The following is a 144,179-nucleotide window of genomic DNA, read 5'->3' on the forward strand; positions in this document are numbered from 1 at the left end:
GAAGCAGTTCAGAATGATGCCAGCTTTGAGCTCCTGCACCATTGTAATATGCTGCCACGATTTAGTTGCTACCTCTATGACTAATCGTGGAAGTTGTATTTCCACCAATGAATTTCTACACAATTAATAACTGTTTTGACCAGTGCGTTGCTACACCCCTGCAACATGCTACCAGCACTGCATTTCAATACCACTGCAATAAGTTGCATATCTAGATCTGCTACAGAGTACACAATGTGGGCACTATTGAGTCGTTACAGCAATACAAAAATATTACCACCTCTGACTTGCTATTACAATGGACACTGCCGCCAAAATTAAAAAGCTACAACAACGCGTAACCATTGCTACACCACTGCAGCATTTTCCACAGCTGACTTGTAACACCAGCGAAATCTCTTTCCACCCTTGAGCTGCTATACAAGTGCAAATTTTATCACCATTGATTTGCTAAACCAGTGCTATAAATCAGCATCATTGAGTGTCTACATCACTGCAAAATATTGTCACCACTGACTTGTAACAACATCGCAAATTGTTGCCACCATTGATATCCAAGATGACACTGAAGTGTGGCAAACATTGGTTTGCCACTGCCATGGTTAACACATGAGCCGCTTCTTCAATGTAAATAATTCCATCATGAATCTGCTACGCTTCTACAAAACTATACCGCTACTGAACCTCAATATTATTTGAGACTATTGACACAATTGGGATACTGCACTATTGAAATATGTTGCCAGCAGGGGTTGCTGTGTAGCTATTAAACTGTCTATTTTATTTTGTTGCTAGACTACTGGAACATTTTGGCAATGATGAGTTTGTATTTGACACGAAGATGTTGCCACCACTCAGTTACAACACAAATACGAAATATTGGCACATTGAGTTGCTACACTGCGTGAGATAGTGAATAGTTTCGTAACTGCAAAATGTGTGTCACCACTCAGTTCCAGCTTAAGAGATAATTATTGCCGCCTCTGTGCTGCTGTACAAATGAATATCAAGCCACACCAGAAACTCTACACTTCCGCATAATTTGTCCGCCGCTAACATGCTACATGGTTGTAATATGACACCCATTAAGCTGGTACACTACCCGAAAAATGTTGCCACACCACTACACAATATACGGCTATCGAGTTACTAAGCTACCGAAAAATGATGTCATTCTAGAACTGCTACACCACTTTACAATACTGCGACCACTGAGCAGGTACAGAAAAGAAAATTGTCAGTATTGAGTTGCAAGTATAGCAAGACCTCTTTCATGTGTAATATAATCGAGTAAATTCGAATAGTATGCATGTATGTGAAACACCAGTCTACTCCCCTTGAGTCTTTCTTTTTGCTTTTTATCAGTGTTCTGACTAGTTTGATGTGGCCAAAGACCACTACCTCTCATCTCAGAGCAGCAATTGCGACCTACGTCCTACTCTTTGCTGGAGGTATTCCAGCCTATGTCTTTACAGCTCTCTCTAGTACCATTAATGTTATTCCGTAATGTCTTAAGAGATATGCTACTATCCTGCCCCTTCTCCTTGCCAGTGTTTTCCACGTATTCATTTCCTCTCCGATTCTGCGCAGAACCTTCTCCTTCCTTACCGTAACAGCCCAACTAATTTTCAACATTCATCTGTAGCAGCACATCACAAATGCTTCGATTCTCTTCTGTTTCGGTATGCCCACAGGCCATGTTTCACTACCATTGAATGCTGTGCTCTAAAAATACACTCTCAGATATTTCTTCCTCATATTAAGTCCACTGTTTGATACAAGGAGATTTATCTTGAGCAGGAATGACCTTTTTTGCCAGTCCTAGTCTGTTTCTGATGTCTTCTTTGCTCCGTTCGTCACTGGCTATTTTGTCGCCTAGGTAGTAGAATTCCATAACTTCATCTTCTTAGTGACCCTCAGACCTGATATTAAGTTTGTCACTGTTCTTATTTCTACTATTTCTTATTACTTTCGTCTTTTTTCGATTTATTCTCAAACTATATCTATATTCATTAGACTGTTCATTCCATTCAGCAGATCTAGTAATTCTTGTTGACTTTCACTCAGGATAGCAAAGCCATCAGCGAATCGTATAATTGATATCCTACTACCTTGAATTATAATTCCACTCCTTTAAGTTTGTTATATTTCCGTCATTCCTTCTTCGATGTACAGACTGAACTGTAGACTACGTCTCTGTCTTACACCCGTCTCCCAGTGTAGCCTATACCTATTCTTCTCAGCATTTCGAACATCATTCACCATTTGACACTGTCGAACGCTTTTTCCAGTTCGACAAATCCCATGAACGTGTCTTAACTTGTTTTTAGTCTTTCTTCAATTATCAACTTCAACGTCATAATCGTCTCTCTTGTGCCTTTACATTTCCTAAAATCAAACTGATCGTCATCTAACACATCTTCTGTTTCCTTTTGCATTCTTCTGTATGTTGTTCTTGTCAGCAACAGGGATGAATTAGCTATTAAGCTGTTTGTGCGTTTATTCTCCCTCTTGTCAGCTCTTACAATCTTCGGAATTATTTGGATGATATTTTTCCGAAAGTCAGATGGCATTCCGCCAGACTAAAACACTCTACACACCAAGGCGAATAGTCTTTTTTTGCCATTTCACTCACTGATTTTAGAAATTCTGATGGAAAGTTACCTATCGCTTCTGTCTTATATGATCTTAAGTAGCCCAAAGCACTCTTCTGATTCTAATACTGGATCCCCTATCTCTTCCAGATCAACTCAAGTTTCCTCTTCTATTACATCAGACAAATCTGTGTTATAGAGGCTCTATCCTTTGCATTTATTAGTAGAAATAATGTTACAAGCCTTGCTTTTAATTTCAACGAAGGTTGTTTCGACTTTCCTACATGCTGAGTCAGTCATTGCTTTTTCGATTTCCTAACATTTTTCATTCAACCATTTCGTCTTAGCTTCCCTGCAATTACTATTTATTTCATTCCTCAGCGACCTGTATTCCTTTATTCCTGAATTCCCCTTAACATTTATGTACTTCCTTCTTTCATCGATCAAGTGAAGTATTTCTTCTGTTACCCATATTTCCTTCGCAGTTACCTTCTCTTTTCTGTCCAACTTCTGTGATATCCCTTTTCAGATATGTCCATTCCTCATAAACAGCACTGCCTATTGAGCTACTCATGATTTCTGCATCTATAGCCTTAGCGAATTTCAAACGTATCTCATCGCTCCTTAGTACCTCCGTATGCAACTTCTTTGCGTATTGTGTTTTCTTGACTAATGTGTTAAATTTCAGCCTACTTTTCGTCACGACTACGTTGTGATCTGACCCCTTAAGTTAACTGCCTCAATTACGTAATGGATGTTGGATAAAGTGAGAAAGAAATTGGCTCTGTGCCATTCAACCCCTGGGTGGGAATCTTGACATATGAATAAACCCTATCAACAAATATTTAAAAAATGCACATCCAACCAAAATAACTGTACTAACTTCTGTCAGAGGATATCTCATCCTTACGAATGAAACACAGATAGAAATGACCATTGTTACTTACAACTATAAAGAAAGGTATTATGTTTTAAGAATTTCATTTATTTGAGCAACCGACAAAAGGCACATTGAATACTTTTCAGCGTCCCTGCTATTAATGTGGTGAATATCAACAAGAGTTATTCAACAAAATAAAGTGACATCAATTAATTCGATGACGAATGTCTTTTAAAGCAAAGAAAATGGTCTGGGGAGGAATGGTAGTTTTCCCTTTTTTCATTCTTGTAAGAATAAGCCCTCCATAATAAACAATGAATGTGCATTACAGTGTCAGAATTGACGTGAAAGCCTAAAGATCTACTGAATCACGACCAGATATGAGGAAGAAGTCGGGATCAAGAGCCTGTATACCACAGGAGCTGAGCTATATTTTATTGAGTTGAACATTTGTGCTGCGTCGTTGTGCCTGTACCTACTGGTGTGAAGACGCAGCTCATGCACTGCATGACGGCTCTGTTTGTAAAGACAGGGTCTTTTAGTTGATGGTGAAACTATGAGTAATCCTGCCCTTTCTGAAATAAGTGGTGGCAGATACCTGTTCAAATTTACGTTAATGAGGACGACAGTATGCGTCCTTTCCAATGCCCATCTATCTTTAAATATCCAAAAACCAAATTATTAGTTAATAAATATTCTAACTATATGAATAATGTCAGATGAACTAAATTCATTGCAGTATGTGATCCTGAGTGATGCTCATATCGAGCCCGCACTTAGAATGAAGCTTTCCTACTTGGATCGAAAAATGCAGAGTACTCTCCACAGTCAGAAAACTGAACCAGACATTCGTCAACTCTCACATCTAAGGACAAAATATAATCTGACAAAGTAGGAGGTTAAACAAAAATCTGTGTTCTTGGATGAATACATGGGCAGGTCATTCAGCAATTGCAAAGAACCAAGCAGACGTTGTCCATGACCACACACCAATGTTAGAAGTTTTCCTGCAGTCGGAGTCAATTAGACGACTGTTGATCTGGTGAGTCTGAAAACAGCCCGGTCTGACACGTCTTGTGGCAAAGTATCAACAGTGACGTGAGTAGAATCCAAAGTGTGGTGTATGTCACCCGGTGGGAATTACGGAACTTTGTACCCCACACTAATTTTATGTATTTTTCACAGGTCCTTTTCAATCAATCATAGGCCTTAGCGCCGCAAGAGTCTCTTTGTTACCAAAAGAAAAAAAAGTGTCCGCTCAATGAATGCTTGGTTTCATAGATCTAGCACGGGTGGGGGTCACGACAGCCGTCCCTCTGATGTCAGAATGTCTTCGCCGTAGGACTTAAGCTCTCAGAATGCTGCACGATTCCCACGCTATGGCTTAGAGCCAAAAAGGAAATCATTTTTCAAGCGGGTGGCGGATGGTATTTCTTTTGCATCCCGTGTCAAATACTGTAAGATACCCTTCTACCGATAGAGCTCTTTTCCCTGCCAGGAGAAGAAGGAGGCCAAAATCTAATACAGTGGGGGCAGTAGAGCGACCCAGTCTCACTCTGTCGAATGCGTAGCTCATCTTTTTCTGCTCAGCTCTGACAAGCGCCTACTACGCTTGTAAGCTACTCCAAGATCACTGTTGTTGCGCGCTACAATAGTAATAAGATTTACAAAGGAAGTTACTGACCTATAACAGAAGGTTTATATGTACACTCATTGTTTGGTTATTGTCGATGCGTAGCAGATTTGCCTATCTCCTCTCTTTCGTAATAGGGTAATAGGATATGAAAAAGTAATCAAAAACGCATTAAACATGAGATCCGTCTCAGTGAAAGCGTGACGTTATCATTATAATGCAAAGTGTTGCTACAACTGAACTGTTACACAATTGCAAAATATTGCCGCTACGGAACTAGTACACCACTACATTACGTTACGATAATGATTTTCTACCCGACTGCAAAATGGTTGAACTGTTGAATTTCTATGCGAGTGCACAATTTTGTCAGCATTGAGCTGCCGCACCACTGAAATATGTGACCAGAAATGAGTTGCTATACAGTAGCAAAAATTTTCCTGTCAGCAATTTTTAGGCATAGAAATCTAAACAATATTCGCTTAAAAGTCATCACAAATTCAATATTCCACACCTGGGCCATCAAGTACTTCATAAGGTAACGTAATATATCTTGGTATCTACCTAAAGTACAAGTCTGAAAAAGTTAAACAAGCCGAATGGAGATTCTGCGTAGTGCAACTAATGAAAAGCAGAGCATATGAATCTGATTAATCGGTGGCTCCTCTGACCTGTAATATATTTGTCTGCACCGTATTCGAGCATGGATCTCAAGAGCAGATCATGTCGATAAGCCAAGGAAAAAGATTTCTATTTGTTGACCGAACGATGCTGTGTATTTCTGGAAATCTACGTCACGACTTATCTACAGATTCTGCACACAAAACACTCAGCACCAAAATCATATTGGAAAAATCAAATAACATTGGGCCAGACTCTGATTTAGTAGGGTACTTCACGACCGAATCACAAAATCTCTTCTACAACATGATCCTACAACGTTCAGTTTTCAAGAATACAGGTAGCCCCTCCCTTCCTACATCTTTCTAGAAGAGATGTGCTACACTTCTCCAGATGCCGCTAGATAATGAAGAAGTGAACGAGATTGTCCATGGACCAAAGCTGCCCACATGGACTTGTGATGATTTAGCAATATGATACAGTAAAAGATAAGTGAATTGTATTTTTGGCATTGCCTAAAGAATGGGACAAAATTTTATAGTGACTAAATTTCAGATATCACAATGATAGCAAGAAGAAAGAAAAGCCAGATATCCATGTCTGTCCGACACGATATTTTAACTACGTGACTCGCAGTGTTCATGTGCTGCCTGATACTGACTCCGATGTGGAACGTTGCGTGTTAGGCCGCTCCCACTGCGGCCCGCGCAATGTCAGGATCTCTGTCTATGGTTTGCGCCGGCTAATAGCAACGACTGTAGCGTTTTTTTCTAGCAGTGGCTGTTCCGCACGCTGCTATTGGCCGGCGCACACCGCGGATAGAGCAGCTGGCGCGGCGCGGCGCGGACCGCAGAGGGAGCAGCCTATCTTAGCACAGGCATGAACACCGGAGTCGTTCCTAGTGTCAGTTTTGATACGACCACTCGATATGTATCGACCATCATACGACCATCATCATCAGCGCCTAATTTAGTTGTGTTACCTATTGCTTGCCACCTTGTACTTCCACCGTCGGAGGGTGGTATGGGGCTTCAAGAATCACAGCCACACCTTCAACGTGGACTCCAATGATGTCCTTGGAATGACATCATTGTACGACAGAAAAATTTTACCGTTACACACAAACGGTAATACCGAGATCCAACGGTGACGCAGTACCTCAACATAACCCTCCTCTCCCCTAAATGAAGAAAAAGAAAAGAAAAAACGGAAAGTAGTGGAATCACAGTCTCGCGCTGGCCGCTGTAGCGCTCACTTCGCTCACCTTATTGCCGACTCTTGAGGGGTGTCTCTTACGAAACAAAGTTGGAATGTTGGGGCGGGGCGAGCTCCATGTAGCTTTCGCCATAGCCGCTGTCACTGCCGCCGCCATCGCCACGCTGAGCTGCTTGCGCCAGAGCCGTCGGAAACAAAGCGAACCAGCCACTAGGTTATGTTCCGAAGTATAGAGCAGAGTTTAGAAATTCCGGACTTAAAGATGTTTAGAGTTAGGGCACGCTGTAGGGTCAGGGCCCCAGCTACAGCGGGACAAATTGGGAAATTTTTGGTAAGGTCTTACGGGACCTGAGATCATCAGTGCCTATGCTTACGCACTACTTAATCTAATTTACACTAATTTACGCTAAGGACAACACACACACACCCGTGCCAGAGGGAGGACTCGAACCTCCAACGGGGTGGGGGGGGGGGGGGGAGGGGGAGCCGCCTGGAAAGCGACAAGACGCCTGAGACCGCGTGGCAACCCCGCGCGGCGCGAAGGGACAAGCACGCCTTCCGCCAGGCCAGGTCAATATATAGAATTAGGCACGCGACCGCGAAAAGAAGTACACCTCCATGCCCGCCCAAACAAATGCCGGTGACAAAATTCGGACTAAAATTACAATCACCAGACACTCCTGAAATGGAGAAAAAGCAAGGCAAACCCGCCAGCAATCCCTAACCCACACCAAGACAAGGAATGAACCAGTCCGACATCGACACACCAGGTCGCAGCCGTGGAAATTATTTCCGACACGGTAAGACCACTGATGCTAGGCAAAATAAAAAAGAGGCCAAATATCCCCAAAAGAACTGCTACAGCTCACCTAAGACAACTTCTCATTTGAGAGCGAAAATTTCTACAACATCCCGGACGTGATAGAACAACATTTGGCAGCCAAACATGAACCGAGAGAGACAGATATCGACCCACGTGCCGACTCTCGACCATCAAGAAACCAAACAACAAAAGACGCCGAAATCAGAATATCACCTATAGTCGTCTACCAGCACTGCGATTTTATAAAACTCAACAAAATGCAAAAACAAAAATTGAAAGGTCCCCTCAAAGACATCTTCTGAGGAGACAATACAAAGTATCATTTCGATACAACTGGCGACTACCGGGCAGCCGAGGCATTCCCCTGCGAAGAAAAAAAACTGTTTCGGCTGTATTTACGACCAATAGCTGATTAATTCGAACATTAGTGATCGGGTATAAAACAGAAAGGAAAGGCAATATAATAGCGGGACAAATTTACAAGTGACGACAAAGAGTCGACCGAGTAAAATTCTGAGGTTCGGATATACACCAGAAATAAGGAAGGCAGGTAGACAAAGAAACGAATTACCACGAGGATTACACAATGTCACTCCCCTTTATCAGCAGGTAGTTCCATGGATCCACGGTGCTTCGCAGCGGTTATTGAGTGGTGGTGATGAAAGCAGACACGAATGTTGGCAACCGACCGACGGAATGTCTGCCTGCTGCTCGTAGTCGACGCTGGCTCGATGAGGTACTCCGGTATCTTCGCTCTGCAGGGGCGCTCCCTGCGCAGCTCGTGACCACCTCTTGACGCGAAACTACCGCCAATCCCCAAACTTCGTGCCTCCCCAGGGCAGCGAACCCCGTATATATATTAAAGAACTTCTAATGACAGAACCCTTAAATACCATCTCTTCCTCATAGATACTGGAAATGGGGCAGCAAGAGGGATAGTCGATGCTCGACCAAAGCCAGCGGCGCCAGAAAGATCTACTAACTCAATGGCGCCAGGGCTCACATGGTCCCTGCTCTACCCACGTACTCACTGCCGCTCCCCTCTAAATTCTCAACCACACATGACCAGAATTGTCGATGCTCTACAAGACTGTGCCAAGGTGGCTTCGTGGCCAACACTTCAGCCTAGGGAGCAGGAGCCTTAGATTACTGGACTTGACATCTATTTGCACTCTCCACTTCAGGCTACACACATAAAACCATACTTGGAATAAGAACAGTGAAGTGTCAGAAAATGTGTCATTTTATTTGTGTAAGTACCTGTACCTGGGTTTCAGTCTGAATCCCCCATATACATCTACATCTACGTCTACGTGAGGACACTGCTGGCAGAGGGTTCAATGAACCACCTTCAAGCTGTCTCTCTCCCGTTCCACTCTCCAACGGCACGTGGTAAAAATGAGAACTTAAATTTTTCTGTACGAGTCCTGATTTCTCTTATTTTATCGTGATGATCATTTCTTCCTATTTAGGTGGGTGCCAACAGAATGTTTTCGCAATCGGAGGAGAAAACTGAAATTTCCTGAGAAGATCCCGTCGCAACGAAAAACGCCTTTGTTTTAATGATGCCACTTCAATTCACGTATCATGTCTGTGACACTATCTCGCGATAATACAAAACGAGCTTCCCTTCTTTGTATTTTTTCGATGTCATCCGTCAGTCCCACATGATGCGGATCCAGCACAGCACTGCAATACTCCAGAATAGGGCGAACAAGCGTGGTGTAAGCAGTCTGTTTAGTACACCTGTTGCACCTTCCAAGTGTTCTGCCAATGAATCGCAGTCTTTGGTTTGCTCTACCCACAATATTATCTATGTGATCGTTCCGGTTTAAGTTACTTGTAATTGTAATCCCTAAGTAGTTGAATTTAGTTGAATTTACAGCCTTCAGATTTGTGTGGCTTAGGTCGTAATCGAAATTTAGCTGATTTCTTTTAGTACTCATGTGAATAACCGCACACTTTTCCTTATTCAGGGTCAAATGCCACTTTTCGCACCACACAGATATCTTATCTAAATCATTTTGCAAGTCGTTTTGATCATCTGATTACTTTAAAAGATGGTAAATGACAGCATCATCTGCAAACAATCTAAGAAAGCTACTCAGATTGTCTCCTACGTCGTTAATATAGATCAGGAAAAATAGACGACCTATAACACGTCCTTGGGGAACGCCGGATATTATTTCTGTTTTACTTGATGACTTTCTGTCTGTTACTACGAACTGTGACATTTTTGACAGGAAATCAAGAATCCACTCGCACAACTGAGGCGACATGCCGTAGGCAGGCATTTTGGTTAGAAGACGCTTGTGAGGAACGGTGTCGAAAGCCTACTGGAAATCTAAAAATATGGAATCAATTTCACATCCCCTGTCGATACCACTTATTGCTTCATGAGTATAAAGAGCTACTTGTGTCTCAGAAGAACGATATTTTCTGAAACCGTGCTGACTGTGTGTCAATAAATCGTTTTCTTCGAGGTACTTCATAACGTTCGAATACATTATGTGTTCCAAAACCCTACTGTAAATAGGCGTTGGTGATATGGGCCTGTAATTCAGCGGATTACTCCTACTTCCGTTTTTGGGTATTGGTGTGACTTGAGCAATTTTCCAGTCTTTAGGTACGGATCTTTCTGTGAGCGCGTGGTTGTATACAATTGCTAAATATGGAGCTATTTTACCAGCATACTCTTAGAGGAAGCTGACTGGTATACAATATGGACCGGAGATCTTGCGTTTATTAAGTGATTCTGAGATGCAATTCCAGAACGTACAGAGCTTCAGCATTTCTGCTCACGTCTAAGGAGGAATTTGCAGTAGACTGTAGTGGAAGGGTGAACTTGGATCGAGAAGATAAGCGTGCTAGGATAATGTTTGCAGTTCAGTGAACCGCAGTGCCAAGGTGGCTTAGTTCATTATGCATCTGCCGTGGGTTCGATTGCGAGGCTTGGTACAAATTTTCAATTACCGCTTCTGTCGATATTCATAAAGTCGTATCAGTACGAGACGAGTAAAATCTTTGAAACTGTGTTATTTCATTTGAACAATGGTTGTTTTTGAGAGCCGGCCGTGGTGGCCGAGCGGTTCTAGGCGCTACAGTCTGGAACCGTGCGACCGCCACGGTCGCAGGTTCAAATTCTTCCTCGGGTATGGATGTGTGTGATGTCCTTAGGTTAGTTAGGTTTAAGTAGTTCTAAGTTCTAGGGGACTGATGACCTCAGAAGGTCAGAGCCATTTGAAACATTTGTTTTTGAGAAACGACTATCAGCACTTGTCGGGATTCGACAGGATCGTGCGCTTTGGAGGCAGTGGTCATACTGCTGCTCGCATTGGCTGGGATTCCAAAATTGGATGGCGAACACAGCTATCTCCTTCTACGATGTAATAGTCGTGTCGCCCAACAAATAAGGGTCCTATTTATTCCGCGTATGACGTAGTTCGTTGACATCGGGGTGTCGAGCCCTGGAATCAAAGAGTGTGAGGCCATATCTCGTCCAGACGGGAAAGGCACCACTCCTGTGACTGGGATGCCTTCCCCGTCGTAGAGCGCCACACGGCACCCTGTATGAACGCCGGCTGAGGAAAAACTCTCGAATGGTAGCGAGCTACACTTCTTGTAGAAAGGAGATAACTTCTGAAGCCGCTAGTATGTCACGCAAGAGTTGAAACTTCCCACTGTTGCTGACCATATTGGTTTTGAGCCTTGCGACCTCGTATGTGTAGTTAGGTGGTGCTGTCACCGTATCTGTCGTCGTTAGAAGAGGTGGAAGACGGTGTCGAGCGACATCATGACTGCTTGTTCCACAGTGTGAATGGAAGCTCTGTAGGGTACCAACAGAGGACGGCGGCGGCAACTCTGGGTGAGGTCCGGTTCGTCCTCAGTGTCGTCGCCCAATGCACTCATGTGCGAGGAACTGTGCTGTATCAAATACATGATCTTCTCTGAAGGGGATCGTGTGAGGACTGTAGGGAGACTGTAGTCTCAATCCACTTGTTAGACGTAGAAACATCCTTAGTAGTTAATGGTGCCAAGGCAACTGTCGCTCAACGCCGTTCGTCGGTGTCACTGTAGGGTGTCATTTTGCTGGACAGGATCAGCGTCGTCGTGAGAGGTAGGTCGCCGGGAACTGTGAGTGGTCTAAGTCAACGTTTGCATCAGTGTAATGATCGTTGTTTGCGAATGCGTTTCTCCGTGTCAGGCGACGACAACGAGGTACGACGTTCCTGCTAGGAGACCACCGACAGCAGAATGAATGGGCCGAGTGGCCATGCGTGCAATGACTCCATCCATCGTGACCACAATGACGTCTGAGTGAGGGCAGGGAGACGCATGGTGCTCCTCAAGGCGGTCAAGCGATAGACTGGGATTGTCGACGTCGCGGTGAGCGCTGCCGCGTATGTCACCAGCAGGACGTATTCGATGACCGTGCCGTAGGGAAGGAGAGCCTGTATTACAGCGTCCAGACAGAGTTCGATCACAGGTCGAAGACTCTGATGGTTCCGTCACCGAGACTGGCATGGTCAACGACGATGGTCAGAGTGACAGAAGCACGGGTCTCTCGTATTAATTTGTCACATGCCGCGTAGTTGCTTCCCGTCCTTGGATTGCTACCAAAATTAACGGACATAGAATCACTTTTTGAAAATAACGTAATGTAACAACTATTATAACAATTACAAGCTAACCATTTTCATATAGATAGTACTACTGACTACGGGAAGATGCATCCTTGTGATGACGGTCGGCGATATTTCGGTTCGCCATGCGGGAATCCTTCGACATCGAGCGCCTTGGGACAGGTGAAATGGGGCTAACTGCTGTGTCGCTTTGTGGCAGTTACACTCCATGATGTGTCGATAGGAACGACGGCACGTGGTTACGGCCGCCGTAAACACATACACCGGCTAGATACACCTCGCTGCAGTCACATTTCTGCACCATAGCGCTACCTAAGACTGGATATGTTGTCCTAAACCATGGATATATGTGTGCGAAATTTATCACACAGTACTACCAACTCTGACAGCACCCATCGTTCTACCTCATCTTGGCATTAGATGATAGATACGGGTACGTCGTTCCAAGCTGCTTCAGATCTAGGCCAGAGTTGTATTGGCTGCCGATTTGTGAGCTTCAGTCTTTCAGCAAACCACGACTAGTAGAGAGATTTGGAAAGCGTGCGGCCAGGCCAACATTCATACATTATTTGTATTGAGGAAGTTCAGAACAGCAAGAGCAACATGTGGTCTTCCATTAACCTGTTCAAAACTAACATCACAGGGACCTCGATAGGGCTTTACCATCGGCTTTAATAAGTTAGAAACGGAACGTCCGCTGTCCAAATGAATGCTTACGTGAAGCAAAGGAGATATGTTCTGGGCTCAGTGGCACAACATACCTCCAAATCAGATGTTGGGGCGATAAGACGACTAGAAATGCAGTCTGGTAATATCTGTTCCCCTCGCAGTCTCCACACACCGTTAAGTCCACCGTGATGCTATACCCTGAACCGAGCCTGAATGGGCGACGCGATGACATTCTAGTATGCTTTGTTGCTGCGCTCACTCTCTCTGCTGCAGCGTCTCTAGATTGAGTTTTCTAAATTCCCCCATAGCAGACAAAACGTGACACCATTTCTGCATTTCCCCCAGATGTCTTAAACCTGTTCCTCTATCCTATTATTTGTCATCAGTGTAGACAGCTCGAAGAGTGCGAGTATGTATTCATAGGCGTAAAATAATCGTACATACTAAAAGTTTTACTGCATTAACCAAATTTTTTACTTTGTAAATAAAAACAGTGCCAAGGACTGAGGAGAAACATATAAAGTAAAGCTGCTCCAGGGGCTTCACATTTGCTTTCATTACGTTATTTTCATTGTTCTGTTGATTTACCACCAAAACACCAGCTGTATCTCACTTCGTTGTTCGACATCTTTGCTCACCACGTCACTGTGAACACGAAAATTCTGTGCCTCTGTTTCTTCCTTACACTTCCTGAAGGCTATTAACCTCCGATACGTCGTTACCTTACATTAAATCATGACAAATCACACCAATTCCGAAGAGTTCTGGACAGATTTCATTTATTCATTGGACGTACTTTATAATATAAAACCTGTCAAATACAAGTTTCAACTAATGCAACGAAAACTAGTATGGTGTCTACAAGGAGTTGGATACACATTCAAAACCGTCGAAACTGACATAGTGGCGTCACGCAGCGCTACCACTTGGGTGATTCTTAAGTCACCCTAAAAACGAAAGATGTATCGAGAAGTGACGTCTAGTGAATATCTAGAAAACTAAGCACGTGTCGTTTGAACTAAATTTCACAGATGGTGTTAATAGTAAGACTAAGCAGGTAAAATACTTCCAAAATTTGACGATATCGAAATTTTTTCCCCCAGAAGCTACCCTAAGGTTGAAGTCAAAAGTTCCTCCAAAAAAACATTTATCGCCAAAACGGTGAAAAAAGTCCCTAATCTGGAGTCGCTGCTCGGATGTCACGTAAGTTAGAGCTGTAACAATGGTCGCATTGCTGACAATCCGCGGAAATCCAGACACCAAGTTGTCCATGTGGATACTTGTCTAGCTGTAAAGAAGGCTATTTTCTCGATCATGGAATCTGGTATTTCTTTAACATTCCCCACGGGTCTATGTTTTGCGCTGCTAATCGCCTAGGCCTTTGACATTCTGCATGGCGTTCGAGTAAAAATTCCCATGAGCGTTTTGGAATTCCAGCTAATGCGACCAACAGTATCACGATAAACCACTGTATCTACAAGCTACGAACCTGTCGAGTTCTGACAAAGGCTGGTACTTGTTTCTCACAAACAACCAAGGTTCAAACGTGATATCTGAATAGTAAATCTGCAAGTCTTTTCTTTTTTCCTTTTTTTGTTTTACTTAGAGGCTAAAGATAGTGTTATCCCCATCTATTTAACTTGGTTCCGCTGAAATAGTAACCGTATCTATACCCAAGTATGCTCACCTCATTTTACTTTCATGTTTGTTGCAGCGCGCCTTCATGGTGTCACAGCTATTAGCTATAAAAAAATGGTTCAAATGGCTCTGAGCACTATGGGACTTAACATCTGTGGTCATCAGTCCCCTAGAACTAAGAACTATTTAAACCTAACTATCCTAAGGACATCACACACATCCATGCCCGAGGCAGGATTCGAACCTGCGACCGTAGCGGTCACGCGGTTCCAGACTGAAGCGCCTAGAACCGCACGGCCACACCGGCCGGCTCTATCAGCTATAATTGCTCTGAGAGGGGATAAGTGTCTTGTGGTCCTCTGCCTCGTAAAAACCTTTTTATTTGGCGGCCAGTATGTCAAACGAAAAAAGAAGTAAGAAAACCACAAGTATACCATACAATAATTATTAGCAATAAATGTGTTCAAATGAATATTGAACGATGTATTCGTGCTCTCATTACTTTTCGTTTGACAGACATTTTAACGATGAGCTACGCCTGAAACGCATCAAATATAATTTTTTTTCAAGAAGAAGTGATCGGTTTATTTCAGTTGACCCTTTCGGCACTAATACAAGTAGTACTGCTGATTTACAATATCATCGTAGGCCCCATACGCGACTTAGTGTCGCAACATCTGTTGGCTTGACAGTTACATGGGTTACGTACTTAATGATTTTGTTACCATTTGGTGTCACGATTCTACGTTTCTTGCACCCCAAACATTCCTAACCCACGGCTATCGTAAGTGAGCAGTGGTTACAGAACCTGGCATAACGCTTCTGGCTACTATTAAATTAGCAATACACCTCTAAAGTTACTCCTGTGACAGGTGTGATCGAACGTAATGGAAAGGTATGGGAGTACTTTTGTTTCACTAAAGCTTTGTAATGAAAACAGTCAGTAGGGGAAGAAGCGGAAATCGAACCGAAGTTCTATTAGTAATTAAGTACACTGTAATTACGTTTAAGAAAACAGTGGTCAGCGTAAACAGGCAGAATTTTACCAAGTACTAGCCCTGTTCACAAAGAAAGATAAGTATTGGGATGGACTTGAGACTAAAATTATGTTTCGGAAATAAGATACCAAGCAGCAGTGCAATTTATCAATTAATGTACCATTAGGTTTGACGTGAACTACATAGGAGGAGTATATGTACTTTTACGCAACAACTGGCTCTCAGTATCACTTACTAGCTGCACAATTTGGTAGGAAGCTAATGATTATTATAGGTAAATAATTACTTATGGTGGAGCAATATCAACTTGGAAAAGAGGTTAACAATTTAATTATGGGAAACTACTACGATGGAAATAGTTTTCAGGTAATTGTTTCGTTTGTACTGATTATTATTTTCATTTTAAGGCGCATTCACTTCCTTTACTATTTAGTTCAGACAGAACGCCGTGCGGAGTAGCCGCGAGGCCTAGGGCGACTTACCACGGTTCCCGCGCCTCCTTCCGCCGAAGGTTCGAGTAATCCCACGAGCATGCGTGTGTGTGTTGTCCTTAGCGGAAGTTAAAGTTTGATTAAACAGTGTGTAAGCTTATTGACCGACGAGCTTAGCAGTTTGGTCCCAAAAGACCTTACCACAAATTTCCGTTTTTTTTCAGATAGAACACTTTATACCTGAATATAGTGTAGCTGTTTGCTTAGTGTAGTAAACACAAGATATAAGAATGGAAGTCGCACTGCTTGAGTACTGTTTTTGTAACATGAAATTTAAATCTGGCTCAACTATTAGCATGGGGACCCAGAGACTAGTCTTTTAGTAGACTCGGATCAAGGCTGATCATTTTAGCCACACGGCAATATTAGAAAAATTGGTAACTATGTAACATGTGAAATTACAAACACTTCATTTAGTAATAATTTATCTTTATGCCGGCTTTCAGTTGTACTAGCTAGTAACTATCATGAATCTATAACTGTAATAATGTACTGAGTTTTCAATAAGCAGAATCTCTACACTGAATACTCTAAATCTTTTCTTAGTGACTGTACTTTGACGAAACTCTTAACTATCCTTTTATCAAAATTACGTGAAGTACTTAGGCCCATTGAATATTGATGAAATTAACTGTAGTGAACGTTTATTGAAATGACTTATCAGCTCAATATAACAGGATGATCGGAAATACCACTTGGGACAGGACCGTGTCTAGGTAAACGCCTAAGCATAAAACACGAAGGGTCAGCAAAAAGTTTACAGAATACAAAATTACTACTGAAAACGGAACCACGTACCTGGTCTGTCTCCTGTGCTATTGCCGGCCGCGGTGGTCTAGCGGTTCTAGGCGCTCAGTTCGGAATTGCGCGACTGCTACGGTCGCAGGTTCGAGTCCTGCCTCGGGCATGGATGTGTGTGATGTCCTTAGGGTAGTTAGGTTTAAGTAGTTCTAAGTTCTACGGGACTGATGACTTCAGATGTTCCAAGTCCCATAGTGCTCAGAGCCATTTGAACCATTTGAACCTGTGCTATTAAGAAAATAAGGCTGTGAAAGGATCCATGGTTCTCGCTGTATAACAGCCTCTGACAATTCTCTTCTTAGAGTCGGATTTTCATAGCACAGAGCTAACCCAAGTGTGCCATGAATAATAAGCCAAATTACGTTCACATATGAGGCTATATTATATGTCATTCTTGCCTCGTTCAGTACACAAGATGCTAATATTATGCTTGGAAGCCACCGGATAGCTCATGCAACAAAGCTTTGAAGTTAAACCAGCGGATCCACCTCTCGTATTACCGCCAAGCAAGTTTCATTGTAGTGTGGCTTCCCTTCATGTTTTATAGGATTGCAAACCTACACGACTTACGCAAGAACTAGTATTACGAGTAAAAGGTAAACACAGCATTTCTTTCACAGTATATTATTTTTGAAATAACTTCCATAGATTAATTACAGTGACATCAACTGTCATAAATAATGAATAAAACATTTACGTAGAAGGTACATCAAAGAGAATGGTTATTCAAAAGCTATATTAAGAAAACCAAAGAGTTAGGTAAGACAAACATAGGTATTATCGGTAATATAGTATGTCGGCAGTTACTTCTATAAAATACTCGTATGTAGGAGTACGCGCAATGAACAATATGAGGAGGAACGACCAGATAAAAGTAATCGCAGAAAACGCAGATACCAACCGAGATTCACTGAAGGAATCCTAAGGAACTGCAGTTCACCAAGAAAGGAGGTGTCTTGCAAAATGCTCGTTCAACCCAAACTTGAATAATCCGAAGAGCATAGCATTTCGTTACAGGTTCATTTAGGATACTCGAAAGCGTCATAGAGAGGATCAACGAAATCTAGCGCAGACGCTGTAAGAGAGGAGTTCTGTAACACGTTGTAGTTTGCTGTTAAAGTTCCGAGGGCGTACATTCCTAAAAGAATCAACAGATACATTGCTTCCTCCTAAGTATACCTCGCGAAAAGACGAAGATGAAAAAATGAGAGAGATTCGAGTCCCCACAAAGGCTTACGAGCAGCCGTTCTTCCCGCTAATCGGAACGGGAAAAACGGGAAGTGATAGTGGTACACGAAGTACCCTCCACTATATACTGCAAGGAAGGTTGCAGAGTAAAGATGTAGACATAGATACCTCTTGCAAGAGCGCCACTAATAATTCCTATGGGTTGAATGGACTACAAATTCGTTATGTAAAGCATCCGTGTCCACAAGCGAATTACTGTGTCTGTAAAGACAGGCACGAACGAAATGGGAGTGGTTGTTGTTCCAAGGACGACGTGTTGCCAATGAAGGCACGCGCGGAGCCGCTAGACGCCAGTCAGGCGGTGCAGCGGTCACTGGCGCCAGCGCTCATCCTGCTGCAGTCATGAAGGTGAGGAACTGGCGCGTCACTTCCACTACCAGCTTGCTCCTGCAGCGTTACGTAACGCTCCTTTGTATTCGCGGTCCATTTCCTTTTTACAGCCCAGGTGCAGTAGTGCATAGAACTCTATTTTACTTTTGTTGTTAAGCGATGAATGAATAACACAGGGCTTTGCAAAAGTGTTTCAGAAGTTTGTATCTTGTAATTGTAGATACGTGGGAAACAGTTGACCTTGTGCATCGAAATTAAAAGTTGACCTTCAAGCCAGCTATGAAGTATTTGTCCTTGCAGGGGTCGCCTCGGTACATTTAGCCCCTGAAGCTCTCTACAGGAACAGTTCTAACTTTTCTTATTCTATCGTCCTCAGTTGCGAGCAACATTATGTTGATGTTGATACTAATTTGGATCCGTCTAAATACAATGTTTTGCTCCGTAAGCTTTACGCCCGGATTATTTACAAGGTATCTTCTGCGACCTGGAATCCGTATATACTGGGTGGCTGTAACTAAACTGTTTACCAGATGGGTATCCAGAGTTATGGGAATTTGTTACGACTACGTTAGTTCCCGTCGATAGTAGTGTCGTGACTGGCCGCCACTTGGAGACAGTCAATATGGAACTGCACTAAATTTTCTCGAATCTTTTGTCAAAACGACAATAATAGGGCTCCAGCTCTTCGCAAGTATCGACGAATTAAAGGAATACGGAGACGTCCTCTTTCGGTATCGCGGTTAAAGAACATGACTGGGAAGTTAGAATTAAATAACGATTTCCGAATTACTTCTTAGAGAGGGCAACTGCTCCACAATCAGCTGAAGTAGTAACTGTTGGCATGGCTGAGACTGCTGGGCGCAGCGTGTGATCTTCAAACAGTGCAATACATGTGCCATAACAGCTGAACATTCGAAGGCCCACCCTAGTTTCGGGCACTATTAGAGCCAATTCCAATGCAGTTCGAGGTTGTCGTGGCTGGAGATGGTCATCACGTTGAACAACGTTTGCAACCTGTACGCATTTAATAAGCGTTACCTTCTCATGTGGAAATTAAAACGTGTTTCTTTCAATGGTTATTCGTTATATCTCTTCCGCTTGTCCATACAAATGTTCCCAAGAAAAATCATTGTCCTACGATCTCTTGTTGTAGATGGAGGTGCTCTCAAGCAGCGAAACTTGGAACCAAGCTGTAAATTTGTATAGTATTTTCTTTTACGTTATGGACATTTTACATTGAGATTATAAACACTTCTAGCACTTCTTCCTCTTCTGTCACGTAACAACATAATTATAAATTTAATAGATGCTGCTCTGAGTGTGTTGTTTCTCACGTTTATAGTTGTTCTTCCTTTGCCTCCTACGGATGAAATCTCGTTTGCACAGCAGTAGCAAATCAACATTCTCATTTACTTGAGGTTATGTGTCCAGTATTTTTGCTGAAAAACTTGCGACGAATTAAAAAAAATGCAAGATCAAAATAAACAACTTCTATATTCGAACGAATCCTAAATCATTACTTTTGAGAGAAATAAGATTCTTGTATTTGACTTGCAATATTTCGGATATGCGATGTATATTGGAGCCACTAAAGTACCTAGAAAGTACAAAAGGCTCACTTATTTAGTAAAGACAGAGAGCAGCAGAGTTCCTGAATTAGGAATTGTCAGTGTGGTTGACGTGAGAAAAGTATCACCTGCAAAATGAAAGTGCGTGGCTGTTGCATACTTAAAGTTTCAAGGTCGTCATCGGCAGTGCTAGAGAATCCGTTGCAGATTTCCAGGCATGGTCCAGGCAAACACCAATCGGTCGCCAATGAGAGTGATGAATAGGTGTTATCCATGAAACGTAGTGAAAACCGAACGTGCGTCCACTCCCCCATCCCTATATATAATGTAAATTTAAAGTTGACAAACGACAATAATTCATAAAATAAGCTACGCACGAAAAAGTGTGTACAGTCCAAAGCCGACTTTTTTCGAGGAGGACATGTGCTGGTGCTAAAATTAGACCGCCAACCCAGCCCCTTGGGGGTAGAGCGAGAGGCAACTTTAAAATTTCAAATGGGAACCCTCCATTTTTTTACTGCAGAATCAGGTTCTACAAAAAAAAAACTACGTACATTTTGTCTTGAACATTTGTTTTGATTCTTGGTAGTTGACACTGTAATTCAAGAAAATCCATGTCCTCATTTTTGTGTGGAAAATGTTTACGGACAGATAAAATATACTTACTTACTTCGTAATTTTCAATTCACTAAAACTAAAATTCTCCCTCTCTCCCCATAGGGTGGTGTTTGAGAGAGAGGAATTAGAATTTTACAAATGTTGATCCAAATAATAATTTTTTCCGCAGATTCGGATTAGTATTGTTTGTTTCGTGGTCATGAAGTCACACAACATTCAATTATCAAACAAATCATCTGATTAGCTAACTAGGGTAATCAAACATCCTACTTACTAACGAGTAAACTCATTTTTTATTTATCCGTAACCATTTTCCACACAAAAATTAAGACATGGTTTCTTTAAATTACAGCGCCAACTTCCAAGAAGCAAAACAAATGTTTAAGACAAAATGCACGTAGTTCTTATGTAGAATCGGATTCTGCAATAAAAAATGGGGATTCCCCTTTAAAATTTTAAAGTTGCCTCCCGTCCCACCCCCACGGGGCTGTAGTGGCGGGCTAGTTTTAGCACCAGCGGATGTCCCCCTCGAAAATAATCAACTCCGGATTCTATAACTTTTATGTTGTTGTTGTGGTCTTCAGTCCAGAGACTGGTTTGATGCAGCTCTCCATGCTACTCTGTCCTGTGCATGCTTCTCCACCTCCCAGTACCTACTGCAACCTACATCCTTCTGAATCTGTTTAGTGTATTCATCTCTTGGTCTCCCGCTACGATTTTTACCCTCTGCGATGATTACTCTCCACGCTGCCCTCCAATACTAAATTAGTGATCCCCTGATGCCTCTGAATATGTCCTACCAACTGTTCCCTTCTTCTAGCCAAGTTGTGCCACAAATTTCTCTTCTCTCCAATTCTATTCAGTACCTCCTCATTAGTTATGTGACCTATCTATTTAATCTTCAACATTCTTCTGTGGCACCACATTTCGAAAGCTTCTATTCACTTCTTGTATAAACTATTTACCGTCCATGTTTCACTTCCATACATGGCTACACGCCATACAAATACTTTCAGAAAAGTACTCGATGTTAACAAATTGCTCTTCTTCAGAAACGATTCCCTTGCCATTGACAGTCAACATTTTATATCCTCTCTACATCGACCTTCATCAGTTATTTCGCTTCCTAAATAGAAAAATTAATTTACTACTTTAAGCGTTTTACTTCCTAATCTAATTACGTCAGCAACACCCTATTTAATTTGACTACATTTCATTATCCTCGTTTTACTTTTGTTGATGTTCATCTTATATCCCCCTTTGAGGACACTGTCCATTCCGTTCAGCTGCTCTTCCAGATCCTTTTTGCTCTCTCTGACAGAATTACAATGTCATCGGCGAAGCTCAAAGTTTTTATTTCTTCTCCATAGATTTAAATTCCTACTCCGAATTTTTCTTTTGCTTCCTTTACTGCTTGCTCAATATACAGACTGAATAACGTCGGGGATGGGCTACAGCCCTGTCTCACTCCCTTCCAAACCACTGCTTCCCTTTCAACCCTCGACTTTTATACCCGCCATCTGGTTTCTGTACAAATTGTAAATAGCAATTCGCTCTCAGTATTTCACCCCTGCCACCTTCAGAATTTGAAAGGGAGCATTCCTGTCAACATTTTCAAAAGCTTTCTCTAAGTCAACAAATGCTAGAAACGTCTGTTTGCCTTTCCTTAATGTAAGATAAGTCGTAGGGCCAGTATTGCCTCACGTTTTCCAACATTTCTGTGGAATCCAAACTGATCTTCCCCGAGATCGGCTTCTACCAGTTTTTCCATTCATCTGTGAGGAATTCGCAATAGTATTTTGCAACTATGACTTATTAAACTGATGGTTCGGCAGTTTTCACATCTGTCAACACCTGCTTGCTTTGGGACTGGAATTATTATATTCTTCTTGAAGTCTCAGGGTATTTCTCCTGTCTCATACATCTTGCTCACCAGATGGTAGAGTTTTGTCAGGGATGGCTCTCCCAAGACAATAAGTTGTTATAATGGAATGTTGATTACTCCTGGGGCCTATTTCGATTAAGGTCTTTCAGCGCTCCGTCCAACTCTTCACGCAGTATCATATCTCCTGTTTCATCTTCATCTACATCTTCTTCCATTTCTATGATATTGTCCTCAAGAACATCGCCCTTGTGTAGACCCTCTATATATTTCTTCTTGCCCCATTTCATCTTCATCTACATCCTCTTCCATTTCCATAATATTGTCCTCAAGAACATCGCCCCTGTATGGACCCTGTATATACTCCTTCCACCTTTCTGCTCTCCCTTCTTTGCTTAGAAGTGGTATTCCACCTGAGCTCTTGATATTCACGCAAGTGGTTCTCTTCTCTCCAAAGGTCTCTTTAATTTTTCTGTAGGCAGTATCTATCATACCCCTAGTGAGATAAGCTTCTACATCCTTACATTTGTCCACTAGCCATCCCTGCTTAGCCATTTTGCACTCCCTGTCGATCTCATTTTTCAGACGTTTGTATTCCTTTTTGTGTGCTTCATTTACTGCATTTTTGTATTTTCTCCTGTCATCAATTTAATTCACTATCTCTTCTGTTACCCATGGATTTCTATTAGCCCTTGTCTTTTTACCTTTTTGATGCTCCTATGCCTTCACTATTTCATCCCTCAAAGCTACCCATTCTTCTTTTACTGTGTTATTTTCCCCAATTCTTGTCAGTTGTTCCCTAATGCTCTCCCTGAAACTCTCTACAACCTCTGGTTCTTTCAGTTTATCCAGGTCCCATCTCCTTAAATTCCCATCTTTTACAGTTTCTTCAGTTTTAATCTATAACCAAAAGAGTGTAGTCAGAGTCACCTGGAAATCTTTAACAATTTAAAACCTGGTTCCTAAATTTCTGTCTTACCATTATATAATCTATCTGAAATCTTCCAGTATCTTCAGGCTTCTTCTATGTATACAACTTTTTTCATCATTCTTGAACCAAGTGTTAGCTATAATTAAGTTATGCTCTGTGCAGAATTCTACCAGGCGGCTTCCTCTTTAATGCCTTACCGCCAATCCATATTCAGCTACTACGTTTCCTTCTCTTCCTTTTCCTGCTATCGAATTCCAGTCAGCCATGACTATTAAATTTTCGTCTCCCTTCACTATCTAAATAATTTCTTTTATTCATCATACATTTCATCAATCCCTTCATCATCTGCGGAACTAGTTGGCATATAACTGTTGGAGGCATGGGCTTCGTATCTATTTTGTCTATAGTAAAGCGTTAATTATGCTGTTTGTAATAGCTTATCCGCATTCCTATTTTTTATTCATTATTAAACGTACTCCTGCATTACCTATATTTGATTCTGTATTTATAACCTTGTATTCACCTGTCTAGAAGTCCTAGAAGTCTTGTTCCTCCTGCCACCGAACTTCAATAATTCCCACTATATCTAACTTTAACTTATCTATTTCCGTTTTAAAATTTTGTAACCTACCTGCACGATTAAGGGATCTCACATTCCACGCTCTGACCCGTAGAACGCCAGTTTTCATTCTCCTGATAACAACGTGCTCCTGAGGGTCCTCTCCCGGAGATACGAATGGGGGACTATTTTACCTCCGGAACGCAGCGCGGAATTAGCCGATCGGTCTAGGGCGCTATAGTCATGTACTGTGCGGCTGGTCCCGGCGGAGGTTCCAGTCCTCCCTCGGGCATGGGTGTGTGTGTGTGTGTGTGTGTTTGTTCTTAGTAGTGTGTTTGGTTAGGGACTGATGACTTTAGCAGTTAAGTCCCATAAGATTTCACACACATTTTAACATTTTTTGTGAACCTCCGGAATATTTTACCCAAGACGACGCCGTCATCATTTTACCACACAGTAAAGCTGCATGCCCTCGGTAAAAATTACGGCCGTAGTTTCCCCTTGCTTTCAGCTGTTCTTAGTACAAGCACAGCAAGGCCGTTTTGATTAGTGTTACAAGGCCAGATCAGTGAATCATCCAGACTGCTGCCCCTGCAACTACTGAAAAGGCTGCTGCCCTCTTCAGGAACCACACGTTTGCCTGGACTCTCAACAGATACCCCTATGTTCTGGTTGCACCTACGGTACGGCTATCTGTATCGCTGGGGCACGCAAGCACGGTCCTTGCTTCATGGCCGGGGGCATTTTTTCGTTGTTGTTGTTGTTGTCTTCAGTCCTGAGACTGGTTTGATGCAGCTCTCCATGCTACTCTATCCTGTGCAAGCTGCTTCATCTCCCAGTATCTACTGAAACCTACATCCTTCTGAATCTGCTTAGTGTACTCATCTCTCGGTCTCCCTCTACGATTTTTACCCTCCACGCTGCCCTCCAATGCTAAATTTGTGATCCCTTGATGCCTCAAAACATGTCCTACCAACCGATCCCTTCTTCTAGTCAAGTTGTGCCACAAACTTCTCTTCTCCCCAATCCTATTCAATACCTCCTCATTAGTTACGTGATCTATCCACCTTATCTTCAGTATTCTTCTGTAGCACCACATTTCGAAAGCTTCTATTCTCTTCTTGTCCAAACTAGTTATCGTCCATGTTTCACTTCCATACATGGCTACACTCCAAACAAATACTTTCAGAAACGACTTCCTGATCCATAAATCTATATTCGATGTTAACAAATTTCTCTTCTTCAGAAACGCTTTCCTTGCCATTGCCAGTCTACATTTTATATCCTCTCTACTTCGACCATCATCAGTTATTTTACTTCCTAAATAGCAAAACTCCTTTACTACTTTAAGTGTCTCATTTCCTAATCTAATTCCCTCAGCATCACCCGATTTAATTTGACTACATTCCATTATCCTTGTTTTGCTTTTGTTAATGTTCATCTTATATCCTTCTTTCAAGACACTGTCCATTCCGTTCAACTGCTCTTCCAAGTCCTTTGCCGTCTCTGACAGAATTACAATGTCATCGGCGAACCTCAAAGTTTTTACTTCGTCTCCATGAATTTTAATACCTATCCCGAATTTTTCTTTTGTTTCCTTTACTGCTTGCTCAATATACAGATTTAATAACATCGGGGAGAGGCTACAACCCTGTCTCACTCCTTTCCCAACCACTGCTTCCCTTTCATGCCCCTCGACTCTTATGACTGCCATCTGGTTTCTGTACAAATTATAAATAGCCTTTCGCTCCCTGTATTTTACCCCTGCCACCTTTAGAATTTGAAAAAGAGTATTCCAGTCAACATTGTCAAAAGCTTTCTCTAAGTCTACAAATGCTAGAAACGTAGGTTTGCCCTTCCTTAATCTTTCTTCTAAGATAAGTCGTAAGGTCAATATTGCCTCACGTGTTCCAACATTTCGACGGAATCCAAACTGATCCTCCCCGAGGTCTGCATCTACCAGTTTTTCCATTCGTCTGTAAAGAATTCGCGTTAGTATTTTGCAGCCGTGGCTTATTAAACTGATAGTTCGGTAATTTTCACATCTGTCAGCACCTGCTTTCTTTGGGATTGGAATTATTATATTCTTCTTGAAGTCTGAGGGTATTTCGCCTGTCTCATACATCTTGCTCACCAGCTGGTAGAGTTTTGTCAGGGCTAGTTGTCCCAAGGCCGTCAGTAGTTCTAATGGAATGTAATCTGATAACGACATCCTCCTGAGTAGTCCCCGCCCGGAGATCCGAATGGGGGACTATTTTACCTCCGGAATATTTTACCCAAGAGGATGCCATCATCATTTAATCATACAGTAAAGCTGCATGTCCTCGGGAAAAATTACGGCTGTAGTTTCCCCTTGCTTTCAGCCGTTCGCAGTACCAGCACAGCAAGGCCGTTTTGGTTAATGTTGCAAGGCCAGATCAGTCAATCATCCAGACTGTTGCCCCTGCAACTACTGAAAAGGCTGCTGCCCCTCTTCAGGAACCACACGTTTGTCTGGCCTCTCAACAGATACCCCTCCGTTGTGGTTGCACCTACGGTACGGCCATCTGTATCGCTGAGGCACGCAAGCCTCCCCACCAACGGTAAGGTCCATGGTTCATGGGGGTGTGAAGCTTATTTTCCGAGTTATTCTGGTTCGTCAACTTAAAATTTACACGCTGTATAATTTTTTTGGTGTCATCAGTAGTATATGTGAAAACTGACTGCGAAATGAGTCACGAGTACAGTTAGTAGCAATAAAGTAAGAAATTAAAAGATGGTAACTGTGGCAGTTTCACAGCATGAACAGTGAAACTGTAGTAAGGGACAATATTTTATCCTTCCCCCATATACGCTATATTATCAAAAGTACCCAGAGACCCTCAAAAACACACGTTTTTCATAGCAGTCGCGTTGTGCTCCCACCAACCTCCAGGTATGTCATATCAGCGACCTCAGTAGTCATTAGACTACTACATTAGAATTAGCAGCAGAATGGGGCCCTCCGCCGAACTAACGACCTCGAACATGGTCATACGTCTGTACACGAGATTTTCACACTTCTCGCGAGATTTCCGCACTCCTAAACATCTCTAGGTCCATTACTTCCGATATGATAATGAAGTGGAAACGTGAAGAGACATGTACAGCACAATAGGATACAGGCTGAAATCTTCTGTTGCCTGAGAGAGACCGCCGACGGTTGAATAGGGTAGTAATGTGAAACAGGCAGACATCTATCCAGACCATCACACAAGAATTCCAAACTGCATCAGAATCCAATGCAAATACTATGACAGTTAGTCGGGAGGTGAGAAATCTTGGATTTCATGTCGAGCAGCTGCTCATAAGCCACACATCGCGCTGGTAAATGCCAAACGACGCCTCGTTTGGTGTAACGAGAGTAAACGTTGGACGATTGAACAGTGGAAAAACTTTTTGTGGAGTGACGAATCACGGTAGACAATGTTGCAATACGATGCCATGGTGACGGTATGACGAATGCCCGGTGAACGTCGTCTGCCAGCGTGCGTAGTGCCAACAGTAAAATTCGGAGGCGGTGGAGTTACGGTGTGCTATTGTTCTTCATGGAGGGGGCTTGCAATAATTATTCTTTTCCGCGGCAGTATCACAACACATATCTACATTGATGCTTTATGCACCTTCTTGGTGATTGAAGAGCAATTAGGGGATGGCGACTGCATCTTTCAATACGATCCAGCACCATTTCATTATACATGGCCTTTGGCGGAGTAGTTATACGACAATAACATCCCTGTAATGGACTGACCTGCCCAGAGTCCTTACCTGTATCCTATAGAAAGCCTTTGGGATGGTTTGCAACGCCGACTCCGTGTCAGGCCTCACCGACCGACATTGATATCTCTTCTCAGTTCTGCATGCGGGCTTTCAAATAACTACGCACCCTCCGACTCAACGTTGCAATATTAAAAGATTTGGCTGGTTTCGTTGTCTAGGGGCTGGGATACGTAGTTGCCGCATTACAGGCCAAATACTGCTGAGTCTACAGTATACGATAAGACTACATACAGGAATCGAATGGTCGAAGGGTCCATCACTCGGCAATTGGGAATTAGGAAAGTAGCATATAAATTTATGAATGAAATACAGCAATTAAATAAAATATACATGTACTGTCTTTACGACTTGAAATTATGAGTACGATAGTACAATTACTCATGAGAATGCGGTATATCTCTGAAAACACTTAATGGTGTCGATGGTCCTGCAATTAAATAAAATATAAGTTGAATAACAGGGAAACAATAGATTCATACTGCACGTAATTAGCTATGAACAACGACATAGCTCGCGGGATATTCACTTCTAAACGCACACTACGTCTTCACTGCAGAAGCCATGGCAATCACAGAAGAGCAAAGGTCGGCACGTCGTAGTATTTCTGTTCTCCGCGACTACGCGCAGACTGCTCCACTGTCCAAGCCTTTCTGCCGACTGTGCGTCCGTCGCGCTGTACTGTCCTTGTCCAGCACTCACTCCCGTGTCCTGTGCGACTGTACAGCACTGCCGCACTGCCAGAACTGACCATTCACGAGCGCTGTGATTGGCTAGATCGCTTGCGCCATATTTTCAAGCCAACGCACATATTTAAGCAGATAAAAAATACTGGATTTACATTTAAATACTTGAAATTAAATAAATATTCCTACGGCTGGTCTATAAACACGCTCTAATACATATTATTAAATACATAAACAATTAGATAAACGTATATCAGTCCGCAGCCCTTGGTCGTGCAGTAGCGTTCTCGCATCCCACGCGCGGGTTCCCGGGTTCGATTCCCGGCGGGGTCAGGGATTTTCTCTGTCTCGTGATGACTGGGTGTTGTGTGATATCCTTAGGTTAGTTCGGTTTAAGTAGTTCTAAGTTCTAGGGAACTGATGACCATAGATGTTATGTCCCATAGTGCTCAGAGCCATTTGAACCATTTTGAAACATATATCATAAGAAATAGAACAACAGGTAGGCCAGTAGCCTAATGTCTTTGTGCTTTCTAAAAGAGAGTAAATAATCGACCAGTTTCCTCGTGAGTAGCATATATCGTATATTAACAAAGACATAGATGAATCAATATATTTATACGCATGCTGCTACCTTTTTTTTTTTTTCGTGGAACTGTGGAGTACTTATGGCGTGACGCTATCGATAGTAGTCGGTCACTTTGACCTCCAACAACTCATGTACTATTCAAGCTACATGCCTGTAATTCATACCAATTTAGGTTTACAGTAATAGCTTTCTACACACACATATATCGACGAAATCTGAAGAACCGTTTGGATTTTGGAAATTCGTTGCTGGGTGTTACTTGTATAATGTACCGTCAGATACTAAACTTTAAAGTAATAAAGATATTGAAAATCTGATCACACGATCAGAATAGTCGTGCAAATAATAGTAATGTACATGGCTCTGAGCACTGTGGGACTTAACTGCTGAGGTCATCAGTCCCCTAGAACTTAGAACTACTTAAACCTAACTAACCTAAGGACGTCACACACATCCATGCCCGAGGCAGGAATCGAACCTGCGACCGTAGCGGCCTCGCTGTTCCAGACTGTAGCGCCTAGAACCGCTCAGCCACTCTGGCCGGCAGGATGTACAATTTTTTTTTTGTTGAGTTATCATGATTCCTATGGCTACTATTAGTTTCTATAGGAACTGTGAAATGTCTACTATTAAGGTTTACAAAGTCCACCATCTTTGGCACTCTCGGGATAGACATCTCCTTCATCGACACAAAGCACATTCCTCGTCACAGTGTCACCACGGAATTCCCAGCTTCGGCCCCTCTTGCTTTGGAGTTGTTACTGGGATTAGTGATGATGCTGATTCATCTGCTGCTGCTGCTGCTGCTGGTGGTGGCGGTAGTGGTTCATCCATGACTGATAGTGGATTGTCAGCAAATGTTATGACTATGCCTACTGTTGGCGTTTATGAGGATTGTCTTACTTCAGTCGATGCTGGTTTTTCTGCCACTGGTGAGGGCTGTACTGAATCAGCTGAAGATGGTGGTTTTGTTTCTGATATTGATAGTGGTTTTTTTGTTGCTGTAGTTTTTGATGGTTTCACTGCTGTAGCTGGTGGTGGTTGTTGTACTATTATTTGTGGCTGGCATGGTAATATTGGTTCTACTGTTGTCATCAATGTCTCTAAAATTTTAAAGCTGAGTAGTCTCTTTCCCTTTCCGTTTAAATGCATGCGATGTCTTGTGAAACTGTCTCTCTGTAGGTACTTAACAGGTAGAAATTGAGCATTTTCATACATTTTGCATATGTTCTCGAACTGTTTGTTGGCTTTTATGATTTCTTTACTTACACACGAAACGTTTATGAGGTCGTGTCTATGCGGAATACCAATGATGATCATTGTTTTAATGTTATTGGTATTCAGTATTTCTTTTAAGTTTTCGAGGGCACTCGATAATTGAGTTTGGTAAACATCATTGGCTCCCCCCACTATCACTGTGCATTCATTTGCATTTGATGATTTTTGTAATTTCGTGCATAGATGCCCCTGGTTTCACGTAACTAGACGCGTTTGTACCATGTTCATAACGTAAAATTTTTGCGGGTCTTCTTCTGTTTCTAAAACACTGAAATTTTTTTAATGGCATTTGGAATAAGTTTTCACTGTGTTTTCCACGATTGAATTCTTTAGGTCTCACAGACTCTGCATAGCTTTTGTTTGGCGTAACATGCGTCATATTTGCACTTTTGCATGACTGTAAGAATTTCAAGTCTTGTAGTAATTTTAAAATATCGTCACGCAAGATATTAATAATTTTTTCTTTTATGTCTATTTCACGAAGTATTTCGTCTTTGTTTCTCTGTAAAGGACCGCATTTTGAGAGTTTGTCACTATCACTTTTACTTGTACATGAATTTGCTTCTTCTCTTCTTCTAGTGCTTTTATTATGATATGACACGGCACAAACATATTTTCGTGCACTGTACTATATTTCTCGCAGAGAGCATTTATGCACTCGTTTTTTACCATTGTATACGGAGATCACAAATCGTAAATCTTCTACTGCCGCCATGTTTAGATGAAGAAATGTGTGTACAAACACACGTGAGATATGTTGGACATATGTGAAATATTTTACATATTAGTTACGATCTGTAAATAAATACTGTAAGGGTAGTAACCACCAGCCTCCAATTGGAATGAGGAGATGCAGAAGGGGAAGGAGGATATAGGCACAGATAGGAGAATGTGGAAATAGAGAGATAGGGAAGGGAGAAACAGAGAGAGGGGACGGGGAAGCGGAAAGAGAAAGGGAAGAGATGGAGAGAGAGAGACAGACAGACAGAGAGAGAGGAGGAGGAGGAGGAGATGCACACAGAAAGGAAAGGGAAGGAGGGGAACATGGAGAGTATGAGGAGGACATGGACAGAGGCAGGGGGAAGAAGAGATGGAGGCGGAAAGAGGGAGACGAGGTGACTGACAAAGAAAGGGGAAGCAGCAGATAGATTTATAGGGTAGGAGGACATGAACAGATGGAGAACAACTTGATGGACAGAGTGATGATGAACAGATTTACAGAGAGGAGGGGGAGGGAGAAGGGGGAGGACGAGATGGACAGAGAGGGGGCCAGGGCAGGAGATGGACAGAATGTGGGGGTTGGAGATGAGCAGAGAGGGGGAAGAAGGAGATGGACTAAGAGGACAATGGAAGAAACACATACCTGAGAAACGCTGGGAACTTATTTAGCACCCACCCACCCACCCACACACATACACACACACACACACACACACACTCATATATATATATATATATATATATATATATATATATATATATATATATATATATATATATATATATTACAGACTGTGCCTGCTAAGAACATTGTCTCTGGTCAGGCCTGATTCCTTCATTCCACAGGGAAATAGTTGTGACCACCGAATGTATTCATGTCAAGTAGTAAAGAATAGAATAGAACAGTCATTCGCAAGTGATGCTTATTGCATCTAGAGATTTCGGTCACTGTGTGGCCATCTTCACTACTAGAAAACACGTGAGGAACAAGCTACAACAAAGTAATATGCATGTCTTATTACATGTATTGTTGCATAAGCTTTAAATGTAAGTCAGTTAGAAAACCATACTATTAAATGTAAAGTGAAACACTAGAAGCACTTGTATTCGTGCATTGTCCCAACTGCAGTATTCATGTGAGCGGCTGAGTTCACACTGACGCCACTGCTTACCATTATAACACAGCTGGCTTCAGTTTACCTCATATTGATCTACAGCGCACTCCTTACATTGCTGATGCATTATGACTACATTTCTCTCGTATTGCATTTGAGTACAAAGTTTCTGTTTGTTTCCAAAGTTACTACATGATATAGTTGCTAGTTTTAACACGGAACTATGTAAATTTTAATGGATTTGTATATGAAACTTAAAGGGGGGACATCTTAAACAGTAAAATTCCTGGTCTTTCGACATAGTACCGATTGTAAAACTACTTATAATCCACTCTTTTCTGTTAGAATTCCTTTCACCGTACTTAGTTTATAGCACGGTTTTACTGGAACGCTTATTGACTTATATGTTTGAAAACGATGTTTCATATCTTTTAAATTATGTTCAACTGAAAAATGTGTAGCGCAAAGTGACGCCACTGTTTATTTCACGCAACACGCTGCATAACTGTAAAGCATTAGCCACTGGTTTTATTTACAATCACCTTATTTGGTATACGAACAAAGTATAAAATAATTAAAATGATAAAACCTATGAACCGTACAGTAAAGATAATTCAAATCTGAGGCAAAACAAGCACTCTATCACTGTAAGAGGAATAGAGACGAGCAATTGTGTCTGGGCTTACTACAGTTCACCACCAGCAGCACCACTTCACCATAACGCGCCTGGGCTTAAAATTCAAAGCATTGCACCATAATATAAGAGTGGAATTAAAAGTTAATTGTAAATACCATATACAAAATTATCAGTGCATTCTGAAATATATTAATGTTAATACTGTAAATTCTTAGAATGATCAAATGAATTTCTTAGGCAAAAAATTTGATCTTAAGAAAAATAAATGGTCCTGAGTAATAAAACTACAAAGCTAAAAATTGTTCAGTATATGCAAATATACATCGCAATTACATGTTAGCTCTCACCTTGACCATAGCAGTATTTTAGTAAAAACAGGCATTTTTACGAGAACTTTAAGCCAATCAATATTAGAGTTAGAAAGCTGAAAATTGTTATGTAACCACAGTTTAATGTAAAAACATTAGATATGTGACATGAATAAGCTGCCTCTATTAATTTTTGAGTTTTTTACTAAAAGAATCAGGAACGAAAACATAGAATACAATTTTTATTTGTAATAGTAAATTCCAATTGCAGTACTCGATTACATTCATGCAGTAACATAGCTGTACCAGGTTTCGTTACTATTGTAAATAACCATGATTACAAGGAATCTTAAAAACGCAATTCAGAGATCAGCTTCTATTGTCGGTTCCATTCTTAACACATTTTCATCAACTAAAGGAAACTTAACTCTATTTATCCAAAAATTAATAAAATTGTGAATTGCAGTTAGTTTTGGAGCATTCTTTTTCGTTATTTCTTATACTGACATATACTATGCTGCGAGCCAACAAGAGCGTTAAAGATTGTAAATTGTTGATAGACAGAACTATTAATTAATAGAATTTCGAGAAAGAGATCATTCAGACATTGCTATCTCTGCCTAGAGAGGTTGATAGCACGTGTTCCGTTTGGCGGCCCACTGCGCCCTTATATAAATGCAGCGTGAGAGGCAGTGGAGACTCATCTCACCGAGATATAAATTTGTCCGCGTCAGTCAAATCCTGCGACCATTTTGCCTCGGATAACGCCAGAGCTAGACAGACGTGCGTTTTCGGTAGAAGCAACGAGTGAACTCGCGTGGACCTTACACCGTTATGGATCGATTAGCTTTCCATGAAATATGTGTGTGTCGCCCGTGGAGTTGACAAAACAGCGTGGCAAGTGGCGAGATTATTTTCCACTTTTAAGGCGAGCAGTTAACTTTTGGCGATTAGAAGTCACGGCGTACGACCATTGTACTTTAAACTTCCTATAGAGATCGGCTCTGAACTGCTAAGAATGCTATGTCCGATGGGAGTGTTGTTACTAGGGGCATTCAACAAGAAACGAGCCGGATGCTGTATAATGAAAACCGCTGGAAAAATCGTAATGTCAATTGCCTGCGGAAGGAGGTGCGATTTCTGTAAGGGATCTGAGGTCTCAAAGTTGCCGCTAGAGGGACGTGAGCGTACAGTCCGCTCGCCAATGTCAGGACACGCAGTGCACGCGGACGCATCGACCGTCCATAGCACTAAGTTGGGTTGAAACGAACTAGAGGCTTCCAAAAAGTTGCAAAGGGATGCAATGCGTTTCATGACAGCGGAAGGAATGCGGGGAACAGCTAAAACGTCACATGTTTGAGGAAAGCACTGCATTTCTGATGCGGCAATGGCTGCTATCGTAACTCGGCGGTCTCGAATAATGAATACGTCCGCCTGAAGGGCAATGCCATCGGCAATGCCATTTGGTGTTTCGGATCGTACGTCATCAGAGATCAGCGTCTGTGCGTCCCTGAATAGTCTGTGCCACGCCTCTCGACTTTTGCAACTGACATGGAGGCACTCCGTACACTTGCGCCATTCTTCGATGAAGTTTCGTCTCCGTCAGCCCTCCCGATGTCAGGAAACGCACTACACCCTTTGCTGATCTTTCAGCGCCTCCACTGCACTATTTTCAGCACGACTTAGTACAGTGGACAGTAGATAGGTGCACATGGTCTGTCCATCGTCATGTGGGTGTGCGCCCGCCTCCCTCTAGCGGCGAGTTTGGGACCTGATCGCTCTTATAGAGACCAAATCTTCTTTCACATGAAATGACATTTCAATCTTTTCAGCGATTATAATTTTACAGTCTCCAGCTCATTTCTTTTTTAATAGTCCTTATATTATTGTTATTATTATTATTATTATTGACTCGCGAATATTCACAGAATATATAAATCACTTGAAACTCAAAACTTTTATATGTAGTCATAGTTCCTGACCCAGCTGACTAAATAGCAAGTAGGAATATTTTCGTTCAATGAGCACAAAGAGTAATGTGGACTTGCAGCCTGGAAATTATAGCCAGTATATTCGCCTTCGCTCTCTGGCTGACAGAAAAAATTGTTTTCAAGCTCTTGTAAACGGCGAAGGTAGGTGTAAGGCATGCACTGACAATTTAAGTGTCTTTTCATAACTACATAACAAAGTATAGACCATTTGATTATTACCCGCCGCCCAACATGTTGTCAATGCATCATACACGTAAGGACGGAATGACATACACTGAAGCCAGGTATGTTGTAAACAGCGGCCTCAGTGAGAACTGAGTCTCATATGAATCGTTCAGTTGGGCCTATCTGCATATACTATGAGTTTTAAATGTTTAACTTACATTTACTGATACGTATGTCACGACTGACTTACATTTAAGGCTTATGCAACTGTACAATTAAGAATATGCATGTTACAGTATTGTAACAGATCCTTCACATGTTATAACACTAAAGATGGCCTCACAGTGACCGAAATACTGATATGGAAAAAAAAATCATTGGCGACTGATTGCTATACCCTTTACTACTTGATCTTCTACGGTGTTTCAGCAAATATTTGCAATTTTTTTTCAGTGTGTACCTGGAATCATCCCAGTCTAATATTGCTCTTCACATCTTTCAAGTGGCGCCCAGTGCCAATGAAAAGCGTCGGAAACAAAATTATTTTGAACGCAGAAATTTTACGTGACCATGCTGGGTGGACTTCGTTGAGAGTACGGCGCTCCCGTGTCCTACAGAGGTTTGTGCCAAAAGGCGTACAGATCTCACGTAGCTCCAGTGGCCTCCAAGGCCGCCTGGTGTGTTTTTACTACCGTAGAGGTTCGCTACAGACTCCGTCTGGATGCCTCCCCAGTCTCATTGAGTCAGCCGCGACACCGTATTCCAACAGCGCTGAATGTTCTAACTCCAGACATGGTAGCAAAAATAAGAGACAAGTCTGGCAATCGGCTGGATATATGTCGCACGTATGTTGGAAGATAGAATTAACACTTGTGAAAGGTAGATAAGTCCCAAAAGTAAACAATGCTGCCATGTTGTACCTGCCATGTTTTACCTTCATGTATGTGGAAGATGTATACTTGTAAAATACGACTAGTTCTTCTAAGATTAAAAATTTTACATTCATATGAGTAAATTAAAATTCACTTCAAATTTCTCTCGTTGTAAAATGTGTTCAAATGTGTGTGAATTCCTAAGGGATCAAACTGCTGAGGACATCGGTCCCTAGACTTACGCACTACTACTAGAAGGGAGAACCGACAGAGGTACTCAAGGTACCATCCGACACACACCGTCAGTTGGCTTGTGGAGTATGGATGTAGATGTACTTAAACAAACTTATGCAAAGAACAACACACACACCCATGCCCGAGGGAGGACTAGAACCTTCGTCTCTCTTTGTATATGCAGAAGATACAGCGTAGTGAAAATCTGGAAAACCACCTACTGTGCATGAAAGTAGAATCTTCTGTGTTAAGCTGCGCTGTTTACTGCTCCGTCCCAGTGTTGAGATGGTCGTTATGGACTTGCTGGAACACCATATAAATCCAATGTCACCTTCTAAAATGCAGAGTGAATCAGAACACCATCACCAACTCTGACAGGTGGCAATTTGGACCAAAGCAAGGAACAAACATAGGCTTTAAAATGCACACTTTAAAAGATATGCTCAATTGTTCATATTCGATACTATAAAACACATATTCTCTATTTCGAGCTCTTTGCTTTCCACATTTTTGGAGGAGATAGTATGGACCAAAACAAGAAAAAATGTCAGATAAGCATCGTGTTTAAATTACGTACCTCAAGAGCTATGAGGACTTGTATAGTTGGAGATATGTGTTTCACATTACCGAACAAGAGCAAAAACTCAAAGCTTTTATGGTAAGCCCTTTCGAGCCCCTGTCCACTTGACATGTTTTTCTTGACTTGGCTCATACTACCACTTCTCAAAACATGAAGTTCGCAGTAAAATATGATTATGTGTCTCACAGTAACAAAGATAACTAATGTTCATATCAATTAATTCTGGCAGTACAACAACATCTGAAAATTTGTTGGTGGAGTTCTACTTTTACATGTAGATAATGCTTCTCTCACTCTCTACTCAAAATGTAAACTTATCTGATGATATTCAGCGTGTAGATAGACCATCGCTGTATGTTATTTCTTGCAGTAGGTAGCGTCGCAACCGGAATATCTTCATACAATCAGGAATATAATATTGGCGCTGTCCGTTGTTAAGTACTTCCCCAATGCCTGGCACAAATTCCGCACTATAGAACCACCCTCTCTCCTGTCACTGTATACGCTATTAAACGTTTCTAGTCTTTGAAAATCGATCCACTCTACAAAAGAGGAGACAGCAAAAGAAAACAAGTGTCTTATTTGCGCGAGTTAAATAACAGGGTGCCTGGAAGGGAACACCGTTACTGGAACGAACCGAAGGCCTCACGCCTCATTTCAGGGCGAAGTTTTCACGGGACATCAGTAAATCTATGTTTCAAAACGACGGAACCGAGCAGGGAATTAACGTCCGTACATGTTTTATAATTGCGATTACGCAAGTGTCGGACTCCAAGTTAAGAATCTTCGTTCTTCTCTTTCTAGGACCCGCAACTGGTGCTGGATCTGACACTAATCTCCTCCTTCTTATATAGATCCTCCACGGATAAATGTTTATTCTACTACCTTCTTGGTAGGTTCACAACTCAAGTCCTGTGGGGAAAAGTTCTTAATAGTTTCTTTGATCAGCATTTCTACTTCACTGAGATTAAACTCTTTATTGTTTCTTGCCACGTAACATTTCACTAGGTTTGAAATGATCTGTGTGTGTGTGTGTGTTTGTGTTTGTCAGTGTAAATTCCTAAGGGACCAAACTGCTAAGGTCATCGGTCATGAGCTTGGTATGGATGGAACATGATTTTACAATGCCCTTTCGCCGCAGCTGCTTCGTCAACCTGGTAGCGTGACATTTTTGGCTTTTACAGCTTTACAGGTGCAATTAATTCCGCCTTATTCATGAGCGGTACGACTCTCTCTTATGGAATATTGCTCTCTACCTAGGGAAAATTGTAACACCTTGTCCTTTACTAACGTTCAACTAGGTATATTCTTTCTAGCGGCAAATTGGAAAACCAACCAGTGAAATGTGTGGCGTTCACTTTCAATTGATAATGACCTGCCTATCAGAAACGAAACAGCAATAAACAATATGTAATGACTCACGAATCTAACCTGCGTAACGAGCGATTATAAAGCCAAACTGTGCTTTACTCTCGGTGCTTTTTTGTTCCTTTGTTGTGCGGTTTGTCCAGGCTTTTGTCATCGTGTGGCATTTATTAACGTACTTTTCAATGTTCCGTATGTAACGCAGATACGGCTGTTTACAGGCCATTATGTCACTTCTCTCTATCGTAAAATTCCGAGCCAGTAAATCTCGAAGAGTTATTTATCAGATAACTCAACTACTGTGAGGCTAAAAAGAATTTGTTTAACATAGGGTACATGTTCTGCTGGAACAACTGGCTGGAATATTGTAGGCCGGCCGAAATGGCCGGGCGGCTCTAGGCGCTTCAGTCTGGAACCGCGCGACCGCTACGGTCGCAGGTTCGAATCCTGCCTCGGGTATGGATGTGTATCACGTCCTTAGGTTAGTTAGGTTTAAGTAGTTCTAAGTTCTAGGGGACTGATGACCTCCGATGTTAAGTCCCATAGTGCTCAGAGCCATTTGAACCATTTGGAAAACTGTAGCAGCTCCGTGTGGGGGACTATTACCTTACGGACTCTTTTTTTCTTTTCTTTTTTTTTTTAAAAAAATAAGGAATGGCAGTCTGGCTACCAAACATCAAACCACGACATCAGTATGCGAGAAAATTACAAAGGAAACAGCAATGTGTTCATGCACTCTAGTCCGTGGGACACTGTGGAAGGCTGTCTTAAACGTGTCGCAAAAAGAACCAACAAGCTTTATGGGAAGGTTTCTTACACTAAAACTAGAGAAAAAGTCTAGTAAACATGGCCTCTAAAATGGATTCCCTAGAGCTATAAACACTTATTCATCTTCGCTACTATCAGACATGTCCCTTCTACTGTAGGGATTTGGCTACCCATATTTTGGGAGGAGACAATATGGACCAAACCAAGAAAGAAATGTCCGTTAAACATGGGGTCTATAATGCTTGCTCAAAGCACTTGTACTTTTTCGATAGTGTGAAAAACATCTGTTCTATTGATTAAATGCTCGTAGCTCTTAACATATGCATTTTAGAGTGTATGTTTGGCAGACATTTTTTTCTTGTTTTGGTATAACGAAACGTTCGTAAAGCTTGTCCGAGGTTTTTGGGACACCCTGTATGTGTCTGCGTATTGCATCCTGCTGCAATGCGACTGTCTTAGTTACACGTCAGTCGTAACTTCTTTTCTTGCTCTGTATTTTCAGCAGAGAATCGTTTTGTGATGTTTCATAGCTCTCATCTTTCCTCTTTTCTTCCTCCTTTCCAATTCATAGCACCGTAGGCCTTTCGGTGTCAAGTGCAGCGTTTTCTGTCCGCCACTCTTGAAATATTTGAAACCGGAACCCCACTACTGCACTCCGAAGTACTCGCGATCAAACCACAAAAATTCGCGGCCCCGCCATCAGTTTCTTCACCCATTGTGCTAAATGGGTCAGTGGAACGAAGGAAGGAAAATTAGAGGTGAACGTCCCGCCGATAGCGCAGTCGTTAAATACGGGAAACAAGATCGGATTGAGAAAGGACGGGAAAGGACCGATCCAAGCATTTGCCTGGATCTATTTTGGGAAAACACATAAAATCTAAATATGGATGGCCGGACGGGTATTTGAACCGTCATCTTCTCGAAAGCGAATCCAGCGAGCTAGCTACTGTGATATCTCGCTCAGAACATAGGCCGGAAGTCTGACAGCGCTGACCTGATACGGCAACTCTCTTACTGGAAATTTCTGAAGGGGCACTTGATTATACAACAGGTGACGAGTTACACAAAGTAACAATATTTTTGTGATCTGAAGATGATTGCTAGCACAGTCGAAACTGCCGCAACATTCTATAAATTTGGGTATAGAGAAATAAATCATTTTATATTCGAAATACGATCGTTATTCTACATACTTCATAATGTAAAGTCTTGTAAAAGTATATAGAGCAAAAGTGGATTTAAAACAAAGCGAAGCTTTGGACAGACATACGTATAGTGGAACAGATCATTGTTGGAGCGACCATCGATCACTTAAAGCGTCTGCAAATAAACGTCTGAAGAAATGGCACACACTGCACAGTTGGTATGAAGCAAAACGAAGAGTTGTGATAGAGAGAGGTCAAATGAAATGTGTTTGGCTGTCACAAGTGCAATGCGTGAAGTCTTTGTTTATTACCGTAACTGAATCTTATCGATAAACCTCTTTCATATCTGAAAAGAGGTTCTCATCGTATGTAAAATCTGCTACTGGCACTCGTTACTTCCACGCAGTCATGGCTGACATAGAGAATAAAATTAATGACAGGAAACCAAAACCTTGGTAACTGAAAACTGTTTTCAAGGTTTTTTTTTTTTTTTTTTTTTTTTTTTTTTTTTTTTTTTTTTTTTTGCAAATGATGATGCCAGGGTACTTCTTCTGTTTAAGTCTCGCAGCTGTATGAGGATAAATGATGTGGATACTGGAAAGAAGACATGAAGAACTATCCCGGAATTTGCCTCAAACTATTTACGGAAGTTATGGAAAACCCAAATTTGCATGGCCAGACCCGGATTAAAATCGCTGTCCCTTCAAATGTGACTCCAATGTGTTTGCCATTGTATTATCTCGTTCAGTTAGAATATTTGTCTGTGGCGTCAGTGCCATTCGGTAGTAGCTTAAATCGGTAAAAGTGAGTAGGGTCCTACGGCCAGAGGAGTGTTGTTCTCTTGAATATTGTAATGTGTCCAGTAGTTGCACAAATTCACAGGACACGCGCGCCTATACGACTTGCTTAAGGGATTTTTCTCAGAACCACACCCAAGCTTACTGATCAAAGTGTGATTATTCGTAATACCAAACAGAGTTTTAGAATTCAATGAAGCTTTTTGATAGAGAAGACACAGCGCGGTTTTCAGATGCAGAATCATGGACAGGTTTAGTAAATTCAGGACTGTGCTGTAGAAGTTCGTTGAGGTCTTTGTTGTTCATGTTTTACGTTAATGACCTGTCACTAAATATTAATAGTAAACTCGAAACATTTCAGATGAATCCGTTACCTGTAATTAAAGTCTATCTGAAGAAATCTGCATACATATGCAGTCATATGTTAAGATTTCATAGTGGTGCAAAGAGTAGAAACTTATTGTTAATGTTCGAAAATGTAAAACTATGCGCTACAAAAGAAATGGTTCAAATGGCTCTGAGCACTATGCGACTTAACTTCTGAGGTCATCAGTCGCCTAGAACTTAGAACTACGCAGTGGTCGCTCGGATCCAGACCGTAGCGCCTAGAACCACACGGCCAATCCGGCCGGCGCCACAAAAAAGGCAAAACCGTAGACTGCTACCACTAAAATATCAATTAGTCGCAGCTTGCTCATATAATTACTTGAGAGTAAAAATTGACGACGATTCGAAATCCAAGTGCGTTTTTACATGATAACTCTAAAAGCTTTGTACATAAAACAAACTTTAATAACATTTTACATCTTCAAACTTCATGACTACATATTCATTTCTCAATGAATTGCCATAAAATAACTAGCAGACGCCTAAAAGTGGGCGTCAACTATCTGGCGAAAGCCTTCTTAAAATAAGAAATACTATGAGGATAGGGAACGAAGAATGTACTACAACCTCATACGTATAACTCACATAGGGTTCTCAAGGACTGCATTAGACATTACAGAGACATATAAGGAGTCATACATTTACATCTCCAGACGTACTCCGCAGTCAACCGTCCACTGCGGGGCGGCGGGTACTCTGTACTACTTCCAGTCATTTCCTTTAGTGCTCTATTTGCAAATGTTGTTGTGGTCTTAAGTCCTGAGACTGGTCTGATGCAGCTCTCCATGCTACTCTATCCTGTGCAAGCTTCTTCATCTCCCAGTGCCTACTGCAACCTACATCCTTCTGAATCTGTTTCGTGTATTCATCTCTTGGTCTTCCTCTACGATTTTTACTCTCCACCCTGCCCTCCAATACTAAATTGGTGATCCCTAGTTGCCTCAGAACATGTCCTACCAACCGATCCCTTCTTCTGGTCAAGTTGTGCCACAAACATCTCTTCTCACCAATCCTATTCAATATCTCGTCATTAGTTATATGATCCACCCATCTAATCTTCAGCATTCTTATGTAGCACCACATTTCGAAAACTTCTATTCGCTTCTTGTCCAAACTAGTTATCGTCCATGTTTCACTTCCATACATGGCCACGCTCCGTACAAATACTTTCAGAAACGACTTCCTGACAAATCTATACTCGATGTTAACAAATTTCTCTTCTTCAGAAAAGCTTTCCTTGCCATTGCCATTTATATCCTGTCTACTTCGACCGTCATCAGTTATTTTGCTTCCCAAATATCAAAACTCCTTTACTACTTTGTCTCATTTCCTAATCTAATTCCCTCAGCATCACCCGATGTAATTAGAATACATTCCATTATCCTCGTTCTGCTTTTGTTGATGTTCATATTATATTCTCCTTTCAAGACACTATCCATTCCGTTCAACTGCTCTTCTAAGTCCTTTGCCGTCTCTGACAGAATTACAATGTCGTCGGCAAACCTCAAAGTTTTTATTTCTTCTCCATGGATTTTAGTACCTACTCCCTATTTTTCTTTTGCTTCCTACACTGCTTGCTCAATATACATATTGAATAACATCGGGGAGAGGCTGCAACCCTGTCTCACTCCCTTCCCAACTACTGCTTCCCTTTCATGTCCCTCAACTTCTAATATTCTGCGTGGTGTCTGTTTGTTCTAAGTCGTGTCTCCCTACCACTTTCGCGGAACGACGCTCTGAGCCTGTTTTTTAGGGAATTGACCAGTTTGAACCTGAGACCTGTTCCTGGTAAGGAGACGCCAGACCACACATGACATATAGAATCCAGAAGAGTTCAGTGAGACTAGCGATGATATAACCAAATACTTAATGATTTCAGCGTCAGCTCCACTGCACTCCCTGTAAAAGAATCTTAATACTAACTAAATTTAGTGGAAGGGGTTCAAGGCCTTCCTATTTTTAGTTATCTGGTACAATATCGTTGAAATATCAGTTAAGTTTATCACTGGAAATTTTATTCTACTCACAAAACATTGTTTATAAATTGCGCTACTGATGAAACGAAATATTTTAATACAGGACGATAAAAACCAACTGCGTTCAACAAAAATGGGAACGAACATTCCCTGAGTGGGTTTCCAAGTTCTACAACGAATCGAAGGATGACCTATGCCATATCACATCTATAATCTAGGTTTGAGATAAGTTTCATAAAAGAGAAAACTATCAAAATGGTCTACAGTGATCCTCAGTTATCTTTAATTACTTATTTAACTTGTCATAAATTACAGTGACTGATGTGGCTTCTCAATAATTACATAACAGAAAAATCATCGTGTTTCAGATTTTGACTTCTAGTAGCAAATCTGAATACCACGAAGTTTAATTGACGATCTATACTAGTAAAAATGGGATGTAACAGATGAGACTGCTGCAGTCCTGAGTGAAGCCCTATGCGCTCTTATGCGGCATCACGTATGTTCATTACCTTTTCGGTGGTTTATCAGCGTCATTGGGAGGCGGGCGGCGCAGCTCCACACACCTCGTCGTCTCAGAAGCAACTCTCTCTAACTTCTTCTTACTACAATTTGAAGAAGTTGGTTTAAGAAAAGGTATCTGGCTGTGTTTTCAACTGACCAATCAGCGTCTCAATGTTAACTTTAAGCTCCCTACAAAAATTCTGTCTATCCAATGAGAAACGTTATACGTTTCGTGGTGGGGCAATGTTTTTAATGTTTGCTACGTAACAGAGACGCGTATAGTCTCACGCTAAAACTTGCAGCTGGTATGGCCCTTTTAGTGTTATTGTAAGATCTATACTCTTCTTCTGGAGGGCTCTACCTTTTAACATGGGCCAGGGTCTGTTCTTGGCGATTGGCCGGCGATGTGGGTGCCCGTCCCTTACCGTAAGCCCTTCTAGCTTACACGGTTCTGCTCTCGGCTTCCGTTCTTGTTTCTCCCCTCGGAACTGCGTCTGTTTCACGGTGGGAAAGTATGACATGCATTTAGGCATTCTTGTGTTAGTCTGTGGTATTCCATCTGCTCACTCGTTGATCGTATTACTCTGGGTAATTTAATGTCAGGATTTATTCGGAGCTATGTGACATGCTGCCGGTTTACTATCATGAGAAAACCCTTCACGGAAGTTGTTGGATTTGCCTGATACCTTAAAAACGCTTATATCTGCTACCTGGTTTCTGTACAACTATTTGCAAATAAAGGAAGGGAAAACGACTATGTATTTCTACAATTAGAGCCAGCTGCCATTTATCACACGAACTAGAAATTTTGTCCAAGTAATCATGTATCCTCCTACAATCCCTCAGGGTTGACACCTTCCCGCACACTACAGGATTGTCAGCAAACAACTGCATAATTTCTGCTCAACCCGTCCGCCAGATCACTTATGTATATAGAAAATAAAAACATTCCAGCACACTATTCTGGGGCAGCTTTGTCTCTGATGATCACATGCCGCCGAAGAAAACATTATGTTTTCGGTTACTAAAAAGATCGGTGAGCCGCTCACATTAGTGGCAACCTACTGCATGTGATTATATCTTCCTTACCAGTATGCAGTGGATCATGGTGACGAATTTTTTACGGGAATCTAGAAATATGGAATTTGTCTGTTTCCCTTCATCGGCAGTACACAAAGTCCCACGTGAGAAAAGGACAGAAGATTCATGTACAGAAGATTTTCCATCTCAAGGAAATGTACGGGACGTAAAGTTAATAAGTTATGAAATTTTAAGTAACCTGTTGCTTGTCCTTCAAATTGAGGTGCTGGCTGTGGATGTGTATGGAGATGTAGACATAGGCGACTAATATTGTTTGTAATATGCCGCTTGACTCACCGTTCATAAGTAAAATACATTGTCCATCAAAAATGTCCGGACATCCCTACCTAATGCGCACCACCAGATGTCACTAGAACCGAATCCGCCGGTATAAACATAGGCGGTCAATATTGTTTTCTCAGTAAAGAAATGGTAACAGCAGAATGGATAGATCAAGGAAGAGCAGTGACGTCGAATATGGACTAATAACAATATGTCAACTGATAAGATTTTTGTGTGTTTTTTTTTTTTTTAATACCTGAAGTTCCAGGCTCAAATGTCAGTCAACAAAACCGTTAGATGCAACTCACGAAAATTCTCAAGAAAATTCACTTTGAAATTTTTGAGAGTCTTTAATATCGTAAACTTAGATCGATTCTTCTAAATGCTGGCGTGCGTCTTTGGTAGAATGGCTTATTTGTTAGGTGCGTGGCCAGGATCGGTTTTGCGGCAAATGCAAATTTTTAAACGAAGGTGCATATTCTACGACTAGTTCCGTAACTACATTACATCGGAAAATGTTTCATTCGAAACGGGTATTTTGATTTAAACATTCGTTACTAATAAACTTTAAACAAAGATCGGTAAATAGGAATTTGTATTTGCAATTAAAACCTAATTTTTCTGCGTGATATGTAATTATAAAAATGACAATTGGATATGTGTTAACTAGTGCATATCTAAAGAATTTTACACTTAAATGATGTAAGTATTCTAAATGAATTTAAAATCACGAAAGAAATTATGACCCAGACGAGACTCGATCATGCAACTACTCTCGAGTGGTACAGACTTTTTTCCTTAGTGTAAATATTTTACACTTCACACAAATTCTCGTAAAACGTGCTCGTTCAAAAATTGCACAGAATTTATAGTTGTACTACAAAAATGAAGGTTCGACCGGGAGCGAACCTTTACCCATACACATTCGTTTTACGAAGCTCGAACGTAAACACGATGAACTCCAACGTCAAGCACCTAAGCACAGATACATCCGTTACATAAAAGACACATAACAGTTCTCTTGCGATTTTCTCGAAATTGCCACAGTAGCGCACCGTACTACTCGCACATTAAGTTGTTTTAATGGCCTACTAAAGGTGTTCAAACTTTGAAATAAATCAGTAATCCCAACGTCATGGCCTCACTTGTAAGTAAAAGTGTTCTTTGGTTTGCTCTCTTTCGTTGATCTCCTGAACATTCTGCAGCAAACGGAGTGTGGCGTAAGAAACTCCTGGATCGCGCAAAGTTTTTCTCTTTAAGAACTTCAGTCTGTTACTCATGGAAGATGCATTCCTCCAGAAAAAAAGTGTTGTTTTCCAGAGTTCTTCCCCCGCATTACGGCAAACATGAATGATGTTCAGTGGCTGGAAAGAAATATGGGAAGACCGGGAGTAATCCAATATTTAATATGAATGAAAAGTGTAGCAAAGGCTGCATGTTGCGCTGTAGAATTTGACGACGAACGGCGCCTTCCCAATGTCCTCAATACGTTGAATGTGTCAGTGTCAGTGTCCTGTGTAGCTGTGAATGCGTTAGGTCGGAGCTAAGTGGATTTGACAGCGCTCGAATTGTTGCCGCTCGCATGGTGGGCGCTCCCATAGCCGAGGTGTTATTGTTTCAACAGACACCGAATCGAAGATTCATACCGCATACAGGAAACACGGAAAAACTTTATACCCCAACTCACAACGCTGACGAAAGTGTGCCGTGAATGAGCATGACGGATGGTCACTGAATAAGATTTTTACGAAAAATAAGAGGACGACTGCTGCAGAACTGAACGTCACACTCGTTAACTCAGTCACACCAAAATAACACGAATGGAGCTCGACAGACTGGGATTTTCATGGTGAGCTGGAATTCCAAAACCTGTCAGCGATTGAAATGCCCAGAACAGTCAAACGTCATACGGAAGTCATAGGACCTTGACTGTGGAGCAATGAACGCGTGTCGATTACTCGGACAAGTTCTGTTGCACGCAGTTTCCAATGCCTTGGCAAGTATACGTCCCAACTGTGAAAAATGGTGGGGGTTTCTAATTGATTTGGGCAGTCATGTCGTGAATTTCCATGGACACCATAGTCGCTTTCAAAGCTCCACATGGTTGCTCTGTGACATCGCAGTAACACCCGAGGATTATGTGCCCAGTTTGGCTGATCAGGTCCATCTCATGGTAAAACGTTTGCTCTCAAATTGTGATGATGTGTCCCAAAGTGACAGAGCCCTCCTCACACGTCTCGTATCACCCAAGACTGGCCACCAAAGTCTCCAGATTTCAGTGTTCTTGAGCCCTTGTGGTCTATTTTGAGGAGAAGGCTGTGTGATCGCTTATCACCTCCACCACCTGAATTTACGACTGTTTTGCAAAATAGTGGAACAAGATTCCCTTGGAAACCATACTGGGCCTGAATTTATTCATTCCGAGACGACTGCAAGCACTTTTGAATTTCAACGTTTTTCCAACACCGTATTAGGTAGTTTAAAGTGTTTTTAATATATATATATATATATATATATATATATATATATATATATATATATATATATTCCTGGAAATTGAAATAAGAACCCCGGAATTCATTGTCCCAGGAAGGGGAAACTTTATTGACACATTCCTGGGGTCAGATACATCACATGATCACACTGACAGAACCACAGGCACATAGACACAGGCAACAGAGCATGCACAATGTCGGCACTAGTACAGTGTATATCCACCTTTCGCAGCAATGCAGGCTGCAATTCTCCCATGGAGACGATTGTAGAGATGCTGGATGTAGTCCTGTGGAACGGCTTGCCATGCCATTTCCACCTGGCGCCTCAGTTGGACCAGCGTTCGTGCTGGACGTGCAGACCGCGTGAGACGACGCTTCATCCAGTCCCAAACATGATCAATGGGGGACATATCCGGAGATCTTGCTGGCCAGGGTAGGTGACTTACACCTTCTAGAGCACGTTGGGTGGCACGGGATACATGCGGACGTGCATTGTCCTGTTGGAACAGCAAATTCCTTTGCCTGTCTAGGAATGGTAGAACGATGGGTTCGATGACGATATGGATGTACCGTGCACTATTCAGTGTCCCCTCGACGATCACCAGAGGTGTACGGCTAGTGTAGGAGATCGCTCCCCACACCATGATTCCGGGTGTTGGCCCTGTGTGCCTCGGTCGTATGCAGTCCTGATTGTAGCGCTCACCTGCACGGCGCCAAACATGCATACGACCATCATTGGCACCAAGGCAGAAGCGACTCTCATCGCTGAAGACGACACGTCTCCATTCGTCCCTCCATTCACGCATGTCGCCACACCACTGGAGGCGGGCTGAATGATGTTGGGGCGTGAGTGGAAGACGGCCTAACGGTGTGCGGGACCGTAGCCCAGCTTCATGGAGACGGTTGCGAATGGTCCTCGCCGATACCCCAGGAGCAACAGTGTCCCTAATTTGCTGGGAAGTGGCGGTGCGGTCCCCTACGGCACTGCGTAGGATTCTACGGTCTTGGCGTGCATCCGTGCGTCGCTGCGGTCCGGTCCCAGGTCGACGGGCACGTGCACCTTCCGCCGACCACTGGCGACAACATCGATGTACTGTGGAGACCTCACGCCCCACGTGTTGAACAATTCGGCGGTACGTCCACCCGGCCTCCCGCATGCCCACTATACGCCCGCGCTCAAAGCCCGTCAACTGCACATACTGTTCACGTCCACGCTGTCGCGGCATGCTACCAGTGTTAAAGACTGCGATGGAGCTCCGTATGCCACGGCAAACTGGCTGACACTGACGGCGGCGGTGCACAAATGCTGCGCAGCTAGCGCCATTCGACGGCCAACACCGCGGTTCCTGGTGTGTCCGCTGTGCCGTGCGTGTGATCATTGCTTGTACAGCCCTCTCGCAGTGTCCGGAGCAAGTATGGTGGGTCTGACATACCGGTGTCAATGTGTTCTTTTTTCCATTTCCATATATATATATATATATATATATATATATATATATATATATATATGTGTGTGTGTGTGTGTGTGTGTGTGTGTGTGAGAGAGAGAGAGAGAGAGAGAGAGAGAGAGAGAGAGTTTTAGAGAAGTTACACCGACGTTTTTGAGATTCCAGATTCTCGCACAATTTGTCTGCTACGGATGTGCGGATTAGACGCGACAGCAGCTAAAACACGTACTTGGGCATCATCATTTGTTGCAGGTCGTGGTTGACGTTTCACATGTAGCTGAACACTTCCTGTTTCCTTAAATAACGTAACTATCCGGCCAACATTCCGGAAACATAGATGATGTCGTCCAGGGTACCGAGCAGCATACATAGCACACGCCCGTTAGGCATTATGATCACAATAGCCATACATCAACACGATATCGACTTTTCGCGCAATTGGTAAACGGTCCGTTTTATCACGGGTAATGTATCACGAAGCAATTGTCCTTCCGCACTGACGAAATGTAGCGTGATACCACGTACTTATACGTTTGTGACTATTACATCGCCATCTATCACGAAGCTAAAAAAGTGGTTCAACTAAAACATTCATATTTCTTTGCGTGCTACACGAATATGTAATAAAACATAGGGGTTCCCATTTTTAAAAAACGCAGTTGATATCAGTTTGCGTCTAATGTAATTACACCATGATGTATGAACCTGACATTTAAATAAATAATTGTTAATTATTTGTATCACAGATCTCCTTACAATCCTTTAAAATAAAAAAAAATGTTGACACAGACTTATTATAACCAATACTTGGATGTGCTAAATAATTGATTATAATTTTTTCCTTTTATTGAAGTTACGTCATGGTGCAGTTGCTTTATTGCAAATTAAAAACAATATATGAACGTGATCTGTTTTTGTCTCAGGCGCTGCAACCTTAGGTCAGCGGTACAATTGGCAAAGGTAAAATGTCTTCACTTTTATCAGACAAATGAAAATCAACAATCATTGTCTACACGGATAATAATCGTAATTATATCCTTTATCCTCCTCACTCGATGGGCTTCACATGAACAGAACCAGTGGTTTCCACATATTACCGAAAAATATTATGTTCTTTTCTCACGTAAGTTCACAGCGAAAATTTACGCTAGGAGACTGCACAGTTTCCAAATTTTTGTCTATTACATGTAGAGATTAGTGTCGGTGGCGCTAAGCAACATTTACAAACGCTAAAATTGAAAAAAGTTATAAGATCCGGTAACATCTGTTATTAGATTCTATGAAAAATTTCTACTTCAATCACTCCTTTTTTTAACGAAAATATGGCGTAGACCTATCGAACAGAAAACTATGCACAGTGGTTTCAAAGAAGCACGGGTCACATCGACATCAAGAAAGGTAGCAGAAGCTATCCACAAAAGTACCGGCAAAACTTTCTCAACGTACAGCTGTTTGTAGAATCTCAGAACATATTCGCAGGTCGAAAATGATTCAAATGGATCTGAGCACTATGGGACTTAACATCCGAGATCATCAGTCCCCTAGAACTTAGAACTGCTTAAATCTAACTAACCTAAGGGCATCACACACATCCGGTCCCAAGGCAGGATTCGAACCTGTGACTGTGCTAATCGCGCGGTTCCGGACTGAAGCGCCTTGAATCGCTCGGCCACCGCGGCCAGCAATCTCAGTTTGATCGTAATGAAGCAATCCGATTAGAATGAAATTTTTCATGCCAACCAAAATGGATTTTTAACACGTCTCCATGAAAAATCTGACTCGTGCTTTTCTAGCAAAACAACTTAAAAGTGTTGCAATTGTACAGTATCGACTGATTTCCGAAAATCATTTAATTCATTACCATGAAGCGTGTATTTTCATAACTACAATCGTGTGGAGCATGAAGCGAAATTATTGACTCAATTAAGGATTTCTTAGCAGCGAGAATGCAATATGTTATCTTGGAGCGTCTTCGACACATATAGGTGTGTACTAGGCATGTTGGTACCGTTGCTGCTTATGTTATGTACTCATTATTGTACAGTGCATATTAACAATAACCTCGGACTTTTCACAAATGATGGATCACAGTCAAAAAAAAAAAAATCTGCTCATTGTTCACTCTGGAGCTGCCAATATTTGTAAGTGGTGTAAATATCTGAAGCTAGTTTTAAACGACCAGAAATATACTATTCTTCAATTCAAGGAACCAATACCCGTAACATCGTTTGAGTACAGTATCAACGAGTGTCAACCGCAAACGGTTGACTCATAACATACTTAAGTGTAGTGATTATATAGTCTCAGTCATGGGTAAGGCAGGTGGGAGACGTCATGGTTACTTTCCTAGGAAAATGGGGTCTGCCAAGGACAGTGCTTACAAAACACTCGTGCAACGCATCGTAGACTATTTATCATTATGTGGGACTCGTACCAAATTGAACTAACAGAGGATATTAAAGGTATACAAAGAAGGGAGGTTTGTGTGACCCATAGGAGGGCGTCAAGGAGATGCTGAAAAAACTGAACTGCTAGGATCTTCAGGGAAGGAGCCAACTGTCCCATAAATGAACCAGTTTGACATACTCGTTCAAGGAACCATTGTTCCAGAGCTCGATACTCAAATGGAACAAACCGAAGTCAAAACAGTTAGTAAAAGGATAAATAACCTCTGGAAGGTACTTCACAGTTCATTGCAGAGTACATATGGCGTTTCCGTAAGAGCGTGCAAAAATGTAACAGGGCATAGAGAATGCTCCAATGAACAACTTGAGTTAGGGAACCTGGGGTCTAAGAAGCCAGCTTAAGGAGATATGGAAATAAATTTGTCTACAACTTTGTCTAACATGATTGCTTTCTTATCTACTTAGAACTAACATACGCACAAGTTTACACTTATTGTACCGTTTATTTACATCTACATTCTTTATTTCCTGCATGGAAACAAGTTGGACGAGCCTGATTACTAGGAAGTCGTGACACAGGTATTGTTTACTTTACTTGTCAATAAGGTGGCTCTATTGTATCGTATTTACATCGTCCCATGACAGAAAGTGGTATGAGTCAACGACAGACCCATTCATTACTGAGAGCTATTCAGAGATGTACAATACAATGCGATGGTGTACTACTGGCACAGTTTCGCAGAATTCGTTCACTTGCACCTAGTGTGTGGGCAAGTACGTTGCAATGCTCTTACTACTGAGAGACTGTACAGGGAGACCTAAGAGACATCATTGTCCGTCATGGCGAGTGTTTATTTCTTTCTATCAGTGAATTCGGGAGACTGGTTCAGTGTAAGGAAGAAACGAGAGACATTTCAACAAGAGGACCACTCGCATGCCCGATTTTGAATAGGAGATGCTGCAACGTGGGTGCAGCGGACCCCACTACAAGTACTGGTCGTACTGACGAGAAATAGGCGCTGCACATACTAGCGTGTAACGAATACTCCACGAACAACAATTATATCCATATCACCCACAACGAGCCCATTTAATGCTTGTGACTGACTTTGCACCGCGGGTCGCATTGTGTCCGTGCTTGTTACTATGACAGACTGAAAGACTTGATTTTCTCCAAATCGTGCTGTTTACTGACGAGGCCTCATTTGATCGTGACTGTATTTCGAATAGCAGGAACAGCCATGTGTAGGACGAAGAAAACCGACACCCTATAGTAAAACCATACCATTAAGTACATTTTGCCGCGAATATCTGTTGTAGGTGACAATCTCATTGGGCCATATCTTCTGCCTGTCGTCTGAATGGCAACCGTATGAATGGCAACCTGTACTCGAGGTTCGTGCAGACAGTTCTACCTGCGTTGTTGGAGAACGAACCTTTGGTTGTTCGCGAGAGGATGTGGGTACAACTTCACAGTGCACTTCAGTGTGGATGTCCACAAAGATCTCAATGGTGTATTTCCTGTTCGCTGGATTGGAAGAAGAGGTCCTATTCCTTTGTGTGCGAGATAACTTGATCTGACTCTCCTTGATTAACCAGTGTGACATCTTCCTCAGCCGCAGTTTGTCTCTGGTTGCCCGGTAGCGCTGCGCACTGACAAACTGCTGTGGCGTTCCAGATCGGACAGAGCAGCCTCTTCCGCCGCCGCTGTTGTTGTTTACAGTGTCCTGTGTGGTGTTGCAGCGGCTGCTCGTTTTCACCACGGCTATCGCGACCGCCATCGCAGTGACGCAACGGCCTCGCCACGCAGCAGACGCAACCGGCGACCCGTGAGTAACGTGCAAGCAGCTGCGTAACCCCAGCCGCAATGCAGCGAACGATAGAAATCTCACGTCTATTAGGGGCCACCAGCGTCGCTTGAATAGCGCAAGCGTTAAGCCGTATGCTGCATCTGGCAGATAGCTATCAGAAGCCATGCGTAACTCTCAACATCTTTCGTCTAACTGAAAACGGACGTGCATATAGAAAATAAGTATCTATCCCAGATCCTCAGCAGTTGGTGACAGGACAGCTTCATTACCTTCCAACAAATCAGTATTAAAAATCTTTCACTCTACTGAGTGGCAGGGTGACGGGGTGGGGGGGGGGGGGGGGGGCGGAGCAAAAAAATGGTTCAAATGGATCTGAGCACTATTGGACTTAACATCTGAGGTCATCAGTCGCCTAGAACTTCGAACTACTTAAACCTAACTAATCTAAGAACATCACACACATCCATGCCCGAGGCAGGATTCGAACCTGTGACCGTAGCAGTCTCGCGGTTCCGGACTGAAGCGCCTAGAACCGCTCGGACACCGCGGCCGTCGGGGGTGGAGCACTGAAATCCTTGCCACTCAGGGTATTTGGGTTGAAGCACTTATTTATTTTTCAGTTTCGTTTTTATTAAGTTCTTCGAGTTTGACTCAAACACATGTGTTACTGTTAAGGCAAACACAGACAAAAGAGCTTCAACCTGAAGATGAACAGTAAGTATACTGTTTATTGTGTGAAACGTAATAGCCGTAAGTGTAAATAAATTTATCCCACTGTGAGACAAGACGGTCAGTCCTCTGTGGAGAAATGTTTGCAATTAGCTAAGGAACGATGATTGTACCCAGGCGTGCAACTCTGCGTCCGAAATAAATCACCGGCTACAAATGTCTTTCTTCAGGTTCCAAAAATATGGAAATCACATAGGTAGAAATCGTCACTACAGGTCAGATGTTCAAGAGCTTTCCATCAAAAGTTCTGTAGCGTAGCCGAAATAACCGTGGCAGCATGTGGGCAGGCATTATCTTGTGACAGAGTGACACTGTGAGTACCGGGCGTGAGTCGTGCTTCGGTAGCTCAGATGGTAGAGCACTTGCCCGCGAAAGGCAAATGTCCCGAGTTCGAGTCTCGGTCGGGCACACAGTTTTAATCTGCTAGGAAGTTTCATATCAGCGCACACTCCGCTGCAGAGTGAAAATCTCATTCGGGAAACATCCCCCAGGCTGTGGCTAAGCCATGTCTCCGCTATATCCTTTCTTTCAGGAGTGCTAGTTGTGCAAGGTTCGCAGAAGAGCTTCTGTAAAGTTTGGAAGGTAGGAGACGAGATACTGGCAGAAGTAAAGCTGTGAGTACCGGGCGTGAGTCGTGCTTCGGTAGCTCAGATGGTCAGTCCGCTGTTAGCAGCGGTGGGGCGAGGTCGTCGTGCCCGTGTCCCCCTGTCAGCGCACGGCGCGCGCCAGTGTTTACTGTTTACCTCCCGCTGCGGCGAGTGTCACGCGTCCGTGTCTCGGTAGTGCCATGGCGCACTCGTATCGCAAGTCCACAATTAAGATCACATTTCAAGCGGACTACGCAAGACCTCGAGCACTTGACGTTGAAAGTTTCATCCGAGAAGAACTGCATATTCCACCTCAAGACATCATTGGGATCCACTTTTCTATAACACAAAGTGTCGTCTACATAAAAATGATCAATGAAAAGGCGTGCACTGATGTTGTGTGCCGACACGCTCATGGACTTAAATTTAAGCATTCTGATGGTCACATAGGAACTGTCACGATCGACCACGCTGGATTAGGCCTTCGCACTCTGAGGGTCTTCGAGCTGCCATTCGAAGTCCCGCCAGATGTTGTGATGACAGCTTTCAAACCGTACGGCAACGTGCTAAACCACTTGGCTGAAAAATGGCAAACGTTTGAGACGTACCCCGTCTTAAATGGAGTGAGACAAATTAAGATTGAACTGACGAAGCATGTGCCATCCTATCTTGTAATTGGCGGCTGCAGAGCCATTGTCATGTACGACGGACAACCCCGTACTTGCGCCGGCTGTGGCCAGGAAGGACATGTCCGATCGGCATTCATTCAACGCCGACTTACTCAGACACCGGTCGGTGAAGTTCCATCCCCGGCGACGCCTACTTCACTCCCCATCACGTATGCAGCGGCTGCAACCGCAACAGCTGTTCCTGCCCAGGATCGTAGCACCATATTGCAGTCAGTGGTCGATGACCGTGTGGCTGACAGAATATCCCCCTCTACGACATATATCCCCCTCTTGCCTCAAGACGGTGATCAATTGTGCCACCAAGACGAGCCTAAAGAGAAGATGGAAGTAGAAACTAAAATTGTCCCGACCTCTGCCTTCCTACCAATGGAGACCGCATCAGATGATTGTCGCCCGCACTCTGACACAGAACAACATGTCCGGAAACATCGGTCCCCTCGTAAAGGCAAGAAACGGCGCCATACGCTGTCCGATGATTGCCTGCTTCGGATGTGCGACCCAGACGAATATCCGGCGTCGGACGACGCTCAGGACTCTACCACCGCAACTCAACCTTCCCATCACGATGCTACGGCGGATACAATTACTGAGCCTCGGTCTGACAACATCACTTCTGCTACTGAACATACGCGCAAGCGATCTACTGACAGCACTAATCAACAGTTACCAATTACTGCATCTGATTCTTGGGTGGATGATATCGAGGATGAGCCACAGCACCAGGAGGATGCCGAAGGCAGAGATGCTCCCTCGGCTGCACCCAGCCCCAGCCAACAACAGTGACTACGGCTGTATCGTCAGCCTCTGTGGGGCCGCCCCTGCCGCCCACACCTGGCCTCCTACAGAACCCAGTTGCCGACCTGGCTGACCAAACATACCGTCTAGCGACGATTAACATCAACAACATACGTGCCCGACATAAACTAGCGATGCTACAGGATCTACTCAACGCAGCAGACATCGACATTGCGCTCCTTCAAGAGGTGTATGTCGCCGACTTCAAGGGACCCTATGGCTACCAGACTTGGGTCTCACATGCGTCTGCCAATGGCAGTGGTGTGGCGATCCTCCTCCGCGACGGTATATCCGCAGAAGACGTCGAGTATCTCCATGACGCCAGAGGCACGGCTCTTACTATCCAAGGAGTCAAACTTATTAACATCTATGCACCGTCAGGATCTGGTCGGCGTCGCGAACGATCCACCTTTTTCGCTCATACAATCACGCCCCTCTTTATGGGCCGTCAGGACGCCTTGATAATGGGAGGGGACCTCAACTGTAGCCAAGCACCTAAGGATCAGTTACCACATCATTCTCCATGCGCAGAACTTACGACAATTATAAATAATCTTCAATTGGTGGACTCGTGGGAACATGTTTGTGGCGATCGGCCCGGATTTACTCACTACACCAGCCATTCCTCCACCCGCATCGACCGGATTTACATCTCGCGCTCCATAGCTGTGGGGACAAGAGCTGCCGAAGTTTGGCCCACAGCTTTTTCTGACCACGACGCCTACATCTGCGCTATTACCCTCGGCCGCCAGAAGATATGGCACAGCCGTGGTCCTTGGAAGTTGAACGTCGCTCACCTAGCTTCTCAGGAATGCCGCCGCCTTATAGAGAACACTTGGGACTCTTGTAGCCGCCGGCGTTGCACCTACCGGTCTACACTGTCGTGGTGGTTACTCTGCGCCAAACCAGCCCTCCGGAAGACCTTGATAGGCTACGGCCGAGATGTTGCAGCATGGAAGAGACATACCAAGGACTTTTACTACAGCATCTTAAGGGAATGTGCAACACTGCCGTACTCACCTGCACGGCAGGTGACGGTGAACCGTGCCAAGGCACAGATCATCAGATTAACACGTTGCCACCTTGAGGGTGCGATCGTCAGAGCGCGCACTCAAGACAGAGTGGCACAGGAGGAACCGTCTATGTACCACGTCATTGCAGAACGACGGCGCCGACGCAGGACATGATCCAAGCTATCACAACGGAAGACGGACGACGCCTTGATACCCAGCGCGACATAGGAAACGCCCTTCATGCTCACTACACTATGCTGTACTCGGAACATCGACATCCCCCAGAGGTGATCGCCGAAGTCTCTCAACTCACTTATGGCTCGATCTCTCCGACAGCGGCGGCGGATTTGACTGCTGATGTAACGGAAGAGAAAATCATTGAAGCAATACAGGCTGGGGCTGCTCATAAGTCCCCGGGACCTGATGGCCCTCCTCTGGAATTTTACCGGACGTACCAACAATTGCTGGCACCAGCGTGGACTGATATTTGCCACGATCTTATGTCTCCCACGACGCAGATACCTGGGGCTTTCCTAGAAGGACTGATACACAAACCACGAGGCGGATCCAGGATCAGTGACTATCGGCCCTTGACCTTACTCAACAGTGACTTGAAGATTTTCACCCGGCTTCTGGCGGCACGCCTAAAGCGATCAGTACGATGTGTTGTGTCGCAGGACCAGGCATCGTTAGGTGGTGACCATAATATTCGAACTGCATTGTGCCGATATAGAGATATGATCGCGCTATCCAAAGCTCGCCAACTGCCAGGAGTTTTGGCCTCACTCGACTTTAGCCAGGCCTTTGACAGAGTCGACCACACATTTTTAATGGAGGTATTGCGACACATGGGGTATCCGGACGTCATAGTTAATGTACTGATGCGTCTCCTACGCGGCGCGACGTCCAAGGTGTTATATAATGGCCGTCTTACGCCGCCGATACAGATACAGCGATCGGTGCGACAAGGCTGCCCTCTTTCGGCGATATTGTACGCCCTCGTCTTGGAACCACTCCTCTGCGGCCTCCGACAACGCCTGACCGGGATGTCCCTTGGTGGACACACTTTCTGCTGCACTGCCTATGCAGATGATCTGGTACTCCTTCTACGCAATAATGACGATGTTCGTGCAGCACTGGCGTGGGTGGCGACCTACGGCACGGCATCTGGGAGCCATCTCAATCTCCACAAATCACACGTTCTGTCTATAGGCAGAGGCCTACCCGGCGAGAACGTCGCACCGCTACGAATCAGTGACACAATCCGCTGTCTTGGCATTGATTTCACATGTGACATGAAACGTTCAACAGCCCTTAACTACAGGCGTTTATTGAATCAGATGAGACCAGGAATAAGTGACCACCGTTTGAGGCATCTAGACCTCCTGCAACGGACACGATATGCTAACGTCTATTTGGCGTCACGTATCCCCCATTTTGCACAGATACTCCCCATACCACCTACCCTGGCTCACCGCATGTTGGCGGTTTTGGGATCCTTTGTTAATACGGGCATGTTATTTAAGATTCGTTACGAGTCCCTAACCCTCCCGAGGAGCAGAGGGGGTTTAGGCCTTTGTCATGTCCAGAACAGAGCAAAGGCCCTGTTCGTCAGCTGTCACCTGCAACTGTGGCGACGAAGTCCGACGTGCCTCACAAGTCTCTTACTAGAGGCCTTACGACCAATCTCACTCGCACCCCCTGTGATGATATCGGACATCCCAGCACCTTTCTTCTACATTAGCCAGTTCTTCCTTGAATTAAGCTACATCCGCACTGCACTACTACCCACACGCTTGACGATGACGAGGGCGATATATGCTGCCATGCAAATGAACATGACGCCGAATGTGATTGAAAGCAAACACCCCAATACAAAGTGGCTCGCTGTGTGGCAGGCAGTGAATGCCACCACCCTTGATACTGAGGCGCAATCTGCATGGTACGTAACTGTTAATGGGAAACAGTTGTGCCAGTCCAGCCTACATCGCATCCACCTCGCTGATTCCCCCTTGTGTGCCACATGCCAAGTGATTGACACAGATGAACATCGTTTCGAATGCGGGTCGGCAAAGGACGTATGGTATTTGGTGTGTCAGATATTGGCTTTTCTCACACGCACGACTCCTGACAGGATAACTACCCGATCACTTCTTTTCCCCGATAAGATTTATTTCCCAAGAGCAAAAACGAACTCTGTGACGTGGATCAGCTGCCAAGCTGTTCACTACCTCTTCGGTAATGGCGAAAAGACAGTACCCGATTTTTGGTATTACCTCAACGAACGACATTGTGCGATCGTCAAGAACCCTAAATATAGGCAATATTTTTCTAATTTCCTTTGGAGCGCATTCCATAATCGGCCTCGCAGCTGGATTATCGATGACATGAGATGATAACCATAGCACCTCTTCCCAGTTCCATTTTTTTATGAGATTTGAACAAACAGCGGAAACAACACAGCAACGAGAAGACAGTCATCGAAAAATTCGCAGCGGGCTATAGTATGGAGCTTCCTTTGTCGTAACGGGACGACTTCCTATTATTCTGTTTATGTAGCCGAAGAGGAACGGCCTTCCTTTTATACATTTGTATAAAAATAAAATGAAATAAAAGTAAAAAAAAAGCAGAAAAACAAACCTTCCAAAATCCTTTTTTCTCATTTTTGTTAAAAAAGTGGCTAGGATAGCTGGCTATTAAAAAAATGCCTATTTGTGTTACGTACGCATTTTGTAAAAAAAAAACACCCACCCAGACTGACAGAAAAAAAGATGGTAGAGCACTTGCCCGAGTAAGACAAAGGTCCCGAGTTCGAATTCGGTCAAGCACACAGTTTAAATCTGCCAGGAAGTTTCATGTCAGCGCACACTCCGCTGCAGAGTGAAAATCTCATTCTGGCTACATGATCTAGTTTTTCCCATCACGTCACCGTAAATGATTTTTCCGACCCTATATATCCCACTACGTTATCGCAAAGCGGCATATGTAGATGTCAACATACTTGGTTTTTACGTCGTCTCGTACCTTTTTATTTGACCACTCCTTATGGAAGTGAAACAATTAGCCACGGAGTTTCCGAATACAATCATCGGGTTTACTGCCTCCGGAGCATTGTAGCTCAACTTTCAATGCAACTAAGAATGAAATAAAGGAAACGGTACAGTTTATTACTTCCAAACACGAGACAGTTATAGAAAAGGATAGTATCCTGACTGGTTTCATGTGTAGCACCAGAAATATGGAGAGTATTAATATACAAATAAGTTACAGATTTTATTTGGAGCTGTACCAGTCGTGCATAAACAATACGTCAGACCATCAGGAAGAGTTAATACATGCTACGTAAAAGAATAAATCTTGTCGCTCCTGTGAAACCTAGCTTACACTTTTCTCACGTGATATACTGAGAACAATGGATGAAGAGCAACAGGCAGACTCCATATTTCTAGATTTCCGAAAAGCATTGGTCACGGTATCCCATTGCACGCTGCTAACGAACGTACGACGTTATGGAATACGTTCACAGATATGTGAGTGGTTCGAAGACTTCTTAAATAAAATAATGCAACGCAGTATGCTGTCTTCGATTGAGTGTTCATAAGACAAAACGGTTTCGTCTGGAGTGGCTCACGGAAATTTGATAGGACCGCTGTTGATGAAAATAGTTTGACGGATAGGGTGCGCAGCAATCTGCAGTTGTTTGCTGACGATGTCATAGTGTACGGTAAGGTGTCGATGTTGATTGGCCGTAGGAATATAGTTTACTTAGACAAAATTATCGAAGGAATACCACTCAATCCATGATAAGAAGATTGCAGCACTGCGTTGATACCAATGGCCATTACTTCGAACACCTTCTGTAAAGAGACGTTCATGCCAACTTTTTGACCTTCGTTGATCTTCAAAAACCTTACTGTTACACAGCACTGGATTCGTCTCGATAGGCTATCAGAAAATAAGTACGAGACTATAGTATCGCATTAAAAAAGAAGTTGACTTTCATATCTCTGACGCGACCCCACCTAGCAACAAGAAACCAACGTCATATTATAGTACACATTGTCCCATGCAACATTTGTCACACAATCTTTTAGCCTACTATCATACTTTCGGAGTTATTGTAGGTGATAATAGTTAGTGACTCTCCCTGTATAAAACAGCGCTCATGGGTTCTACGTCGTACACGCAAGTGACTATGAAGAACCTGTTTTCATCTCTGAAGACTACGGCCCGCTATTCGAACTTCCAAGTGATTCTCTGGAGGCAGCAGTTAAGGCATGAACATGGATGCTGTGGTGTGAGTGGAAGACGGGCTAGAGGTGTGCGAGCCCGTAGTCCCCAGGTTCGCGAAAGTTCGTGTTGGCACGTCTAGGCTCAGTAGCCCCCTTATCTGTGATGTGGTAGCTGTACGATCTGCCACTGCTGGTGAGCGTCTGTGCTGCGTGGACGTCCGGATGCTTGCCTACGGGTGCAAGAATCTTCATCTGACCACTAGTATCAAATCTCTTGCACAGCTGATGCACCACGTACAACCTGTACGGCGGTTTTCCAAAACAAGACCTCCTTGCCATTCGGAAGCCCATAGTTTGACCCCTTTCAGACTCGCTAAGGCGGCTGTAGGAAGCACGAGTGCGTCTCTGTGGCGTGGTTGCCTGCTTGCTTCAAACGTTTGCACCACACTGAGCCCTCTGGCTGTAGATATTGCCTACTAAAGGGTAGACACAAATGGCGCTTGGTAGCTATGTCACTACGCTATCTGTTCGCGGACGACACTGAGACAGTTATCAGTACGTCTACTGTCCCACAGGTGGCATATGCCATCATCGGATCAAAATAGACATGGTCTTACTACCTTTGTTCCCTAAGGTGTATACTGCATTTAAAATATCTTCCCAACAACCTGAATATCTACGTTATGTGTCGTATTTATTGTTCGGAAGGAAACTTCTGCCTTTATTTCACGGTCCTCTCTCCTGACAACAGTAACGTTCAGTTTACTCTTCGTCCTCAGGTTTGGATTCAGTGCAACTCAGTTCTGTCTCTGATTTGTTTTGCCCACAAGACTACTTGTACTTCAACAATGGTTCGCAGCAGTTTAGATAGGTTTCAGGAGTAGAAGAAAAGCTGGACCATTTGCTGCTACTCTGTAGGTTCACTGAATACACACCAGAGGAACATAGACCGTATGCTGAGCTGTTACCGTAGTAATACCAACCATACCTCGTATACCTGCCTAATAACCTGTAGGGCATCTGCGAGCACGCAGAAGTGCCGCAACAGAACGTGGCAAGGACTCGACTAAAGTGTGAAGTAGTGCTGCAGGGAATTGATACCATCAATCCTGCAGGGCTGCCCATAAATCCGTAAGAGTACGACGGCTTGGATATCTCTCCTTAAAAGCACATAGCAAGGCATCCTAGATATGCTCAATAAAATTGATGCCTTGGGAGTTTGGTGACCAGTGGAAATATTTAAACTCAGAAGAGTGTTCCTGGAGACACTCTGTAGCAATTACGGACGTGTAGGATGTCGCATTGTCCTGCTGGAATTTCCCAAGTCCATTGGAATGCACAATGGGGATGAATGGATGTAGGTGATCAGGAAGGATTCTTACTTACATTTCACCTGTCAAAGTCGTATATCGACGTATCAAGGGTCCTATATCACTCCCCACACTATTACAGAGCCTCCACCAGCTTGAACAGTCTCCTGCTAACATGTAGGATCCATCGTTTCATGAGGTTGTCTCATATCCGTACACATCCATCCGTTCGATACAATTTGAAACGAGACTCGTCCGACCAGGCAACATGTTTTCAATCATAAACAGTCCTGTGTCAGCGTTGACGGGCCCAGGCGAGGCTTCAAACTTTGTATCGTGGAGTCATCAAGGGTACAAGAGTTGATGTTTCTTTGAATGGTTCACACGCTGACACTTGTTGATGGCCCAGCATTAAATTCTGCAGGAATGTTCGGAAGGGCTGCACTTCTCTCACGCTTCTGGTCCCACTCTTACAGGAGTTTTTTTCCGGTCGCAGTGATGTCGGAGATTTGATGTTTTACCGGGCTCCTGATATTCACGCTACACTCGTGAAATAGTCGTACGTGAAATCTCCCACTTCATCGTTACCTTGGAGATGCTGTGTCCCATCGCTCTTGTGCCGACTATATCAACACGTTCAAACTCACTTAAGTCTTGATAACCTACCATTGTAGCAGCAGTAACAGATCTAATGACTGCGGCAGGCTCTTGTTGTCTTTTATAGGCGTTGCCGACCGCAGCACCGTATTCTACATATGTAAATATCTTTGAATTTGAATACGCATGTCTAAACCAGTTTTTGTAGCGCTCCTGTGTAAATGTCTAAAATTTTTTTAATGGTGTCGCACTGGCTTACAGCTGCAACTGTTTTATAGCGCTATTGCGCTATTGCTTTTGTAGAATGAATAGCATGTTGAGAGGATTTTTCAGTTACGTTTCATAAAGTAGAAAGGGAAACCGCACAGAAAAAGAATCCATTCATTGATTCACGAATACGGATGACCCCGAACCATTCCAGATCCATTAACCATTTATTACACAATACAAAACAAAATTTTAACAAGATCGAACGTTGCAGTTAACATGATACAAGTGATGATTTTTATTATATGCCTGCCCTTCATGGGGTAGATTTTACAAAATCTTCTTCTTCTTCTTCTTCCATTCTTTTATAGACTGTAGATTACACTGTCGTACGAGACGTACAGGAAGAGAATGTGTGAGGTTGTGGAAGGTAACGACAGGGATGCGGTACCATATTGCAGTAGGTTAGCCGGCCGGTGTTGACGAGCGGATCTAGGAGCTTCAGTCTGGAACTGCGCGACCGCTACGGTCGCAGATTCGAGTCCTGCCTCGGGCATGGATGTGTGTGATATCCTTAGGTTAGTTAGATTTAGGTAGTTCTAAGTACAAGGGATTGTAAGGCGTACCCAGGAGCAGATATAGACTCAGATCACAATATAGTAGTGATGAAGAGTAGGCTGAAGTTCAAGACATTAGTCAGGAAGAATCAATACGCTAAGAAGTGGGATACGGAAGTTCTAAGGAATGACGAGATACGTTTGAAGTTCTCTAACTCTATAGATACAGCAATAAGGAATAGCGCAGTAGGCAGTACAGTTGAAGAGGAATGGACATCTCTAAAAAGGGCCATCACAGAATTTGGGAAGGAAAACATTGGTACAAAGAAGGTAGCTGCGAAGAAACCTTGGGTAACAGAAGAAATACTTCAGTTGATTGATGAAAGGAGGAAGTACAAACATGTTCCGGGAAAATCAGGAATACAGAAATACAAGTCGCTGAGGAATGAAATAAATAGGAAGTGCAGGGAAGCTAAGACGAAATGGCTTCAGGAAAAATGTGGAGAAATCGAAAAAGATACGATTGCCGGAAGGAGAGACTCAGCATACAGGAAAGTCAAAACAACTTTTGGTGACATTAAAAGCAACGGTGGTAACATTAAGAGTGCAACGGGAATTCCACTGTTAAATGCAGAGGAGAGAGCAGATAGGTGGAAAGAATACATTGAAAGCCTCTATGAGGGTGAAGATTTGTCTGATGTGATAGAAGAAGAAACAGGAGTCCATTTAGAAGAGATAGGGGATCCAGTATTAGAATCGGAATTTAAAAGAGCTTTGGAGGACTTACGGTCAAATAAGGCAGAAGGGATAGATAACATTCCATCAGAATTTCTAAAATCATTAGGGAAAGTGGCAACAAAACGACTATTCACGTTGGTGTGTAGCATATATGAGTCTGGCGACATACCATCTGACTTTCGGAAAAGCATCATCCACACAATTCCGAAGACGGCAAGAGCTGACAAGTGCGAGAATTATCGCACTATCAGCTTAACAGCTCATGCATAGAAGCTGCATACAAGAATAATATACAGAAAAATGAAGAAGAAAATAGAGAATCCGCTAGGTGACGATCAGTTTGGCTTTAGGAAAAGTAAAGGCACGAGAGAGGAAATTCTGACGCTACGGCGAATAATGGAAGCAAGGCTAAAGAAAAATCAGGACACGTTCATAGGATTTGTCGACCTGGAAAAAGCGTTCGACAATATAAAATGGTGCAAGCTGTTCGAGATACTGAAAAAAGTAGGGGTAAGCTATAGGGAGAGAGGGGTCATATACAACATGTACAACAACGAAGAGGGAATAATAAGAGTGGACGATCAAGAGCGAAGTGCTCGTATTAAGAAAGGTGTAAGACAAGGCTGTAGCCTTTCACCCCTACTCTTCAATCTGCACATCGAGGAAGCAATGATGGAAATAAAAGAAAGGTTCAGGAGTGGAATTAAAATAAAAGGTGAAAGGATATCCATGATACGAGTCGCTGATGACATTGCTATCCTGAGTGAAAGTGAAGAAGAATTAAATGAGCTGCTGAACGGAATGAACAGTCTAATGAGTACACAGTATGGTTTGAGAGTAAATCGGAGAAAGACGAAAGTAATGAGAAGTAGTAGAAATGAGAACACCGAGAAACTTAACATCAGGATTGATGGTCACGAAGTCAATGAAGTTAACGAATTCTGCTACCTAGGCAGTAAAATAACCAATGACGGACGGAGCAAGCAAGACATCAAAAGCAGACTCGCTATGGCAAAAAAGGCATTTCTGGCCAAGAGAAGTCTACTAATATCAAATACCGGCCTTAATTTGAGGAAGAAATTTCTGAGGATGTACGTCTGGAGTACAGCATTGTATGGTAGTGAAACATGGACTATGGGAAAACCGGAACAGAAGAGAATCGAAGCATTTGAGATATGGTGCTATAGACGAATGTTGAAAATTAGGTGGACTGTAAAGGTAAGGAATGAGGAGGTTCTACGCAGAATTGGAGATGAAAGGAATATGTGGAAAACACTGATAAGGAGAAGGGACAGGATGATAGGACATCTGTTAAGACTTGAGGGAATGACTTCCATGGTACTAGAGGGAGCTGTAGCGGGCAAAAACTGTAGAGGAAGACTGAGATTGGAATACGTCAAGCAAATAATTGAGGACGTAGGTTGCAAGTGCTACTCTGAAATGAAGAGGTTGTTGGCACAGGAAAGGAATTCGTGGCGGGCCGCATCAAACCAATCAGTAGGTCAATGACCAAAAAAAGGAAAAAAAAGTCAAGGGGACTGATGACCTCAGAAGTTAAGTTCCATAGTGCTCACAGTCACTTGATTTCAAGGTTGAGTATCCAGGGTGCCAACTGCTAACTTCAGAGGGTACCACACAGTATAATGGACGCATTTAACGGTCAGGGGAGTACAGTAAACTCATGTTGATGCTCTTAGAATCACGCTTGTGTAGTGTGAGATGTGTGACACACTTTATTTCGCTGCTGGTTGATGCCACCGTTCCGAGGAAAAACAAACTTCATTTAGGGGCAGACATGACCCTCAGGGTGGTCTAATATGCCTTCCTGAATAACGAGATCGTCCAGAGAATTGCACGTAAACATTCCCCAGGCCATATAGCGGTCTGACTATTTCAAAGAATGGTGTGGAATGTTTGTTTTTAATCCGATCGAGCATAAATCGTTGTTGTTGTTGTTATGGTCATCAGTCCTGAGACTGGTTTGATGCTGCTCTCCATGCCACTCTATCCTGTGCAAGCTTCTTCATCTCCCAGTACTTACTGCAACCTACACCCTTCTGAATCTGCTTAGTGTATTCATCTCTTGGTCTCCCTCTACTATTTTTGCCCTCCAATGCTAAATTGGTGATCCCTTGATGCCTCACAACATGTCCTACCAACCGGTCCCTTCTTCTTGTCAAGTTGTGCCACAAGCTCCTCTTCTCCCCAATTCTATTCAGTACCTCCTCATCAGTTATGTGATCTACCCATTTAATCTTCAGCATTCTTCTGTAGCACCACATTTCGAAAGTTTCTATTCTCTTCTTGTCCAAACTGTTTATAGTCCATGTTTCACTTCCATACATGTCTACGCTCCATACAAATACTTTCAGAAACGACCTCCTGACAAATCTGTATTCGATGTTAACAAATTCCTCTTCTTCAGAAACGCTTTCCTTGCCATTGTCAGTCTACATGTTATATCCTCTCTACTTCGATCATCATCAGTTATTTTGCTCCCCAAATAGCAAAACTCTTTTACTACTTTGTCTCGTTTTATAATCTAATTCCCTCACCATCACCCGACTTCATTCGACTACATTCCATTTTCATCTGGAAATGCTGCCTGTCGCCTCTTATTGGACGTCCAGTGCCGGTGTTGGCGCATCCGTCAGAGATGAACAGCAATCAGCTTGACTGCATTAACCAGACACCTTCTGCAGAGTCCCATACGCAGCAACTTGCGCTGAATTGTAGTTGAGATTACGTTAGTGGTAGGCCTTGATTCGTACGGGCAGTCAGTAGCTCAACAGTTACACGTCTATTTGCCCGTATACATCTCCACAGACGTCGTTCACCGCTGTCATCTATGGCCCGTCCTGCACTATATTCGCGTCGCCGCCAGCTTTGGAAAGTGCCACTTACTTTAACCACAGCGTCATGTTAACAGTTTACAAACTTTGCCGTTTCTGATATGGCTCCAATCTCTGCCCGGAAGCCAACGATCATGAAGTTTTAGTCGTCTGATATAACGCCCTGTTTCCACAATACAACAAAGACTAGACCTTCCCACAAATCTAAAATCCCCCCCCCCACCTCCCCCCTCCCACCACACTCACCACAGCCCCCCCCCCGATTCCCCCCCCACCTCCCAAGCCCAACTCCAGCACGCTTTATGCACCCTCCATTGGTATTCTGCCACTTGTTGCTGGTTAACTTACGTTGTCGTCGAACATAGGCGCCGATGACATTGTTCTGATTGTACCGTGTATTTTCTTGTAAATTTAGGCGGTATCAAGGGTACTTAATATGCATTTGATCATATCTTTGTCCATTGCTATTGGTGTACTGTACAATCAAATGAAGCGCAAAAGTAGACTCACCGAGAAGCTTGTATGTGGTAGAACATGGGAGGTCATTAGTGTCGTGGGTAATGCGACTTCTCCAGCGGCACATGATGCGCCATGCCTACGCCATTATCGAAGTGAGACCAGCTCGAACAACTCAGCTTGCCGCAACGGCCTTGGCCGGTACTCATTTTAGCGCCCGCGAGAGGGTCACTGCGGCCAAGGCCGGTTGCTGCGCTCCGCCGTCTGCCGACCTTGACACGACGGCCGTGGTGGGGGCGGCGGACGCCTCGGTCCGGGCCACGTGGCTTCAGAACGGGCGGGACGCTGCGGTAGCCCGTCCTCTGAGCTCACCTTTGGAACCCTATACAGCCTGAAATATCACTGAGCTTAATGTATTTATATCCTGAAATGAAGCCCATCGGCTCTTCAAGCTCTAAGCTGTCCCATTTCCTTTCTCACGACTAGGAGTAGTTTCAAAATGAGATTCTCACTCTGCACTGGAGTGTGCGCTGATATGAAACTTCCTGACAGATTAAAACTGTGTGCCGGACTTAGACTCGAACTCGGGAAAGTTGCCTTTCGCGGACAAGTGCGCTATCAACTGAGCTACCCAAGGACGACTCACGCCCCTTCCTCACAGCTTTACTTCTGCTAGTATCTCGTCTCCCACCTTCTAGACTTTACAGAGGGTCTCCTGCGAACCTATTTATATGAAATCGGCCAGAAAGTTTCAACATGAAGTTTGCCTTAAAATACGCAGGGACTCTTTGTGTATGCATGACAGGGATGACACAGACGACAGAACTCTAGCGATCGTGCTGAGACTAGTGACTGATTTTGATACTAGAAATAGCGTCGTTTTCGTTGAAATAATAGCGAGTAATCACTCTTTTTTCTCCACTGTCTTGATGTGACACAGGTGGAAAACACAGCCGTTGGAGTGAGACGTTTGGCGATTGCGTTATGAATGAGAAGAATACGTAATCACTCCATAAAGCTTAACGTCGTATGACAGTGCCCAGAAACGCAGTCGCTTACCAGCCTGCCTGAAAACGTGGTAATGCGACTGGAGGCAGTTGTTTTCGAGGGTAGCCGATTAAATTTGGTTTCTCCGCGGAATCCTGCGTGGTGACCTGAAAATGCTGGAAGTGTCCACGTAGCTGTCGTGAAGACTAGCGCAGGACTTGAGGACTGTACTTGTGGCTATCGCACGTGGTGACGAGACGAACGGCACAAGAAGTGTTGCAGTAGGTGAGGCATAGATTCGCGAAACAAAGCGCGTGGCAGTTCAATGAAAGCACGCAGACTGGCCATCACCAAAGCAATTTACTTTTAAGTGCCACTCTTGAAAAATGATAGTGGCTTTTGGAATAGCGAAGGTGTAACCCTCACTCATTGCGTCCCGAAGGGCACTACGATTACAGTAGTGACAAAACGATTTCGAGCATTCCACAAAAACGGCCGAGAATGACTGTCCCAGCTCATCAGGCGGACGCGACGCACATTCTTACTCACCTCGGCTATTACCCCTTTTTTTTGCGACAATAGAACCATGCGGTGATGGAATATCTTCTAGTCATGCTTCCTATCTTCTACTCATGTTACAATTGTATGCGCGATTTCCCAGTAGTCAAAACAGACCCATAAAACTTCGTTCGTAACTGCCACTCAGTCGTGATGTCGACCTTATGAGAAGATTAGATTAGATTAAGTTTTCGTTCCATAGACCCAAAAAAAATCATACGATTCTGGAACAAGTCAGAGAGTACAAGATAAACAAAATAAAACATTTGAATATAATAGTCACTACCCTCTTCAATCCTCAGGAGATTGTCAAAGTAGGTGAATACATTATAGTAAAATGCAACTGCTGACGTTTACAGAATTAATACATTGTCGGAATGAAATACGGTTATTCACTTTTAATACACTTATCATACACAAGTTCTAATCTTGACTATTCAGACCAAATGCTATCAAAACTGTAATCTAACAGACATGTTTACTAAAAAATGATTAATATGCCTCTGAGCACTAAGGGACTTGACATTTGAGGTCATTAGTCCCCTAGAACTTAGAACTACTTAAACCTAACTAACCTAAGGACATCACATACACCCATTCCCGAGGCAGGATTCGAGCCTGAGACCGTAACAGTCACGAGGTTCCGGATTGAAGCGCCTAGAACCGCTTGGCCACCTCGGCCGGCCGTGTTTACTAAAGCTGTTGTAACTGTCCCATTTAAGATATTCATGTACAGTGTAGAAGGAGTTTCCTATCAAACTCGGTTTAAACTGTGTGTTATTTGAAACCAAGTTTCTAATGGCTGCTGGCAATTTACTGAAAATGTGTCACCCCCAATATTGGACCCCTTTTGGACCAAGGTAAGTGATTTTAGGTCTTCATGTAGTTTGTTCTTATTCCTAGTATTGCCACAATGTATTACTAGCAACAAATTTCATTAAGTAATAAATTTACTGAGAAGCATTGGTTAGCATACGAAGTTCCTTGAACAGGTTTTTACATGATGTTCTTGAATTTACATCACAAATGAGTCTTATTACAGGCTCCAAAAGTGTAAAGACTGCGAGGAGATTACGTCTGTGAATCACAGAAAGATCAAATTAATTTTTTGTGACTGTTTGGGGAAAGAAATGGAATCGAAGGCAACTGGAACACACTATGACAATTATTTCCCTGATAGATAAAAGTTAAGGAACATTCAGCTTGATTCTCAATAGTATTGACAAGCAACTGCCAAAACCAATGAACACTAAACGTTTAGACCTCACGTTTATCATTCAAAGCCTGGAAATTTTCTGTGGTATGAACAAGAATGGTATAATCTCTAAAATAAACTCTCGTTTTGGAAATACAGTAAGTGCTTTTCTATGAAAGTCGACAGCGATTCATATTCATTTCCAGATATGTTTCAGTGGAACATAACTGCCCATTATAGCTGATAAGTTCATTGATTTAACCGTTACGAAACTTCCACTGTATCCCAAAGCTTGGATTGTAAATTTCGTCTAAGGGGCTCCAAGAGAAGCGTGTCTCCCAGATATGGCACATTTAAGAAGTAGACTCATAGGGTCTGTTCGCTACAGTACGTCATAATCCATCACTCCACTGAAGTCCCGTACAGGGTGTCAGTAAATTCCCGTTACAAATTTCTCGGACTTGTGCATTGGAGGGAGCATATAATATTTTGAATAGAACCCGTACCCGGAAACGTACTGTACCCGCGCAACAACCATAGCGAAAACGAGCTGGTAACGCGACCACTTTCCAAGAAATTGATCAGCTGTGATCCAGTACATGACTTGATTTACAGTTGCACTCATTAATGGTCAAAGGAACTGCTGGTGTAGTCGTTGAAGGATTCTCTTCAACGTGATGGAGAATGTCCTCTTCCTATTCTGGTGTGTGGCGTCTTCTTGGAGAACCACAGTCACACCTATTGGTGAAGGGGTACCTTTTCTTGAAGCCGTTGCGTTGTCGTGGTGTCTCGATAAAGGCGACGAGCATCTCTTTCGTGACCCTGATATTCGCCATTCAGAAAGATCATGTCGGTGTATTCTGCAGGTGTGTGTTCAGCCTTGTCGCTCCAGGATTCACGTGAATAAGGCTAGAACCAGTTCAGAAAGATAGGGTAGTCTTCAAATGACATCAGCCGATCATACTAAACCATCCCCCACCATGTCTAGCGTAGATGTTTTCAAACGGCTGCAGCATGTAAAGGTAAATTTCCGAGCATAGGTTCCTATTCAAAATATTATGAAATCACTCCCGTCTACAAGACGTAGGAGTTTGCGCTGGGGATTTCCGAACCGCCTCTTCATTGATTCACCTACCTTACGAAAGATTCACCAGTAAAAGCTGTATCCAAAATTGCTACGTATTCCAAGTTTCCACTGAACCGTGTTTTTCATGCGTTTTAAGGTCAGCAACCAATTTCGTGACAGTGAAATTATAAAGCCGACAACACTGCAGTTTATTCAGTTTGAAGAGGACCCGCCGCAAAGAGAGACAAAATGTCGCTAAGTTTGCTTAGTATCTTCTGACGACGCGGCCTAACACTCAGAAGATAGTTATTCAGGTTATAAGTATAGTGGAGCCAAAATATTCCCTTAAAACATGGCTCTTACTTCCATCAAGCTAATGACTGTGTCATGACTGGCATTGTCCCAACTACTAACGTAAGTTTTCAGTATTTCTGCCGTATGGCCTTGAACCTAATCTTTAGTGCGCAGGCGCTTTACCTGCGGGGTAGCGAGTAGGAAACGCAGAGAGTACAGAGTGCGGACGAATAGGTCGCTACTGTACAGGGGGCTGTCGTGCATCTAGCTTCGTGAATGCACTGGCGGCAGCTGGTCTGGCGAGCTGTATCAAGTGTGAGGTGACAAAATTCATGGGGTACCTCCTAGCATCGTTTCGGACCTCTACCTGCCTGGTGTTGTGCAACAACCCTACGTGGCGAGGACTGCACAAGTCGCTGGAAGTTCCTTGCTGAAATATTTAGACATGATGCCATCGCAGCCGTCCATAACTGCGAAAAAGTTGCCTGTGAGAAACATTGTGCACGTACTGATCTCAATACTATTTTTGTGGCAAATTCAATCGCTCGAACTGTCCAGAACGTTCTTAAAACCAATCGCTAGCAATTGTGGCCCAGTGACATGGCGTTCGTTTGCGAAAATGAATTACATGAATGTCTGCGAATGATCTCCAACTAGCTGAAAATAACCATTTCCAGTCAGCGATCGGTTCAGCTGGACTAGAGCATTCAGTCCATTCTGTATAAACAAAGCCTACACCACTATGGAGTCACCAGCAACTTGCACACTACCTTGTTGACAACTTGGGTCCCTGGCTTCGTGATTTCTGCATCTCACTCGAACCCTACCACCAGCTCTTGCCAACCGAAGTCGGCACTCGTCTGACCATTCACGGTTTACCAACCGTCTAGGATCCAACAGATACGGCCACGACTCCTTGAGAGTCGCTGCAGGCGATGGCGTGCTGTTCGCAAAAGCTCCCACATCGGTCGTCTGCTTCTAAAGCATTAAAGCCAAATTTCACCGCAATTTGTCAACGGATACCTTCGTCGTACGCTCCACATTGATTTCTACAGTTATTTAACGCAGAGTTGCTTTTGTTAGCCCTGACAACTGTACACAACAGCCGCAGCTCTCTGTTGTCAAGTGAAGGCCATCCCACACTACATTGTCCGTGGTGAGACGTAATGCCTAAAATGTGGTATTGACGGACCACTTTTTACGATTTGGTAGATGAAATATCCCACGCATTTAGCTCCAATTACTCTTCCGACTTCAAAAATGTCTTCATATGAATATCCTGAGTAGAAATGACAGCTCCACCAATGCACTGTCCCGTTATAACGTGTGTACGCGATACTTTCGCCATCTGTATACGTCCATAGCGCTATCCAACGGTTTTTGTCACCTCAATGCATCCTGGTGACGGTACCCTAATAGGTCTATGATACGAGAGAGTGTGCATATGTGGTGCGTGTAGCCAGCCAGGTTTGGTTAAGCTCACAGTGTTAATAGGCACTGATATATATACCGAGCTCTGTCTTGGAGTCCACCGGCAGACTATTTTACTGTTTTCGAAGCACCTGGAGTGAGTTTCTATTGACTTTGACATTTCTGCCTTGTATTTTCTGAATCGAAGTTTGGCACACATTCCTGACATTGTTACTTAATTGTGTACTGATACACGTTTTTAGAGAATAGGATAAACACGGCTCTTGTTAATAAGAAAAGTGATTGCCGGATATTAATTATATTTCGGCACAAGCTTGTTTCGCTTGTGCACATGTTACTTGAGTGAACTGATGTGCTAAATCCCTTTCACATTTAGAAGGACGGCTACGCTCGTGCGGCGTACATCTATCAGAGCAAGCTAACATTTTTTTTTTATCATTAAAAAGTACTGTATCACTTAGAATGGTATTTTGCTCGAGTGAGATGCTCACATTAGTTGGACGTGTTGGTAAGATTTTGTTATGATTACCTTAATAGTCATTAAGCAACTTCAATTGTTATGTTGTCTTAACTGTCGTACTGAAGGGAATTATAGAACAAAACTTTTTTTCTAGTGATCATGATTTCGCTTTGAATATTGGCCGATTTTTGAAGTTAACTTTTACCAGTTACATGTTACTTACCTGGCGAACACTGTTTCCTGAATTAAGTGCTGGCAAGCCTGTCGGAATGACTAAACGATATATTAGCTGATACGTTCCAGTTAAGTGTTACGTGCCGGTCTGTTTCAAAGAACTAAAGAATAACTGTTCCTCAAGAAAGTGGAATAACTGAAAAATAGTTTGGCTGTTGTTTTCAATTAAGTGTTACGTGCGAGCCTATTTTATGTAATTTAAAGCATAAGTTTTTTCCGATTTAAATGCTGCTGGCAAACCTCTTTCAATAACTGAAAGGCATATTGGCTAATGCTGTCTTAATGGAATGGTACTTGCTAAACTGTTGAATAGCTAGAGATTACTGTTTACTTAACTTAACTTATTGAAATAACTGTAGGGCTAATGCTTCTGAAATAATAACTATTGTCACTGGAACATTAGGTGATTATTACGTTAATACCTAGTAATAATGAGCTGGAGTACGTTGGCAACTGAATTTTATTCTGTTGATTTATGGTCATTTTAAGTTTTATTAAAGATTTCAATAAATGCAGTTTTGCAAATATGGAACTCCAGCTCAGTCAATCGCTCAACCTGCTACGATCTGGAAATTTAGATTAAGCTACACCTAGTGCCTATTAGCATATCATAGTAAGTTTACTGCGGCAAAATAGCCACACAAGTTAAAAGTACAGTTATAATAATACACAACGTTAGAAACATTACATACTGGGCTTTGCATAATGTACTGACCGTGCCCTTTTTGTGCAGCGTTCAATATGGTAACGTTTGCATATTCACTCACAGTTTACCTCCATCTATTTCATTTGATTAATGATACAACGTGTTAAGGCAAGTCAGGTGGTGGAAACCATGGACTGCCATTCAGGTGATCAAGTGTCTCACCTTGAAGTTTTTCTTTGTCCATGTCTGGTCATCAACGGCATATGTTGTAAAATTCTGGAGGTACGTCTTTCCTGTTCAATGTTTTAAATAGATTTTCCGAAGCGCTGGTGCTGGATAACATTATGACTGTCCGTAGGGCCTCAATGAGGAAGAATTTCCTCGCCAGCAGGTATATGTCTGGATCGTGTTGTCTTGGACACTCCAATTGCTTTCTTTATATAGGCTGATTTACTCGTTGAAGTGCCGTTACGTTTCTCACTGTGAGATATACTCCTACGATTTCTATGTCGTACGTCGATTGTCGCTCTGAATAGTTCCAATGTTCTCTCTAGGCTGAGGGATGAAACGTGTTATGTTTCATGGATAGTCATTATTGCTTGCATTGCTTTCTCTGTTACATGTCTTGTGAAACATTTTGCACTTGTTTGTATCGTGCCTCATAGGTACTTGAAGTCTGGCACGATCTTCAGTTTTCTCTCCCATATGAAGGCCTGAGCTGAAACAGAAGCTCTTCCTCTGTCTGGAAACACGCGACCGCTACGGTCGCCGGTTGGAATCCTGCCTCGGGCATGGATGTGTGTCATGTCCTTAGGTTAGTTAGGTTTAAGTTGTTCTATGTTCTAGGAGACTGATGACCTCAGATGTTAAGTCCCACAGTGCTCAGAGCCATTTGAACCATTTGAGGTCTTCTATTTCTGAGCATCTTCGTTTCTGTTTTCACCACAGTTATTTCGAAGCTGTATTCGACGCAACAGGCTTGCATATCATTTATGGCTCCTTGTGGCTTTGCAAAGTCCTTTGAGCCTGTTACCTGCGTATTGATATTAGATTACACCCTTCCTGTGCGGTATTCTTACAATTTCTTCCTCTGCAAGAATACATAATAGTGGGCTCAGTGAGTCTCCCTGAAGTACTCCGTTTGATTGGAATATCGGCTCTGGTGGGAGAGTATTGGGATTGTGATTCGTGTTCTCCACTTATAGTTCCCTCTAGTTTCTTTATCACTAGTTTCTGTTTATAAAGTCAAAGGCTTTTATGAAGTCTGTAAATGCTACATAAGACTTTTCTCTCTCTTCAGGATTTACCATACGCTCTTTAATAGGAGTTCTACTGCGGTCAGACGTAGTCTTGCTTTTTTTAATCTCATCTGGTTTTCGAGTAGGTGTTCGTCGATTGCTTGCTTTATTCTTCCCGTTATTATGTTTTTGAATACTTTGAAAGGCAAGTCTTCTAGTGCTAGGCCCTTGTATTTGCTAGGTTTCTTCGGGTCTCCTTTGCCTCCATATAGCACTTTTATTATTGACTGTCTCCACTGTTCTGGAATGGAGACTGTTTCAATGCAACTTGTAGAGTTTTGCCCACAGTGGAGTTGCTATTTGGGCCACATCTTTTAAGCATTCGCTATAAAGTCTGTCAGGGTCTTGGTGCTGTTAATGGCATCTTTGACAGCTTCTGTGGCTAAAGGGGCCCAGGCCGTAGCAGTTGGTTGCATTGTCTCCTGTCTGCCCTGCAGTCCTTCCTTGTTTAATATGTCGTGAAAATGCGCCTGACATTCTTTTGTATCTAAGTAATGTGTTTCGGCTAGTGCTCTGGGGCTTAGTAAAATATACGAAACTCTTGCGGCTTCCTCCATTAGTTTGCCTCCACTTTCCCAGAATGTTATCTTCTTTTCTTTTACAGTGATCGTATAGAACATCGTTGAGCCGTGTCTGCCTGTCGTCCGGAGTGCTAGTATGTGTTAGACCGCCAGTCTACTCGAGTTTGTTCAGGCAGTGGTCATTGGCAGTTGGATGGGTCGGCTGGTCGGTCGCGTACTGGGACACAAGATGACTTCTCCGCCTGGAGCGTCGGCGGATGTGAGGTCGCCACTTGAGTCCAGTGGCCGCGCCGTATAGCAATGGGTACTGGCTTCGCGACCAACACGAGAGGAACAGGAGTCAACCCACGACATCGGTCTGGCCGGGCGAGCTGCGACGCCGTGAGACGGAAGATCGGCGCACCTTCCTGCGTCCGTTGAAGCGCCTGGCAGCGGACGGTTCGCGAGAGCGTTTTGGGGGTGCTGCGCCAGGTCTTCCCCAGACATCGCAGTGTATTTGAAGTGATTCATGATATGTTGTTACATTTACTAGCTAAATTCTGTTTTCTTGGTCTGTCTCTCGCCCCCAGCTAGCTCGTCTGACTTTCGTCCGCATTTGTTAGGCAGTTAGTGTCTTATGTCTGTCTGTCGGTCTGCCGTACGTTAATAGCTGCCTCTTTTATGTTTGTCGGATTCGGTGTTAACGAATTTATTGCTTAAGGTGTAAAGACCGAATCCCTGAAATATGTTTTTATCTTGCCTATCATCTTGAGAGGCGGTATATGTGTAAAGTAGAATATGTTTGTACATTTTATTTAAGACTGCATTTCAATGGGTTTTTATTTAAATGGTCATTTTATTATATAAAGTTGCCACCCTTCCACCGTAACAATTTTGTTTTAAAAACAAGTTGCACTTCTGGTGGCAAGTAATTGTACTATTGTCAGAAGGTGCTCATAGATTAGGCATTCTCTTTAATGCAAATGCATACTTAACAGAAAAAAGTCGTAGATTGGAGTCTTTGAAGTGGCAGCCCTCTTAACATGGGAAAGGAAAAATTCTCAAATAAAAAATAATAAAAAAATAATATCAGTGGACGGACAACTACAGTGATGGAGATGGCAAACAAGACAGTGACGGAAACGGATGAGAAAGAAATTAAAAGCAACATTCTGAAATATTAGAAACCTAATGCACTTGCCCATGTAAGAGGCTAGGTAGAAGAAGTTGGAACGAGTAATCATGCACCTTTTTCTTTCATATATAAAAGTTTGTTTTTCTATATGATTGGAATTCAGTAATGCTAATGGTTTTTGGAACACAAAAAACATCTAATTGAAAATATAAAACGTTTAAATTATATGTAAGATGCCTAATAAGCTAGCACTGGTGTACTGTATTTTCATCATGTGTGAAGGATGTACCAATGATCACTGTTTCGAGACAAGAACCACAAGAGTATTTCTTCACTAATATTTCATTAGAATAAGTTAGAACTGAACTGGCTAATTCGCACGTCTCCATACGATAATAAATGATAGACCTACGTTTCCACATGCACTCAATCACTCATACAGAAATAGATACAAATAAAACATTACAGAGTCGTTCATTTCGAAGTATGTAACGTAGGTAACTTTATTTGTCGCTTTGGGAGAGTTACTGTGTACTAATGTTGCTAGTGCAAATTTCCCTACATGGAGCTAAAAATGTCTCATCTATTGTGAACTTGCTAAACTCTGGTAAACAATCTGTGGGAAGTTAGTTTTAACTGTAATTCATAATAGTTTTGTCTAGGTTCCTATCACTATTTTCGTACCCATATATGCTCGATGTGTTGTTTCATTAATATGCCAACATAGTGCTACAAGTGAACTAACCTCCAAAGAAAATATATTATCAAGCAGACTGAAATAAGTAATGAGAATGATTTTCCTATTTGAGTCTTCTACAGTACGCAAAGTGGTAATTTTTTCCGCATATTAGGAAGAGTATTTGACTTTATTATTAACTAGAGGTATACCTGACTTTATAGGAAAGTATTCTGCTCTTATAGATATTTAAATACCGCCCGTACAATGATAGTTGACTCATACAAATTTATCTGTTTGTTGTGAAAATGGCTGCCCAGAGACGTACAACTTTTACTTCTCACCTGAGGCTTTATCAATGGCCCCACCTGAAGAAGATCTCTGACCATCGACTTGGCAGACGTTTACGCTGAGTTTACAAGTTAACATGGCACTCCGTCTTCGGCGCCTGCAATGAAAAATGAAATTAAAATTATTCTCCTTCAGATAGACGCATCAAAACAAATTTTTGACATCACAGTATCAAATCACTGGTATACTGGTGGAGATTCTTGGGGTTATTTCATAAGCATACACAGTCTTCTCTGATTTCGACAATGGATGCTGAATAGTTCGTTTAATTGGCGTGAGGTTTATTTATTCAAAATTTCACTTTGCATCTAAACCAGATTTTGGTCGTCAGAATAAATGATTCTGAACAATAACTACCATTTGAACTCCGTTTTCTGTAAAACGATGATCGCTCAACATTCACTTTCTTTTACACCATTCACTGTCGATAAGGTTCACTGACTCTTCCACCTCTCGGTCAAAACACACCTCTGTTACCTTCCATATATACAGCCACTGCTATTGTACTGCGTACACAAACTTTTTGCACGAATTGGCTTATGTCTTCTTCAGCTTCCTCAGTGTTTGAATAGCTCGTGCATGTAAAACTAAGATTGTAATTGCAATTACTTGTCTGAAATTGGGGCCATGATGAGTCTCTGGAAGATATCGCCCATTTTACGTCTGCAGTGCACTAGTTTCTGTCCTTTTCTAAACCTGAAATTAACTTTACATTTCGTGACTATCGGAACCGTAAACGCCTAAGAATTCGATGCCAACAAAACTCACTTTGTGTGGGTCCCCGGTTTTAGTTCTCCGTCTCCTCTCTTTTTTCATTTCAAAGATGGTACTTTACCCTACTACATCGTAGCACTTCCTATTAAATGAACACTACATAGGATGTACTTTCAAATGTAAGTGAAATAAATGTATATTTACATATTGAAACGGGTGGGGGGTAGGATGGTGAGTGGTAAGGTATTCGAACAAGTTAATTGATACTGTTTCAGGTACTTAACAGTAAGAGAAAACATCGAAAGCAACAAAACGTTTTAGCACTCTTACTGTTCCAGGTCATTTTATAAAAGCAATTTACACCCATTTATGTTTTCCGTTCTCGTAAACACTCAGAACAATGAGGGCATAAGCAATAAAAACGAAATAAATACTGCAACTATTAGCCGCATTTAAAGGCAATAGAATAAAGAAACACAGTAGCTAACTAAGCGCCTTCAGGATGTCCAGAGTGCTTCACTACAAATTTAAAATAGTTATAATTAATAGCTCACCTAGTAGTCAAGAAAAATAAGCAAAATTAAAAAAAAAAAAGCTTTTGGCAACCGGCCGTGACAGCAGTCAGATTAAATTAAGAGAACAAAGAACATCAGAATTTACGTATCCGCGTCAGGTCGCAACCTACTTTCCAGATGAGTTACCAAAACTTAAAAAGCATCCCTAGAACAGAACACTTCAGGAAACAAGGCATTCTACTGCACTATCATTTAAGATTTTAAATTCCTTACAATGTTAAGACCCACGAACAGCAAGAGCCTGCCTGGAACACATCAATACTCTTTAACCACCAGCACAAAGCACCTGAATTTAAAATACAGAGAGAACATCAAATATTTAGCCTTCAGACAGTGAAACACAAAAATAAAGACTACACCAAAGAGTAATCCCCAAAAGGCCACCGGCCAAACCATAAATACCAGTTAATCGTGAAGTGGTTTGGAACCACTCGGAAGCCAAGGAATAATAAACGTGAGCAGTACATCGGCAGAGCCGCCAGTCTCACGTACTTATATACACAATGTGAACACGAGTAACACAGGATAACTACAGGGAATGTCCGTTCGCCAGCAGACTGCATGTGTACTGGCATGGCAACCCTTCGCCAAATGTTGGGCATAACTTGATAATTTTTTTTAAAAAAGTGATACACTTGTAACTCTGACTCCACTGGCTGCAGCAGCGTAGTTCTTTTCTAGGAGAAAGGCTCACGCATGAGCAACGGCAATAAGGATAGTTGAGTGTCCACTTGTAAAAAACTAGCTCAAAGGATAACCAACGCCCCCACACAGGTCAGGACCGCACAATATTACAGCGAAAAGCGTCTCGATAGCCAAGAAAGTCGAACCTTACTGCAGGACACAGGCATATTACAAAATTCCCATCCCTGGCACTCAGTGGCTCTATGGCATATGCTCATAAAATTTTTACGTTGCTTTTGGATGAAATTAAAACCGCCGCAAGCGCCCTGCCCATCATCGAAGGCAGCAGCCCATGATTCGTCTGTGCCCAAGCAGGCCGCGGGCAGGGCTTCCAAACGCCTGACCGCTCCTTCAACGGTCAACAAGTCCGCCTTGAAACTCCAAGCCAGTTCCTCAGGTGTTACACCGGAGTCGTCAGAAAAGTGTCGCCCACAAGCTGCAGTACAGCAGTGGACGCTCAGCCATCATTGCCGTTGCTCATGCGTGAGCCGTTATCCTGACACAGCACTACGCTGCTGCATCCAGCGGGGTCAGAGTGCCAAGGCAACGGGTCCCAGCATCCTGGTTGCCAGGCACAACATTAAGCTGACTTATGCGTACTCTAACCTGTTTCTTAGTGGCTCGATCCTTGACCAGGAAGCTGACTGAGGTGTTTACATTTACGACATCGTATGGCCCCACAAAGTGGGGATAATTTTTGGCTCTTATCTTCTTGCTGCCCTTAGTCTGGACCCAGAGGTTTTTTAGAATACCGACGTGATGAACCTGCAAGATCGGACATCTGCCCTGTTGTATCAGGTAGCCTCCCTCTGGTATGCAAGACGAATATCGTTCCTGCCCGCCTCCCAGTTTTTCCTAATGAACTTCGTATTACTGTCTTCTAGGAGGAAGCCACACAGGTTAGATATAGGTAAGTGAACAGGAAATGCCAACATCAGATTTGTCGGGGTAGTTCTGTGAGTTTCACGCATAGTCGTATAAACACTTTTAATGAATCCAAATGACACTTAGTGTGAGACTATAGGTGGAAAACGATCAGGATACATTTCATTTTTCGGTAAACACGTTCTGCAAATTACTGTTGTAAATAATAGAGGGTGGTAGTGGTGTGATTGCGCTACTGAAGCGCAATTACCTAAATTCTCAACACAAAATAGCTGGAGCGTTATCGATCACTTATATGCGCCAAGCATTGAAAATATTCCTCCTAAGTGCCCAATTGCGGCACCAGTGGATCCTAAATGCCCAGTCCTCCTAAATGCCCAATTGTAGCCACAGTGGCGGTGACTTGTTTGAGAGCAACCAAATAAAATGCATGAAGATGTTGTACCAGTTATCCTGCCTGGTAGGCTGTAGAGGCAACAGATAATCGGTAAAATCTTTGTCCATGGCACGCTGTGCCCTACAGGCTGTAGCCTCTGCTGTACAGGTACTGGGATCAGATTTAGCTGCCGTACACTCTGGACGTTGCCTGACAATCTTCTTTACACCGCCATTCAAGGTCAGCCAGGTTAATTGCTCTTTAATTTCTATGACTGTGCTCTGGACGTGCCCAGCATAATGAATGGTGGAAGTACCCGAGAACAGGGGGAATCAGCCTTCTTGGGATACTTAGCTTTCCAACTATAGTGAGTGTGGTAACAGAGCATGCTCTTGCTAAGAGAATACCCTGGCACCTGCTTACCATCCCTAACTTTAACTTAAATGTCCGCAGCTCGTGGTTCCCGGGTTCGATTCGCGGTGGTGTCAGGGATTCTCTGCCTCGTGATGACTGTGTGTTGTGTGATGTCCTTAGGTCAGTTAGGTTTAAGTAATTGTAAGTTCTAGGGGACTGATGACCATAGATGTTAAGTCTCATAGTGCTCAGAGCCATTTGAACCATTTGAACCTAACTTTAGCTTCCTTTAACGACGCATCTACAGACTACTTTTCCCTGATTTTTCTGAGCAGTTCTGGAATTTCCCATGGGACCACACAACCACGCACCTGCCCTTCAGTATACTGGGAGAACCTGGTGACTTTAGGTTTGTGCTGGAACATGCGGCAGAGGCCGTCAGATAGTTGATATGTGGTCTTAACGTGTCTCACACAGCACTTCTTTGCCAATACTCAACTCGGGGCATAGTTATCGCTTTTTAGTCGAAATGATTTATGCTCCATTTAAGATTTTCATTTTCCATCTCGAATATGATGTCCAGTGCCACCAATGCATAAACTGAGTATCTGCTCTCATCAGCGGACATGGACCCTGAAGCATTAGTATTCGGTTTCCTTTGCCCTTTATACTCTTCGAGAAACACGGAAATTATTCAAGAATTATGTGTCTTGGCCTGAAAGATAAACTTATGATCGAAATTCAGAACGACCAACACAAGCTCACCAGCTACAGCTATTTTTAAAGTGTCGAAGATCGCTTGCTAGATATCGAACCCCCTGAAACATTTTCCCCTTACACCGCAGCTGATTTAGGGGAGCGGCTAATTGCACAATATATGTGATAAATTTGCGTAAACGATTACCATTCCCAGAAACTGGGCTACGTCTGTCTAGTCTTAAGGTGGCCAGCACTGGCAAATGGGTGTAGTGCGGTCCTGATCTATTTAAATTTCTCTAGAAAATTCTGTGTACCCCAAAAATGAAAGTGTAGCACACCAGCTAATTGGTTGATTTGCATTGTTTATGACACCGCCATGAGATAATTATTACAGGCTGCGTACACTTTCACGCCAACGTGCACAGACTTCGAAGGTGAAACCGTAAGTCTCAAAGAAAGTTAAAAACGGCATGTAGACGTCAGTATTGCATATATAATAAGTGATTTATATTTTCTACAAATAATACATGTTTACTTTTACGTCAGGCAGAAAATGTAGTGCTATCTGTTATCGGCAATTTTTGATATTAAACACGAACATTAGCATTATAGGCTACAAATCGTACGTGTGTTACTTAATTATCATGTGTTTTTTCTGCAGGAGTAAATACTAATATGTTGTCTAGCAATTACAGCATGCAACAACGTTTGAAGCAACGTGCAATGACTTGTTAATATGAGAAACTAGCAGAGTTGTTAGTGAATAAGAATACTGAGTATTTCGCCAAAATATAATCACTTCTGTTTATCCATTTCATAAGCTAGCATAACATTCCAGGAGATCACAGATTAATTTGTAGAGAATTGGTTAACCCTTAAAGGCCACCGCTTGTGGTCTCGCGGTAGCGATCTCGCTTCCCGAGCACGGAGTCCCAAGTACGATTCCTGGCGGAATTAAGGAGTTTCTTCACCTGCCTCGAGCTGACTTGGTGTCGTGTCGGCTTCATCATCGTCATTCATCCCCGTTACGGTTGGAGGAAGGTAATGGTAAACCACCTCTACTAGGACCTTGCCTAGTGTGCCGGTGCGGGTCTCCCGCATCGTTCCCCTACGGTCTGTGAAGGAGTAAGTGACTTCACGTTCACAGTTAAGCGCAATAAAATATTTCAGCAGTACAGCTAACTGCAGATATTATTTTGTTAAATCATTTTTCACAGCGGAACTCATCACTGAAGACAATTCCTTTCCAGTCAATAAGATTCCGGGCCGAAGAAATATCTGCAGACGTCCTGTGCCGTGGTGAGATACCAATTTCACTGTCGCCCGCAATACAGCCTGATAACTAGGAGTGATGGTCTTTGATGACATTTCTTTTCGTAGAAGGACCCCTTTGTTTGTCACCCGTGGTACCCTTACAGCCCAGAGGTGACTCCAAGATATTCTACGTCCCGATTTGTTGTCCTTCATGGGAAACCATCCTGGACTTACATGTCAGCAAGGTAATGCCCCGCACATGGCGAGTGTTTCCACTGTGTGTTCGTGCTTGACTAGCAAGATCGCCGTATCTCTCCTCTGTGGGGAACATTCACAGCGTAATGGGTAGGGTCCTGCAACCAGCACTGAATTTTGCCAATCTAAAGAGCCACTGGGACAGAATTTGGCACGCAATCCCATTGGAGGGCATCCAACAATTCTGTCAATCAAGGCCAAGCCGAAAAACCGATTTCATAAGTGGCAGAGATGGAACAACGCGTTATTGACTTGCACAATTTGTGAAGCTCTCTCTGTAGAATAAAATGTATTTTGTCTTAGGGTGTCTAAATCAAGCAGTCATTCTTGTAGCAGGATTAAAACAATGAATGTAAAGTTCGTTTATGGAACCTTTTAAGACAGTCGAAAAGAAGACGTGAAAAGTTTCTTTCAGTGATGGTTATATTCGAAACCAGCGTGCAAAGGCCACCGGAAAATATTTGTCACACTTGCCATAACAGTTGTTAGAGAATGTTTGATATATTCAAAATTTCGTCAAATTTTGAAATTAACTTATAAACTCTGTATTTCCAGTTACACGAGGAACTGTCTTTTCGAAATTGTTACCTTTATATTTCTTACCAATTTACATAGTATTTGTGACATTATACTGAACGACTCCTTCAATAATTCGTACGCTTTACGATCTGTTTTGTCGTGCTTTGCAGTATTATGACAAAGAGGGTAATTGAATGCAACAGATAAATGCAATCACATATTTCCATATATGACAACCATTATACAATAATATAGATTGATATTATAATTATAGGTCTCTAGAGCGGAGATAAGTTGATTTTTAACATCTTGAATAGTATTCCTGACTCACACAGTAAGCTGAAAAATCTACCATCTGCTGCTCTTTCCTCATTCGGGTTACATATTTATTCCAACAATTATTTTCTAGCTTAAACCCTGTGTTGAGTAGCTGAGAATCCGTATAATTTAAGAGAACCTTAAATCGAGTCTAACATTAAAACATCAAGATGAGAACGTGACTTATGCAAACTTTCCAAGGACATGCAAGATCATTGTTCACATTACATTTTGCGTCACTGATATGGTTTTAGTTTTAAGGTCACCTTACAATTCTTTCCCCGTTTTCTGTTGTTCCTTAGTTGGTTAAAAATTCATGGAGGTATATTCCGTGTTTGCAGCTGAATGAAAGGTAGCTTCTTTTTTATCATTCGCGTTTCGCTTTTTTTACTTGTGAAGCATCTTCAGTGGTCTGTATGTGTATGACAATTGCTTCATGTAATAGTTACAAGTATGTCCTGTACCTCGTTTCTCTTGTTATTCTCTAGTTTTTCAGGTTAGAGACAACTTTCGGCCCACAAGTTTCGTGAGGTTAAATTATCGTTTGATGTTACTAATTCTGATGTCGCCAGCCAACATGTGATCCTGGATATGTATACAATTGGTCTGTACCTACCATATGTCCGATTTTAAGACCCTTTCTCCACCGCTGTTATTTTAAAATTTCACTTTCAATTTCCTCCACGCATTGAATTGTGTGTTTGCAGCGTACGTTTGCCAACAGTTGCGTATATTTATCCTCCGTCTTTTTTTTCTGTGATTTGGAGTGCATGTGTAGTTTGAAAATTGTTTATTTGTTTGTCATTTTGTTATGTGTGTTGTTATGTGTGTGTGTTTGTGTTTGTGTTTGTGCGTGTGTGTGTGTGTGTGTGTGTGTGTGTGTGTGTGTGTGTGTTTGGGAGAGAGAGAGAGAGAGAGAGAGAGAGAGGGGTACGTGTGTATGTGACAGATTAATTTACTATTTAATGTGGTTATGTTTCTCATTTCTGTCAGTTATGGCTTTAGTAGCTATCATGATCAGTGAGTTATTGTTTATGTTCAGTGGGTCATTAAATAATTTAATTTTCAATGTAAGGGATGGTTGTATATGAAAGTATTCCGGTAGTGTCAATAACTTTTTAGTTGTTGACTCTAATAATTTTCATGTCCTGTTCCATGTTGGATGGACCATGATCATATTTTACCAGGTGTTCGGCAAAGTCAGAATGGCTGTTTTCGCACTTCCACCTACCTGTATGTTCTTCGTACTTAGTTTTCAAATTCCTGCCTGTAATTACCAGGTAATCTGGTTCATATTCTTGACATTATAACTGGTATATAGCGTACCTACTAGTTAGTATTTATCTGATTTGTAAATTGCTTATTGTTAACGTCACGGGAGTGTGTTTCTTGTTCTGTAAGCAATATGAAAAGATTTATTCTTTAATATATTTGCTGTTCTGTTTGTTGATCTATGTTTGAGTGTTGATGTGTGCCATTTCTTCCTCTTGGTCATATCATAACCGTTATTTCAGTCAACAGTTACAACAAAAAATCCAGACACTTGAGTCAAACTTTCATATGCAAAGAGCTCTTGCAACTGGAAGGAAAGTAATTAATGACAAAATCAGAAAAGCAATATATCACTGATCTTGTCAGCCACTAAAACAATAACAACGAAAGTTGAAAAACATAATAGACTAAATAATTAATTAATAACTCTCTCTCTCTCTCTCTCTCTCTCACTCGCTCACACACCCACCCACCCACACACACACACACACACTCAGGCACACACACACACGCACACACACAAACCCACACACTCACACTCACACACACACACACACACACACATACACACGCACGCACGCACACGCACTCACGCACACACACACACACACACACACACACACACACACACACAAGAGAAAGAGAGAGAGAGAGAGAATCCGCCCCGCACACAGGAATATTTGGTAATACAACATACTGTAAACACACACATGCAGTGCACCGTGAAAAGTATAAGGAAAGTGCGGAAATAAATGTGGTAGAGAAAACTTTGAAAATCGGGCATCCAGAGACGCAGACCGGTTAAATAAATCCTTAGGATGACACACATACACTGACAATATTAGAAATAGTAACAGCAAACGGTAATTTAACCTCATGAAACTTGTTGTGTGAGAAGTGCCTCTAACGTGAGAAACGAGAGAATAACAAGGGAAAACGTAATACAGTGATACACTTGTAACTACTGCATAAAGCATTTATTATGAACGTCAAATAAACATGTATTACAGGCAACTGAAGATATAACTTTAAGTGTAATTTATTAACATAATTTTACGGAGCGTTGTGGGGCGAAAGAAGATTTTGTTCGAACTATTGAGGGAGGTATGTTGAGATGATTGGATCGTACGCAGAGGATGAACGAAAGGAGATTGACGAAACGACCATAAGAGAGTGGATGGTACAACCGGGAAGGGCCGACATTATTTATTATCTATACGGTTTAAGTTGTAAAAAATTGTCTTTCAAAATAAATTTCAACCGTTGTACTGTTTATATTAGAATACTTAATGAATGTGGTGACCCCTGCTCCAGGCATGCAGTTTGGAATCTAGAAAAGGTAGATATTTAATTACTACTTCATGGAAACGTTCCTTTTGTAATGAAAACGTTAAGGGCGGAACTAACTGACCCAATGACATAGAAGAATATCGGCTGACATTTTGTTACTTTTTTAAGTATATTAGTCTTATTATAAGCAGCAGATTTAGAAAGCGAAAAGTGTCTTATATGAAAACAAAATAATTTTTATGTACGATAAATACACCGTGTTAATACGGCTTTTCCTATACCAAGTCGTTAATGTACAGTAGCAAGTACCCTAACACGCTTGCCTCGGGTGTGCCTGAAGCTACAGTCTACATCTGTCAATGATTCTCTATCAGAGATAACATACTCCGTCTCCCTACCAATATACTTGCACTCCAATCATAAATTTTGTTTGGAATCCCATATTAACATTTTGTTTTCAATCAACACTGGCAAAGGTCACGAGCTCGAGTCTCGGTCTTGCACACAGTTTTAATTTGTCAGGAAGTTTCATATCGGTGCACACTCCACTGCAGAGTGAAAATCTCATAGTGGCATTCTCTATTGAAGACGTTATAAACACATTCGTCGCAATAAACTCTAAAGCTGTAAATGCAGGTATAACAAATACCCAGTAACACGAATGGGAATGGTAGTTTTATAATTGAGTTCTACTTTGTTCCTTGACATTTGCCTTAGCACTTAACAGGATGCTAGTAATTTTTTTATTTTTATTTTCTTGTTTATTCAGTTTTTACGTTACGTAAGCTGCATACCTAACCACTACAGATAGAAAATTTCGATGTTAAAAATGTTCGTTTGTTGTAAGCTATTGTTAATGAAAAGGCGAATGTAAGTTTTACTTCTCACTGTGTCTTTTTAAAACTTCGTTTTTTCTTTTCCTTACAGGAGCAGTGCTGGCAATGTCACAGTTATCCACCTGCCACAGACGGAACCGAATTGCAGTCATGATGTACATATCTCACAGCATGAATCGGTGGACATAGGTCACGAACGCAGCTCAACGAAACCAAAAACGCATGTAGCAGACAGAGAAGATGAAGGACATAGTATCCGCCACACAGCAAGGAAAACCGTGCCCCATATCGGTAATACAACAAAGCGGAATGACAATCACCAGCGACCGAGAGTTTTACGAAAGAGGCACAGAAGATACAAACGACCAATAATAAGAAAAACCTCCTTGTCTTGGGCAACAGATTCGGTGGTACAGACAAATAATTCTCCCTTTCAATCGAGTTCACCACAGTTTGTCACATCATATAGGAACATTTACAAATCTCCACCAGAGAACGGCAACGTAGCAGACTTTTCTGACGTACAACAAAGTTCCAGTTCAACTCAAGATGGACAGCATCGATACGTACAGCAACTACATCGTGCTGAGTCACGGAATGACAATGTTAGCGAAGCTAATTATATAGATACATCTTCACAGAAATCAAATACGGGAGCTGTCAACGATGAGATTGCTACTTATACCTTGCCTGGCTCAAAAAATGTACCCGAAGAGAGTGTGTCACAAAAAGTAAGAAATCAGAAATGTCGACAACCAGTGTACGCAAACGACAGACAACGACAGCCCCTAACAGATGGAGTATTGAAACAAAATGAAAAATTAACTGACAAAAATCATAATGTCTTTCATACGAGGAAATCATCGGAGCAAAATAAAAGTGTTCTCACGAACAGGTCTTTGTACAATAGCTACATCCATCCAGTTTCTCACGAATTGGGCGATGGAGTGTCTGCAGTGTCCGTAATCAATCATCAATCACCAGGAAGATCCTTACATACTGGGGACACAAGGAAGCCACGTGTAATGAATGAAACACATCACTTGGCCCCGTCGTTGGAGACAGAACGTAAAAGTGCTTCCTACGCTTATCAGGAGCTACACTCAGGCTCAGGAATAAACTTGAAATCCAAGAAAATGTTGTTCGAGCCAGTGGTAGCAAAAACAGTGCCTCCACAATTGGCACGACATACAGATAATGTTGGATTGGAAGAGGAAAATCATACAGAGGGGTCTGCTCTACCCAAACGTCTCCCACACTATTCGAGGGAACCTCCATTCCAACAGTTCCCAGAACAACCGAAAGGTGCTACTAATCCCTTGGAAGCAAAAGGTCAAGAAGCAAATCACTTAAAGCACAAATTAAGACATGAGAGGAGACGCAGAATATTAGGCCGACATCAGACCAACACTTCGAAAGGTCTGAACCTATCGTCTGAACAAAGAAATGACTCCCATTCGCTTAATGTCAGCCACCCCACTTATAATATTTACAATTTTTATGGGCCTGTTATTATTACAGGTGGAGCATTGTTCCCAGGCGGTTCAAACGATACTTCTCCATCATCCTACGAAAGTGGCGCACTTACTAATGGTAGCTACAATCCCAGTAATGTCCTTTACATAGCTGACAAAGAAGCCGTTTCCACTCAACCTTCGAACGTCGCAAAAAATTTCAATTATAGTAGCTTAGCATACAATGGAATGACCATGATATTTCTCCCTACTAGACTTGCCAATAGATTACTTCTACAGAGCTATGATCATGGAAATGACGGTTCACTTCTAACTGCGGGGAGAAGTCGTGGATTTAGTATTAACTCAGCTAGGACATTCAATCAACCAACCACCTCTTCACACTATGACAATCCATCTCTTCATACAGGAGATGAAATTAGCCCTCCTTCTCCCTGGCCGGAAGATCCACACCAGGGCACTGCAGCCCACAACAATGGGGTATTTGAACACAACAATGGTACACTAAATGTGTCAGCACATATGGGAAATGACCCTTCCATCTCTGGTGCAGGCACTATGGGTTTCAGTGGCAAAGAATCCGACAATGCACCAGGTAAAGCGTATAATGCTTCTCCTGATAGTAATGTGTTACATACAGAAGCGAGTTTACCTCCATATACTGGTCCAGCTGGTCGAGAAAGCCAAATTCCGTATAGTGTGAGCTCCACAGAAAGATCTATGAATCATGGTTCACCTTTGACAGGATACGGTAATAGCATAGTTAATACAAACGTTAATGCAGGTATGGAGTCCAGTGACAATAAAGACCAAATTAAAATTAACTTTGATGAACCAAGTACACCTGAAATTGGAACCGGTGTTGGGGCATCGGTTGCAGGTAGCGTGCCAAACCAAGGATCCCATATCGGATCTGTACCTGGTGACACATCTTTCACAGGATATGATAATAGCATTGGTAGTCCCAACACGAATTCAGGAATGTGGTCCAGTGATGATAGAAACAAAATTATAATGAACTTTGATGGACCAAGTACACCTGAAATTGGAACTGGTGTTGGGGCATCGGTTGCAGGTAGCTTGCCAAACCAAGGATCCCATATCGGATCTGTACCTGGTGACACATCTTTCACAGGATATGATAATAGCATTGGTAGTCCCAACACGAATTCTGGAATGTTGTCCAGTGATGAGAGAAACAAAATTATAATCAACTTTGATGGACCAAGCACACCTGAAATTGGAACCGGTGTTGGGGCATTGGTTGCAGGTAGCTTGCCAAACCAAGGAACCAATTCCGGATCTCTAGCTGGTGACACATCATTCACTGCTCCAGGCACTCAACAAGAAAGGGGATGGAAGATACGAGGTCGCATTGGTTTCGAATGGAACCCAGAGCTTTCTGGGATCACTGATAGTAGGATGTTGACCACACCACCAGAAAATGCATGGAATGATCCATGGGGAAATTATGGAACTTCCTATGGTCCTACAACTGGAGCACAAATTTATGGCTGGAACGGTCCACCGCAACCTTACTGGCAAGACTATAATGCACATTATCCATTCAGGAATCAAGTATATGGAGGCTACAGTGCAACTGGGGGATTCGTGCCACCTCCATATGCTTCACATGGGGGATCAGCAGGTAGAGCAGGTTCTATGTGGATAGAGGGTGACATCTGGAGAGATTATACCCATGGAGGGCCTGATTACACTACATCTCAAGATGGCCAACCAACGACATACTACGGACCTGGTGCTTCACCAGTTTTTGGAGAGGGGGTTATTAATTATTCACCAACAAAGCCTCGCAGTGGGAGACCACTGTCTCACACTGGTGCCAGCTTAGTAGGAGGCGTCCCCATTGGAGCAGCCAGGAGAACACCAAGTGGGCGGTACGCTGGTCGACGCCCCACTCATAGCAATCAGTATTATGGACCGCGGCCACAAGGTGGAAGCTACAATCCAAATTTATTGCATTCGTTGGGATAATAACTGCTGGCTATCAGCCAATATTTCGTGTTTTCATTTCTTCATAGCCAAGTGAAATCAATCAAAATAAAGTTTTAAGGGAAGCCAGCAAAATGAGCACCACGTGGCTACTCAGTGAAAAATAATGGTATCACAAAAAGCACATGAGGTCTACAAAGTCAAGAATAATAGTGTTACCCTGTTTCAAATTTAATCAACAATCAAGGTTTTCAGCAAACTTACTTTTACTATTCCTCATTCTCTGAAGACACAATTCGCATTAACGTCAATATTCCGAATTGTGAGTCAATTTTATCTAGAGAGATATACACGTATGTACTCACTTATAGTCATTTGTATCAATGTGAGAGACCAACATTAAATTTTATATTTACAGTGTGAATGTTCAGTATATATTTTGGCTTCAAATTTTATAATAACTGTGTAAAAATTTCATCACTGCATCTAATTAGATATAGGGTGTAATGAGAGTAAATGGTACCTACAATCAGCCCTTGCTGATAATAGAGAGAGAGAGAGAGAGAGAGAGATAAGTGGGCCATCTAAATGTTTCAGCACAAATAACTGTGGAACACCAATAGATACTGAAAGAGACTCACTGGTATGAATGTAAGACAGGTGCTCATAACAGTAAATGCTATGAGACATTCTAAAAAGGAAGCAAATATCAGTTCCAACACAAACTTATGTTTGTTTAAATGGACTCCCCATATTACTGGGTGGTTATAATTAAACCTTTCCTATTTAACACGTTATAACACGGAAACTAATGACCTTGCAAGTACCTTTAATGTCCAGAGCATGGGGTGCATGATTTCCATGCATCGCAGCACCACCGTCCAGTTCAAACTATAACCAGGAGGTGCCATGATCAGACACTGTGATTCAAAGTCTCACATACCTGACGAGTCGCATACCTGACGAGTCGCACTGCACTTTTTAACGTGTCAACATGAGCTTGGACAAAAGAAGCGGGGCATTATTGATGAACCTGTACTATCAAAACAACAGTAATGCTGCAGCTGCAGTTCTGCAGTTCGAGATTATCGCCGGCTGAAAGGATTACGGTAGGGTCCTGTTTCTCCACCTGCTGTGTGGAGCAGAATGACGTTCGAACATAGTGTAGAACTGGACGTATCTCCGTGAAAAGGCCGACGACCCATTGCACCACAGGTCGCTGATGGAATCGCTGTTGCTATGGCAGACAACACTGCACGCAATTCCCGATAGTTAGGCAGTGCGTGTGCTGTGTCGCGACAGTTGAACCAGCCGATCGTTTCCAAACGCTTGGTCGGCTCGATCACCTGACCTCACTCCCTGTGATTTCTGGTTGTGGGGCTACTTGAAGGACAGGGTTGGCTAGGGAAACATTCACACATGTGCTGATCTTAAACGCTGCATGTCAAGAGAGGTAGCCAGCATACCTACGGAAAAAATTCGTTCGGATGTGCAGAATGCAATCCTGCACTTTCAGACTCTTCTGGTCGGATTGGCGTCATAATGAGCCCTTTTGAAGCAGTAATGGTACTGGTGTGTAATGGTATGATGTACGGCAGCAACACAGTATATGTTTTCAAATTTAACTGATTCTGTATTATTTCACTTCCCCATGTCCTTGACATCAATGCTACCAAGTTTGGAACTCATATGGTAATTAGTTTTCGTGTTATAACGTGTTAAATAGGGAAATTTTAATTATAACCCCTCGTAATTTTTTGCGCAATCAGTAACACGATAGAAAATTACAAAAAATAGTGGCGTTTTGGTTGCATCACAATACGCCACTTACAACTCAAGAAATTGAAAAGAGAAATTAACGCTTTAAATAAATGAAATGCACAGCTATTGTACACCATGAGGTATAAGGGTGACGCCAACATGTCAACGTTTGTAACAGGAAATCCTATTATTAATTTCAGCCCTCATGACGAAAGATTAAGTACGTCAGATACATCGCGATTATGAGCAACGTGGGTGGTCTTTTTTTTTTCATGAGCTTCTGTCTTACATTCATACCAGTGAAAGTGATTTTCCAATATCTATTTTTGTTCTAGAGATATTTGAACTGATACATTTAAGTGAGGCAACCCATATAAAGCTGATTGTATGCGTGTAGGTCTGGGACGTCCTCCTGCATCTCTGAGACACTTTCAGCTACACTTGGCACAGAAACAACAAGCCACATAAATATCAGTACTGTGAGATTTATGACCTCTTATCTCCAATAGGAAAAATGACATGGGCAGGAACGTGTTTTTTATCCAGTCTCTCGGGTACAGGATGCTCTGCACGACAGACATTTGTGTGGGAACTGTATCAGGCTGACATATCGGGCTGCTTTTCAGGGCAGCCTACATGTTAGGGCCAACGAAAGGAACTATATTTAAGGAACTGCATATGCCGATGAGTACAGATGGGGACAGTCTGGGGTGGATAGAGGAGGGGATGGACTGAAAGAGGGGAATAGTGGGAGGTGCATGAGGCAGGTGCACAGCCTAGAGGGGTAAAAGGCAGATGGAGAAGGGGAAAGGCTAGATGGAGATAGAAACAGAGATGGGGAGGAGGATGTGGTCAAAAGGAGGAGGAGGAAGATTCCGAAGCTATAACTGATTTAACAGTATTGTGACAACTGCAAAACAAATGTGAGTATGAGGTTCCCTTTTGTGCCAAACATTTTCTGCATGACAATACAAAAACTTACAAGGATTATGGAATTTTTGTCACATTGCTTTACGAAGCCTCTACTCATTGTGGCATGAAATCAGACATAACCTAGACATGTTCCAGGACTACTTTCCTACACCCTTTTTGCAAACGAGTATACAAAGCCTTAATGTCAAAAGACCAGGATGGTGGCTACGAATAGAGATTTTTGATGCACAGAACCGAACCAACAGCGATAAAATTGTTGTTTCAGAAATCAGTTCTAAGGTTGGTTTGAAGTACTTCTCCATTCGGTGGCTACTCGCCTCTCCTTGTTACTACACACTTCTTCTCTATTTTAATCGTTCACGATTACCTTATATCTTATGTAAATGTCTACCCACGCAATTATTTCCTTCCACTAACTACAGTTTCAGTATCGATTCATGTCATGATTTGGATCCTTTCATTCCTTTTCATTACGTTATTTAACCGTTTTTTCCCCTACTTAGTCCTTCATTACTCGATGGGTCCACACGCCCCTGAAATACCTTATTTCATTGTATTATGGGCCTTACAGCTGAATTTTCTTCCTCATTGTCCACATGCTTTCTCCCTTCTTATTTTGTTTCCTGTAATCGTGCTTTCCCGTTAATTTCTCTTCGCTACCTTCACCATCGACAGAATTTAAGTCTCCCATAACTATAATATTAATGTCCGACACTTACTTCTTTTGCAAATTCATTTCCCTCTCAACAACATCACAATGTCTTTTCAATTCCACCATCACATGCTCGCTTGCTTTTTGTAGATAATCTTCTGGTCTTCTGGTGATTTCCTTATTCATTATTATTCCTACACATGACACATGAGAAAAAGTTTTGTGATTTTCATTTCAAAAATCCCCGTCTTCAGGTAACCTTCCGTCTTCTGGAAATCAGGCTACAATGTTTAAATAAATATCTATTTGTGAATTTCTTTTCCGCCTTTCGATGTTCTAATTTAGGCCACAGATTTAGCGTTCTAACATTTCATGTGCCCACACTAATAATCATTCTCTTTTTGTATGACACCTCCTCACAGGCAGTTACCGCCTGAGAGGCGAATGAGGAATATTTGACCCAACAGGAAACCACGATGGGCAATTTTAGCTCAGAACCCCAGGCGTTTTCCAAGATAATGTGGCGTTTTCTCGTTGCTTTCCCGATAGCAGTAGTGCAGCCATTAAATTCATCAAAATGACGCTGCAGGTAACACCACAATTTCCGTACCATCTGCTTCTGTTCTGCTGTGAATGCTGGAGGATCTGCTGTATTCCTCCAGGTTGAAGATGCACTCAGTAGTAATCCCGACAGTGAGGGCCACGTTAGTTTTCTAACGGAGATCTGTGGAAGTATTAAAATTCAGCATTATCAAAGTATCCCTACTTCTGCCTTGCAGAGGCTATCTCCGCAGCCAGCAGGCCACGCTTTCAAGTTTGTTGCTAACAGGTCCATTGCATTTTTAGTCGTTTAAAATTTTTCTAAAATGGACGCCAGCCTGAAGGCCGGAAGAGACAGCGCCTAAGCCAGAAACTGATCCATACCCGCTGTGGTGGTCTAGCTTCGAGTTGTCATTGGATGTTAATGTCTTTATCACGTTCTTGGATTCACGTAAGACCGCCACTGATGTAACAGCAACTGCTTTGGAATCCATGTACATATTCCTGTGCAGCTATTGACAGCATTTGAAAATTGAAGATAGTATTTCGGAAATGGTAATTCAAGAATGGAAAATTTACGATTACGGCCTATAGGGCGATGTTCCTCGTTCTCCCTATCAACGGTAGTTCTGTGTGTGAGCAAAAATTATACTTGTAAGTAGAAATAAAATTCTAAGGGGTGTCTAACTTGGAAGCCGTTTCCAAGACACAGCACTAGAGGTCACGAAATTCTGAACATCATACCTCACATCTGCGTTAGTGTCGTATTAGCATCTTCTGCTGCCATACCAATCTCATCTTTGTTTCAGGTAAGTGTACATATAAAACTATAAAGTTTTTGAGGCATCATAATTTCTTCTAAAAGTCATAGATATAGGTAACTAATTGCCAATATGTTCCGTAGTGGAAGTCTTGTTCATACACCTCGCCAATCTACGTTTTGCTGCTGTAGCCAGTGATGCCAATGGAAGCTTTCCCTACTACTAGTTTTCTGTGCTGTATTAGCTAAACCATTGTCCGCCTCCGGTAGCTGAGTGGTAGCCGGCACGGTAGCTCAGCGTGTTCGGTCAAGGGGGTTGCTGGCCCTCTTACTAAAGGAATCTACGATAAACTTGAACGGATGTCTTGTTACATCCGCCCAGACCACACACAGCGAACAATACCGCACAAAGGGGGAAAAAAGTGGTCAGCGCCACAGAATATCAATACTAAGAGCCCGGATTCGATTCCCGACTGGGTCGGAGATTTTTCTCCACTCACGGACTGGGTGTTGTACTAATCATAATCATTTCATACCCATCGACGTGCAAGTCACCGAAGTGGCGTCAAATCGAAAGACCTGCACCCAGCGAAAGGGCTACCCGACGAGAGGTCCTAGTCACACAACATTTACAATTTGCTAAACCATTAAACTTTGTGTGTAGCTCTCACTGATTGTGCAAGCAGTATAATATTTTGCTACATGCACTGAACGAAATATTTTTTATAACAAAACTGAATTGTCAACGAATATCCTTCATATATGGACTGTGGATGACTCCTCGTCGCCCTCAAATAAAAGATCTTCATAACTTTAACGGTTTCTCCATGCTGCAAGTTATAACATAAATAGTGAAGACAATTATACATAGTTAAATGTTCCTTTCCCGCTTTGAAGATAATTCTAATGATAAATCTCTACATCATCACCGCAAGCCTGTCAGAGGACGCCCTGTGCCACTGCTAATCATTTCCGCTTTTTGTTCCACTCGCAATTAGAGCGGGGAAAAAATGGCAATCTATATTCCTCCGTACGAGCCCTAATATCTCCAAGGTTCATGGTCATTACGCGAAATGTACTTTACCCCAAGAGGAATCGTTCTGTAGTCGGTCTCAAATGTGAGTTTTATGAATTTTTTTCAACAGCTCTCCTCGAAAATAACGTCACCTTCCCTCGAGTGCTTCCCGTTCGAGTTTCCCAAACATCTCTGTAATACTTCCGTGTTGTACGAGCCTACCGGTAACAAATATAGCAGCAAGCCTCTGAATTGCTTCACTATCTTTTTTAACACAACCTGGTTGGTATCTCAAACACTCGAACAGTATACAACAGGCGGTCGCTCTAGTGTCCTACATATGGTCTAATTTAAAGATGAATCACACTTTTCCTAAAATTCTGTATAATCTGTTCATCGAAGAAGCAATGACGGAGTGAAATTAAAATTCAAGTTCAAAGGATATAAGTTATACGATTCGCTGATGAATTGCTATCCTGAGTGAAAGTGAAGAAGAATTACATTATCTGGTAAATGGAATCAACGATCTAATGAGTATAGAATATGGACTCTGAGTACATCGAAGAAAGACGACAGCAATGAGCAGTATCAGAAATGAGAATAGCGAGAAACTTAGCATCACGTGATGTTCACGAAGTAGATGAGGTTAATGATATCTACTACCTAGGCAATAAAATAACCAATGACGGACCAAGGAGGACATCAAAAGCAAACTAACACTGGCACTAAGGGCATTCCTGGTCAAGAGAAGTCAACTTGTATCAAACATAAGCTTTAATTTCAGGAAGAAATTTCTGAGAATATACGTTTGGAGCACAGCATTGCAGGTAGTGAAACGTAGGTAGGTAGGTAGGAAACAGGAACAGAAGAGAATCGAAGCATTTGAGATGTGGTGCTACAGACGAATGTTGAAAATTAGGTGGGCTGATAAGGTAAGGAATGAGGAGTTTTTGCGCAGAATCAGATAGGAAATGAATATGTGGAAAAAAATGACAAGGAGAAAGGACAGGATTATAGGGCATCTGCTTAGACATCAGGCAGTGACTTCCATGGTACTAGACGGAGCTGTGGAGGGCAAAAACTGTAGAGAAAGATAGAGATTGGAGTACATCCAGCAAATAATTGAGGACAAATGTTGCAAGTGCTACTCTTAGATGAAGCGATTGGCACAGGAGAAGAATTAGTGACGGGCCGCATCAAACCAGTGAAAGAAAAAAGAAGATAACAGCCCAGTCACACTTCTGAGGGACATTGCTGACGATACCCTTTGCTCCGATGAATACTCACCATCGATAAAAACTTACTTGGTTCTGTTATTCAAGAAGTCCATTAGCCTCTCAAATATCTGCAAAACTATTCCCTATGCTTGTAGCTTTGTTGTCAGTCGGGAGTGTGGCACTATGTCAAATGCTTTACGGAAATCTGTGAATATGAAACCCATCTGTTGTCCTTCATCTGTGTTTTGCAGGGTCTCATGTGACAAAATGGCAAGCTGAGTTTCGCATGGGCGATGCTTTCTAAAACCATGCTGTTTTGTGGACAGAAGCTTTTTCTTTTCAAAATAATTTATTTTATTCGATTTGACAATTTATTGATGGATTCTGCCGCAACCCGATGTTAAGAACATTGGTCTGCAATTTTGTGGATCCGTTCTCTTACCCTTCCCATGTACAGGAGTCACTTGCGCTTTTTTCTAGTCGCTTGGGGGTTTCCGCTACTAAGCAAGGGGCCAGTGCTATAGAGAAGTCTTTCATAAGTACATGGCGACTTATTTGCTTATAACTCTTCCAATTCTTTCTCTACGGTAGCGATTACTGTATTCTCCACGTATGAGTCTCAGCCAGCATTACGTTTGTGACTTAGACCACTTAGGAATAGTCGCTGGTATATACACTTAATTGTAGTACTTTGCATTAGCAGCACTTTTTAACACACTCACTTAATGAGATTACTTATTGTGAAGGTACACGTATGGGAAACGTTCCTCTATAGTACCGTCATAACAACGTGTCTCTTTGAAGACAAAAGAATAAAAGATAGTGTAGAGCTCCCAACAAAACAAATAACTCTCGTTAATGTGACAAGTTTTACCAAAAGAATTACAACGCAGGAATCACTAAACGATTAAGGATCCCATACTTTGGCAACAAGGAAGTGTTAATACAATAGTAAACAGTGTACAACACAGCCCACATGCTCTGGCACTAAATAGAAACAACAATTTATAGCAGCAAGTGTAACACTTAGCAAAACGAGTGAAATTTAATCACGTAGGTCTATGTTAACTCTGAACAAACAAAGCTACTTTCCACAGAAGAACACTTCTGTATCACATCTGGGAATATTAACTATATCCAAACTTCATACTTGTTTCACAAGGTTCACAATACTATTCTTCGAGGACAATATATTCCAGTAGTTTCTCTTTTAGTCATGATTTGTCGTTAGTTCTCATGAGTACCCTGAACAGTTTCTACTTCAGTGTTGAAGCAACGATAAGAAAATTTTCTGTTGGTACACTGAAAAAGTTCTGCATTAATGACAACATAAGGTAGAAAGAAGTTTCCTTTCCTCACATACCATTTATTACGAGGTTCCAAAACAATTTCCAGAGAGATCATAGCTGTATTGACTTACTGATCGAAACTAGGAGTTAATGTCACTGTATATAACTATTGCAAGACAGGCAACTCTCCAAATTTATAGCAATGTTACACGCAAGAGCTATATTTGCTTGTTGATATGTCTGGGCTGTTTTCATTAGAGCACTCATTCTTCAGCCAAACAACAGTAATATAGTTCAGAGCTTCCGTCTTTAACAGAAGTCGATCTCCATATGCTTTACACGTCTTCTGTACCTCACCTCGCGTCAATTCTGTCTGTTTGCCTCTCGGTAAACTTTATGCAAAAACTTTAATATTTAGTTAGATAGAAATAGACTGTCAGCCATGTGCAATAAACGATCTGTCTATGACTTTACACAAAACTTTTCAAACGTTCTCTCCCTCATAATATATTTAATTACATACATAATGGATGTAGTGGATAAAAACAGACTGTCAGCCTTGTGCAATGAAAAATCTGTCTATGATTTTATAAAGTTCCCAAACGTTCTCATACTCTTAATACATGTTCATACAGATGTTTTCATTTGCATTATAAAATTAAGTATATACTTTCATTTTTTTGTCACCAGCCTTCTGACTGATTTGATGCGGTCCGCCATTAATTCCTCTCCTGTGCCAGACTTTCAGTCTCAGAGTATCACTTGCAACATACGTCCCCAACTATTTTCTGGATGTATTCCATTCTCAGTCTTCCTCTATGGTTTTTACGCCCCCACAGTTCTATGGAAGTTATTCGCTAATGTCTTAGCAGACGTCCTATCATGCTCCCTCTACTACTTGTCATTGTTTTCCATATATCCATTTCCTCGCCGATTCTGCGAAGAAACTCCTCATTCCTTACCTTATCAGACTACCTAATTTTCAGTTTTCTCCCATAACACCACATCTCAAATGTTTCCATTCTCTTGTGTTCCAGTGTCCCCACAGTCCATGTCTCACTGTCATACAATGCTGTACTCTAAACGTACAGTCTTAGAAATTTATTCCTCAAATGAAGACCTATGCTTGATACTAGTTGACTTGTATTGAACAGAGATGCCCTTTTTTCCAGTGCTAGACTGTTTTCTATGTCCTCCTTGCTCCGTCAGTTATGGGCTATTTTGTTCCCTATGTAGCAGAGTCCTTAACTTCGTCTACTTCTTGATCATCAATGATAATATTAAGTTTCTCGCTGTTCTCATTTCTGATACTACTCATTACTTTCGACTACCTTTGAATTACTCTCAATGGATATTCTGTACTCATTAGACAGTTCATTCCATTCAGCAGACCCTGTAATTCTTCTTCACTTTCAATGAGATAGCAACGTCCTCAAAGCTCTTCTAAATGTTTATTTTAATACTGGATCCTCTATCCCTGCCCTATAGAGTCCTGTTTCTCTTCCTACCACGTCATCAAATAAGTCCTCCCCGTCATAAAATCCATGGAAGTGCTTTTGCTAGTATTCGCGATCTCCTCCGAATTTAACAGTGGAATTCGCATTGCACTCTTAATGACACAGACGTTGCTTTTATTTTCTTTGAAGGATAATTTGACTTTTCTATATGCTGAGTCAGTCCTCCAGAAAATCATTTCAATTTCAATTGCTTCACATTTTTCATGTAGCTTCCTTGCACTTCCTATTTATTTAATTCCTAAGTGGTTTCAATTTGTATTCCTGAATTTCCCTGAACGTGTTTGGGATTTCTTCTTTAGTCGATCAACTGAAGTATTTCTTCTGTTGTCCATGGTTTCTTCGCTGTTGCGTCCTTTGTCCCCTATGGTCTTCTTTCCAACTTCTGTCATTGCTCTATGTAGATAAGTCTATTTTCATTCTACTGAAATACCTTGTCGCAGTATTTATAGATTCAGAGAACATCAAGCACATCTCTTCGTGCCACTTCTCTTCGCTTAATTCTTCCTGCCTACTATCGTGAACTTCAGCCTACTCCTCGTTGCTACTAATTTGTTATCTGATTTTATATCTGCTTCTGGGTACGCCTTACAAAGCAATACCTGGTTTCGGAATACTTGTCTGGCCATGATTTAATCTAACTGAAATCTTCCTGCATCTCCAGACTTTTTCCAAGTATACCTCGTCCAACTGTGATTCTTCAACGGAGAATTCGATATTAGTAGCAGAAATTTGTTGCAAAATTAATTAGTGTTTCTCTCGTCTCATTCCTTGTCCCAAGCCCATATTCTCCCGTAACTCTTTCTTCTACTCCTTCCCCTACAACAACCATTCCAGTCCCCCATGACTATTAGATTTTCATCTCCCTTTATGTACTGATTTACCCGTTCAATTTCCTCATATACTCTTCATTTTCTAATTGCGAAGTCTGAATGTATATCTGAACTAATGTTGCCACATTGTGTGAGTTACAAATAAGGCAAGGAAAATTTACAGTTTTTTTACATAATACTTATCTTACGATCTGATACTACCAGGTTGCGGCCACAGTCTCTTCTTTCCCATGTTCAGTAAGTCAAGTGTAAGAGTTTCGCTACGTTATGCAGTGTTGGTATATGCATATACCAGCAGGTGCTGGTCACTTTATTATCAGACATAACGTGATTCACTGATCCGTTAGAAACTGTGTCATCTGAAACGTCTGCTGTGGTTTACACTGCGATAGACAGAAGCTTAACAAGTTGATTTTCTTACGCTCCACTTGTTTCTTTAAATTAGAAATTTTGATTCGATTTTGGCAACATCTTCTGAGTTAAAGAAATGACACCCGTTTCAAAGACACACAGCGTGGCATGAAAAGGGTAGCACTCAGGAGGGAGAGTTGAGATAATATTTGTTATTAAATAAGTGATTAAAATACCGAATTAAATGTACAACGAAGCTGGCTCTATGAGACCACTTATCAGAAAGATGTTGCATCTCATGTGGCCTGATTCTGTTGGAAACGGCACCATAGAGCTGTTGTATCATCTCTTGGGGCACAACTGTGTAATGGATCCGTGATATACTGAAAACTGACCACTAGGGTGGAGATAAGGTAAAAACTGATTCCCGACATGTTTTGTCGTGGACAGATCTGAGAACCATGCTAGTCACGGGAGTACCACAACGTAATGCAGACAGTGTATAGAAACACGTGCCACATGTGGACGAACATTATTCTGTTGAAACTTACACCACGACACAGTCGTATGAGAAGTAACAAATGAGGATGCACGATGTTCTTGAGGTATCATTCTGTCATCAATGTCCCCCCAATCACTGTCATCTGTAACCCCTAGTTGAAAAGCCAATGGATCCCCCACAATGGCGCATGAGTACCACCACTGTGTATTTCCAGTGCATTGGAAGATGGGTCCTCTCCGGGGTCATTGCCATACTCTCCTACGATGGTCATCTGCTGTAGGGGAGAAGCGCTATTCATTGCTTAATACAATGTGATGCCATTCGCCAGCAGCCTGCATTTCACAATCAGGACACTAGCCAGACAGCAGCCTTCTGTTTTATGATTCTAATGACAATCTACGAGTGGGGCGGTAATTCCCTAGTCTCGTCAGTGGCGCGGACAGACACAGTATGTTGCAGGGAGTTGACTACTTTTTCTCGGGTGGCAGGCACAGACGTGAAGGGTCTTCGATGTGCTCAGGGCATAAAGTGGTGATCCTCTCTTGTGGCGGTCAAACATGTTCGACAATAAGCTTGACTAGGGGTGAGCCTGCCATCACATTCCCATGCAGACTTACATCGGGCCATTGTCACTCGAATAGCCACCAAGCCTAGATATTGCACGATTGACCAGCCGGCCAAATGACGAAGATCTACATTGCTCCCCATTTAAACTCTGTCACAAGTTAATAAATCAGAAGCTGGTAATGCCCTCTCACATGATTAGGCAGCATCTCGACCATGTCTTCTGGATGAGTCACTTTTTTTGTCAATCAGTGTACTTGAGTAAATATGCCTGTGATCAAACATGCGTGGGTTACGGCCTCACAGTTCTGTAACCTAGCACTCTTGCAACATACACTCTCCAGTACTTGCTTCTTCTGTAAAAATTCTTCCTGCTTCACCATTATCCAGTTTTTGTAACTCCTATTTGCTAGACATGGTATGGTCTCTATTTAGTAGAATAGCTGCAGCCCCATGTAGGAATTTAATGTTCTAACAGACTTTACATTTTGGTAATAAATAACTAAACCATAAGAAAAACCATTTATCACCTTCCTATATTTTCATAGCCATTTTCTCGTCTTCGTCACATAGTTTCATCCCAGTGTACCTGTAACCACCAGCGCCCCATGTTCCTGTCCCTGTTTTGTGGCAGACACTGTCTTCGCCTTTGTCTGTTGGTGTCCTCTCCACCCCATCAACCAGCTCATCACTGCATAACCACTGTCACCTCGGTAACACTTCGTCTGCAGCTACCTGTTCATCGCCTACAACTCTGCCACAGCTCATAGCTGTCATCCTCTCTGCATCAGCAGTGATATTTTCCTAACTTGCCTCTTCTGTGACTTTACAGGTTCTGCCTCCCCTTTATATCATCACCATAGTGAGAAACCCTGATATACCACGCCCACTACAAAGCTGAACCTACACAATTCCATCTTCACTCCTACCACTGCTAAAGGGGGCATGTCACACCTGACTGATAAAGGGCACCTACTGCCCACATTGTAAAGCCTTTGTTCAAACAATGACCTAATATAATTTACCCTCTCTCCTGCTATGACATCATACATTTTCACCTTACACATTCTGTGAAATTTAGACCTAAGCCCTAAATTACCAAACCCAAAATAAATGTGCCCTTTCAACAATTCTCTCCGTCCATTTGTCATTGCTGAAGATATTACAAAACTCTAATTCAGAACATTCGCCCATTCCAATGATCACGAATTCTTTAAAATATCTTCCTGATTGCCTCCTCCAAATTCCAACTAAACACCGAAACCATCTGATATCACAACCAAGTCCACTTCACGTTCAACGACCTCGACACATTGGTCTGAATCCTCCCTAGTTCTCAGTGACACAAGAACTAAAACATACTCTTCCACAATACACATTCCCTTCCAACAAACAAACTCCTTCCAACATAAAATTCATTTTCATTTACATTTTAAATGAAAGCTCCAAGCCTTTTACACCATCTGAACCTCTCCCTATTACCTATTCTGTGCAGATAATCTCTTCTCTTGGTCATGGATCGAGTTGCAGTCGACCGCCAAAAGAATAAGGTCATTCAGCCACATCAGTTACACACTGATAGTCAGGAAAAACATAACGCGATGAACGCCTAGAGATAGGACGTTCATATTCACAGGACATGTACGTAAGTGTGTTCTACAGAAATGATTAGCATCTTAACCATGTCGCCTGGCGGGTTCACCTTTGATACAGCGCCGCAACACCACCTACCGGTGAAATGTGCCTTCGACTCTCGTTGTCATTGTAAAACAAAGGTAATGGATCTTTGTGACTTGAGCAGACGTGCAGGATGCCTCGCAGACATATACGTGAACCGTACCGACAAATCAGTGAGTTTCAAGGCTGGCGCATTATTGGCATGAGGGAACATGATGCATCCATCCAGGTGGCTGCTGCTCAACTGGGACGAAGTGTTTAGGCACTGCAACGGGTGTATGCAGTATGGTTCAAGGAGGGCCACAGAACACGATGAGATGAGTCAGGTAGCAACACCTAGACCACCGCCCGAAAAGATCGACACCTCATCATTCTAGGATTGATCTGCTCTAGCGCAACCGTGGAACACTGTAACACATTGTACACTATCACAAGTGATAGTCCGTCGGCGTTTATTACGACATGGGTGACATGCCCGTCATCCTCTTGTCCGTCTATCTTTGACGAATTTATAGAAACGTAGTAAAAGATAATGGTGTAAGAAACGGCGTCGCTGGAGACAGAGAAAGCCTCAGTGTTTTTGGACGAATCCAAGATTTTTTTGTTGGAAAATGAGGGTCGATAGACAGACGAGGCAGCATCACAATGACTGCATTCGCACGAGACATACAGCGCTAACTCGAGGCCTTGAGATTGGGGGTGCTTTTGAGTAGAACTTTAAAGCACAGTTGGTGCCTGCCCATGGCAGTGTGACCGGAGTGGCCTTTGTGAATTACATTCTGCAACCCGTAGCGTATAAATTTTTAGCACAACACCGCAAACGCCAATTTTCTGTAAGACAATGCACGACCACATGTTTCTGAATGAGCACATGCTTTCTTGTTGTCACAGCATCTACATCTACATCTACATTTATTCTCCGCAACCCACCCAACGGCGTGTGGCGGAGGGAACTTCACGTGCCACTGTCATTACCTCCCTTTCCTGTTCCAGTCGCGTATGGTTCGCCGGAAGAACGACTGCCGGAAACCCTCCGTAAGCGCTCGAATCTCTCTAATTTTACATTCCTGATCTCCTCGGGAGGTATAAGTAGGAGGAAGCAATCTATTCGATACCTCATCCAGAAACGTACCCTCTTGAAACTTGGACAGCAAGCTACTCCGCGATGCAGAGTGCCTCTCTTGCAGAGTCTGCCACTTGACTTCGCTAAACATCTCAGTAACGCTATCACGCTTACCAACTAACCCTTTGACGAAACGCGTCGCTCTTCTTTGGATCTTCTCTATCTCCTCCGTCAACCCGATCTGGTACGGATCCCACACTGCTGAGCAATAAGTATAGGTCGAACTAGTGTTTTTTAAGTCACTTACTTTGTTGATGGACTACATTTTCTAAGAACTCATCCAATGAATCTCAACCTGGTACCCGCCTTACCAACAATTAATGGTATATGATCATTGCACTTCCAATAGTTTCGCAAGCATACTCCCAGATATTTTACAGAAGTAACTGCTACCAGTGTTTGTTCCGCTATCGTACGGAAGGATCCTTCTTTCTATGTATTCGCAATACATTACATTTGTCTATGTTAAGGGTCAGTTGCCACTCCTTGCACGAAGTGCCTATTGCATTTCGCTGCAATTTTCTACTTGTGCAACTTCTCTGTATATTACAGCATCATCCGCGAAAAGTCGCATGGAACATCCGACACTATCTACTAGGTCATTTATATATATTGTAAAAATCAATGGTCTCATAAGACTCCCCTGTGGCACGCCAGAGGTTACTTTAACATCTGCAGACGTCTCTCCATTGAGAACAACATGCTGCGTTCTGTTTGCTAAAAGCTCTTTAATCCAGCCACACAACTGGTGTGATATTCCGTAGGCTCTTACTTTGTTTATCAGGCGACAGTGCGGAACTGTATCGAACACCTTCCGGAAGTCAAGGCAAATTTCATCTACCTGGGAGCCTGTATCTAATATTTTCTGGGTCTCATGAACAAATTAAGCGAGTTGGGTCTCACACGATCGCTGTTTACGGAATCCATGTTGATTCCTACAGAGTAGATTCTGGGTTTCCAGAAACGACATGATACTCGAGCAAAAAACATGTTCTAAAATTCTACAACAGATCGACGTAAGATATATAGGTCTATAGTTTTGCGCATCTGCTCGACGACCCTTCTTGAATACTGAGGCTACCTGTTCTCTTTTCCAATCATTCGGAACCTTCCGTTACTCTAGAGACTTACGGTACACGGCTGTTAGAAGGGGGAAAGTTCTTCCGCGTACTCTGTGTAGAATCGAATTGGTATCCCGTCAGGTCCAGTGGACTTTCCTCTGTTGAGTGATTTCAGTTGCTTTTCTATTCCTTTGACACTTATTTCTATATCATCCATTTTTTCGTTTGTGCGAGGATTTAGAGAAGGAACTGCAGCGCTGTCTTCCTCTGTGAAACAGCTTTGGAAAAAAGTGTTTAGTATTTCAGCTTTACGCGTGTCATCCTCTGGTTGAATGCCATCATCATCCAGAAGTGTCTGGATATGCTCTTTCGAGCCACTTACTGATTTAACGTAAGACCAGAACTTCCTAGGATTTTCTGTCAAGTCGGTACATAGAATTTTACTTTCGAATTCACTGAACGCTTCACGCATAGCCCTCCTTACGCTAACTTTGACATCGTTTAGCTTCTGTTTGTGTGAGAGGTTTTGGCTGCGTTTAAACTTGGAGTGAAGCTCTCTTTGCTTTCGTAGTAGTTTCCTAACTTTGTTGTTGAACCACGGTGGGTTTTTCCCGCCCCTCACAGTTTTACTCGGCACGTACCTGTCTAAAACGCATTTTACGATTGCCTTGAACTTTTTCCATAAACCCTCAACATTGTCAGTGTCGGAACAGAAACACAGGTCAGCCATTTCTCCTGGAATACCAGATCACCAGGCTTACCACCAATAGAAAATGGGTGGGATATGGTTAATCCACGGGTGCAGCAATGTGACCCAATGCCAACCACCACTGATGTACTTTGTAACTAGGTGAATGGAACATATACGCGTCGATGCCATCACGCATGGAATAAGTTATCAATGCCCATGGTGGTTCATGGTGTGGGTTCCTGTAGTCATGTTCTAGTTCATGAACCACGGGCAACCTTTGAGTGGCCAAGTAAGTGGTCCCGACAGTCGGGATACCAGTTACTTTGGAATAAGGCTGGGCATCTCGGACATATTCTGAGTCGTGGTCACCTTTGTGCTCATACGGCAAAGATACCAAATCCACCGGTTAGTCCCTCAACCGTTAGGGTTAAAACCCAATGGGACTCGGGGCAAGTAAGGCTAGCAACCTGCTTCCCTGTTACTTTAAATATGATGCTGGCAACAATCAGAGCAAAATGCCTCGGTCCTTTGGAGGTGATGGAGTGCCACCTCTAACTGACAAACGAGGGATTCCTAAGATACGACTTGGCAGACAAGTGGTAATGAGATGGGGAGCTATTAATATCAATGGGGGCTACTCTGGGAAGCAGGTAGAGCTGACAGAGGCCCCAAGTAAGATGGGGCTGGACGTTTTAGCTGTTAGTGACATTCGGATAAGGGGTGAGAAAGAAGAGGAAGTGGGAGAATACAAGGTCTACCTGTCAGGAGTCGAAGAAGGAATTGGACAATGGAGTGTAGCGCTTTACATCAGGAAAGAAATGGAACCCAGCGTAGTTGCAATAAGGTATGTAAACGAACGACTCATGTGGATAGATTTGACGGTGTGTAGCAAGAAAATTAGAATTGTGGCAGTATATTCGCATTGTGAAGGGACAGATCTAGATAAGATGGACAGTTTTTATGAGGCACTCAGTGATGTAGTTGTTAGAGTAAAGGACAATGGCAGTGTTCTGCTCATGGGTGATTTTAACGCCAGGATTGGAAATCGAACAGAAGGGTGTGAAAAGGTTATTGGTAAATTTGGAGAGGATATGGAGACTAACAGGAACGGGAAACAACTCTTGGATTTCTGTGCCAGTATGGGCTTAATAATCACAAACTCCTTTTTTAAACATAAGAACATTCACCGCTATACTTGGGAAGGCAGGGGAACCAGATCTGTCATTGACTATATAATAACAGATCAGGAATTCAGGAAGGCTGTGAGGGACACACGTGTATTCAGGGCATTCTTTGATGACACTGATCATTATTTAACCTGCAGTGAAATTGGGATTGTGAGGCCGAATGTGCAGGAGGTCAGGTCAATATGTAGGAGGATAAGAGTGGAGAAACTTCAGGATAAGGAAATCAGGCACTAGTACTTAACAATGATCTCAGAAAGGTACCAGTTAGTTGAATGTAGTCAATTAAAGTCATTGGAAAAGGAATGGACAAGGTACAGGGACACAATACTAGAAGTGGCTAAAGAATGTCTTCGAACAGTAGTGTGTAAAAGTAGGATGAAGCAAACAGCTTGGTGGTATGACACAGTCAAGGCATACTGTAAAAGGAAAAAGAAGGCGCATCAAAAATGGCTAAATACTAGAACTCAGGTAGACAGAGAAAGTTATGTTGAAGAAAGAAACAAAGCCAAGAAGATAATTGCAGTATCCAAGAAGAAATCTTGGGAAGACTTTGGAAACAGGTTGGAGATAATGGGCCAAGCTGCTGGAAAACCATTCTGGAGTGTAATTAGCAGCCTTCGAAAGGGAGGTAAGACGGAAATGACAAGTATTTTGGACAGGTTTGGAAAATTGCTGGTGAATCCTGTGGATGCCCTGGGCAGATGGAGGGAATATTATGAAGAGTTGCTCAATGTAGGTGAAAATACGATCAGTAATGTTACAGATTTCGAGGTAGAATGGGATAGGAATGATGATGGAAACAGTATCACATTTGAAGAAGTGGAGAAAATAGTCAATAGATTGCAGTGCAATAAAGCAGCTGGGTTGAATGAAATTAAGTCGGAACTCACCAAATACAGTGGAATGTCAGGTCTTAAATGGCTACACAGGTAATTGAAATGGCCTGGGAGTCGGGACATGTTCCATCAGACTGGACAAAAGCAGTAATCTCATCAATCTTTAAACATGGAAACAGAAAAGATTGTAAAAACTACAGAGGTATCTCTTTAATAAGCGTTGTGGGTTCTATCTTCTCAAGTATTGTTGAAAGGAAAGTACGAGTATTAGTTGAGGACCAATTGGATGAAAATCAGTGTGGGTGTAGGCCTCTTAGAGGTTGTCAGAACCAGATCTTTAGCTTACGGCAAATAATGGAGAAATGTTATGAGTGGAACAGGGAATTGTATCTATGCTTCATAGATCTAGAAAAGGCATATGACCGGGTTCCTAGGAGGAAGTTATTATCTTTTCTACGAGATTACGGAATAGGAGGCAAACTTTTGCAACCAATTAAAGGTCTTTACATGGATAGTCAGGCAGCAGTTAGAGTTGACGGTAAATTGAGTTCATGGTTCAGCATAGTTTCAGAGGTAAGACAAGGCTGCAACCTGTCTCCACTGTTGTTAATATTATTTATGGATCAATATTATTTATGGATCAAAACAATAGACTGGCTGGGTGAGATTAAGATATGTGAACACCAAATGCTTATGCGGATGACTTAGTTGTGATGGCAGATTCGATTGAAAGTTTGCAAAGTAATATTTCAGAGCTAGATCAGAAATGTAAGGACTATGGTATGAAGATTAGCATCTCCAAAACGAAAGTAATGTCAGTGGGAAAGAAATATAAACGGATTGAGTGCCAAATAGGAGGAACAAAGAACAGGTGGACGGTTTCAAGTACTTAGGATGCATATTCTCACAGGATGGCATCATAGTGAAAGAACTGGAAGCGAGGTGTAGCAAAGCTAATGCAGAGAGCGCTCAGCTACGATCTACTTTAGGAAGTCAGTACCAAGACTAAGTTTTCTGTGCACCGTTCAATCTTTCGACCAACTTTGTTGTATGGGAGCGAAAGCTGGGTGGATTCAGGTTACCTTATCAACAAGGTTGACGTTACGGGTATGGAAGTAGCTAGGATGATTGCAGGTACTAGTAGATGGGAACAATGGCAGGAGGGTGTCCACAATGAGGAAATGAAATAAAAGCTGTGAATGAACTCTATAGATGTAGCAGTCACGGCGAACAGGCTTAGATGGTGGGGTCATGTTACACGCATGGAAGAAGCAAGGTTACCCAAGAGACTCATGGGTTGAGCAGTAAAGGGTAGGAGGTGTCAGGGCAGACCAAGGAGAAGGTACCTGGATTCGGTTAAGAATGATTTTGAAGTAATAGGTTTATCATCAGAATAGGCACCAATGTTAGCACTGAACTGGGGATCAAGGAGGAATTTTATAAGGGGACTATGCTCCAGACTGATCGCTGAAAGGCATAATCAGTCTTATATGATGATGATCATGATGATGATGATGCCCATGGTGGACCCTGTGCCTGCTGGACAACCCTACTTTGGCCAGCAAGATCGCCGGACGTTTGAAACATTATGGGCAGGGCCCCCCCAGCCACCTCGAGATTTTGACCAACGTGTTATTGACGTTCTCAATCCGTGAAGCATTTTCTCTTCAATACATCATCCAGTTTTTATGCAAATGTACATCTCATCTACAGATTTCTTTCCCATTGGGATAATCTCTTCTTGGCTGGTCATTTGTTTTGTCTTAGAGTATCCACTTGAGACCAGCGATTACAGGAGAATAATGAACCATTTCTCTGGTTTCTGTGATACACAATATGAGAGCATAGTGCTTACAGGTGTTGGTGGTAGACATTTACGATAGTTTACTTACTACAGTTCATTTATCAGCTTCAAATGGTATTTCTTGCTTCGTCAATGAATGTATTCATAAATCACAACATAATTACTTATGATTTTTACTTTTTCAGAGATTCAGTGGATAAATGGAGGAGGAAAGTACTTCATTTTCATCTTTATTGTATGAACCTACATGACGTATTTCGCTGCGTTCGATAAAGATATGACATTAATAATTATACTGAGATATATAAGGTGAAAACCATATCTATTACGTGTTATAATTCAACCACCCTAAGAATGTGCTCACAATTTTGTGTCTTTTTTATAAGTTTGAGATCGGTTGTTGTAATTATGTCAGGCCTGTCCTCGTTTTTTCCCTGAGACGTAGACATATACGTAGGTATATTTTCATAAGGTACGCCCGTCTAAGAAGTCATTGTTAACATCTAAAGTTTTTCGAGAGAACCATTAACACAGTCTTCGGTGAAGCAACTGTAATTCCCGAGTTAGTTGAGTCATATAAACATTTGCAGAGAACATTATTAAAGAAGTATCTCTCATACTTTTATATAAGTGGAAGAACATACATATGAATTTTTTATACCATGTAACCTCTTATCTTTATTTTCAACTCTACAATCTTCATGGAGAAATCTTCGCAATTCCCTATAGAACCGTGTCTGCACCCTGTTGGACACCTATTCGTATGAAGCAAGTTCAAGGCCACGAATATCTTTCTTTAGAGCTGCAAAGCTGTGGAAACAGCGTGGGAAGAGACTGAGGGTGTGTGGACGATGTGTGAGGGTCCACCAGCGAAACTTTTTCAACATAGGCGAAACAACATTGGCAACGCGTCGGATCGCTAGTTTTCAAAGGGTATTGCCAAATTTTATTAAGCCTTAAGGATATATTTCAATTTCTCGATGTTCTTCTTTTTTCGCTTGTGCTCCTAGCTTCTTGCCTCCAGTTCTTTTTTTATCATTTCTGCTTTACATTGTAAAGACGAAATTTTGTTATTATAACGTTATGCAAATGGCACACAAATAAAATGAGAAGACTGGAGAACATTAAGTAAAGTATTTATTATTTGAAAAATGATCGCTGTAACTGTCCCAGTACGCGGCAGGGTGGTCAGTGCCTTCACGATAAATTTTTTGCGATGGCCCATGGAAACAAGATTGTACTCAGACTTGGAAATTTGTGGTAAGGTCTTATGGGACCAAACTGCTGAGGTCATAGGTCCCTAAGCTTACTCACTGCTTAATCTAACTTAAACTAACTTACGCTAAGGACAACACACACACACACCCATGCCCGAGGGCGGACTCCAACCACCGACGAGGAGAGCCGCGCGGCTCAGTCATGCATCTCTTTGTCCGAAGCAGATCGATACCTCGAATGTCCTTTTTAGGGCTCAAAAAATATAGATATCACACGGGTAGGGATCGGGGCTATACGCAGTATGTCTAGGGGCCCCAACCAAACTTTTGTAGCGTAGCTGAAAGTGGAACACGGAGTCACACTTAAGACACAGCAGTACGTAGACACTTTGCAAAAACTGCTACGCGCCGTCAAGTCATAAGGCCCAGGAATGCTGATGGACGGCATCATTCTGTTGCAGGATATTGTTCGCTCACGTGTTGCCACGGTTATTTCAAGTACACTGCAGAAGCTTCGTTGGAAAGCACTAATAAATCCTACAGATAGTCCCAATCCCCCCCGTCAAGCGTTTTCCAAATTCTTGGATCCGTGAAGAAAGACATTCGTCGTTCTGCTTCGCTCAAAAAGGTTCACGCCTGGTTGCAATCATTGTTCGGCAGGCAAACGGAAGCATTTTTCCGTGAAGGCACTGGCCATCGTATCCCACAGTGGGATAAATGTGCTAACAGTTATTACTATTGTAGGATTGCATAGTTTCACGGCGATATGTACTAACAAAAGTTTCTCGGGCTTCCAGCGGCGTCAAGGATACATCATACTAGAAAGCAGTTGAATACAAACGGAAGTGAGCTAATGTCCGTCCACTTTCGGTTGTTGGAGTCCCTCTCGGCTTTGGAATCAAATGATTCAAATGGCTCTAAGTACTATGGGACTTAACATCTGAGGTCATCAGTCACCTAGACTTAAAACTTCTTAAACCTGACTGACCTAAGGACATCACACACACATCCATGCCCGAGGCAGGATTCAAACTTGCGAGCGTAGCAGCAGCGCGGTTCCGGACTGAAGCGCATAGAACAGCTCGGTTACAGCGGCCGGTGGCTTTGGATTGGGAATGGATTGATGCAACCACATTAGCACAACAAATGTTATCACAGAGAACAAGCACGGAATGGCAGAAAGGGAAATTCAGTAGCGCAGTATGGAGCAGAGCGGAAAACAACAGAACGCGTCATTATCAACATGATGACAAGAAACATCGACACGGGTGCCATGTCGGCTCTCAAGAAGGGACTTAGTTATGTACCATCGCCGCAGAGTATCCCTTTTGCTTACATAATAAGTGGCATGGAACAAGCAGTTCACAAGATGCCGAGTGAAATTGCCGAAGAAATTCGCCGAGAAATGAGCCACATTCTTTCTAAATCCAAGCCGCCAACTTCGAAAATGACAAGAGCAGAGGGCATTGGTCTTCGTGAAGTCCGCAACGACCCACACCTCGTCCTGCCAGCTGACAAGAGCAATGCAGACGTCATTATGGAACAAGCCGTTTATAACGTGAAGATTCGGTTGATGCTGGAGGAGGAGATCTATGAAAAACTGTCCGAGGGTCAACTTCAAGAAAAATTTGGAACTCGTGGAAACTTCTCAAGAGTTCTTCGCTGGAATATAATGTCATGATAAATCTCCGTCGGGCACCTCCACTACCTACATTGTATGGCCTTCCAAAGGTTTACAAGAACACTCCTCTACGCCGCATTCTGAGCACCACTGCATCGCCGACTTGAAGACTCTCGAAAGCACCTGGCCAAACTCCTTACCCCGCACGTTGGTCACTGTGTGCGCCACATCAAGACTACAGCTGACTTCATCAGTCGCATTGAATGGCTCCGTCTCGGAGAAGGGGATATAATGGTCAGCGATCTGCTCACCCAGTTATTTGACGACAGTGTCTTGGATTTATTCAAGCTCACTCTGATGTCATTACATTTCTTGTACGATGGAAAATCTTTCAACTAGGCAGACGGCTTTGCGATGGGAAGGCCATTAGCTCCAGTTGTAGTCAATCTGTTCGTGGAGTTCTTTGAAAACATCGTCCAGGACACGGCTCCTGAAAAGCCTTGTTGCTTTTATCGTTACTTCGGTGACACGTTCGTTGTCTGGCCTCATGGACGTGAAAAGCTGGGAGAATTCTTGGACTACATCAACAACATCCATGGCAACATGAAGTTCACGATGGAGATAGAAACAGATGATGCCTAGCCGTTACTTGATGTTCTCGTCTGCCGCAAAGGAAATGGGTGTTTCAGCCACAGCTTTTACCGGAAACCCGCTCACGCAGACCGACATCTGCACGCTGACTGCTGCCACCATCCGTCGTTGAAACGTTCTGTTGTGAGGACCTTAATGCATCGCGCCGAAACCGTCTCAGACTCCGAAAACTTGACGGAGGAACTGAGCCACTTACGGAAAGTATTCAAGAAAAAGGGCTACAACAACCGCCAGATTTCGCAAGCTATTTTTCCGAAAATACGTAAGCAGAAAGACTGCGAGGAGGACTCGAAGAAGATTGCGTTTTTGCCGTTCTGCGGCTTAATAACAGGAAAGCTAAGCCGGCTCCTACAGAGGCATAATATCGGTCTTCAGGGATCCATCAAAAATTCGACGAGGCCTGCGAAAGACGACGCAGGCCTCAGAACGCCAGGAGTATTTTAAATACCACTTGTATGTGGACAGTACTACATCGGGAAGACTGTGCGTAACACTGAAAAGCGCTGTGTAGAATACGACAGGTGTTTTCGTCTATGGTACCCAGAGAAATCAGAGGTAGCAGAGCATGCATTTGAAAACGGCCATCGTATTGCATTCGACGTATGACACGGACTAACAGTTTTTGCAATAGCATAATTAAAGAATCGACTGAAATGAAAATTTGTAGCAACACGCTCAATGAAGACGGCGGCCTGCAACTAAACACATCGAGGGACCCGGCTGTCGGAAGGTTGGAGCGGGCGCGGCGGCCTCACAACGCAAACATTACCATATATAGTGCGGGAGCGGGTACCAGTGACGTCACGGAAGGAAGAGCTGTTATATAAGGACGTCAGCAGCAACCAGAAGACAGTCACCACTTGACAACGGCCGAGGAGTACTCGGCAGAAAGCTCGTGGATTTTAAACCACTTGACACTGCTGGAAGCCGGAGAAACTTTTATTAGTTATTCCTATTATTTCGCAAATACACTCATGTTCAGGAAAAAAAAACAGAAAACTTTAACGACTAGAGATAGGACGTTCATCTTCACAGGACATGTGCTTTAGTATGTTGGGCAAAAATGATTAGTGTTTCAGTTACCTTGGTTCGGCATACTTTCTGTTGCCTAGTAAGCACAGGCTCCGCCATGGGCCCTGTCAACTTGTTCCATGCGTGATGACATCAACACCTATGAAGCGCAAATGATGTCCTCTGTTATGGCCATCCACGCTGCATTCAGCTAGTTCCAAAATTCATCTGTGGTGGTTGGTAATGGGTTACAGCGCTCCAACCATCTTATCACCATATCCCACACATTTTGGATTGGCGACAAGTCTGATGGTCTGACGGGCCAGGACTAAAAACTGACATTCAGTGACACCAAAGCACGTGTTCGTGCCGCAACACGTGGTCGTGAATTGTCTTGCTGAAAAATGGCGTCTAGGGTGTTGTGCAGAAAGAGTGTAGCTACGAGTCGCAGGATGCCATTCACGTTGGTCAGACTGGTCATAGGGCCCTGGCCGAGCACTAATGTGTTTTGTGGTTGTACCGAAAATGCAGTCACAGTGATGCCGCTCCTCTTGTCTGCAGTGGACCAAAACGTGGGAATCATTTTCAAACAACAGAACCTGGATTCGTCCAAAAGCATTATCTGGTGGCATTCCAGTCCCCCGTGACGTCGTTCCATACACAACTGCCGTCTAGCACGTTTCTGCACGTTCGTCAAAGGTGGTCGTAGAAGTGTACGACTCTCACGTAAATCATGCCAGATAAACGGCGACGGACTGTCATGTCGTGCCCGATAGTGTACGGTGTATTACACTGTTCCACTGCTGCGTCAGAGCCGAAGAGGATGCAAATCTGCCCTGCAATGTCGTTCGGATGAGGTGTCGATCTTCTCAGAGGGTACCCCATCATGTCGTGTTTTGTGGTCTTGGTGAACCATTCTGAAAACATCCGTTCCACTGACGAAACACTTCGTCAGACACCAGCAGCAATTTCCCTCATGCATACATCATATTCTCTCTTGGCAATAATACGCCTTCTTTCAAACTCCGTGATTTTTTGGTACGCTTCGCGCGTGGGTCTGCAAAGCATCCTGCACGTCTCCTCAAATCACACTGATCCTTTATCTTCGGTTTACAGTGACAATGAGAGCTGCAGGTACATTTTACCGGTAGGTGGTGTTGTACCGTGATATCGTTGTTTGTCCGGAACCCGATGGTCGACATGGTTCAAATGCTAACAGTTTCTGTCGAACGTACTAATATACATGTCCTGTGAATATGAACGTCCTATCTCTGACTAGCTTTTGATTTGATTGCCTCTTATAATAGCTTGTCAGAGCAGAGGCGCCCTTGGGTTGGAGGGTAGCCGGGACTAAGTGTATCTTTCTGTCGACACGAAGCATTGTTCTAACTAGTGCAGTGTCCTGTGTTTATCTCCATGCGTACGCCAAGAGGACACAGCGCAGCCGGAAGCTAGGAGGTGCTAGTGGCCGTGTAGTTTCCGTTTCGATGTTTGGAAAGCACTCTGTAGTGGTGAACTGTTATAGGGCGCTTTGCTAATCTTTTAGCATGCCATTGTGTACTCGAAGAGCAAAAGTTTGTTGATGATGAAATAGGGTGAGCTTGCTGTTGGGCTTGTAATGTGTGGAGTGTTGATCTCTGATATGTATTGTGACGAAACACGGCGAGACCGCTGCCAAGCTTGAGCATCTAAGGCAGCGCTTTTCCTGTTGAACTGTATTTTCTATTTATGTCTTCTGGTGTTGCTTTTCATTATGTCCTTGCCCTAGGATTTAATTTTGCTTAATGTGTCACTGTATCTCGTGTCTGTATGTCTGTGACGTCGGGTGTTTGCTCGTAGTGTACCCTTTGGTTCGGAGTCCTTGTGTTTCTCTGTGTATGAGTATGTTGTCATTGAGGATGGTAATTCATACCCCTTTCACTCTAAGGGTTGGATCTCATGGAAGTGAAATATTGATATTTGATGTTTTGTATTACGTTAAAGCTTCTGAAGTTGTATATTTATTTGTGCAACTTTGAAACTTGATTAATGGTGTGGAGAGAAAGCTTATGTTATTATTATATTCTTGCCTCCGGTATTAAGAATATTTTTATAAACTGAGCGCTAGTTCCTCGTTTTTGTTCTCTCAACCATGCATTATAATTTGTTATATGTTTAATATAAATTAATAAAAGATATTCTACGTGCCTACATAACCCCAGTAAAGTTCCACTTCCCCTTCATATTGCGCTACAGTGTTTACAGTGTCATGATGGCCTGCAGTGAATAGCTATTTTGAATTCATAAATACTCGAAATTGATATCAAAATCGGAGATCTACATTAACACCCACATTACTGCTCCGCGTGAGCAAAGGCTTTATTTAATCAGCTTGAGATTGTTTCTCTCTCGTTTCACTCTCGAATAGAGCGCAGAAAAAATGAACACTCGAACCTTTCTGTGCGATCTCTGCTTTCTCTTCTTATGTAACTGTGTGTCAGAACAAATTTTCGCATTTGGAGGGAAAGCTTGTGACTGAAATTTCGTGGAAATATCTCGCGGCAACGAAAATCGATATTGTTTTAATGCTTCCCATCCTAACATGTGTGTCATATGCGGACACTGTCTCACGTCTTTCGCGATGATACAAAATGAGCAGCCCTTCACTGAACTCCGTCGCTCCTCATGTTCTGATGAAGTTAACTACACTGCGCAACACAACTAAGGGGTCACTTTTTAGAAACATAGTAACTGTTTCTCATTGCGACGCAGAGGTTTGGAATTGGGCTCAAAGGTGAATATAACTTTCCTTTGTAACGGGAAAAAGCATGGAGATCTCTGACATCACCCTAGGGATCGAATAAGTTAAAAATGTCGACATATGGGGAAACGAATGCCAGAGCACAAAAGTTCATTTGAATTGTTAGTTTTGTTAGTGATGTCAGTTTGGTACTAAATTTCGCCACAGTTTTGGCCAACTCCACCGCGTACGTTGCATTCGATGGGAAGATCGTCTAAATCCCTCTTATCTACATTTCATATCTTCTTCTGACGAATCAAAATGGTCATAACCGCAGTGCCCAGCGTTGAAGTCAAGTGATTTTCTTATGTTTGGGCAAGCAAAACCTTCCGGAGACACCGCTACGCATTATCGACACCAAAAGACCTGAGGAGTTGGTATAAAGTATGTCCTTCCCTTGGGGCATTGAGTCCTACAAAATTCGATGACCGACAGGACGAAGTCCTTGGAAATCTTTGACAATACTGACTCCCACCTCCTCTCATCGATTCAATTCTTCCCGAAGGACATCTTGGGTCTGCAACCTTAGTGCACGTAATCGCACCTCTTTTGAGCGTAGCTCGACCGCAATATTTGCTCTGGTATACCGAGTGGCCCACTTGGAACCATAAAAAACCATTCGGAGAAATCTAATGGTGTTCCTAAGCAGAAAAGTGCGTTTACGCTTTCCAGCCCTCCTGTTTCAAGACTTCCCGCGGCGTGATCCCATGGGAAGGGTGGACGGGGTAGTGTCGACATCGGCACTCGCATGTAGAAAATGTCAAAGGGCCCCTATGAGCCCACCTGCTTAGGAGCACCCTCGGTGCCACTCACACAACTTGGTTGTGCACTTCAAAAATGCGGTTATAAAGAAAAAGAGCCAGTCACTGATCAGTACGCGTCGATATACTGGCATCCATTTCGGCACCCCTTAGCTGCTATGTCGCTAAAATAGTGTCTGCTGGCTGCGTGCGCAGTCTTTAGGCTAGGTGCAAATTGAAACGCATATAGCGCGTGTGGCCTGACGCAGCGCAGCGTGCATTTTTGTAACTTCACAGGTTCAAATGAGGCCGCGCAAATTGAGACGCGACGCGACTGAGACGCAACACGTGTCTGCGGCATGTCGCGCGGCGTTGTAGTTGTGGCACAGTTTTTCGCGCCGCCCGTGCCTTGCTAGCACCGTGAGAAATTTGGCGCCGGGAGCGGAAAAGTAGCCCGGCCTTATGCTCACATCGGAACGGCGCACATGAGCAGTGGTAGTATTGCCCATACGATAAATTTTGCCTTACTGTGTATTCAATTTTATTGCCTTTGGGTATGTGTTTCGTTTTTCCCCATTTAAACGCTTCAAAAAATGGTTCAAATGGCTCTGAGCACAATGGGACTTAACTTCTGAGGTCATCAGTCCCCCAGAACTTAGAACTACTTAAACCTAAGGACATCACACACATCCATGCCTCTGGTAGGATTCGAACCTGCGACTGTAGCGGTCGTGCGGTCCCAGACTGTAGCGCCTAGAACCGCTCGGCCACTCCGGCCGGCTTTAAACACTTCAGCTTTCTTCTTTAGCACATTATACTTTTCTGCTATTTATATCTGTATAGTTTTGTTTTGTTTTTCTTCTGCCAAGAAAAATGCATACTTCAATAACTGATGAATCGTTGGCCACTGGAATTGTATCATATGCCTCCTCGATGTTTTCAGATCGCGAGAAGGGACAGAGGACAGAGAATAAGGAAGCAAGGAACATTATAAAACCATGTGATTTTGTAGCAAGGCAGGAACCCCTGGTAAAAAAGTCCAAGATCTGAAGTATAGAAGTCTCACTGTGATTACTTGGATGTGGATGTAATAATATAATACGAGACACAGTACTACATGCATGTGAACATCACATTTTCACTGCAAGTTAGAAACAGTCGAAAAGCAGTCACAAATAACAATGTTTTAATTGGTTCGCAGTGATGAGAAAAAGCATTTCAGTTGTTGCGTGCACATTATCAGCATTAATAAACTAATTATACAACAGGCTACACAAATGAAGAAAATGGTCGGTATTATTACTAAAGTTGGAATATCCCAAAAGAGTGTTATGATTAGATATACTTAATTTGTGGAAATGTACTGCTCACAAAAGCAGATCTACTTTCATGACAATGTTTTTCGAAGTCCAACTCACAAGGCACACATGGCTAGCTTATGCATTCCTGTCGCTCGCATTATCCTCCGCTGCTGACGATACACTGACCAATATGTTGTGCGACGGATCAATTGCTTATTTTTCTCAATAACAACTATTTTATTCGCCATCACGCATTGTCAGTTTGGCAAGCAGTAGACGAGTAACCAGTATCTGGCATGTGCCTATCATTCCAACTGAAGGAACGCTCGTCATTATTTTAATACTGCTCAGATCAAGAGAAGGAGTAAAATCCTTTGGTAAGTTTCCATTTCTGTTGCTCAGTGTTAAGAATACGGTGGGTTACAGGGATTCCACCAAAATTCCAGCAGAGTCGGAAATCTATTTTTGTGTGAGTTGTTAACTCCTTCCCATTCGAAGAAGCATCACCGTTTGTAATGGCCAAATTTCTCTTGGTGACTGGTTTAATTCTACTTTCTTTGCCACAGTGTAATTTGCCAAACTCATCTCACAGCAACTATTGAGACCGAATTCCGAAACAGAGTGCCTCATTAAACAAGTAATTGGCAATCACAGAGTTCAATAGCTTACGGAAAACCTCATGGTGTCGGTTTGCAGTAACGTAAAAGAAGAAATTTCATGGGTACTTTCATACTAGTAAGCCCTTGTTTCGCTAGCTGTCGATAACTCTTAAGAAATTACAGTCATTAGAGTGAAATAAATAAAACGGGAAATGTAAGTACTGATAAATAGATAAGAAAATTCCATGTGTTTATGAATTGGCTAAACACTCTCCTCCTTGTGTGCTATCATTCGCCAAATTTTCGTTTTGATTGTGATTGTGTGGGTGATATTCTGTCATTATGCACAACGTGTTAATCTGAGATGTACCCTTTATCCTGTGCCTCCTGCAAGATGCAGTTTCCATCCCCACACTACTACAGAATTCAGACAGACGCTCCTAATGTTCTAAAGAGAAATGCCTTAAAAACTTTCAGCAATGAATACCTTCCGGAGTGGTCCGCTATAAGGAAATGACAGAAAAATTCATAAAATTTCTTACATAACTAGTGGGATACTTGGGTACTGGAGTAGTGTTAGTTAGTGTAAGAAACACATGAAACTAACGAATATTATTATTTATTTAGCAAAAGTTCTGAGAAATCACAATAGCACTTTTAGTAATGAACCGAAACAGTTATTTCCGGGTTCTTTTGGGAATGTGAAGTTACCTCTTAAGGATAGGATTCGCTAACGAAATTTCTATGCAGAGCTTCAGATTGTTATTGACGTGGCAGAATGGCTGAGAGGAGCGCCTACTCAACTTGAATAATAATCCGTTAGAATATTGCTAGGTACAGTCGAGGCTGTCACATGTGAAATACAGTGAAGTGTACTGTTGCAGAGGAAATATGGGGCTCGCAAGAGCTGTAGCGCACAATACCATAAGCTACGATGACTGCTGTCTACGCCGCTCGCTGCTGACAAATAAGATAACTCTCGTTCTATCTGGATTGACCTTTGCCAATCAAACTCTCCCTACTCCTTGATGAAGTCAAGGACTCCTATTCGCTCCTAGTCTAACTATTGGCGTGGTACACTTCGATTCACTCTCGACAGAGGTGCTCTCGCAGTGAAGTACTGAGGAGATACTTGTTCCTCGCTCTTTGAGTGCACTTACAAGCGCGCACGCTCTTGTTATGTGTTCTCGCTCCAAAAGCGACAACGGAACGGCCCCTTCTCCATGCCAGACTTGAAGGGGTATATCTTTCAGTCTCTTCCATTACTCCTTCAGCTCAACGTGTCAGCAGTATCGTCTGCCAGTCAGCATTGCTCTTCTAAAACGGAAGAATAACGTTTCGTTTAAAGCGACCAATCCGAAAATCTGTAGCATTGGCGTTTGGCGTTTGCTCTCTCCCTGTGAAATCTCTGAAACTGCGTGCTTTATTTGTAAAGAATACATAGGCTGGGCCCTCACACACAATGTAGCAGAATTTGTTTTAGGCCGAACATGGGGTCGTTCTTCGTTTCACTCCGGCAAACGCCGTCGGCTCCACGGGCGGCCGAGGTTGACTTGTCCTCTGATGGGACCGGTCTCCCGGCATGAGGTCTGCCTCTCTCGAACTAAAACTTCGTGTGACCGTCTTGTCTTGAATGTATGTGTGTACGCTGAATCGGAGAGGAAAGGAATATGTGGAAAACATTGATAAGGGGAAGGGACAGGATGATAGGACATCTGCTAAGACATGAGGGAATGACTTCCATGGTACTAGAGGGAGCTGCAGAGGGCAAAAACTATAGACGAAGACAGAGATAGGAATACGTCAACCAAATAATTGAGGACGTAGGTTGCCAGTGCTACTCTGAGATGAAGAGGTTAGCACAGGAAAGGAATTCGTGGCGGGCCACATCAAACCAAGCATTAGACTGATGACCAATAAAAAAAAAAAAAAAAAACGCCAGCAAAAAAATGGTACAGATGGCTCTGAGCACTATGGGACTTAACATCTACGGTCATCAGTGCCCTAGAACTTAGAACTACTTAACCCTAACTAATCTAAGGGCATCACACAACACCCAGCCATCAGGTGGCAGAGAAAATCCCTGACACGGCCGGGAATCGAACCCGGGAACGCGGGCGTTGGACGCGAGAACGCTACCGCACGATCACGAGATGCGGGCTGTACGCCAGCCTCATAGCACATTTGCGATTTACTAGTTATTTGCATATCGTTTACATGAATTCATACAACACTGACTTTATCTTATCGAGTTAGGGTTCGAATGAAGCGTCTTGATGTGCGGAATATGATTGTGAGGGCGGAATATGTAAGCAATGAAGGTTAGGAGTCCACGACATCTTATATGATGTCTCGAGTGGTTTAGGAGATATGAAAGATGGTTTGAGTGTTTCATTCCGGTGGGTGTGAGATCGGAAGTGAGCGCGGTACATGGGATTCATTTATTCGAGATCGGAGGCAGATAGAGACCTCCTCCCAAGTGTAAACAAAAATTCAACATGTTAGCTAAATTTCATAGGCAGTAGCATATGGTGTAATACGCACCGAACGCAAACTCATAGCGACCCCTAATTTTCGTTGCAAACTTTTTGAGTTTTGTGTAGTGTCTTACTAAAATATGTACATCACAATAACAATGGTCATTAGCGAGATCATGGGCGAAGCAGACATATAACGCTACAAGTAAGGCAAAAATCTAATATTTGCAATGAAGAGTTTCTGCAAAATCGTATGAGGAAGATAACAGGTTGCGCGCGCTTTGGTTCTGTCAGCGCAGAGCGTCACAGTCGGCGCGTGCGAAGTATGTATGGTGTACGTGTCGCAGTATGCCCAGCACCCGCGCGACTCGTGCGGCACGTGCGTGTCGCGATGTAGTGTCGTGTCACGTCACGCGAGTTGTAGGCGTCTCAATTTGCGCCTAGCCTAAGGGTTGTATAAAGAGGTGCCTGCCACGCTGGCGCCTAATAATCACTGACAGGGCTGTCTCTGTATTGGTATATTTTTTAAAATGTATTACACTTGTGGCATCGAGGATGTTGAAGAACATAGGAGTGTCGGAGTGTGTCACTGTCACAACCCGCACCCCTTACCACTATCCTTCGTAATGACTTGGGGGCAGGAAGGCTCATAAAACATAAACACTTTGCTGGTTTGGAACACGTTCAGATTTCGCTCTGTATGCTAGACTAATAGCTGCTATCGCACTATACTCCAAAGGAATGTGGTAACGCTCATTGGGGTTGCAGGCCCTCGATGTGCTTAGAGTAGGGTCGAACCAATCATGCTGGAGGTGGAGGGCCTGTCAGCAGTGTCAGAGGTAGTGGATTACGCCATCCTGTTGCTCATCGTATTGAGCTCTGTCATTTTCAACCGCCAAATGCCTGAGAATCAACGGCCCATGGGAGGGATGCTTGCACTGACGCCTTCTATGCCACCTCCTGAGTTATTAACTTGTCTATGCTGTGGAACAATGCCTCTGAATGTTTTTCTTGGCCACCCATAAGAAAGGCATGTCATTTGGGCATGTCGGTTCTGACCTCCATCACAGCGGAGGGAGAGATAAAATGTAGATAAGAAAGGAGGGGACGACCTTCCCATCGTGGCATTGGATAGAATTGTTCTGAAACTTTATGTCAATGTGACATCAAATGTGAACTCTGAGATATGGGACTTTCTTCGCTTATGTCGACGCATGGTTGTTTCAATTCTCGGCGAGCTCGACGGTGACCTCACAGGGCGCCACGCTTCTCAGGTTGTCGGCACCTTTGAACCTAATTTCCAACTGTGTAGCAGTGGAAACAGTTATGTGGTTTTGGGAAATTAACCCTTTAATTTTGTTTTGCAGTCTTCAAACATTCTATGGACTGCTGAGACTGTCTCCTAAAGCGTTTATATGCACCTCCTTGGGAATGCCAGTTTTCACTTTTACTCGATAAGTGTCCATCAAGTAATACGGGCTGTGGCCTTTGAGTCAGAATAACGTCGGTAGCAACTACACTCCTGGAAATGGAAAAAAGAACACATTGACACCGGTGTGTCAGACCCACCATACTTGCTCCGCACACTGCGAGAGGGCTGTACAAGCAATGATCACACGCACGGCACAGCGGACACACCAGGAACCGCGGTGTTGGCCGTCGAATGGCGCTAGCTGCGCAGCATTTGGGCACCGCCGCCGTCAGTGTCAGCCAGTTTGCCGTGGCATACGGAAGGTGCACGTGCCCGTGCCCGTCGACCTGGGACCGGACCGCAGCGACGCACGGATGCACGCCAAGACCGTAGGATCCTACGCAGTGCCGTAGGGGACCGCACCGCCACTTCCCAGCAAATTAGGGACACTGTTGCTCCTGGGGTATCGGCGAGGACCATTCGCAACCGTCTCCATGGAGCTGGGCTACGGTCCCGCACACCGTTAGGCCGTCTTCCGCTCACGCCCCAACATCGTGCAGCCCGCCTCCAGTGGTGTCGCGACAGGCGTGAATGGAGGGACGAATGGAAACGTGTCGTCTTCAGCGATGAGTGTCGCTTCTGCCTTGGTGCCAATGATGGTCGTATGCGTGTTTGGCGCCGTGCAGGTGAGCGCCACAATCAGGACTGCATACGACCGAGGCACACAGGGCCAACACCCGGCATCATGGTGTGGGGAGCGATCTCCTACACTGGCCGTACACCTCTGGTGATCGTCGAGGGGACACTGAATAGTGCACGGTACATCCAAACCGTCATCGAACCCATCGTTCTACCATTCCTAGACCGGCAAGAGAACTTGCTGTTCCAACAGGACAATGCACGTCCGCATGTATCCCGTGCCACCCAACGTGCTCTAGAAGGTGTAAGTCAACTACCCTGGCCAGCAAGATCTCCGGATCTGTCCCCCATTGAGCATGTTTGGGACTGGATGAAGCGTAGTCTCACGCGGTCTGCACGTCCAGCACGAACGCTGGTCCAACTGAGGCGCCGGGTGGAAATGGCATGGCAAGCCGTTCCACAGGACTACATCCAGCATCTCTACGATCTTCTCCATGGGAGAATAGCAGCCTGCATTGCTGCGAAAGGTGGATATACACTATACTAGTGCCGACATTGTGCATGCTCTGTTGCCTGTGTCTATGTGCCTGTGGTTCTGTCAGTGTGATCATGTGATGTATCTGACCCCAGGAATGTGTCAATAAAGTTTCCCCTTCCTGGGACAATGAATTCACGGTGTTATTATTTCAATTTCCAGGAGTGTATATATCAATCTTTATTTTGTGTACCTCTTAGTCGTTTTACCCATAATTTCATCAAATTTCCAAAAATAAAACTATTTATTTTATCTCTTTTACTATTTCTCTCATATATTTTATAGATTCTCATAAGTTCATACTGTTTAGCTCAGTTGCCCTACATAACCGTTTGTCATCTTTGCCCTGCCTTACCATTTCTCATCTCCAATTTATCATCTCGAATTCATCTTTGTGATCATTTGTTTGCTCATGTACATGTCGAACAACTTCCTTTCTTACTTTTTTCTCTTTGCTTCTACATTACACATCTTTCATGACCTCTTACATACCTTCCATGACTTACAAGAGCTCAATAGCACTACACTTAACGTAGTTAGTCTAATAATAATACAGCATCCTATAGGAACAATTTACATAAAGAATATACATTATAAAGAAACCCATTAAGTAATATAAGAGGCAATTACAACCTGAAAATCCCAGAAGTTAAAGCAATGCATGTTGTTATGTTACATCGTATTTAAAAACAAGAATACAGTTAGCCTGCAATGCCCCACATGTTTGTAGAAAAATGTATGTATAAGAAAATTGTTCTATGCCATGGCAAGAAGAATAAAGTTGGAAAGTAAAGAAAATCATCAGTAGTATCCCACGTACTTACTGAGTGTCCTTTCTGTTATTGCAGTCTACTGTCTATGCATGTTATCTTGAGTTCGAAAATTTACCAAACACCTAGACTGATGGACAATATTTCTGTGACATCGTTTCATACATATCTAAAGTTTATCTGTTAGCCAGAGGAAAGACAGATTAGTTCTATGGAATTCAGTAGAAGGTAAATTTTGTGGGCATGTAGCTAGATACAAATCAGATAAAAATGTCAATCCTCAACACAAACAAGAAAATAGGCACTACCACAAAGACAAGATACAAAGCGTTCAATGAGGCACACAGTGTGTCACTAAAAGTTATGGTATCAGATAATCATAAACTCCACGTAAAAGAAAGAACTGTGCTGCCTCAAATTACGGTACCTTCATTCACTATTGTTTTCTAGCCACTTCGTCTCAAAAACTTACTTTTTACGTTTATAAACACGAAATGCATCCAAATTGCACAAAAACTGACTATAACAAGAAACAAGGTCCCTATGCCCTAACCATTACTCACTCACTCCTTCTCTTTATTAATCATCATAATCATTGCGTTATTCTGTTACGTGTTTTCGTCCAATTATTTCCACACAGAAAACACCCCATAGATATAATTGGAAACATTACAGTTCAGTAAGCACAACATCACTATCTCACAATAGATCTTCTAATACTTCGTACATCAAAATACCTATTACACCTCTTTCTGGACATCACAATTACCACCCTAACAGCCTTTATACCCAATCAAGAGTGGCAGAAAATGTCCCTGTATTATTATCACTGTGTATGGCCAAAAATATTTCTCAAGTGAAGAACACATTGCTGATAACCTGTGTATCCTCTCAGAACTGGTTTTAAAAAATATTGTCAATGTTCATTTTACTAGAAATTATTTCTTCTTATCCAGATTCTAGGTGAAATTTCGAAGTTCGTAACAGTTTGTTTAGCGTACGCATAGTGGCAGCTAATTGCTCTATTTGTTTCGCGATAAATGATGTCTGTTGCCGAACGAAAGTCTCCCGATCTTTGCCAAAAGTTGCCTGTCGTGCGACGGGAGTCGCACTGGCATGCGGTGCAACAGCATTTTTTATTGCTAACTGTTGCTGTGCACTGTAACCCAAGAAATATTTTAGAAATAAGTGACATGTAGTTCTGTCATATGAGTACAACTTTAGTAAATAGAATTGTTCTATCGATGGTTTGATATGCCAAATAAGATGAAATCCCTTGATCCTGTGTGTCTGAATACTTTCAGTTTACGCAACACTGTCGTGTCCAATTAAGAATGACTCTCTTTCTTACATTATTCAACGATTCTAAAGGAAGCTTCACACAGCTCTCTTGAACACCGAAAGTACGAGTGTTGGCATCTTGCTTTCAGTAGAACTGTAAATTTTATGTTTATGTAAAAAGCATTGGTGTAACAACATTCTTTTTATATTCGTTTATATTTTATTACTGTCCATGCCCTTGGCACAATCAGTTTTGTTCTCATTCTTCATCAGTAATGTCATAGTTCGTTAAGCTTTGATTTATAGTACAGTCATAAGAGTATTCAGCATTGTCGTTTTTATAGTGCAGTGACATTACGAAATAATTAGTTAAGATTGGTCTGGTTTTTCCTTTTACATTATAATTTTAACGGAAGTCTCTCAGTTACTGTCATTATAATAGTAAATACTACATTATATGTTTTTTATGTAACTTCGCCCAAATTAAACTCCCGCTCTATAAATTTCTACTTATTACGAAAGTATGAACTCACAAACGTAAACTCGTATGTTAGCCTTGAGTAACCTAGTTGGAATTGAACTGTAAGTGACATCAACACAGCTTCTCTTTATATTAAATGAGCGACTGAAGTAAAACACTCATTTGGCACTAATCAAAATTTCCACTTACCTCGCGTCTTGACAACATTGTTGCAGATTTCTCGATTTCCCAACAGCAAACAGCAAGCAACCAGGGGCTAAATTAGGTTTCTATTCTTTTAAATAGTATGTCCAAACAATATTCAAACTACTGCATACCACATGGTGCAACGTGGTAATGCGTAATGATAAACCTTCTAAACAGAGGAATGAGGAGAATGATTATTCCTATGAAATGATATTGCAAGTTAATGATTTCAGAATGAAGCATGTATTCAAAAAGACGGCGTAAATATGTGCTTGATCTTCACACATAATATTGCTCCGAACAGTACTACGCTAGACAAAGAGTACAGTGATCTAAAAAGGGTATAATGTTAAAAAAAATTCCGTAAAATTCGAACAGCTTAATCAGCTGTTACGTCAATGCTTTACCAAGGGAAGAAGGGTGGTCTTTCTCTCACCTCTGAGCTATTGAACAAAGTTAACTATCCGACAAAACCCATTCTGATAAACAAGTTGCGCAGTGCTACAGTCTTACCTGAAACTTCTTCTCTTAAAAAACTCTCTTCATCTGACAGATACAATCATAAGCCAACAAAGCACTACTGGATACATCCATCACCTACCACACATGAACATAGACTGTACCAGATTGCGGAGAGGCAAAGATTGTGCCACAACGAGACCAAAGATTGTTTAACAGTAACATATTATACTCTCTCTCTATGACGTGCACATCGATAACTTACAAAAGACAAAATGGCATGCCCACCTTAAAATGTGATAAATTTTTTATTGCAAAATGTTTGGGCCACTGTGGAACGGCTTGCCATGCCATTTCCACCTGGCGCCTCAGTTGGACCAGCGTTCGGGCTGGACGTGCAGACCGCGTGAGACGACGCTTCATCCAGTCCCAAACATGCTCAATGGGGGACAGATCCGGAGATCTTGCCGGCCAGGGTAGGTGACTTACACCTTCTAGAGCACGTTGGGTGGCACGGGATACATGCGGACGTGCATTGTCCTGTTGGAACAGCAAGTTCCCTTGCCGGTCTAGGAATGGTAGAACGATGGGTTCGATGACGGTTTGGATGTACCATGCACTATTCAGTGTCCCCTCGACGATCACCAGAGGTGTACGGCCAGTGTAGGAGATCGCTCCCCACACCATGATGCCGGGTGTTGGCCCTGTGTGCCTCGGTCGTATGCAGTCCTGATTGTGGCGCTCACCTGCACGGCGCCAAACACGCATACGACCATCATTGGCACCAAGGCAGAAGCGACTCTCATCGCTGAAGACGACACGTCTCCATTCGTCCCTCCATTCACGCCTGTCGCGACACCACTGGAGGCGGGCTGCACGATGTTGGGGCGTGAGCGGAAGACGGCCTAACGGTGTGCGGGACCGTAGCCCAGCTTCATTGAGACGGTTGCGAATGGTCCTCGCCGATACCCCAGGAGCAACAGTGTCCCTAATTTGCTGGGAAGTGGCGGTGCGGTCCCCTACGGCACTGCCTAGGATCCTACGGTCTTGGCGTGCATCCGTGCGTCGCTGCGGTCCGGACACAGGTCGACGGGCACGTGCACCTTCCGCCGACCACTGGCGACAACATCGATGTATTGTGGAGACCTCACGCCCCACGTGTTGAGCAATTCGGGTTACGTTCACCCGGCCTCCCGCATAGCCACTATACGCCCTCGCTCAAAGTCCGTCAACTGCACATACGGTTCACGTCCACGCTGTCGCGGCATGCTACCAGTGTTAAAGACTGCGATGGAGCTCCGTATGCCACGGCAAACTGGCTGACACTGACGGCGGCGGTGCACAAATGCTGCGCAGCTAGCGCCATTCGACGGCCAACACCGCGGTTCCTGGTGTGTCCGCTGTGCCGTGGGTGTGATCATTGCTTGTACAGCCCTCTCGCAGTGTCCGGAGCAAGTATGGTGGGTCTGACACACCGGTGTCAATGTGTTCTTTTTTCCATTTCCAGGAGTGTAACTAGATAGAATGCTAATTACTGACCATATTGAGTAAAATAATAGACTGTTGACTAACTGACTTTATATAAGATTCCTTAAAGTCAGTATTGGATACTCTATAATGATTGTTTTTCCTAATTGTATATTTGGGTGCTCCTTATCTGTGTGTGTGAGACCACTATCTTGAGAACACTATCCTTGTGTGTTTATTTCTTGTATTTGATCACTATCCTTATGTGTCCCTTCTATCTCAGTCCCTATATGTTTCACTGATGTCCCTATAAACATACTTATTTGAACAGAGTTAGACTTTTCTTATTATCGTGTCTGTTGCTGTACACTGTTCAACATGATTTACTTGTCTGATGTTTCTGTAATTCACTATCGTAAAAGCATAATGCCATTTTTCGTTACTTTTTTGTTGACATAGGTATCTGTTGTTACCATTACACTACAAGTGCATTCCATATATCCAACTATGTAAAATCTTATTACTCTTGTCATGGTATACTGTAAATGTAATAAATTGTAGCTGATCAACCATTCATTTTGTAATGAATTGAGACTTGCCAGGGCAGAAGAAATATGTCTCCCAAATACATACCGAAATTATGAGTCTGACGTTGGCATACTTCACTGATACAAGCTGCAACTCGCTTTTACAAGGGATTCTTCCATATAACAAAACGGTTTTCGAGTTATCAATTGATCTACAGCCCGCTTCAAGCAGATACGCCTACACATTTTACTGTTGGTGTGTATGTGGGGTTGTCAGCTTGCAACTGTGCTGAGCCTCACTGAGTCTGCTCCCACATATCTGCCTACAACAACGACATAACTGCAAAGAGCTAAAGAAAGTTTGGTCGTTTGTGACATGGCCTCTCTTTTGCCTCCTTTTATCATGCAAATTACTATTGCCGTATGTGTCTGTGCTTCAGAAATGTAAGCGTTGTCTGCTGTAGGGACTCTAATCTAATTCCTGTGAACTATAAAAAACATTGCAGACCACTAACACTATTTAAGTATCAAATGACATAAATTTCCAAAACAGCCCTATGCTGTTGTCATAGACTTCATGAATCATTAAAATCTAGTTTTGGTGAATTCCATTGATTACTTCATTCACATGTTCTTAAATTTTGTATATTTTTGTTTTGCTTATGGTTCCATAACTGATATTCTAGTACAGAAATTGTTCTCTTTGTGCTTCTAACATGTTTTGTATGATCACACAAAATTCTACCCGAAGAAGGTGGAGGATATGTAAAGTGGGCATGTCATTTCCTTTTTTGTAAGTTATCGAAGCGCACATCACAGAGAGAGCACGTTAGGTTACTTTTAAACAATCTTTGGTTTTGTTGTGCCACAGTCTTTGCCTCTGTGCAGTCTGATACATTCCTAGTTGAGGTGTGGTGGGTGATGGACGTTTTCAGTAGTACTTCGCTGGCTTGTGATTGTATCTGTTAGATGAAGAAAGTTGCATCGTAAAAAACAGCAGGGATGAATGTGATGCATCTATTGGAGGCCGAAAAGAGTGTAAATTTTTAACAATGTTATTATTTTTAAGGAGTAGAAATTTGAGGTAAGACTGCAGCACTGCACAACTGGGTGTCAACCAGTTAACTTGCTCAGAGCTGACAGACAGATCACCCGACTTCTCTGAATCATGCGTTATGATATCAACTCGTTTGGTTTTTATAGAAATGATCTGTTAATACTGTTCTTCAGCCGATGTGTGAAGATGGCACGAAGCTTTGGTCTGTCTTTTTGAATACATTCTAAAATCGTTGTCTTGGCATATCATTTCATAGGAATAGTAACCCTCCCCATTCGTCTTTTTGAAGAAGATATATCACTACGCATTTTCACACTGCATCATGCCATATGGAACAATTTGAATATTGATTTAGAAATAGAAATACAGCCTAGCCGCTGCCTGCTTGCTTTTCCTGTTGTGCTTTCGAGAAATCTGCAATATTGTTGTCAAGACGCGAGGTAAGTGGGAATTTTTGTTAGGTCCAGGTGATTGCTTTACTTCAGTTATGCCTTTAACATAAAGAAAAAACCTAATTAAATTCTGTTTAGTCAAAGGTTAGCATCCGAGTTTAAGCTGGATAACAGTTGAGTGCATTGTTTTGGTAAGAGAAAAATTTTTTTTCATAGAGCGGGAGGTAAAGTCGGGCTAAATTTCATAGAGAAAAATATATTGAGGAGTTTACAACTTTTTCCAGGAACTTGCACTTTTTATAATTCTGGTATATGACATTGCTGCACTTATCACTGACATTGCACGTTTACCACCCCGCATTGTGCTTTACCATTGCGCTGAAGAATTTTTCGGGAGTGTTGGTTACCATTAGCACACCGGCATTAAATGAAGGGCTTATTTCAATAGTGGTACAGGTCCAAAACAAATGGTTCAAATGGCTCTGAGCACTATGGGACTCAACTGCTGTGGCCATTAGTCCCCTAGAACTTAGAACTACTTAAACCTAACTAAGGACATCACACACATCCATGCCCGAGGCAGGATTCAAACCTGCGACTGTAGCAATCGCACCGTTCCGGACTGCGCGCCCACCGCGAGACCACCGCGGCCGGCGGTACAGGTCCATTTTGGTTCATTCTGAGATGCAGAGTTCTGAAGTTAAATGACCGCTGAAAAATCTGCAGTTGAGATACTAGAAATATTCAAGCACATGGCTTCTTGCTAGAGATGAACCTTTCGTGCCCTGAGGAAGGCCGTTGCAATTCGGCCGAAACGTCTGTTTTAATTTATTATTGTTGTTAGTTTTTTAGAAATGACGCGGCATATTACCCAGAAGAATTTTAATCACTGCAACCTTTCTTTCTGTTTGTTTCGACCGTTTATTTCAGAAGCATTATAGTCAGAAAAGTGGAGGCAATGGACTTGTACCACTATTGAAACAAACCCTTCAAATCCGGTTGGATCATATTGATTAATGTATCGCTACATATTATCAAAAAGTGTATGAATGTGCTTATGTACACTCCTGGAAATGGAAAAAAGAACACATTGACACCAGTGTGTCAGACCCACCATACTTGCTCCGGACACTGCGAGAGGGCTGTGAAAGCAATGATCACACCCACAGCACAGCGGACACACCAGGAACCGCGGTGTTGGCCGTCGAATGGCGCTAGCTGCGCAGCATTTGCGCACCGAGGCCGTCAGTGTCAGCCAGTTTGCCGTGGCATATGGAGCTCTATCGCAGTCTTTAACACTGGTAGCATGCCGCGACAGCGTGGACGTGAACCGTATGTGCAGTTGACGGACTTTGAGCGAGGGCGTATAGTGGCCATGCGGGAGGCCGGGTGAACGTAACCCGAATTGCTCAACACGTGGGGCGTGAGGTCTCCACAGTACATCGATGTTGTCGCCAGTGGTCGGCGGAAGGTGCACGTGCCCGTCGATCTGGGACCGGACCGCAGCGACGCACGGATGCACGCCAAGACCGTAGGATCCTAGGCAGTGCCGTAGGGGACCGCACCGCCACTTCCCAGCAAATTAGGGACACTGTTGCTCCTGGGGTATGGGCGAGGACCATTCGCAACCGTCTCCATGAAGCTGGGCTACGGTCCCGTATACCGTTAGCCCGTCTTCCGCTCACGCCCCAACATCGTGCAGCCCGCCTCCAGTGGTGTCGCGACAGGCGTGAATGGAGGGACGAATGGAGACGTGTCGTCTTCAGCGATGAGAGTCGCTTCTGCCTTGGTGCCAATGATGGTCGTATGCGTGTTTGGCGCCGTGCAGGTGAGCGCCACAATCAGGACTGCATACGACCGAGGCACACAGGGCCAACACTGGCCGTACACCTTTGGTGATCGTCGAGGGGACACTGAATAGTGCAAGGTACATCCAAACCGTCATCGAACCCATCGTTCTACCATTCCTAGACCGGGAAGGGAACTGCTGTTCCAACAGGACAATGCACGTCCGCATGTATCCCGTGCCACCCAACGTGCTCTAGAAAGTGTAAGTCAACTACCCTGGCCAGCAAGGTCTCTGGATCTGTCCCCCATTGAGCATGTTTGGGACTGGATGAAGCGTCGTCTCACGCGGTCTGCACGTCCAGCACGAACGCTGGTCCAACTGAGGCGCCAGGTGGAAATGGCATGGCAAGCCGTTCCACAGGACTACATCCAGCATCTCTACGATCGTCTCCATGGGAGAATAGCAGCGTGCATTGCTGCGAAAGGTGGATATACACTGTACTAGTGCCGACATTGTGCATGCTCTGTTGCCTGTGTCTATGTGCCTGTGGTTCTGTCAGTGTGGTCATCTGATGTATCTGACCCCAGGAATGTGTCAATAAAGTTCTCCTTCCTGGGACAATGAATTCACGGTGTTCTTATTTCAATTTCCAGGAGTGTATTTCTGATGAAGATAACGGTGTTGTTCACTGTTAGAGTTCCGAGAGCGTTCTATCACAGAAGAGTTAACAAACGTTTTGCTTCCTTCTACGTACATCTATCGAAAAACAAAATAATCACCACTATTATCATCTTCCGTTCAATTATACGGCTGTTGCCTATTCCGAACGCACAAAAAATATCATACCATTCTTCTTCGAGGTTTCCAGTATCTCTTTTCCCATTCAGCTCATAGGTCAGCATGTCCTGAGGCATTTTGTTACCAGGCATTCTCATGAGGTGTTGTCTTCAGTCTTCATGATATTTCTGAATGTTTTCATTCACGGTGAAGATGTTTAATTCTGTTCTAATATCTTCGTGTCTAATCACATCTCTTCTTGTGTAGCCCTTCACCCTTCATAGGAACCTCATTTCTTCTGTTCAAACTGTATGCTATTTTGTCAAAAAATTATATTCTGAGCTTGTGGCTGTGTACAAAACATTTTAAATGAATATTACCATGAACTAGACATCTGAAGATGAACCTTTCGGTTCGAAAACGGTAACGGCGCTACTCAAATAAATAAATAGCATAATAGCATAGTAAAACGTGGTTGGTTGGTGGTTGCTACTGTAATCTTCTCTTAAGAGTCAATCTATATGTTTGAACTTAATTTTCATATATATATATATATATATATATATATATATATATATATATATATATATATATATATATATATATATATATTATCCCAGCTATCTTGTGCACCCAAATTATCTCTGGAACAATAACAGCTATTGGAAAACGACTTTCACCGATATCAATGTAGAGCCTGGGGGCCATGAATGTACATAGTTGAAATCATTCTAAAACGAAAGAATACGTGTTTTTTTAACACAAACTTATTTTTTTTAAATGAACCTCCTATATTTTTTCTTCAGAAAACCATAGCATGGCGTTGATTGCATCGCAACATTCCCATTACATCCCGAGATATTGAGACGCGAAGTTGACGCTTGAAACACCCGACATGCGCTGCTAGCGCACGTCCTGAGGCTCAGGCGTGAACCCCATGCTGCCCGCAATCGCGATGTGATTGACATTTGTAATCACACCTCCATACTTATCAAGAGGTCCGAAACCAATAATACTTACTGCTGCTATCAACATAGCACATAATGGTTTACCTCTTGCACGTTTTACGTATCTACGTACACAATATGAACCAGTACCGATCGGTGTGCACCCGTCAGGTTGTCTTATTAATCCTTCACATCCAAAATAGGGTTTATCTAATGCGTTATATGACCCATTGTGCCTGTTGCGCAGGGCCTGGCTCTACCTAGTCAAGTGTCCAACTTAGTTCCCACTACTACCACAGTTACCACGTCGCCTTGTTTATGATTTGCGACCCATGCAAACTCCTGTACTCCACCACCCTCCGAGCATCCCATTTGTTGTTGCTTTGGCGTGCAGTACACCGCTTGCCAGTGTAGTCGTGCATCAGAGTAATCTAGCGACGACACGGAGGTAGTACATATTGTGAATAAACGTTGTGTTGTAGAATTTATACTGTACAGTATAATGTACACACATGAAGATATGGTAAAAATGCTGCTGATCTATGGAGAATGTACGTTGACGGGAAATAGGTTATGAGATTGCTTGTTTGTTGATAGTACTTTTAGCGAACATTATGATTAATAAGTTAATATGTCTGTTTTCTACCCTACTCTACATACCTGTACCCTGTTGTAGGTGGACGAAATGCTGTTCAGGCAGAACGACTGTACAGAAGACGATTCCCTGACAAGCCATCGCCTTCGCGCCGGATGTTTGGTCGTCTCACATCTCGTCTACGTGAAACGGGAAGCTTAAATCCAAGACCTCGACATCGTCCTAGAACACGCACTGATGAAAGTGCTGAAGTTGCTGTGCTCGCTCCTATAGTTGTGAATCCTCAAATCAGCACACGTCAAATTGAACGTGAAGTTGGTGTGTCGAAACCGAGTGCACAGCGTGTTCTTAAACGTCATACATTTCATCCTTACCATGTTAATTTACACCAGGATCTTCATGGAAATGACTTCCGCAATAGGGTAACATTTTGTCGGTGGGCTCAGCAAAAACTTCTGACTAATCCAAAGTTTTTGCAGATGTTCTCTTTACCGACGAGGCATCATTCTCCAACAAAGGAGTTGTCAATATGAGGAATATGCATTATTGGTCCGCAGACATTCCAAAATGGCCCCATCAAGTAGAGCATCAACGTCCATGGAAAGTTAATGTTTGGTGTGGATTATTGAAGATAGCATTATCGGATCTTTCTTTATAAATGGCATCCAAAATGGCAGACAATACTCCAGATTTACACGACACAATTTCCTGTTGTCTTGGACACCGTACCTCTAAACCGGAGAATGGTCATGTGGTATCAGCATGACGGATGCCCTGCTCATAACGCCTTATGAGCACGACGGCATCGGAACCGTAAGTTCCCTGGTAGGTGGATTGGACGAGGTGGCCCAGTTAGGTGGCCTGCCCGATCTACGGACCTTACAGCGCTGGATTATTTTCTTTGGGGAGCAGAGAAGGATGCTATTTACCAACATGAACCAACAACACCTGAGGACATGAAGAAACGCATTATTTATGCTTGTACAGCCATCAAAGAGGAAACAGTAGCACGAAGTAGGGCATCCTTCATCAGCAGAGTGAGCCTATGTAAGCAAGCCAATGGGCATCACTTTGAGCATGAGATGTGAACGCTATGTTTAGTATGTAGTGCTGGTATCACAGTGGAAGTTTCTACAAAGGGCCATTTTACCCAGTGATATTAAGAAACATTTGTTTGCAAATATTTGTCATTTAACGCATTAGATAAACATAACATTGATAATTATGTGATAATAAAACTAACAGGTTAAACATGTTTACATTCATCTTCTATGTCCTACCTGAACTTCCCAAATCAAAACATTTTTACCTAAAGAACGGTAAAACTTGTAGTCCCCTTGCTCGTTTCACTAAAACCATCAACATGAAAATTACTATTACGAGTAAATGACTAACAGTCACTTTCGCTAGATCTACAGAAAAGTAAAGGTATAACGTTGAACGGCATTACCTTATTAGTAACGGATTAACGATAAGCGAAGTTAACTTTGTGACTAACGTTGTGGTGCACAGATATGTTACAGAACCGCACCACCCCTAGCCTATGGGATAAATACCTGCTGAAATGTACGACATTAATTCAGGATGTCAGCAGACCGTACTATTCATTTCGGACCTCTTGATAAGTACGGAAGTGTGATTACGCATGTCAATCACATCGCGATTACGGGCAGCTTGGGGTTCACGCCTGAGCCTCAGGACGTGCGGTAGCAGCGCATATCGGGTTTTTCAAGCGTCAACTTCGCGTCTTAATATCTCGGGATGTAGTGGGAATATTGCGATGCAATCAACGCCACTGTGTATGTGCTTTGTCATACTTTGGATTGCTGAATAAAAAAAATATAGGAGCTCCATTTAAAAAAAACATAAGTTTGTGTTAAAAAACGGATATGCTTTAGTTTTAGGATGTTTCCAAATATGTACATTCATGGGCCCCAGCCCTACATTGATACCGGTGAAAGGCGTTTTCCAATAGCTGTTATTGTTCCAGAGATATTTTGGGTGGACAAGATAGCTGGGACATCCTATACATAACGCAATCTTTTGATTTCATAGGATAACACAGGAGCCGCCATTACTTCATAGAATTTCATGATTTTGGGTACTTTATGGCCCAATGTTCTGCTAATGGTCCTACTGACAGCTTGGAATTTACGTATTTTGTTGTCAATATCAGAGTCGAAATTAAAACTTAGAGCATATTCTGAATAACACATCCAGATACTTGCTCTAAAACTGACTTGTCCAGAACAATTTTCTATCTGACAGAATATTTTCCACGTAATTCCATTATTTTTGTTTTGTTGTTAGATATTTTAAAGTTGTTGTTCTTGCATATTTCGTTCAGCTGGTATACAGATCTTTTGACTAATAACGATGTCGTCAGCAAACAAATGTACATTCAGTCATTCCTCATTGTTTATCGTAATTTCTTTGTTTACTTTCCGTTTGCGAAGAATGAAGTCAATGTAAATATTAAAAAGGGTGGGTGATAGTCTACACCCTTCTCTATGACCTTAGTTAATAATTATATTTTCTAATTGATGTTTGTTACAATGCGTGTGGCTTTGTAAAGACTTTTCTCTCACCATGAAGATAACATTAGAGATATTAGAGCCTACAATGAGGCTAACCGGCAATCGTTCTTCCCGGGAACTATTTCCAATTGGAAGAGGAAAAGACGCTGGTACGCTAAGTACGGTCCGCCACACTCAGCAAGGTGTTTCGCGGAATGTAAACTTAGTAGATCTACATGCTGAAACAACAGTGCTTCTTGAATATTGTCATTCATTTCGAAACGATCAAAATGGATTTTCACTTACTTTCTGTGTACATTATTCATCAGACGAAGTATTACTTATCACTTTTGTTAAGGGTATAATAAGTCTTCCAACGATGTGCGCTTCACCCTGCTTTGAAAAGTAACAGAGATAGCTTTTAAGAAATTCTCATACTTAGTATAGCCTGTGTGGAAGCCTTTTTCATGGTCGAATTAGTCATAGAAAAATTTCTTTGCTTGATTTTTAACAAATCAAGAGTCTTTCGTACGCAGTCAGGACGCTTTGTTGATAGATGGCTTTCAAGTTTTAATGGTTCCATACATTCGTTGGAAAGCATTTCGAATCAAATCACACACTCAAGTATAAGCTTTTCCTCGGCACAAGTATACACGAACGCGAGTTTTAGAAAAAGAGGGGTGTATATTTACGGAGATATAACAGTGCGTATGTGATAAACAGATTAAATTTTCGATGTACTCGGAAATTTTACATATGAATATTACGGGCAACAGTCAGTTACGTTTCTTCTATTGTCTCTCTCTTTGTTTCTCCTTTACAACTACTAAGCTATAAAAGTTATTGTTCATGTCGAAATGCCAGTATCTCAGTATCACTTCGCCAAATCGCCACAAATATAAATTCCGTTAACAGCCAAATATGAAGAAAACACAATGTATATTAATTCAGCACTATCTCCATGAGAATTGAGCGAGGTGATGTTGTGGCTAACGCATTTGAGAGATACAAATTCAGTTCTCGTGTCGGCCATGCAGATATCGATTTTCTGCGGCCATCCAGATCACTCAGTGCGCATGACGGCATGGTTCCTCGAAAGGCCAATGGCCACTTCCATCGCCACCAGTAGTAAGATATCCGAGCAAAGATGCGTCTCAAATACTATCAGCCGTGGAACGGTCGTGAAACACTAATCTTGCTTTCTTCCTTTCCGTTCTGTGTGGGTATTAAATGAGCAAATTCAAGTCAGTCGTTCTTGTGAACAATTGTGTTCGAGAAACTACCAACTCGCCGAATCATAATCGGTGTGTGGCCTGTTATGGGTTCTTGGTGAGCAGGTAGGTAAGTCTGTACACTTCTGTCGCCGAGTGACACACGATAGTAGTAATTTTCAGTATTTAAGAGCAACCCTGGCAGTCTTTCTTAGTAACTTATCTTGATGTTTTCTCTCTCTCTCTCTCTCTCTCTCTCTGTGTGTGTGTGTGTGTGTGTGTGTGTGTGTGTGTGTGTGTGTGTGTAACAAAAGCAGAGCAAATTTCGAAGGACCATTCCCTTGTGTATGGTGTAGGATAGTAAAAGGGCATTTCACCTCTTATCACAGTTGGTAATGGCTGACCGTGACGACTGTGAGTGAAATTCCTGAGGTTACATATATTTTTTATCTTTTGTTCGGCACTCGACCAGCGTTCACGGCACGGTACCACTTTCCATGCGGCCCAAGAAGTGGGCCGATGCCCATTGCTCGGGGACATCTGATCGAAGGCATTTGACTTTGTGAACCACAGTATTCTCTCAGATAATGTTAGGTTTTGTGGCATTGATTGTACAGCCAAATACTGGATAATGTCATATGTAACCAAAGAACGCAGGAATTTAGTGACTCAACCAACGTAGACCGGGGGACGTAATTCTCACTGGGGAGAAAAGACATATCGGGTTCCTCAAGGCTCAGTATTAGGTCCTCTGTCTATCCTCACACGTATAAAGGATGTACCGTCTGTTATATAAAAACCACATTAAGACCTTTTTTTGCAGTAGACGCTAGTGATCACTTCAAGCATACATACAACAACAAAAGAAATGGTAAACAATTTTCTTAAAAGTATCATTGACTGGTTTTCTGCATATGTCCTTATTTTCATTTCAAAATGACACAATATGTTCAGTTCTGCATATCTAGGAATACTAAAACAATGATGAGTGTAACAAATGGTGATGAAATGATAAATCGGGCGAAAACTTCAAGTATCTTAGGTGCCCATATCGAAGAGAATTTCAACAGGAAAAAAGCACATTTTGTAACTCCTAAGACAATTTAGTTCAGCCATATTTGGACTTAGAATCACTGCAAATCTTGGGAAGAGAGAACTCAGTAAGCTGACAAATATTGCATTCATTCATTCATGAAAATCATATGGAATAATGTTCTGGGGTAACTGACCTTCAAGAAACTCTTTATTGCTCGAAAACGTGCTGTATGAATAATGTGTGCTACTCACCCATATTCATCTTGCAGACACCTCTTTAAGAACCTGGGAATTTTGACAACCGCTTTATAGTATATTTATTCCCTCATGAAGATGAAGTTTGTTGTATATAATCTGCAAGATACCTCATGTGAGAGGGAGAAAGAGATGTGAATTTTATTTGAATTCTATAGATGAAATGCAAGGAGTGTTGTTCAACATGTAAGTGGTTTATTCAGTGAAACTGCATTAAACGGCACATGCAATAATTATTGAAAATTTATCAAATTCATTTAACATTCACTCACAAATTATTCACATAATGATAAATAAAAATAAAAACTTTGGGTCGCCAGAGACAGTAGAAAGTGTCAAATAAAAACACAACAAATAGAATTTAATTGGCACCAAGAGCTCACAACAAGTGAATTATATAAGGTGCCTGCGCTGGTATTTACTACACTTCTGGAAATGGAAAAAAGAACACATTGACACCGGTGTGTCAGACCCACCATACTTGCTCCGGACACTGCGAGAGGGCTGTACAAGCAA

The 144,179-nt window shown here is 42.7% G+C and overlaps 1 protein-coding gene across 4 annotated transcripts; it reads left to right on the forward strand.

Annotated features, from left to right (window-relative positions):
• Positions 1 to 18,551: 18,551 nt before the first annotated feature.
• On the forward strand, positions 18,552 to 93,051 carry LOC126284418 (uncharacterized). 4 transcript variants are annotated; one of them, XM_049983332.1, is made up of 4 exons: positions 18,565 to 18,602; positions 53,508 to 53,593; positions 89,291 to 91,749; positions 91,945 to 93,051. In XM_049983332.1, the coding sequence occupies exons 1-4, from the start codon at positions 18,597 to 18,599 to the stop codon at positions 92,667 to 92,669; spliced, it is 3,276 nt and encodes a 1,091-aa protein (XP_049839289.1). In that variant the 5' UTR covers positions 18,565 to 18,596; the 3' UTR covers positions 92,670 to 93,051. The 4 variants fall into 4 exon arrangements, with proteins under 4 accessions (XP_049839288.1, XP_049839289.1, XP_049839290.1 ...); XM_049983333.1 differs by having other exon boundaries at positions 89,291 to 91,554; positions 91,750 to 93,051; XM_049983334.1 differs by having other exon boundaries at positions 89,291 to 91,554.
• The last annotated feature ends 51,128 nt before the right edge of the window (positions 93,052 to 144,179 follow it).

Source organism: Schistocerca gregaria, chromosome 8 (genome assembly GCF_023897955.1).
Source record: "Schistocerca gregaria isolate iqSchGreg1 chromosome 8, iqSchGreg1.2, whole genome shotgun sequence".
Lineage (NCBI taxonomy): Eukaryota > Metazoa > Arthropoda > Insecta > Orthoptera > Acrididae > Schistocerca > Schistocerca gregaria.

Bases quoted from the DNA above. Each gene is read 5' to 3' on its own strand.
- LOC126284418 (XM_049983331.1), top strand. The intron at 53,594-89,290 runs GTGAGTAACGTG...TTTTCCTTACAG, and splicing joins GCAGACGCAACCGGCGACCC to GAGCAGTGCTGGCAATGTCA.